Source organism: Papio anubis, chromosome 6 (assembly GCF_008728515.1).
Source record: "Papio anubis isolate 15944 chromosome 6, Panubis1.0, whole genome shotgun sequence".
Taxonomy (NCBI): Eukaryota; Metazoa; Chordata; class Mammalia; order Primates; family Cercopithecidae; genus Papio; species Papio anubis.
Genome location: NC_044981.1, coordinates 135,348,847 through 135,493,025, shown reverse-complemented (window position 1 = coordinate 135,493,025; position 144,179 = coordinate 135,348,847). Strand labels below are relative to the sequence as shown.

At 38.3% G+C, this 144,179-nt stretch overlaps 2 protein-coding genes and 1 pseudogene across 4 annotated transcripts; all 3 read right to left on the bottom strand.

Annotated features, from left to right (window-relative positions):
- Window positions 1–33,059: 33,059 nt before the first annotated feature.
- On the bottom strand, window positions 33,060–33,424 carry LOC103884043 (annotated as a pseudogene).
- Window positions 33,425–53,647: 20,223 nt separating this feature from the next.
- KIAA0408 (KIAA0408 ortholog) lies at window positions 53,648–89,249 on the bottom strand. Of its 3 annotated transcripts, none has more exons than XM_021937903.2 (7): window positions 88,828–89,087; window positions 86,606–86,917; window positions 66,950–67,204; window positions 62,571–62,933; window positions 62,403–62,482; window positions 58,973–60,305; window positions 53,648–56,877 (listed from the first exon to the last, which is right to left on the bottom strand). In XM_021937903.2, the coding sequence occupies exons 3-7, from the start codon at window positions 67,082–67,084 to the stop codon at window positions 56,704–56,706; spliced, it is 2,085 nt and encodes a 694-aa protein (XP_021793595.2). In that variant the 5' UTR covers window positions 67,085–67,204; window positions 86,606–86,917; window positions 88,828–89,087; the 3' UTR covers window positions 53,648–56,703. The 3 variants fall into 3 exon arrangements, with proteins under 3 accessions (XP_021793595.2, XP_031523314.1, XP_021793596.2); XM_021937904.2 differs by having other exon boundaries at window positions 56,587–56,877; window positions 88,837–89,249; XM_031667454.1 differs by lacking the exons at window positions 86,606–86,917; window positions 88,828–89,087 and adding an exon at window positions 72,000–72,232.
- On the bottom strand, window positions 62,688–135,498 carry SOGA3 (SOGA family member 3). The gene is made up of 9 exons (XM_021937905.2): window positions 134,423–135,498; window positions 131,330–132,521; window positions 130,636–130,860; window positions 128,701–128,859; window positions 96,601–96,672; window positions 88,828–90,003; window positions 86,606–86,917; window positions 66,950–67,204; window positions 62,688–62,933 (listed from the first exon to the last, which is right to left on the bottom strand). The coding sequence occupies exons 2-7, from the start codon at window positions 132,428–132,430 to the stop codon at window positions 86,807–86,809; spliced, it is 2,844 nt and encodes a 947-aa protein (XP_021793597.2). The 5' UTR covers window positions 132,431–132,521; window positions 134,423–135,498; the 3' UTR covers window positions 62,688–62,933; window positions 66,950–67,204; window positions 86,606–86,806.
- Between the last annotated feature and the right edge of the window lie 8,681 nt (window positions 135,499–144,179).

Below are 144,179 nucleotides of genomic sequence, written 5' to 3'. Positions count from 1 at the left end.
ATCCTAAGCCAAAAGAACAAAGCTGGAGGCATCACGCTACCTGACTTCAAACTATACTACAAGTCAACAGTAACCAAAACAGCATGGTACTGGTACCAAAACAGAGATATAGGCCAATGGAACAGAACAGAGCCCTCAGAAATAATATGACACATCTACAGCCATCTGATCTTTGACAAACCTGACAAAAACAGGAAATGGGGAAAGGATTCCCTATTTAATAAATGGTGCTTGGAAAATTGGCTAGCCATAAGTAGAAAGCTGAAACTGGATCCTTTCCTTACTCCTTATACAAAAATTAATTCAAGATGGATTAGAGACTTAAATGTTAGACCTAAAACCAGTAAAACCCTAGAAGAAAACCTAGGCAATACCATTCAGGACATAGGCATGGGCAAGGACTTCATGTCTAAAACACCAAAAGCAATGGCAACAAAAGCCACAATTGACAAATGGGATCTAATTAAACTAAAGAGCTTCTGCACAGCAAAAGAAACTACCATCAGAGTGAACAGGCAACCTACAGAATGGGAGAAAATTTTGCAATCTACTCATCTGACAAACAGCTAATATCCAGAACCTATAAAGAACTCAATCAAATTTACAAGAAAAAAACAAACAACCCCATCAAAAAGTGGGCAAAGGATATGAACAGACACTTCTCAAAAGATGACATTCATACAGCCAACAGACACATGAAAAAATGCTCATCATCCCTCACCATCAGAGAAATGCAAGTCAAAACCACAATGAGATACCATCTCACACCAGTTAGAATGGAAATCATTAAAAAATCAGGAAACAATAGGTGCTGGAGAAGATGCAGAGAAATAGGAACACTTTTACACTGTTGGTGGAACTGTAAACTAGTTCAACCATTGTGGAAAACAGTGTGGCGATTCCTCAAGGATCTAGAACTACAAATGCCATTTGACCCAGCCATCCCATCACTGGGGATATACCCAAAGGATTATAAGTCATGCTGCTATAAAGACACATGCACATGTTTGTTTATTGTGGCACTATTCACAATAGCAAACTCTTGGAATCAACCCAAATGTCCATCAGTGACAGACTGGATTAAGAAAATATGGCACATATACACCATGGAATACTATGCAGCCATAAAAAAGGATGAGTTTGTGTCCTTTGTAAGGACATGGATGCAGCTGGAAACCATCATTCTCAGCAAAATATCACAAGAACAGAAAACCAAATACCGCATGTTCTCACTCATAGGTGGGAATTGAACAATGAGATCACTGGACACAGGAAGGGGAGCATCACACACTGGGTCCTATTGTGGGGAGGGGGGAGGGGAGAGGGATAGCATTAGGAGATATACCTAATGTAAATGACGAGTTAATGGGTGCAGCACACCAACATGGCACATGTATACATATGTAACAAACCTGCACATTGTGCACATGTACCCTAAAACTTAAATTATAATTTAAAAAAGTTATTAAAATAGAATATATAAATATTATAGGCTACAAGATAAAGACACTGGGATATAGAAAATATTAAAGAGTTGTTTACAGATGAACAGGATAGAATAAAAATATTTAGACCAGGTGCAGTGGCTCACACCTGTAATCTCAGCACTTTGGGAGGCTGAGATGGGCAGATCATGAGGTCAGGAGATCAAGACTATCCTGACTAGCATGGTGAAAACCCATCTCTACTAAAATATACAAAAAATTAGCTGGGTGTGGTGACAGGCTCCTGTAGTCCCAGCTACTCAGGAGACTGAGGCAAGAGAATGGCATGAACCTGGGAGGCAGAGCTTGCAGTGAGCTGAGATTGCGCCACTGCACTCAAGCGTTGGGGACAGAGAGAGACTCCATCTCAAAAACAAAAAACAATAAACAAAATTTAACTTAAATCTAACAAAAGACCCAGAAAAGAGAACTGAGGGACTAGAGGAGATTGTCATGGAAAATATTCTGGAACTATTTAAAAACAAATCCACAGATCCAAGAAGGAAAATACATTAAAAATGTATCACTAGTTATACAAATAACTCCATACATAGACAAAGAATTGTGAAACTATGTGATGTTAAAATCTAAACACAAACTCTTAAAATTAGTTGAAAAGAAAGGACAGAAACCTATATACGATCACAAAACTTCAAATTAGATTAACATATAAAACACCAAGGTGGTGTATTAGTCTATTCTTGCATTGCTATAGAGGCATACCTGGGACTGGGTAATTTATAAATAAAAGAAATTGAATTGACTCATGTAGGAAGACCCCTGAAACTATTGCTATGGAACAAAAGATGAAATACTCCTGATTATTGTAAATACAAAATTGCATGCAGAATTTAAGACAATGCCAGGTTGGACTGCCAGAATGAGCCAACAGCGTGTGATGTGCTTCCCCCTGCAGAGAGCCTATGAACAGACGTGCAGTCAGCAAGGTTTCACATCACCAAGACTCCTATCCCTGAAAAGCAGATATTCATAGCTCTGGGAATGGAATGCGACCCTTGTGGAGAGCCTATAAATGGACACGTGGGTGGCGCCTGTCCATATGGATAAGATAGGGCTATAAACGCCCTCATCTTGCCATGGCTCTTCTAGGCCTCTTTAGGGTTAAGGCATACTCACTTCTGAGAATTTTTGATCTAACCGGTTGTTTAGCTTCAAGTCCTGTTTCTATGGATTTTTTGTAACCAGCTTTTGCTGCAACTGTTACTGCTGATTAATATCTTGCTAATCATAGGTTATGGAAAGACTGTGTTTCTGTTTTAAAGCTCTGTTAGAACTTGCTGATGCACACACTATATTGTAAATTCTTACCTCTGTATATGGTACTTCTGCATACAGAGATTACATTAAAGAACTACTTCATCCCCATGTGACCATCTCACCTCATAATCAAATGACCCTAAATCCCTCACTAACCTACCCCCACCCTCACTAAACTTAATAATAAATGCTGGTATATCCAGTGCATTGTTGGCACTGTGGGACCAGAAAGTGGTGACCCCACTGGACCCAGCTTTCACTATCTTGTGTGTGTCTATTATTTCTTGACATGCTGATCTGCCTGGGGACAAAGAGAGAGCCCCGTTGCATTGCAGGCTGCTGGTCAGACCCCACAATAGGCTCACACTTCTGTAGGCTGTATGAGCATGGCACCAACATCTACTTGGCTTCTGGTGAGGGTGTCAGGAAGTTTACAATCATGGTGGAAGGCAAAGGAGGATGCTGGCATATTACTTGGTGAGAGAGGGAGCAAGAGGGCAGAGGGAGGTCCAATACTCTTTTAAATAACCAGATCTCTTGTGAACTAACTGAACAAGAACTTACTTCTCACCAAGGAGATGGAGCTAAGCCATTCATGAGGAATCCACCCCCATGATCCAGTTACCAGGCCCTGTCTCTATCATTGGGGATTATGTTTCAACATGAGATTTGGAGGGAACAAACAGCCAAACTCTATCAAGTGTTTTCAAAGTCAATACACAGGAGATCTCAAACTCTCAGATGCCATTTCCAGAATCCCTTTGCCTCACCAGTATATATTTGGTTTTAGAGTCTTCAGAGCTGAATATGGGCCAAGTTTGAACAGGAAAGCAACTGTACATACCTTCTACTTTTTCAGCGCAACAGCAGTACATAAATTGATGGTTTTTTACAGTGACCAATCTCAAGGGAACAGATACCTCATGCTAAAAGCATCCCTAGCTCTGTAATCAGTACATGGAAACCCCTGCATGACCCTTCTGTATTTCTTAGCCAGTAAATTTCACCAGTCAATGATTTCAAGGAGGGTCAGGCTTGCCTTTGTTATCCCCATGGAGAGAAGAATGGTTTACAGACTCGTTCTTTCCACTCCAAACTACAGAGCAGTATCAACAACAATAGAACTATAGCAGACTTCTCAGCAATGAAAGCTAGAAAATGGTGGAATAATATCTTCAAATTATTGAGAGAAAATAACTCTCATACTAGAATCACATGGTCAGAAAAACCTTTTAAGGATGAGAGAAAAAAGTATTTGTGAATAAAAAACAGTTTACTTCCAATAGTGCAGCATAAAGCAGCATTTAAAGACATCCTTTAGAAAAAGTAAAATGATCTCAAACAGTCTGAGATAGGAAAAGATTGCTGAACAAATAAAACAGTAGATTTTATTATGTTATGTATAAGTTATGGAAATCAATGTCACATTTTCAAAAGGCAAAGAAAAGAAAGTAGAAAGTTACCATCTAGTAACTTTTGAAGAGAGGCACTTTAAAGAAAATCTACGTTAGTGTGTCTCTCTTCAAAAAACATTATATGAAAATGTTCAGAGTCACTTGATTCCACGAAAGGAAAGCCTCAATTTCAGGTGTAGGGAATAGGCATTTTAAAGGAGCTTCAACAAGCTTAGTTAGATTGGAACATGGATTGCAGAGTATAGCAGAAATGGGTCCAGAGAGACATGAAGGGACCTTATAAGCAGTGCTGAACAGTGTGGATTTCATGCTTTTACTATCTATGCTATTTATCTATCTATCTATCTATCTATCTATCTATCTATCAATTTTGGAGACAGAATCTCACTCTGCTACCCAGGCTGGAGTGCAGTGGCTCAATCTTGGCTCACTCCAACTTCCGCCTCCCGGGTTCAAGCGATTCTCCTGCCTCAGCCTCCAGAGTAGCTGGGACTACAGGTGCCCACCGCCACGCCTGGGTAATTTTTTGTATTTTAGTAGACACAGGGTTTCACCATGTTGCCCAGGCTGGTCTCAAACTCCTGAGCTCAGGCAAACTGCCTGCCTCGGCCTCCCAAAGTGTTAGGATTAAAGGCGTGAGCCACCACACCTGGCCTTGATTTCATGTTTTTTTTTTTTTTTTTTTTCAATGTGCCATCACTGTTTCTAATGTTCTCTTCTATGATTACGTGTACATTAAATTCTAATCATTTACCTACGACCCTTCCTGTTATAGTCTGGTGCCCTCACTAGGGGTATCTAATTTCCCTTTGTATTATCAAATACTGAGCAGTTTCTGGAACATAGTAGTTACCAAAAGCATACTCATTAAATGAGTAAATTGTTAATGTCATGCCCCTTTACCTCCTCAGGTAGATATATGTACTTTCATGTTTGTGCTCTCATATAGCCTGTACATACTTCTAATGTTACATGTACTTGTTAAGAAGTTTGTCTCTTTTAGACTATGAACCGTTAGAGATTAGGGTTAACCTTTTTTTTCTTCCAATTCCTATTACACAACACTTCATAGATACTAGTTTATCAAATGAACATAAGTATGCATGCACTAGTAAATGAAACCAAACTCCAGAACAGGCTGAGATATGTGATAGGCACTCTCGAAGGGGAGAATCAGTGGTGTGCTGCAGTTTCCTGATGCCAGCTCATGAGAGACAATTAACAACTTTTCAGGAGTTTTGGGAGCTGGTTGACATCACATTGGCAACTGGAAATTGGCCATGATAGAAACAATATATACAAAAATATATTGCTGAAATATACGTTATTATACAACTAGGTTTTTTGTTTTTGTTTTTATTTTTTATTTTTGCTTTTCCTTCCCAGAAAGCCCGTTGTAAAACATTTACAAGCACCCTGTGATCAGAACCCTGTTCTTAGGTCAGATGTTTACACATGTTATCTCTTAGAAGGAAGAAAAAATTTGTGAACAGTCAAGGCTGGATTCAGCTGCTCCACAGCTGTTTTAATATTCACCAAATAACAACCAGATCATTCACCAGACAACAACTTTCCTCTTCTTCCAACCAAGTTCAGGATGTGAGGTTACAGATTTTAATGCCTTGCAAACTGCATTAGCTACACTGGATACCTACAAACAGATGCCCAATTTTCCACTAACTGAGAGGTTCAGATGAGAGCATTCTCCCCTGTTTCTCACACAGTAAAAGTAACCAAAAAGAATTGTTTGTAGTTCTTTGCATGTTATTTAATTTATTATATTTTTGTTAGTCTATACTTCATTTTCTTCATTTTTTATGTTTGAAAGTCAGTATCTGAATAAAGTCATAATCTTATGCTAATAATATGGGTTCAGAATGAATTGTCCTTCAAAACAAAGGAATTAACTGAGCCTCAAGATTTAGTAGAAAAAGAAAATTATAAGGCAATATAAATGGAAGCCGTAAAATAAATAAAAAGTAAAGAGTATTAGTAGTTATACTGTAGCATTACAAAGTGAACTTAGCCGATTTTGCCAAATGTACTATGGTATATATGACAAGGTGTCTACTTCATTGTTTCATTCAACAATATTGGTACACCTACTAAGTTCAAGGCCTGGGTGCATAGGATTCATGGAGCTTACTGTCTAGTGGGGATCTGACAGGGAAGCAGATGCTCTGATGCAATGGTACATAATCACTGGTTCAAACTTGCACCAAAAAACAGAGAAGACTAATCCTGCCATGCAACCTCCAAGGAAGGTACCTTTCTTTAACTTCAAGTCATCTCAATTGTAAGAGCATTCATTAAATTCTTTTGGTTGGGGGCAGTGGAAGGCAATTCTGACTAGTCTAGATAAAACCCAAGAATTTGTTGGAAGACTATGGACACATCTCACAAAGTCAGAAAAAATCAGAATTTAAGAAGGAACAAGGCAGAACCAGAAACCCAAGAGCAAGACACTGAGCATTTTTGTCTGGCTTCTCCTTGTAGCTTAAGGAACTCAGTTCAGCTAACACTGAGGCTGCCTATCCCCTCTTCTGATTGACCAGTTTGGCTCTGGAATTCATCATTGGATCAAATGGCTATGGTGATATCAATAAGGACTTTTCCTACAGACATGGCCCTTAGATATCCTCACTTCCCAGTGTTGGGATTGGCTCCCAGGAAAAGGGTACTTGTGAGTCTGGTGACAAAGATTCCTTGCTTGGCCAAACTTTAGTCAGGCTCCTGAAGCTTCTTCTAGACCCTTCTATGCACTTTCTTGTACAACTCACTTTTAGCAAAGGGCACTAAGTCAGTTTAGCAAGTATCCTCTGATGTTTCCTCTCAGTAATTTTCTATCCATTGACCTCCACCCTGTTCCCTGGTCATAAATTCCCCCTTGCCCATGCTATATTCAGAGTGGACCCTAATTTCTCCCCCCCCACTGCAAAATCACATTGCAGTGGTCCTTGTACCTATTTTGATGGTTCCAAATGAAACCTTCTGCACCATGCTTTAACAAGTAGCATTGATAATTTGTTCTTTAACACTGGTAATCACCTCAGAAAGTGCTGAAAGTACTGAAGCTATTAAAGTGTATATAACAAAAAGGCTGATAATTTAAGAAAAGCAGATAAAAGGGGTGGAAGAGGAAGTCCCAAAGGAAACTTAGCAAGGACAGTTTCAATGGAAAAATAAGAACGGAAGTCAATTTCCATTGGAAGAATATAGGTAATATTAGGAGGCAAGGAGTTCAACAGGAAGGAGAGATAAAGCTTTACACTACAGCAGGTTATCTGGAGAATGTTTCTGACCCTTAGCACAATGCAGAAGAAGGGGATTAGGCATAAGGTGAGTGATCACTAGCTGACCCACTGCACTAGCCAGAGTGACAGCACAATGCAAAGAGCTTTATAACAGATTCTGAGTTCATACTCCAGGGTCTGTTGTGACCTTAGAGAGGGAGCTCTTGCTTCCTGAATTTACTTGAGTTTCCAAACCAGCTGGGCCTGTCTTGCCCTCCAACTTGCAAGAAAAAAAGTGGTAACAGCAGAAGGAGTTAATATAATAGTCTCTCTTTCTACTGCTATCACCACATACTGCCCAAATGGTCACACTGACCTTTTTTTTTTTTGAGATGGATTCTCACTCTGTCGCCCAGGCTGGAGTGCAGTGGTGCAATCTTGGCTCACTGCAAGCTCCACCTCCTGGGTTCACCCCATTCTCCTGCCTCAGCCTCCTGAGTAGCTGGGCCTACAGGCGCCCGCCACCACGCCCGGCTAATGTTTTTGTATTTTTAGTAGAGACGGGGTTTCACCGTATTAGCCAGGATGGTCTCGATCTCCTGACCTCGTGATCCGCCCGCCTCGGCCACCCAAAGTGCTGGGATTACAGGCGTGAGCCATGGCACCCGGCCGATATTTTCTTGTAGAGCCGGTTACATCAATTTGGACAAAAATAATATACCCTTCGTAGTCTGTCTTCTCCAGATCAAAGCTGGATTGAAGGCAAACTTGTATAAAAAACATATTGTAAGAAAAGCTGCAAAAATAACTTTTGAAAGAGATTCTAACTTACTAAGATAATTAAGTAATTTTTTTAAAAAAGCTGGCTTTGCAGAACTCTTGGCCAGAAAACCAGAATAACAACAATCTTTTGAGGAATGCCTCTGAGAATTTTCCCAGTAAAGAGAATCTAGCTCACCTTCATTTTCCTTATTGTACAGCTACACATCAATACTGTGCAAGTGTGAGAACCAATAGCTTCAGTTCTAGTTGTGAACTGGTATAGGGTAGGTTCTTGACAGAATGGTGACCCAATATTCTCTAGGCTCAACTGCTTGCACCTTGCTCTAAACCAGCTTGGGTAAAGCCTAGAAACAGTTACTATCCTACTTCATGTAGAAATAAAAGAGGAAGAAGGAGGATTTAACAAAATCTAAGGCTATTACTAAGAAGAGGGAAGGAGGAGTAGATAGAAAACTAAGATTTACTGATGCTTTGCTATATATGTGATCACTTTAAATTTTCAAAAAGATATTTTTCCATTATAAGTATTTTCCTATTTTAAAGATGATAAATAAATTCATAGAAGTAAAGTCGTTATTCCTATTGCACAGAACTTGTAAGTAGCAAAATTAGGATCAAAGCTAGAGAAGTCTGATTTTGAAAATCATGCTCTTTCCACCATGTGCATTTCTTATAAGATTTCTGTTTTGTTTTGGTTTTAGTTTTTTCCAAAAACTAAAAAACTCACCATGAATGTTCAGAGTTTATCAGTTACCGATTAACCAATATTTTCCCATATGAGGTAAATGAAAATTAATAAAGCAATATTATGACTTGCATTCTGAAGTCATCGGTGGCATGCATTATTAAAAAGGGGAGGAAAGCTTCAACGTATCACTTTTTAAAGGATGTTAAAGAAAGAGTGAAGTTAATAAAATATATATATGGGAGAACCTATTCCTAACTGATGTAATATTTCCGTTATTTAAAAATTTGTGCTAACAAAACTTCCTCTAGAGTTTCATTTAACACATCAGATTTTTAATAGGAGATCCTATTCTCCTCCAGAACTAGTAAAATAAATGAACTCAAAATACCGTTTGTGAAATGAGGACAGAGACAAGCCAGAAATTGTCTTTGAATGAGAACACACAGTTTCTGGACCAAGAACACACAGTTTCTGGCCAAGAAATCTCTGAACACTCTACTGTGACTGAATAAGGAACAGAGGCACGAACTATAGTGTGGGGTAGAGAGTATAACAAATTTTTGCAATGCTGCAGCTATTTCCATGACCAAGAATATAATGTCTCAGAACCCCTCACATACAGAATAGTTGGTAGGACAAGCGTGTGCTACATTGGAGCGACTGCATGCTAACAGATGAGATGGAAACTTCACAGCAATAGAGTAAGGGCAATGCAACTCAATCCACAGACAACCCATTCACTTTCCTGTCTCCCAAAGCTTACAATTTCCCATTAGTGGTTACCCTCTGTCAAGAGTTCTCTCTGTGGATGTGTAACATTCCATCAAATATATAGCTGTCTTGCCTACATATCAAGCCAATAGGTATTTTTCCATTCATTTATCACATAAAGTTTTTGTTTTTCATTCGGATTTAATTGACATCAATTAAATATAGTTCAGCACTTATTCAGAAATGTTAAAATCCTCCCTACAGTTCAGATTACCAGCATGGTATCATGGGCTTGCTATAAATAACGAGTGTATCAGTAACCTTGCTGCCTCTCTCACACAAGGCGGAAGACAAACTCCTACCCCTTCTCTCTAGAGGAGGCTCATGTTTTGGTATTTCCAGTTTATGGTTTATAAAAGACCTAATACACAGTGTTCTTCTATTTTTATAGTTGCAAGAACTGAGACTAGGAGACTCAGGAGCTATTTAGGATGTTTCAGCTCTGCCTGCCACTTTGACTCAAAGACATTTGAAAGGCCCAGTCTTCTGCAGTAAAGCCTGGCACATTCAGATGGCTGCCCACTTAATTAAGCTAGGTGGCTCACTAGGACAATGTGGCTTCTCTCGCACAATCACTTTGACTTATTTTGTCATTGTCAACCCCAGAGACCTTTATTTATTATATAGACTAGTGATTTTAGCTGACAGATCATCTGTCATTTATCTTTATCATTATTAACATTAGAATCACAAAATTTTAAAGCTAGAAGGGAACTTCTGGGTCATCAGAGTTATTCTCCCTTATTTTAGATAGGAGGAAACAGAGGCCAGCCTAGGTGTTGGTAGAGATATGGGTTCTCCCAATAACCAAGTGAAATTTATTTTTCCAAATCAGGCAATATCAACCTCAGAGAGTCTAAACCTGGGTAAATGAGAGTTGCAGAGTTTTATACAGAACAAGTCCAGGCAATTCTCAGGCACATGATTCAGAGTATAGGCAAGGAGTGCTAAAAGATAGAGAAAGGTTGTCTAAGCTACAACAATGTATAAGAACAAAGGATTGTCACAGGCCAAAAGCCAGCTGAGTTGCTGCACAAGGGGCGTGTCCTCTTTGGGAGAAAGATCTTTCCTGTAGGACCTGGCTGGCTGATTTCACCTGGTAAAGCAAGACTCTCAGGTCTTCTTTCTGCCATTGACCTGAGTTCTTCCTAAATGTAAGAACTCTTCTTTGGACCTAGTGTATTTCTATCAAAAAAATGATAATATGTGTATGTATATAGATATTCTATAGATATCAAATGAGTAAAAATTCTTACCTCCTATCTCTTAAAAATTCTTACTTGTCCTCCCATAAAGCTTAGTGTTTTAATTTCATTCTATTGCTATTCATCCATTTGTTTGCGTTCTTCTTCACTCTTTTATTCATTTCACATTTCTTGAATATTTGACTTATATGATGCACATTTCATGGGCTTGATGAGATAGAAAGATGTGTAGAAGATATGCTCCCTGTTCTGAAGGATTTCACAGTTTAGTGTGTCAGATATATATGCAAGTAAATTCCAATACCACAAGAATGACAGAGTCACTGATGGAGCATAGGACAGGGTGCTACTTTCTTGGAGGAACTGAACATCAGAGATGAAACTTGAAGGATGAAAGAAGCTGGTCAGACATAAAGAATAAAGATTCTTCCTTGCAAGTAATGGCACGTATAAAGGCCATGTTTGGATAATAATGAGTAGGTTAATGTGGGCAGAATAAAGAGATGGGCCCAATAACCTTATCATTAGAAGTTGTTTAACTAGTTTGAGTTTCTGAGAGAAGAAACTCTAAGACTTCTAGCTTAGGAAACAGTCTGAATAAATAGTGCAGATAGTAAAAACATCTCAGCAAGTCCAAGGATATAGCATAGAGTCCAATTTGGGACATATGAGAATATAAAAACCATGATGTCATCTGTAGAGGTCAATTATTGTTCTACTTTTTCTGTGAACATTTTTACCATCATTGGTGGCCTTCCTTTGCATTCTTAACAATCAGATGATAAAATAATAGGTTAATACAGTGACAGATACTAACTTGTTAAAAAGATAATGGCCTTATTTAATCCTGAGACTGGAAAGCTGGACAGTACTAAGTTTAACTGCTGTACTTAGTTTGTTAACCCAGCAGCCTTACTTAGAAACATGGTCTAGCTTTCCAGTGTTGTTCATTTTTAAAGTAATTGAAACAATTACAGCACATAACTTTAAAATATTAGTTATTAACATAATTGACATTAGAATAGATACAGACAGATGGGGCCTGAACAAGGTTGAAAGAGACTAATGTGAAAAAATATCAGATCATAAATAGAGGGAAATAAAGCCATTATTTAAAAAATAGTTTACCTCAGTAAATTTGTTTTTTGGCTAATTTGGTCAACTGTCTATAAGTCCATAGATGTATTACATAATCTATTATAAACTATCATGTAGTTTTGAAATAGAATAATACAATATATTTCTTATCCTTTTTTTTCCTAATTTTTTTTTTTTTTGAGACAGGGACTTGCTCTGTTGCCTAGGCTGGAGTGTAGAGGTGCAATCATGGCTCACTGCAGGCTCAGTTTCCTAAACACAGACGATCCTCCCACCTAGCCTCCTGAGTAGTGGGACTACAGGTGCCACCATGCCTGGTCAACTTTTGACATTTTTTAATAATAGAGACAGGGTTTTGCTATGTTGCCTAGGCTAGTCTTAAACTCTTGGATTCAAGTGAACCTCCCGTCTGGACCTCTCAGAGTGCTAGAATTACAGGTGTGGACCACCGTGCCCAGCCTCTTTTTTCTCAATATTGTTGTATTTTTAGTAGGGATGGGGTTTCACCCTGTTGGCCGGGCCGTCTCGAACTCCTGACCTTAGGTGATCCACCCACCTCGGCCTCCCAAAGTGCTAGGATTATAGGCTTGAGCCACTGTGCCTGGGTAAAATGTTATTTTTAAAAATCTGATATTTTCATCCATGATTTCTTTTGGCTTTCTACTTCTCAAAATGAAATACTGTATATTTGATGATCAAAAATATCTTTTTTTTTTTTTTTTTTTTTTTGAGACCAAGTCTTGCTCTGTTGCCCAGGCTGGAGTGCAGTGATGAGATCTTGACTCACTGCAGCCTCTGCCTCCTGGAATCAAGCAAATCTCCTGCCTCAGCCTCCTAAGTAGCTGGGTTTACAGGTGCATGCCACTATGCCTGGCTAATTTTTGTACTTTTAGTAGAGCTGGGGTTTCACCATGTTGGCCAGGCTGGCCTTGAGCTGACTGCAGGTAATCTGCCCACCTTGGCCTCCCCAAGTGCTAGGATTGCAAGCCTGAGCCACTGTGCCCAGCCAAAAATATCTTAGTTAAGTTGCATTAGAGTACAAAGATGGGTACATTTGGAAAAATTCATAGAACCCGATTCTAAGGCAAGCTACTACACAATACAATGATATTGCAGTCTGACTAACATTCTCAGCAGGATTCTCCAAGATCTTTTCTCAGCACGCTATAGCCCCCTTCATTAGCCCCTCTTCTCGATCAATTCCAGACACACTGATCTGCCTTCAGTTCTTACCGCGTATCAAGCTTCACACCAACATAGACCCTGGGTTTTACAACTGCTTTTCATGGAAGACTCTTTTCCCATCACTTTGCTTAACTCCTACTTGTCCTCTACCTTTCAATTAAAGGACGTTTTCTCAGGGAAGTCTTTCCTGATGCCTTAAATTAGGTAAGCTTCTCCGTTAAATACTCTCAACATCCCATATTTTTCCTTCATAGCATTTAATAGACTATAATTAAATAATGATCTGTGTAATTGCCAGTTTAATATGTGTCTTCCTGAAGGATCTGTAGACAATTTTGAGGATAGTCAACATTTGTTAAATAGATAAATGAGAAATATGAAGGTGTTGTACCTATGGAGACCCTTTCTTGCTCTAATGATTGTTTACTATAGGGACTGCTCATGTCCAGGAACAAATGACACTAGATATCCTCATGGTGGGATTTGGCAACAAAAGACTTTCCAGCAAAGAGTACAACCTCTTCAGTCTCCCTTGTTAAGGGCAAGTTAGAGACTGGGAAAGAGATTGCTTTCTTGGTGTACCAGTTGAAAATTCTCCTTTCACCTGTCCCTTCCCATGGGAAGACTAGCATGTCTCCTCCTTTACCATCCTCTTTACCCTCAAGTCGGGTGCTTGCTGAGTTGTAGGAGCCACTGTTTTATCTTGTGCTTCTGGAGTGTGGAGAAATATCTTTAGGATAAGTTGCCTAGTGGATACATGCAAGGGGCAATCAAAAAATCAAAAACTAGAATAAAAATGTTTAAAAAGCGACAGTAATGAATGAGATATTTTGGTGAAAGAAGAGAGAGAACTGAAAGCTGTGGGCCATCTACATTTAAGGGGCCATCAGAGGAAGGTAAAAAGCACCCTAAGTGGGAGCAACCAAAGTTAGGGAAAGAAAATAGACTGCAGGGGATGGGGACCAAGAAAAGAGAATCTTTCAAGATGCAGTCAATGCCTTCAATGGTGCAGAAGAAGTTGAAAATGATTTTATAACTTTCAAAATTACTACAAGCAAGGTGATTATTAATGGCCTTGGGGTTTTTATTTATTCATTTATTTTTAACATTCATTTATTATTTAGATCATATAAGAAATTTTAAATAAACTTAGGAAACAGTCCAGGTGCGGTGGCTCATGCCTGTAATCCCAGCACTTTGGGAGGCTGAGGCAGGCGGATCACCTGAAGTCACCAGTTCGAGACCAGCCTGGCAAACATAGTGAAATCCCATCTCTACTAAGAATACAAAAATTAGCTGGGTATGGTGGCAGACACCTGTAATCCCAGCTACTTAGGAGGCTGAGACAGGAGAATCTCTTGAACCCACGAGGTGAAGTTTGCAGCAAGCCAAGATCAGGCCACTGCACTCCAGCCTGGGCAACCAAGTGAGACTCTTGCCTCATAAATAAAAAAGTAAAAAATAAACTTAGAAAACAGAGGAAAGAAGAAGGAACATACCTCATCACATAAATGCACACACACCCATAGCAATTTGGTATAATTATTTACATATTTTTAATACATGTTTTTATTTTTTGTGTAATGAAAATCAATGACTATATAATGAGGTATAGTTTCTTCAAATTAAAAACAATTTATATAGTTATAAAGTTACATCTGTCAGGTAGAAAATTCAGATTCAAAATACTTTCCTTTTGAATACAGATTCAAAATACTTCATTCAAAATGATGAAACCCTGACCTCCTTCTGGTGATGTCCAGATGGCGTAATTGCTTCATCTTATACTACTTTTGTTAGAGGTGTTGGAACCAAAGCAACTCCATCTCGAATAGAGACTGGGTAAAATAAGAGTGAGACCTACTGCACTGCATTCCCAGGAGGTTAAGGCATTCTTAGTCACAGGGTAAGATAGGAGGTTGTTGGTAGAAGAGCTGAGGCAGGACTAGCATGTCTGTGATAATGTAAAAGAGTCTTGGAACATGTCCTGGGTCCAGGGTCTAAACCCCTTGTGGCCTTGGAACACCAAACTCTGTGCCAAAAGGTGGAAGGCTGCCCTGCCGCACCACAATCTAAGCCCAGGGCATAAAACCTCTCATGACTTGGATGGAATCCAAGACTCAGGTTATAAAACCCCTTGTGGCCTCTGGAATGTGCACAGAATTGTTCATTCCTTGCTTCTTGCTCTCCCAGGCTCGAAAACATGTTCTCCTTATCTCAGGTAGCAGAGCATATTACATATGTATCAAAGAAAATTCTAAACCATCATAGCTGTGCTTGATGTACTGCTATCTTTCTACCCCCATGTCCTCATGTCCTCACCTGTTTACCTTCACATCCGCACATTCTCACCACCTGCTTCTTTGTTTGATCACCAATAAATAATGTGGGCTTCCAGAGCTCCAGGCCTTTGCAGCCTCTATACTAGCGTTGTCCCCTGGACCCACTTTATGTACTCTTAACTTGTCTTGTCTCATTCCTTTGACTCTGCCAGACTTCGTAACCCTCATGGTCTTGTGTTGGGCCTGATTACCCCAACAGCGATCAATGCATACAGGTCACAAAGACCTTGCTGACAAAACAGCATGTGGTAAAGAAGCTGACCACATCCAACCAATACCAAGATGGAGAGGAAGTGACCTCTGGTTATATTCACTGCTCATTATGTGCTAATTACAATGCATTAATGTGCTAAAAGACGCTACTGCCAGCACTATGACAGCTTACAAATGCCAGGGTAATGTCAGGAAGTTACCCTATATGGTCTAAAAAGGGGAGGAACCCTTAGTTCCAGAAATTGCCCATCTTTTTCCCGGAAAAACTCATGAATAATCCACTCTTTTTTTGGCATATAATCAAGAAGTAACCATAGGTATAGGCAGCTGAGGAGCTCATGCCACTGCTCTGCCTATGGAATAGCCATTCTTTTATTCCTTTAGCTTCTTAATAAACTTGTTTTCACTTTACTCTATGAACATGCCCTGAATTCTTTCTTGTGTGAGGTCCAAGAACCCTCTCTTGAGGTCTGGATTGGGACCTCTTTCCAGTAACACTTTCACAGTTTGACTATTATCAAGTAAGATTTTGTCCAAACATGACCTTGTAAATGCTTACAGCATAGCTTTCCAAATTGCTCTGTTGGACTGGACAAAAACAAAACCAAAACCAAAATAAACATTCCCCATATTCAAAAGTTACTACCTTATGCAAATATCTCTTTCAAACATGTTTAATTAGATAAATTATTTTTATATTACATGATAAAGAAAGATGAGTTCAAAGATTAAAAAAAGGTTTGTTCTAATTTTTCATTGTGATCTAACTAGAAGAAAAAGGCCAATGAATATGGGTTGAATAAATAACAAAAAAACATATTTCTGCATGTTTGCCCTACAGAAAGAAGGGTAATGAACAGGCTAACTTTGAGTGTTTTATTTTGTTGTTTTTGATTTCGTTTTCTTTTTTTTTTTTTTTGAGATGGAGTCTTACTCTGTCTCCCAGACTGGAGTGCAGTGGTGTGATCTTGGCTCACTGCAACCTCCACCTCCCTGGTTCAGGCAATTCTCCTGCCTCAGCCTCCCAAGTAGCTGGGATTGCAGTTTCACACCACCATGCCTGGCTAATTTTTTTGTATTTTCAGTAGAGACAGTGTTTCACCATGTTGGCAAACTAGTCTCGAACTCTTGACCTCAGGCAATCTGCCCACGTTGGCTTCCCAAAGTGCTGGGATTACAGGCATGAGCCACTGCACCCAGCCTTTTTTTTCTTTTTTTTGAGATGGAGTTTCGCTCTTGTTGCCCAGGCTGGAGTGCAATGGCATGATCTTGGCTCACTACAACCTCTGCCTCCTGGGTTCAAGTGAGTCTCCTGCCTCAGCGGCCTGAGTAGCTGGGATTACAGGTTCCTGCCACCATGCCCAGCTAATTTTGTATTTTTTAGAAGAGACGGGGTTTCTCCATGTTGGTCAGGCTGGTCTCGAACTCCTGACCTCAGATGATCTGCCTGCCTCTACCTCCCAAAGTGCTGGGATTACAGGTGTGAGCCACCATGCCCAGGCTAACTTTGACTGTTACAGACAGTGTAACACTAATTTAAAAATATAAAATATTTTAAGGAGGAAGATTGCCCAGCCTTTCTCTAAGTTCACATCAGTTTGGGTCCTGATACCAATAATTATGTTTCCGTTACATTTAACCCCAATTGGGATGAGGTTCTAAAGGACTTCCAGATCTGATCCTTTTCCTCTCATTTTTACCTCTACCTGCCTAGAGCTACAAATCAAATTTAATAGCTCAGAAAGGGGAGTGTTGCATCCCACCTGTTAGAAGACCAATTATATTGTTTATTTGTTTCTCCCCACTTGGCCAAACAATATTCTCTTATAAAGTTGATTCTCTTTTCTCCTTCTTTTTTTTTTTTTTCCTGTATCTGTTGTATCTTTGGCTGCTTGGCCTCATGGCTTATTCATAGTTCTTGCCTTTCACACCTCAGCTTTACATATTTTTGGTCATCCTCTGTGAGGGTGTTTATGCATTCTACTATCAGCTTTCTGTCAAGTATCTCATTACCGCTTTCTTAAGGACAATGGAAATCCTGTCACCTGTTTGTCTCTGTGGATGAGAACAACACTGTATCCTGGGTACAACCCTGGTGTTTAAACTCTTTCTCAGGGCATACCTCCCCCATAGAGCGTGTGTGTTATGGGGTAAAACGGAAAAGGAGGGAGACAAAAAAAGCAAGAGGATTTCCTGCCTTCTTTTTTCCTGTTACCATTTTCCTTTAACCCACTCAGTGTTACCCTTGCTCTACTCCAGGCCATGCTGAGAGCATCTGCTGACCCTGACTCTCCCTGCTTCCCAGCCTGTTCCTCGAGGAGGACTCTGTACAGACGCTTCAACACCTTTCTTCAAACTCTCCTTCTAGCGGGAAGGAAATTTACTTTACCTGTCCCTGTGATCAACCCCCAACCCCCATCCTATGCCCAAACATCCTGAGTGTTCTAAATCCTTGGGTTATTTCCTCAGTCTAAATAATTCAGATTAAAAGACAAAGATTCAGAATTTTTAAATCATACTTATCTGAATTTGCTACATGTATTAGTTTGTTCTTACATTGCTAAAAATACCCGAGACTATGTAATTTATAAAGAAAAGAGGTTTGAGATTGAGTCTCCCGGTTCTGCCCAGGCTGGAGTGCAGAGAAGTCATAACAGCTCTCTGCACCTCTGGCTTCTGTGGAGGCCTCAAGCGATAAACTTACAATCATGGCAAAAGAGTGAGCTGGGATAGCAGGCACCCGTCTTACCATGGCTGGAGCTAATTTTTGGAGGAAGAGAGAGAACAGGGTGGTGCTACAAACTTTTAAACAACCATCTCTCTCAAGAACTCTGTCATGAGAACTGCACCAAGAGAATGGTGCTAAACCATTCAGGAAGGATCCACCTCAATGATCCAATCACGTCTCACCCGGCCCCACCTCCAACCTGGGGATTACAATTTGACATGAGATTTGGACAAGGACACAGATTCAAACCATATCACTTCCTCTACTTGAGTTGACCAGATAAGAATTCCTACCAGTGATATGATTAAAGATATAGGCTGCTATCTGATACCGAATATGACGCCATTTTAGGAAGCAATTCCTCTTCCAGTATTCCAAGTTTCCGGAGGAAGATTTTTCTGGGTGTGATTTTCTGAGGTCTCTGAGATTGTGCCCGGTTCAAGGTGCTGCATTCTCTTCCTGTTCACAGGGCCCATTTGAATTCAGAGTCCTCCCCACCTCTCACCCTGCCCAGTCTAAAAATCTGCATCATAGTGAGCCTAAAGAGAAAGGGAGAAACCAGAAGACAGCATGGCCAATGGTGCACTTCAACTGAACCTGGGCCTATGCAGGTTCTTGAGCTACAGCCCTTGCCCCTGACATGTTCTAATGTCCAGTCAAAAAAAGGATGGAAAGAACAATGATTACAATAAATGTCTTATTATGTCTCTTGACTCAGAAATAAAATGAGAAGCGGTAATAGCTAAAATTCGCTTTAGACTGCTGAGTGCGTAGTTTTACCTAAAATGTGAAAGCAAATGAGGGCTATATATACATACTTTAAATAATATGTAGTATTTAATGTAATGTATACACAGAATTATATCAGTATGTAATCAATACAGAAGTGATTAATGAGATATTTTACATTCTCATTTATTGGTAGTGAGTCTTCAAAAATTTGTGTGTATTTTACACATATAGCACATCATTAGTGGTTTTGCTAAAGTAAAGACATAAAAAATAAATGTTATAAAATGTATGATAATTTATTCATTACATTTATCTTCATTGTGTTACTCATCACATCACCTGTCTATTGACAAAACACGCTGATATGTGTAACAGTAATTGAATTCAGTCAAATTTGGTATTTTGCATACTTTCAGTCATATAAAAACCATAGTTTTACACATATTTTGCAATTTTGTTGCCATGATGGTAAGTGACATATGAAATATGGGTCTCCTTTTGTACTATTGCCCTAAGCCCCACAAATGTTAGGGCAGGCCTGATTTCTTTCTTTCCACCCAACGATCGGGTACAATTGGATAAGAGACTCCAGGAGCCCTCATCCTCTTTCCTGACAGCCCTTATCACCCTGCCTTCTTATTCCTGAATATTGTCCGACATAACCTATAATTATTTTCAACCTTTTCCCTTTTAATGAATAAACATGTAAACTAGTGTAGTTCCTTTTTTCAATCTATGGGTTCTATCACTTATATCATCTATTTGATGTATAACAAATTCCACAAGGTAGGCAGCAGCACATAAGGAAAGAGGCTGAGAAAGTTCAAGTGATGTGACTCACATTTAACAATTAGTATCTCAGCCAGGCGCAGTGGCTCACGCCTGTAATCCCAGCACTTTGGGAGGCCAAGGTGGCTGATAAATCACCTGAGGTCGGGAGTTTGAGACCAGCCTGACCCACATGGAGAAACCCCGTCTCTACTAAAAATACAAAATTAGCTGGGTGTGGTGGCGCATGCCTGTAGTCACACCTACTCAGGAGGCTGAGGCAGGAGAATTGCATGAACTCGGGAGGCAGAGATGGCAGTGAGCTGAGATGGCACCATTGCACTCCAGCCTGGGTAACAAGAGCAAAACTCCATCTCAAAACAAACAAACAAACAAACAAAATCCCAAACAATTAGTCTCTCAGGGCTTCTTATTCTAAGTTCTTGCTCTTTCAAATGTATTTTGTTGCCTTGTTTGGGGTGTGATTTAGACCAGAGGAAATGGGAGCCAGGAACCCTTTTAGGTGGAGAAAACAGCATGAGCAAAGAAGTAGAAAATAGCAGTTCAGTTGGGCTGAAGCCCACCGTCTGTGTTAAGGAAAGACAAAAAATGTGGGAAAGAACAGGGCTGTGCTGATGAAGCCTTGGATTTCAAAGTTGAGATTTTGCATTTTATTCTGATGACTGAAGCAATATTTTTAGAGAAGGTAATTGAAATAAAGAAGTTTTATTTTTTATTAATAAAAATGCTGTTAATGTACTTGAGAGGAAACTGGTATTCATCTGAGTAGGAGTAGGAGGAGAGATCAGTAGTTGAACTTGCACTTGCGATGAGAAGTATCTGCCACCCACACCTTCCTATTGTTCTACCTTCCTAATCCTGACCAGCTGGTTCCTTAATGTGTACAACTGGTCATACGGGTGGCAGGGTTACAGAGGACAGGTGGGTCAGTTCCAACTTGTACCATTTTTTTTGCCACATGCCCAAATGAGGATGAGTTAGTCACATTTTTGCACACTAAGGACAAGGCATTTATTTTTTTCACCTGACATATAATATTTTTATAAACTTCTGGTTTAAGAGGTAGATAAAAATTACATGTTTAGATTTTTTAAAAAAATTATCAACACAGCAGAGAAATCACTTTAAAATGTGTGAGATCATGCCATGTCTTTGCTTAAAACCCTGAAATGGCTATTTGAGTCAGGGTGCAAGCATAAGTCCTTAAGACATCCTACAAGGCCCTACACAACTTGGTTCCTTATTACTTTTCTAGTTTCACTTCTATTTCTGTCTCTCTTGCTCACCCTTTGCCACACTGGAGTCTTTGCTGTGCCTCTGACACACTAGGCACATTGTTGTCTTAGGACGTTTTAACTTACTGTTTCCTCTGTCTAAAACAAACTTGTCTAACCCGTGATCCATGGGCTGCATGTGGCCCAGGATGACTTTGTATGCAGCCCAACACAAATTCATAAACTTTTTTAAAACATTATGAGATTTTTTTGATTTTTATTTTTAGCTCATCAGCTATCATTAGTGTTTGTGTATTTTCTGTGGCCCAAGACAGTTCTTCCAATGTGGCCCAGGGAAGCCAAAAGATTAGATGCCCTTGGGTTGCCAGTAGGGCAGGGTTGCTAGCCACTCTGCTACTGGACTTCTAGTTTATCTGTGGGCTCCCAAGACACTAGGACCTTGTGAAATCTTTATCTGCTGGCAGGGATATGGATACCATCTGTGATCAGATATATTATTACTCAATCTGTCTAGTCTGTCATCATTTTCACTCTGATCATATCTTACATGTGTGTATTTAATTTGTGCTGTTACAATATTGTTTTATGCTCACCAACCTCCTGACTTTGGAAAGGGTTCAAAGCATGTATATTTTCTGTCTGTAGCCAGTTTTAATACTTGAAGGCAAAGGACCAGTTTTCTTTTTTATTATATTTTAAGTTCTAGGGTACAAGTGCACAACGTGCAGGTTTGTTACATATGTATACATGTGCCATGTTGGTGTGCTGCACCCATCAACTCATCATTTACATCAGGTATAACTCCCAATGCCATCCCTCCTCCCTCCCCCTTCCCCACAATAAGCCCCAGTATGTGATGTTCCCCTTTCCGTATCCAAGTGATCTCATTGTTCAATTCCCACCTATGAGTGAGAACATGCGGTGTTTGGTTGTCTGTTCTTGCGATAGTTTGCTGAGAATGATGGTTTCCAGCTGCATCCATGTTTCTACAAAGGACACGAACTCATCCTTTTTTATGGCTGCATAGTATTCCATGATGTATATGTGCCACATTTTCTTAATCCATTCTGTCACTCATGTACATTTGGGTTGGTTCCAAGTCTTTGCTATTGTGAATAGTGCCACAATAAACATGTGTGTGAGTGTGCAAAGGACCAGTTTTCTATGATGTTCAAAATGATAGTGTGTACAGAGGCTCAATAAATGTAGGTTGACTTGGTGCAGTGATTACTGTCTTTTAATGTCACAGAAATTATAGTCATAACCCATGGGTATCAATTATATCAAACTATATAAGATCCATACAAGAAAAAATTCTTTTTTATGTCCTTAAAAATATCAAGAAATGTGGAATCAGAAAATGGAAGGAAAGGAATAATTAAAAGAGTCATTTTGTATTATATACTGCTTCAATGTTCATATCCAATTATTTAAGCGTTGAAAACATTTTCAGAATGCAAATTAATCCTGTTCATCCTAATGTGTCTTGCTTTGATATATTTTATGAAAGTAATTGGTATAATATTCATCAAAACCATTTTAGTGATCTCTTCAAATCCAGATTCTCCTTACACTTCAGTGCCAGAGAATTTTAGAAGTGAGACCAAGGTCTGTTGAAGAAAGTACTAGTGATGTAGCCTTTATTATGTTGTCTCAGCAAGATTGAAGATAACGATTTCAGCCCTGATCTAGAAAGATAAAGAGGCAATGTTTTCTAACACAAGATCCCATCTATCAGTAAGTCTGAAAGCCCCACTCTAATAGATTATAAACCAGTTGTTACTGTTATCTCATTCATTTCCTCTCTGCCATGCTTCTTTCCAGTTTCTTGGTTATCTCAAGGCCTTTGGGAAACAAGACTATTCTTCAGAAAATGTTCAAGGTCTTTGAATACAGAGACTATTTACTAGAGATGATAATGACCCAAATTTCTTATATTAAAAACAACAACAACAATTCTTTGAATTTCTAGGCACTGCTACAAAGAAAGAGTTGACGTAAGTGTGTATCTTTTTTTTTTTTATACTCTCTAAGTTCTAGGGTACATGAGCACAACGTGTAGGTTTGATACACAGGTATACATGTGCCATGGTGGCTTGCTGCACCCATCAACTCATCATTCACATTACGTGTTTCTCCTAATGCTATCCCTCCCCCAGTTCCCCCCTCAGTGACAGGCTCCAGTGTGTGATGTTCCTCGCCCTGTGTCCAAGTGATCTCATTTTTCAGGTCCCACCTATGAGTGAGAACATGCGGTGTTTGGTTTTCTGTCCTTGTGAGAGTTTGCTGAGAATGATGGTTTCTAGCTGCATCCATGCCCCTGCAAAGGACATGAACTCATCCTTTTTTATGGCTGCTATAGTATTCCATGGTGTATATATGCCACATTTTCTTAATCTAGTCTGTCACTGATGGACATTTGGGTTGGTTCCAAGTCTTTGCTATTGTGAATAGTGACACAATAAACATACATGTGCATGTGCCTTTATAGTAGCATGATTTATAATCCTTTGGGTATATACCCAGTAATGGGATCGCTGGGTCAAATGGTAATTCTAGTTCTAGGTCTTTGAGGAATTGCCACACTGCCTTCAACAATGGTTGAACTACTTGACACTCCCACCAGCAATGTGAAAGCATTACTATTTCTCTACATCCTCTCCAGCATCTGTTGTTTCCTGACTTTTTAAAGATTGCCGTTCTAACTGGCGTGAGATGGTATCTCATTGTGGTTTTGATTTGCATTTCTCTGATGACCAGTGATGATGAGCATTTTTTCATGTGTCTGTTGGCTGTATAAATGTCTTCTTTAGAGAAGTGTCTGTTTATATCCTTTGTCGACTTTTTGATGGGGTTGTTTGTTTTTTTCTTGTAAATTTGTTTAAGTTCTTTGTAGATTCTGGATATTAGCCCGTTGTCAGGTGGGTAGATTGCAAAACTTTTCTCCCATTCTGTAGGTTGCCTGTTCATTCTGATGGTAGTTTCTTTTGCTTTGCAGAAGCTCTTTAATTAGACCCCATTTGTCAATTTTGACTTTTGTTGCCATTGCTTTTGCTGTTCTACTCATGAAGTCCTTGCCCATACCTATGTCCTGAATGGTATTGCCTAGGTTTTCTTCTAGGGTTTTTATGGTTTTAGGTCTAACATTTAAGTCTTTAATCCATCTTGAATTAATTTTTGTATAAAGTATAAGGAAGGGATCCAGTTTCAGCTTTCTATATATGTCTAGCCAGTTTCCCCAGCACCATATATTAAATAGGGAATCCTTCCCCCATTTATTGTTTCTGTCAGGTTTGTCAAAGATCAGATGGTTGTAGATGTGTGGTGTTATTTCTGAGGCCTCTGTTTTGTTCCATTGGTCTATGTATCTGTTTTGGTACCAGTACCATGCTGTTTTGGTTACTGTAGCCTTGTAGTATAGTTTGAAGTCAGGTAGCGTGATGCCTTCAGCTTTGTTCTTTTGGCTTAGGATTGTCTTGGCAATGCAGGCTCTTTTGTAGTTCCATATGAACTTTAAAGTAGTTTTCTCCAATTCTGTGAGGAAAGTCATTGGTGGCTTGATGGGAATGGCATTGAATCTATAAATTACTTTGGTCAGTATGGCCATTTTCATGATATTGATTCTTCCTATTCATGAGCATGGAATATTCTTCCATTTGTTTGTCTCCTCTTTTACTTCGTTGAGCAGTGGTTTTTAGTTTTCCTTGAAGAGGTTCTTCACATCCCTTGTAAGTTGGATTCCTAGGTATTTTATTCTCTTTGTAGCAATTGTGAATGGGAGTTCACTGATGATTTGGCTCTCTGTTTGTCTGTTAATGGTGTATAGGAATGCTTGTGATTTTTGCACATTGATTTTGTATCCTGAGACTTACTGAAGTTGCTTATCAGTTTAAGGAGATTTTGGGCTGAGACGATGGGGTTTTCTAAATATACAATCATGTCATCTGCAAACAGGGACAATTTGACCTCCTCATTTCCTAATTGAATATCCTTTATTTCCTTCTCTTGCCTGGTTGCCCTGGCCAGAAGTTCCAGCACTATGTTGAGTAGTAGTGGTTAGAGAGGACATCCTTGTCCTGTGCCAGTTTTCAAAGGGAATGCTTCCAGTTTTTGCCCATACAGTATGATATTGTTCGTGAGTTTGTCAAAAATAGTTCTTATTATTTTGAGATATGTTCCATCAATACCTAGTTTATTGTGAGTTTTCAGCATGAAGGGCTGTTGAATTGTGCTGAAGGCCTTTTCTGCATCTACTGAGAAAATCATGTGGGTTTTGTTATTGGTTCTGTTTAGGTGATGGATTACGTTTCTTGATTTGCATATGTTGAACCAGCCTCACATCCCAGAGATGAAGCCAACTTGATCATGATGAATAAGCTTTTTGATGGGCTGCTGGATTCAGTTTGCCAGTATTTTATTGAGGATTTTCACATTGATGTTCATCAGGGATATTGGTCTAAAATTCTCTTTTTGTGTGTGTCTCTACCAGGCTTTGGTATCAGGATGATGTTGGCCTCATAAAATGAGTTAGGGAGGATTCCTTCTTTTTCTATTGATTGGAATAGTTTCAGATGGAATGGTACCAGCTCCTCTTTGTACCTCTAGTAGAATTCGGCAGTTAATTCCGTCTGGTCCTGGACATTTTTTGGTTGGTAGTCTATTAATTATTGCCTCAAATTCAGAGCTGGTTATTGGTCTATTCAGAGATTCAACTTCTTCCTGGTTTAGTCTTAGGAGGGTGTATGTGTCCAAGAATTTATCCATTTCTTCTAGATTTTCTAGTTTATTTGCACAGAAGTGTTTATAGTATTCTCTGATGGTAGTTTGTATTTCTGTGGGATTTGTGGTGATATTCCCTTTATCATTTTTTTTGCATCTATTTGACTCTTATCTCTTTTCTTCTTTATTAGTCTTGCTAGCGGTCTATCCATTTTGTTGATCTTTTCAAAAAACCAGCTCCTGGATTTACTGATTTTTTTTTTTTTTTAAGGGCTTTTTGTGTCTGTTTTTCTTTCAGTTCTGCTCTGATCTTAGTTATTTCTTGCCTTCTGCCAGCTTTTGAATTTGTTTGCTCTTGCTTCTCTAGTTCTTTTAACTATGATGTTAGGGTGTCAATTTCAGATCTTCCTCCTTTCTGTTGTGGGCATTTAGTGCTCTAAATTTCCCTCTACACACTGCTTTAAATGTGTCCCAGAGATTCTGGTACATTGTGTCTTTGTTCTCATTGGTTTCAAAGAACATCTTTATTCCTGCCTTCATTTAGTTATGTACCCAGCAGTCATTCAGGAGCAAGTTGTTTAGTTTCCATGTAGTTGTGCTGTTTTGAGTGAGTTTCTTAATCCTGAGTTCTAATTTGATTGCACTGTGGTCTGAGAAACAGTTTGTTGGGATTTCTGTTCTTTTACATTTGCTGAGGAGTGCTTTACTTCCAATTATGTGGTCAATTTTAGAATAAGCGCGATGCGGTGCTGATAAGATAGTATATGCTGTTGATTTGGGGTGGAGAGTTCTGTAGATGTCTGTTAGGTCTGCTTGTTGCAGAGCTGAGGTCAGGTCCTGGATATCCTTGTTAACCTTCTGTCTTGATCTGTCTAATATTGACAGTGGTGTGTTAAAGTCTCCCATTATTATTATTATTTTTTATTTATGTATTTATTTTTTTGAGATGGGATCTCACTCTGTCACGCAGGCTGGAGTGCAGTGGCTCAATCTTGGTTCACTGCAAGCTCTTCCTACCAGATTCACGCTATTCTCCTGCCTCAGCCTCTCGAGTAGCTGGGACTATAGGCACCCGCCACCACACCTGGCTAATTTTTTGTATTTTTAGTAGAGACGGAGTTTCACTGTGTTAGCCAGGATGGTCTTGATCTCTTGACCTCGTGATCCGCCCGCCTTGGCCTTCCAAAGTGCTGGGATTACAGGTGTGAGCCACTGTGCCTGGCCAAAGTCTCCCACTCTTATTGTTTGGGAGTCTAAGTCTCTTTGTAGGTTTCTAAGGACTTGCTTTATGAATTTGTATGCTCCTGTATTGGGTGCATATATATTTAGGATAGTTAGCTGTTGTTGAATTGATCCCTTTACCATTATGTAATGGCCTTCTTTGTCTCTTTTGATCTTTGTTAGTTTAAAGTCTGTTTTACCAGAGACTAGGATTGCAACACCTGGTTTTTTCTTTCTCTCCCATTTGCTTGGTAAATCTTCCTCCATCCCTTTATTTTGAGCCTATGTGCGTCTTTGCACATGAGATGGGTCTGCTGAATACAGCACACTGATGGGTCTTGCCTCTTTATCCAATTTGCCAGTTTGTGTCTTTTAATTGGGACATTTAATTCATTTATATTTATGGTCAATATTCTTATGTGTGAATTTGCTCCGTTATTATGATGTTAGCTTGTTATTTTGCCCACTAATTGATGCAGTTTCTTCATAGCATTGATGGTATTTACAATTTGGCCTGTTTTTGCAATGGCTGGTACCAGTTGTTTCTTTCCATGATTAGCACTTCCTTCTGGAGCTCTTGTGAGGCAGTCCTGGTGGTGACAAAATCTCTCAGCATTTGTTTGTCTAGAAAGGATTTTATTTCTCCTTCACCTATGAAACTTTGTTTGGCTGGATATGAAATTCTGGATTGAACATTCTTTTCTTTTAGAATGTTGAGGCCTGGCATGGTGGCTCACGCCTGTAATCCCAGCACTTTGGGAGGCCAAGGAGGGTGTATCACAAGGTCAGGAGATCAAGACCATCCCAGCTAACATAGTGAAACCCCGTCTCTACTAAAAATACAAAAAAAAAAAAAAGCTTGGTGTGGTGGCAGTTGCCTGTAGTCCCAGCTACTGGGGAAGCTGAGGCAAGAGAATGATGTGAACCTGGGAGGCAGAGCTTGCAGTGAGCTGAGATCACACCACAGCACTCCAGCCTGGGTGACAGAGGGAGACTCTGTCTCAAAAAATAAAAAATAAAATTAAAAAATGTTGAATATTAGCCCCTTCTCTCTTCTGGTTAGTAGGTTTCTGCTGAGAGATCCGCTATTAGTCTGCTGGGCTTCCCTTTGTGGGTAACTCAACCTTTCTCTCTGGCTGCCCTTAACACTTTATCCTTCATTTCAACCTTGGTGAATCTGGCAATTATGTGTCTTGGGGTTGCTCTTCTTGAGGAGTATCTTTGTGGTATTCTCTGTATTTCCTGAATTTGAATGTTGGCCTGCCTTGCTAGTTTGGGAAGTTTTCCTGGATAATATCCTGAAGAGTGTTTTCCAACTTGGTTCCATTATCCCCATCACTCGCCAGTATAGCAATCAAACGTAGATTTGGTCTTTTCACATAGTCCCATATTTCTTGGAGGCGTTGTTCGCTTTTTACTCTTTTTTCTCTAACCTTCTCTTCTCACTTTATTTTATTACTTTGATATTCAATCACTGATACCCTTTCTTCCACTTGATCAAATCAGCTACTGAAGCTTATGCACATGTCACGAAGTTCTCGTGCCATGATTTTCAGCTCCATCAGGTCATTTAACGTCTTCTCTACACTGTTTAGCCATTTGTCTAATCTTTTATCAAGGTTTTTAGCTTCCTTGCGATGAGTTTGTACACCTTCCTTTAGCTTGGGGAAGTTTGTTATTACTGACCTTCTGAAGCCTACTTCTTTCACCTCATCAAAGTCATTCTCCATCCAGCGTTGTTCTCTTGCTGGCAAGGAGCTGCAATCCTTTGGAGGAGAAGAGGCACTCTTGAGTTTTAGAATTTTCAGCTTTTGTGCTCTGGTTTCTCCCCATCTTTGTGGTATTATCTACCTTTGGTCTTTGATGTTGGTGACCTACAGATGGAGTTTTGGTGTAGATGACCTTTTTATTCATGTTGATGCTTTTCCTTTCTGTTTGTTAGTTTTCCTTCTTTTCTTTTCTTTCTTTTCTTTTCTTTTTTTTTTTTTTTTTTTTTTTTGAGACGGTGTCTCACTCTGTTGCCCAGGCTAGAGTGCCACGGCGCAATCTCAGCTCACTGCAAGCTCCGCCTCCCTGGTTCACGCCATTCTCCTGCCTCCACCTCCCAACTAGCTGGGACTAGAGGTGCCCACCACCACACCTGGCGAATTTTTTGTATTTTTAGTAGAGACAGGGTTTCATCGTGTTAGCCAGGATGGTCTCGATCTCCTGACCACCCACCCGCCTCAGCCTCCCAAAGTGCTGGGATTACAGGCGTGAGCCACCACACCCAGCCTGAGCCACCATGCCTGGCCAGTTTTCCTTCTAATAGTCAGGTCCCTCAGCTGCAGTTCTGTTGGAGTTTGCTGGAGTTCCACTCCAGACACTGTTTGCTTGGGTATCACCAGTGGGGGCTGCAGAACAGCAAATATTGCAGAATAGAAAATATTGCTCCCTGCTCCTTCCTCTAGAACCTTCATCCAGGAGGGGCAGCCGCCTATATGAAGTGTTTGTTGGCCCCTATTGGGAGGTGTTTTCCATTTAGGCTAGCAGGGGTCAGGGACCCACTTGAGGAGGCAATCTGTTCATTCTCAGAGCTCAAATGCTGTGCTGGGAGAACCACTGTTCTCTTCAGAGCTGTCAGACAGGGACATTTAAGTCTGCAGAAGTTGTCTGCTGCCTTTTGTTCAGCTATGTCCTGCCCACAGAGGTGGAGAGAGTCTAGAAGCGGTAGGCCTTGCTGAACAGGCAGTAGCCTATTCAAGCTTCCTGGCCGCTTTGTTTACCTACTCAAGCCTCAGCAATGGCAGACGCCCCTCCTCCAGTCAGGCTGCCATCTGGCAGATTGATCTCCGACTGCTGCTCTAGCAGTGAGCAAGGGTCTGTGGGTGTGGGAGCTGCCAAGTCAGGTGTGTTAGAGAATCACCTTGTCTGCCGGTTGCTAAGACGTTAGGAGAAGCACAATATTTGTGTGGGAGTGTCCCGTTTTTCCAGGTAGTCTGTCATGGCTTCCCTTGGCTAGGAAAGGGAAATCCCTCTACCCCTTGCGCTTCCCGGGTGAGGCGACGCCCTGCCCTGCTTCAGTTCGCCTTCTGTGGGCTGCACCCGCTGTCCAACCAGTCCCAATTAGATGAACCAGTTACCTCAGTTGGAAATGCAGAAAACACCTGTCTTCTGCGTCAATCATGCTGGGAGCAGCAGACTGGAGCTGTTTCAATTCAGTCATCTTGGAACGCCCCTCCTCCATAAGTGTATATCTTTTAGCTACTGAGCATCCACGAGTGAATTTTGACAGCTCAAGATACCTATAACTATCTTGCCAAGATTAGTGGTCTGAACATTTATGGTCTTATAGTAAGGCAATCCTAGGTTCCCAGGCATAAATTATTTAAAAATATAAAGAACACTTCTGACTCATCTACGTATTGAAACCTACTATCATTTTCTTCAAAGACATAATATCATTCCTTTCTTCCAAATTTCATTAGGTACCCACTGGGGTACTGAATAAAGTATACAACTTTATATTTACCATCCCAGCCTCACTGGAAGCCTCCCCTCCAGGCAAGATGGTTCACTCACTGTCTTCCAGATTTCAAGAGAGGCCTCAAGAATTCCCACTGCCATGCCTTTGCCAACAAACGTCTGCACTTGGCATGATCTATGTCCCTAGGTCCAGACAAATACAGCATCTGTTAGGAATGCTTGGTACAGTCATGCCTCAATTCTGATCTTCTAGACATTTAATTTCTTGGAACATTCAGAATAATGAATTTGATACCAAGATCAAATTCCAAAAATTAAATGTCTAGAAGATCAGAAGTGAAGGAGTGAAACCTTGAGCAAGTGCAGTTTTCTTTTTTTTGTTTTTCTTTTGAGAGAGTCTCACTCTTTCACCCAGGTTGGAGCACAATGGCATGACCTTGGCTCACTGCAAGCTCCGCCTCCCAGGTTCAAGTGATTCTTCTGCCTCAGCCTCCTGAGTAGCTGGGATTACAGGCACCCGCCATCATGCCTGACTAATTTTTGTAATTTTGTAGAGACAGTGTTTCACCATGTTGGCCAAGCTGGTCTTGAACTCCTTAGCTCAGGTGATCCACCCACCTTGGCCTTCCAAAGTGCTGGGATTACAGGTGTAAGCCACCACACTTGGCCTGTGCAGTTTTCTTAAATACCAATTTCTTCATCCATTGAATTGTGACAATAATGCCAAATGTGCAGAGCTGATGTGAGTGTTAAACTTTGTAAATTCTAGAAAGTTATGGAAATATTAGGTGTATCATTATAATTCCTGTTCAATACCATGTATTATTTGTATTATTTGCCTTATTTCTCCATCTATTATTCTAAAGTTTTTGAGAGTGCTGTATAGTTATTATAATTTGTTTCCCCAATATGCTTGGACAAGTGTCCTTTCTATTCTATATGAACAAAAATATTTGTCAATTGATGAACTAGATTTGATACAGTGATGAAATGCTTTCAGATTATCTCATATTTGACATTTTATTCATTGGTTAGTAATATGTGAAGACAGGGCTTAACCATTGTTACAAGAGCTTTATATTCTGCATATTAATTTTTAAAAATGTACAGTTCTCTTTTTCATCTCTCTGCTGTAAAACCAAATGCTGAATTGGATCAAATGCCAGCTCTTATGCACTTTCAGCTTTGAAAGTTAGGACACAGCTTTGAGTCTCTCTGACTGCAGACTGACTTGTAATTTAAGCTACCAGAGGCTGGGTGTGTATCAAAACACAGTGGCTTTACTCAGAGGTTTTAAACAGCTACAAAAGTGGAAAAGCTGAGGATGGAATGGAAAAAGAGAAAGGGTACTTTGTTTGAGCGACCTATTTTATTTATTTATTTTTTGTATCCATTGATCACAGGACATCAGTGGCTACTTCAGGGACTTGGGTTAGTAGTCTCCAGGGTTTACTTTATTGGGTATCTAGGACAAACCTGACAGTCTGGAGTAGAGCAAGACAAATATATAATACAGTCAACTAGATTATTTAAAAAGCCACCATTCCGTTATTCTTATGGGGTTGAGCAAATTGTTTCTCTATATGAGTATAACATTTATCACCCATGTTCAAGGCTTTAAAGCAGAGTTGAAGGCAACCTGAGAATGACTCAGTATTCTTTCTTCCCTTATGTTTTATATCTGCTACTGAATTATCAGTGATGGCTCACTGTGCTTCCAGTGAGGGCAGAGGGTGTTGGGCTCCCCCTAAACAGGGAGAAAAAAGGACAACAAGGATATATGTCTTTTTCACGCTGCCTACTGGTTTTGAATGTTTTAGGCTATTTAATTGGAAGAAGAAGGAATTGTTAAAGTTACTTTAAAACTCTGCAACTGCTTGATTAACAAGGAGGATAAAAACTATTGGATAAAACAGAGTTATTTAAATAAGGTTTAGCAATTCAGCAACATCTATCAAAATCTTTATTATTTTCATGTTTAAAAAATACTTTAGGCCAGGCAGGGTGGCTCACGCCTATAATCCCAGCACTTTGGGAGGCTGAGGTGGGCGGATCCCCTGAGGTTGGCAGTTCGAGACAAGCCTGACCAACATGGAGAAACCTCGTCTATACTAAAAATACAAAAATTAGCTGGACATGGTGGTGCACGCCTGTAATCCCAGCTACTCAGAAGGCTGGCAGGAGAATTGCCTGAACCCAGGAGGCAGAGGTTGTGGTGGGTTGAGATCCCATCATTGCACTCCAGCCTGGGAAATAAGAGCAAAACTGTCTCAAAAAAAAAAAAAACCCAATAAAACAAAAAAACAAAACAAAATCAGAAGAACTTTATACAGTAAAAAAGAAAGCAAAAATAGATTTTTATTCAAAGAAGAAAAGATATGCTGCCATTGTCATGGTTCTGTAGATGATTTTAGTCTCTGGCTCCTCAACTGTGCACTGAAGTATAGGTTGATTTCAACCATGGCTTCTCCAGCTTCAGTCATTTATCAAAGCTAAAACCATAGTTTAAAGATACGTGAAAAAATAGAGCAAGTGGAAATTAAGCTTGATTATAGTCTTTCATGTGTTACTTTTGCTGTCCTTGATTGTGTATTTCTGTTGGATCAAACACTCCTATGTTACTGCTTGGCATCATAATGAATCAATATATATTCCAAGTGGCAATAGGTAAGTTGAGAAGGAAGATGAACCAGTGTAACAAAATGAGCATTAATACAGTGACAATAGTATGGCCAATCAATCTTGGAATTACCTACTTGTTTAATTTTGAGCAACATGATCTAACATTAATGTAATCACACTCTAAATCAGACAATGTAATTATGAAGACTGAGAGAAAAATGAGCCTGCAACTGAGGAGAGAGAAGGCAAAGACTATGTCCTCTTCCTCCATCTATCAAAAGCTTTACAATGTTTATTTACTTAGAAATCCTACTCCTGATAATGTTTCAAAAGAAAACAGTAGAAAAGGCTGGGCGCGGTGACTCACACCTGTAATCCCAGCATTTTGGGAGGCTGAGGCAGGTGGATCACGTGGTCAGGAGATTGAGACCATCCTGGCGAACATGGTGAAACCCTGTCTCCTACCAAAAATATTTAAAAAATTAGCCGGGCTTGGTGGCCGGCGCCTGTAGTCCCAGTTGCTTGGGAGGCTGAGGCAGGAGAATTGCTTGAACCTGGGGGGCATAGGATAGAGTGAGCCGAGACTGTGCCATTGCACTCCAGCCTGGGCAACAGAGTGAGACTCCGTCTCAGAAAAAAAAAAGAAAAAAAAGAAAATTTATTTACCAAGGTATCATCTATCATATAACATGAAATATAATACAATCATTACAATACTGCCATTTAAAGTGATATTAAACTAATAAAATGGGGTAATGTTAAGAGAAAAAAGTGGTACATAAAATTATATATATATTGTATGTTAAAAGCTATAAAAAACCAACATAATACATAAAATATAAGACAATATACAAAAATGCTAATACAGTTATATCAGATATAGGTAATATTTAATTTTCTCAACCTTTTTTGTAGGTTTTGTTAGGACAATTAAAATTTTAAAATAAGAAGCATAATTATCCCTGCTGAAAATAAGAGATTTTCCTTCTCTTTTTTTTTTATCAGAGCATTTATTCTAGAAAGCTTGTAATTTTAAACATAATTATCCTCAGTGTCTGTGAGCGATTGGTTCCAGGCTCCCCATGACCCCCAGGATACCAAAATCCAAAGACGCTCAAGTCTCTTCTATAAAATGGCATAGTATATGCATGTAACTTATACAATCCTCCTATAGACTTTAAAGTATCTCTAGATTACTTATAATACCTAATACCATGTCTACATATCACTTCATTGACATGGACTGAATGTAGTACTTGGTGTGTGGCAAACTGAAGTTTTGCTTTTTGAAGCTTTGTGGAATATTTTTTTTTTTCCCCAAATATATTTGATCCATGGTTGATTGAATCCACAGATGCAAACTCCTGGATTCAGAGGGCCCACTGTACTTTCTTGGTTCATTAAAATGTATATAAATCATCTTGAAGACTAGATAGGCCCTTTGTCAGCCCAGGAATGTCTCTCTCAATAATCTAGGAACAATGCCATTGAAATGCACACATCGAGGGAGATAGCATCCTTAATCTCCCAGTTTCTGTGGGAGGACAGGAATCTAACTTCAGTGGAAGCCAGGCTCCAGAACTACCTTCTGTCATAAAAATACGAGAAGTTTGCTTTTCCCCTGGACAAGGTCACCTAGCTAACAGGAATGATCTCCTCAATTTCTAGGTAAAGTTAGGATGAATGATGCTTGCAAATGGGGCTGTCATGTTGTCTTACCTGAGAAACTGTTATTTATCTTGAAAACATGTATGTAATGAGTTGTATCTGCTTGGCAATATAAGGGGGTATGATTACTTTCTGTTTTTTGAATCTCTTAATGGATTACCTGTGATGTACCTCACATTCTGGCTTAATGTTTATTCAATAATTTTCTTTACTACCTTTATGGAGAGAATTTCTGGGTTGGGAGAAGATTATCCTTCTAATTATATTTATAATCAAATAAGTTCACATTGATATAATGAGCTTTATTATGCTTACAATGGTAAATATACTTTAAAATTATTGCCTTTTTTCCTAGTTGATGATTTCTTTACCTTTTCATTAGCAATAACTAACACCACTTTATTGGTTTATTCTATCTAAGCTCTAAGTTCCCTTCCACTTCCAATTATTTTGACTTACAGACTGTCTGTTCCATTTTCTTCTCAGCTTCACAGCATAGTTTTTAAGACCGGGAAATACATCTGCACTATCTTGTACAACTAGGAGCTCTACGAGTGCCCCATGTAAGTAAACTTAAATCCTTCCCTATTTTCTTTCTCCTTCCTTCCTTCCTTCCTTCTTTCCTTCCTTCCTTCCTTTCTCTCTCTCTCTCTCTCTCTCTTTCTTTCTTTCGATGGAGTCTCACTGTTCTCATCCTGACTGGAGTGCAATGGCACGATCTTGGCTCACTGCAACCTCTGCCTCCCGGTTTCCAGCAATTCTCCTGCCTCAGCCTCCCAAGTAGCTGAGATTACAGGTGCATGCCACCATGTCTGGCTAATTTTTGTATTTTTAGTAAAGACAGGGTTTCACCATGTTGGCCAGGCTGGTCTCGAACTCCTGACATCAGGTGATCCACCTGCCTCAGCCTCCCACAGTGCTGGGATTCCAGGTGTCAGCCACCGCACCCGGTTAGTCTTCCTTACTTTCAACACAAGGACTTTATCACTAGTTCTAGTTAGCCCTTCCTTTGATTTCTGCTTTCTGGTTTTAAACTGTTCCTTTTTTTTCTTTTGTTTATCTTTTAATACCCCTTTGAGTGCTTTGAGCTGCATTTTATACTTAATGTGCATAAATTTTTTATATAATTTAATATTCAAACTGGGACACTTTTGAGAGTGAAAAGGTGAGGTTAATAATTACTGGGAAGTTATGCTGTAACCAGGACTGTGCTAGGCAAAACTGGATGTATGTAGGCAAAAGAATCTGAGGTTGGGAGTACCTTTGACTCAAATTAGTGATTTAGTGTAATTAACCAATAACGTGGTTATGAACTGATTGTTAACACAAAGATAGGTAAAGAGATAGATAAATGCAATATTTTGGGTATACTTATTTTAAAACACTTTTGTTGTTTATCTGAAATTAAAATTTAATTGAAGATTCCATATTCATATTTGTTAAATCTAGTAACCTCAGATGCATGGTCATCATAAATATGTTTATTGAAACTGTTTTCCTCAAGGATGGCAATTTCTTATTCATCAGTAGGGTAAATAACTCAGCATTTACAGTATATTATTTAAAATAAGTTAATAGGCCGAACACCATAAAACTAACAAATAGGGTGTATTAGTTTACATGACTAGAAAGAAATATATTTATACCATAAAAAACATAATTTCTTATTTTTTAGGGGAAAATTAAGCTAATCTAATTAGGACTCTAAAGGATAAACATAATTTGAATGGCTAAATAAAATAAATCATATATTGTCTATATCTTAAAAAATTTGTTTTCTCTTTTCATATATCTGTTCTCATAAACATTTTGAGCAGAAAATACAAAAATATATTACCATATAAAAGTGATCTCGTTACTTTTTAGGCATTCTACTGTATAGTAACTTTTTCCGGTACAGTCAAAAGATGCCTATTTGCCAGTAAGTCTTCTAAAATTCTCTAAATTTTCTTTCTCTTTCTCTTGGCTGTAACAGTTCACTAATACAATGAGAGACTAGGTCAGATGGCTGGCGTTGGTGACTTACTTCCTCCCCCTTTTGGTAGTTTAGCAAGACATCCATCTGAGTCAGTTTAACCGAAGAACAAACTAGCAGATACACTGCCTGAGTTCTGCCGCTCCCCCTTTGTCACAAGGCTGTTTTCAATGACCCGTGGCATTGTTACAGAACGCTCTCCTTGTTACACTGCCAAAATGAAGTAACCTACCCCTCTTACTCTATCAATATGTAGAGTGGTAGTAGTAGGTGAGGCACTCCTAGAACTCCTTCCAGGAAGCGTCCGGATCCCCCTGGCGTCCAGATCCCCCTGGCATCCGGATCCCCCTGCTTCAGCATGTCTCTCTGCAAGATAACACAAGCCAATGGGATGGGGTGTGCTTTGCTGTTTTCACTGCCAATATATTTGCTATATTCCCTAGGATACCCACTTTACTTTTATGCCTCTGGTTGCTAATTTTGTGTATGCGTTTGTGTCTGTGCTCCCGTTACATGACATGTACTGTCTGAATTTGGGGAAGATGGCAGTGGCGTAATTTCAGACCAGAGCTGCCTTTTCATTGGAATTTTATGAGACACAAAGGGCTTCTTACCCCATGTCGAGACTGAAATAAAAAAATTCAATCACTTCATTACGATCACTTGTAAGTCATTCTTCTTTTCATTCTGAAAAGTCTCCCTTTGCACTTTATAACATTTCAGAAGTAGAACTGTTTTGTTTGTTTGTTTTTGAGACAGAGTCTTGCTTAGTAGCCCAGGCTGGAATGCAGTGGCGTGATCTCGGCTCACTGCAACCTCTGCCTCCCAGGTCCCGGTTCAAGTAATTCTCCTGCTTCAGCCTCCCGAGTAGCTGGGATTACAGACACATGCCACCATGCCCAGTTAATTTTTTGTGTTTTTTAGTAGTGATGGGGTTTCACCATGTTGGCCAGGCTGGTCTTCAACTCCTGACCCGCGGCCCGCCTCGGCCTCCCAAAGTGCTGGGATTAGAGGCGTGAGTCACCAGGCTTGCCCCAGAAAGTTGAACTGTTAAGGAAAAACATATATATTTATCTAAAATATACATATTTTTTACTTAAGAATATATATATTTTGAGATAGGGTCTCACTTTGTCACCCAGGCTGGAGTGTAGTGGCACAGTCACAGCTCATTGCATCCTTGACCTACCAGGCTCAAGCAATCCTCTCATCTCAGCTTCCTGAGTAGCTGGGACTAAGTTTAATTTTTTTGTTTTTCTAGAGACAGGGTCTCTCAGTGTTGCCCAGGCTGGTCTCAAATTCCTGGGCTCAAGCTATCCTCCCACTTGGGTCTTTCAAAGTGCTGGGATTATGGGTGTGATCCACTAAGCTTGACCAAAGAAAATAATTTGTACTTCCCTCTTAAAATGAATTCAAGGGTTTTTTTTTTGAGATGGAGTCTAGCTCTGTCGCCCAGGCTGGAGTGCAGTGACATCATCTCGGCTCACTGCAACCTCCATCTCCCAGGTTCAAGTGATTCTCCTGCCTCAGCCTCCCAAGTAGCTGAGATTATAGGCACATGCCACCATGCCCAGCTATTTTTTTTTTTTTTTTTTTTTTTTTGAGACAGAGTTTTCCTCTTATTGCCCAGGCTGGAGTGCAATGGCATAATCTCAGCTAACTGCAACCTCTGCCTCCTGGGTTCAAACAATTCTCCTGCCTCAGCCTCCTGGGTAGCTGGGATTACAGGCATGTGCCACCACATCTGGCTAATTTTGTATTTTTAGTAGAGATGGGGTTTCTCCATGTTGGTCAGGCTGGTCTCGAACTCCCGACCTCAGGTGATCTGCCCGCCTCGACCTCCCAAAGTGCTGGGATTACAGGTATGAGCCACTGTGTCTGGCCTAATTTTTTGTATTTTTAGTAGAGACGGGCTTTCTCCATGTTAGCCAGGATGGTCTCGATCTCCTGACCTCGTGATCTGCCTGCCTCAGCCTCCCAAGGTGCTGGGATTACAGGTATAAGCCACCGAGCCTGGACTAAGATTTAAATAATTATGGAATCTTTGTTAAATAAGCATGAACATTTTAGAATGTAAATTTCAGAATTAAAGAAATATTAGGTAGATGAACATATTTACTGGTTTTGTAAATTATTTCAGGATGACCTGGGTTACAGGTGCTTGCTTAAGGCACATATGTGAAATAAAACTTAAGGAATAGCCCTCAATGGTTTATGAATCTCCTATCCTTCCCCTTCCCTCTTTGGAATGGGTTGAGTGCTTTTATGGTGAAAGTCTTATTCCTTGCTCTTTTCCTTGATATGACAAATTAATACCCTGAGTATAATATATATTTTAAAAAACTAAACCTGTTTATTCTCTTCTCTGGCAGTTTGACATTTCTGTGTAGTACCCTCTGCCAAGTTAAGCTATAAATTCTCTTTGTTGATTTTACTGAAAGCTGTAAGTAAATGATACTTCTACATTTGGGGGATAATTTTATTTTGCTTTAAAATATTGAAATAAACAGAAAATCACCCAACAGACATTATCGTCTATCATTTTTCCTATAGTTTAAGTCATTTTAAGATCAAATGTTTAATTTTCAAATATGTTCTGCAGAAAGACTTGGATTTTCCCCACTTGCCTTTACATACTTTGCTGTGTGTGGTCAGGGCTGGGACTTTACAAATTATATTTCCTTGGGTCCTTTGGTACTGGCAGAAGATCAGAAGAATAAAGGAAAAGAGAAGCTTCTGGTTTCTAGCTTATACCAGTCGGAAACGCTGGTAGTTGTTGTTATGGCCTTGGAAGTCAGATGATTTCACACTTTCAAATGGAAGCAGAACTTTTCCATGTGAAATCATTCTTACTCAGTGTTCCAGAATCAGCCAACAGTGCAGTTTCAGGTGTGTGTTCCAGGCCAGAATCATTAGCAGTTTCTAATCTCTAGGTTTTATTTCCACTTCCTTCTTGCTCCCCTGTCTCCCGTCATATTTTGTTCTTCTAGATATTTTAGCACCTTTGTTTCCAGTTTCCTGTTGTTATGCATTTAAATGCTTAGTGTTTCTCTGTTTTTCTAACTGGACCTTGACTGATAAAAGTACTGATAAAAAGCCACTAAGAATCCTACACTACAAATAGAACATATGTCTTTGACACCAGAAGAAAGAGGCACCTGAAAAATGATACTCCTTTTCTAAGAAGGTATAGCATTTCACAAAAGAATGAGGAACTACATTCATGCTTCTGAAATGAAAATGGGAGTGGTGTGTCATATTTTAAGCTCAACACAGCTTCCTGGAATGTAAATTTTACTTGAAAATGTGTACTTAAAGGACAATATTTCTTTCAATCTTAAAATTTTGGGGGCAGATGATTTTACTAATGAATTCTACCAAAGATTTAAAGAAAAGTTGATAATTTTACTAGTTTAAAATCCTTTACAAACTCTTCAAAAAATAGGAGGGGGGAACACTTCATATCCCATTCTGTGAGGTCAATATTACCCTCATAACAAAGCCAGACAAAGACATCACAAAAAATAAAACTAGAGACAGTATATATATATTTGTATATATGTAAAAAATTTCAACAAAACATTATCAAACTGAAGCCATCAACATATACAAAGGATTATACCATAACCAAGTGGAATTTATCACAGGAATGCAACATTGGTTTAATACATGAAATCATTCCATGTAATACACTGTATCAGCAGAATAAAAGACAAAATCAACATGATCATCTCAACAGATGTGAAAAAAGATTTTGGCAAAGTCCAACCCCCTTTTATGTTTAAAATACTCAACTAACTAGAAATATAAGGAAACATTTTCAAACTGATAACGATCCATGAAAAACCTATAGTAAACTTCATAACTAATGGTGAAAGACTGAGTTCTTCCCCCTAATATTAGGAATAAGACAAGGATGTCCACTCTTGCTACTTCTATTCAACTTTGTGCTGGATGTTCTATGTCAATTAGTGCAGAAAATGAAGGAAAGGTACCCAGATTAGATGGAAACTAGTAAAACTCTATTTGCAGATGTCACATTCTTGTATGTAAAAGATCCTAAGGAATCCTGCACAGAAAAATATTAGCACAAATGAGCTAATTCAGCAAGACTGCAGGCCACAAAGTCAATATACAAAATAAATTGTAATATGAAATCAAGAAAAATATTCAATTTATAATAGCATCAGCAAATTAAATACTTTTTTTTCTTTTTTTCTTTCTTCTTTCCTTCTCTCTTTCTCTTTCTTTCGTTCTTTCTCTCTCTCTCTCTTTCTTTCTTTCTTTCTTTCTCTCTCTCTCTCTCTCTCTCCCCCTTCCTTCCTTCCTTCCTTCCTTCCTTCCTTCCTTCCTTCCTTCCTTCTTTCTTTCTTTTTTGAGATGGCACCTCACTCTGTCACCCAAGCTGGAGTGCAGTGGTGCGATCTTGGCTGACTGCAACCTCTCGTGCCTCAGCTTCCTGAGTAGCTGGGATTACTGGCACCCACCACCACGCCTAGCTAATTTTTGTGTTTTCAGTAGAGATGGGGTTTCGCCACGTTGACCAGGCTGGTCTCGAACTCCTGACCTCAAGTGATCTGTCCACCTTGGCCTCCCAATATGCTGGGATTGCAGGCATAAGCCGCCACACACAGCCAGATCAATTACTTTTTATCAATGATTCTGGGGATATTGTGTATCCACATCGAAAATCATGTAGTTAGACCTGTACCTCACACCATATACAAAATTAACTAAAAATGAATCTAGGCCTAAATGTAAGAGCTAAAACAACGAAATGCTTAGAAGAAAGTATAGAAGCTAATCTTTATGACCTTGCTTTAGGAAATGGATTTTTTAAGATATGACATTAAATGTACAAGTGATAAAAGGAAAAAAAAAAAAAACCATCAATTGCACTTCATCATAATTAAAAACTTTTGTGCTTCAAAGGACACAATAAAGAAAATGAAAAGAGAACATACAGAATGAGACACAATATTTGCAAATTATATATCTAATACAGGATTTATATCCAGCATATAAAATTTAAAAAGACAGGCTGGGCATGATGGCTCACGCCTGTAATCCGAGCACTTTGGGAGGCCAAGGCGGGTGGACAGGAGGACAGGTGTTCAAGACAAGCCTGGCCAGCATGGTGAAACCACGTCTCTACTAAAAATACAAAAAATTAGCCAGGCATGGTGGCGCACGCCTATAGTCCCAGCTACTCAGGAAGCTGAGGCAGAATTGCTTGAGCCTGGCAGGTGGAGGTTTCAGTGAGCCAGGATTGTGCCACTACGCTCCAGCCTGGGTGACAGAGCAAGACCCTGTCTCAAAAAAAATAAATAAATAAATAAAAAATAAAAAATACAGACTTAAAGTACTAACATATCAATAATTACTTTAAATGTAAATGATGTAATTACACCAATTAAAAGAGATTGGCAGTGTGGATTTAAAAAATGAGCCAAGTTTATTGTTGTCTACAACAAACTAACTTCAAATAATCCACAATGTAAGTAAGTTGAAAGTAAACAGATGGAAAAAGGTACCTAAACATTAATTTAAAAAGAGCAGAAGTGGATATATTAATATGAGATATACTAGAAGTCAGAGAAAACAAAGTTACCAAGCACAAAGGGAGATTATATAATGATAAAAGGGTCAATACACCAAGGAGACATAGAAACTGACTTCAGAATACATGAAGCAAAAATTGATAGACTCTAATCCAAAATTATAGTTGAGGATGTTAATGCCACTCTCTCAACAGTTGATAGCAGGACTAGATAGAAGAGTATCAAGGATATAGAAGACTGAACTACACAACCAACGAACAGGATCTAACAGAGATATACAGAACACTATACATCAAAAAGCAGAATACACATTCTTTGTGTGTGTGTGTGTGTGTGTGTTTTGAGACAGAGTTTTGCTCCTGTTGCCCAGGCTGGAGTGCAATGGCAAAATCTCGGCTCACTGCAACCTCTGCCTCCTGGGTTCAAACAATTCTCCTGCCTCAGCCTCCCTAGTAGCTGGGATTACAGGCATATGCCACCACGCCGGGCTAATTTTGTGTATTTTTAGTAGAGACGGAGTTTCTCCATGTTGGTCAGGCTGGTCTCGAACTCCCGACCTCAGGTGATCCACCTGCCTCAGCCTCCCAAAGTGCTGGGATTACAGGCATGAGCCACCGCGCCCAGCCACACATTCTTTTCAAGTGCTCATTAAACTTTCGTTGATACGGATTATATCCCAAGAAACTAGAAGAAAAATTAGCAAAATTGGCCCAAAGCAAATTGAAGAAAGGAAATAATAAAGGGCAGAGATCACTGGAATTGAAAACAGAAAGTAGAGAAAATCAATGAAACAAAAAGCTGGTTATTTGAAACGATCAATGAAATGAATAAACTTCTAGCAAGACTGATAAATATTAAAAAATAGAAGGCACAAATTAGGAATATCAAAAACGAAAGAAGCAATATCTTTACACGTTATGCAGCCATTAAAATGATATAAAGGAAGCACTATAAACAGCTCTGCATATACAAATACAGCAATTTAGATGAGATGGACCAAATCCTCTGAAAAGTCAAACTACCAAACATCCAACCTGAGTGACATGATCTAATTAGTCTAACAATTCCAAAAAAATTGAGTCTATAGTCTAAAAATGTTTTAAAAAGACATCTCCAGGTTCAAATTATTTCACTGGAGAATACTACCAAATATTTAAGTAAGAATTAGTATTAATTCCAATTCTACGTAATCTCTTTGAGAAAACAGAAGTGGAGGAAACACTTCCCAACTCTTTTTTTGTTTTTTTTGAGACAGGGTCTCACTCTGTTGCCCAGGCCATAGTGCAGTGGCACGATTTGGGCTCACTACACCCTCTGGCTTCTAAGCTCAAGCAATCCTACCATTTCAACCTCCCAAGTAGCTGGGACTACAGGTGTGCCCCATCATGCCTGGCCAATTTTTGTATTTTTTTGTAGACATGGGGTTTTGCCATGTTTCCCAAGCTGGTCTTGAAATCCTGGACTCAAGAGATCCTCCCACCTTAGCCTCCTAAGGTGCTGGGATTACAGGCATGAGCACTGCTTTCAGCCCCAACTCATTTTATGAGGCCAGTAGTATGCTAATGCCAAAACCACATAGCACAAAGAAGGAAAACAACCAACTGATCAATATCTCTCAATCTCTCAAGAATTTAGACACAATAATCCTCAACTACATACTAGCACACTGAATCTAGTGCTGTGTGTGTGTATATGTGTGATATTATATATAAATGATATTTTTACATATTTATATATAATTAATATATATGTAAAATGACCAAGTAGGGTTTGTTCCAGAAATACAAGGCTGGTTCAATATTAAAAGTTAATAAATATATCTGTAACATAATAACAAAAGATACATTTATATCACTAGAGCCCTATAAAATAAGACTGGGTACTAAAGATTATTCGAAGAAATGATGGCTGAAAACTTCCCAAAGTTAGTGAAAGACATAAACCTACCAGTTCAAAATATTGAGTGAAACTCAAACAAGATAAACTTATTAAAGAAATCTATGCCAAGATATATCATAATGAAACTTCTGAGAGCTAAATAAAAACAAAACAAAATGAAGTAAAATCTTAGAACACACTGTAGAGAAACACTACATTATCTATGGAGGGAAATTATTAAAGTGAATTGTTTTATTTGAACTTATGAAACCAAGGAGAAAGTGGTACAACGTTGTTCTGGTTTCAACCTCAGTAAAAATATCCACAGGAAGGAAGGAGAAGTAAAGACATTCTCAGATGAAAGTAACCTAAGAAAGTTTCTTGCCAGAACTACCCTTAAAAAATGTCTAAAAGGGTCCAGGCGCGGTGGCTCACACCTGTAATCCCAGCAAGATCGAGACCATCCTGACTAACAAGGTGAAACCCCATCTCTACTAAAAATACAAAAAAAAAATTAGCCAGGCGTGGTGGCGAGCGCCTGTAGTCCCAGTTACTTGGGAGACTGAGGCAGGAGAATGGCGTGAACCTGGGAGGTGGAGCTTGCAGTGAGCTGAGATCGCATCACTGCACTCCAGCCTGAGGGACAGAGCAAGACTCTGTCTCAAAAAAAAAAAAAAATATATATATATATATATATGGGTGTTCTCTAAGGAGAAAGGAAACACTAACATAAGGAGGCTGGGATTTCAGGAGGAAGGAATTTAAAAAGGAAATGGGTAAAAATAGGGGTAAAAATTATAGACTATATTTTTGTCTCATGAGTTTTTAAACCGTGTTTGAAGTTGAAATGAGAATTATAACATCATCTGATTTGGTGCTTAAAATATATAGAGAAAATATTGAAGACATTTATATTTAAAAGCTTGGTGAGCAAAATGATCTAAATAAAGGTATGGTTCCTACACTTCACTCAAAGTGATAAGATGTTAATACTAGTAGACTGTAACATGCGATGTCTGAACATGGTAATGAAAGTAACCATTAAAAACTATACAAAGAGATACGTTGAGAAACATTCTCGATAAACCAAAGTCGTGTTCTAAAATATGTGAAGAGAACAAGAAATGTGAAAAAGAAGAATAAGAATGAGAAAAAAACGAAACTCTATCTAAACTTCACAACTTAAAGAAATTAACTCAAAATGGATGATAGATTTAAATGTAAAATATGAAACTATAAAACTTTTAGAATATAATATAGGAGAAAATCTTTGGTACTTATGGCAAGGGGAAAGGTTCTCAGACTTGACACTAGAAACATGATTCATAAGTGAAAAAAATTAATAAATTGGACTTCATTAAATTAAAAACTTTTCCCCCACAAAACACTCTGTGAAGAGGTTGAAAAGACAGTCTACAGATTCGAATAAAATAACGGCAGGTCAAATATCTGACAAAGGCCTTATATCAAGAATCTATAAATAACTCTCAAAAGTCAACATTAAAAAAAATCCCATTTGAAAATGGGCAAAAGATATGTAAAAGCATTTTGTCAAAAATGACACATGAATTGCATGCAAATGGGCACATTTAAAGATGTTCAACATCATTAGCCATTAGGAAATGCAAATTAAAACCACAATGAGATAATATTATATATCTCTCAGAACATCCAAAATACAAAATAATTATATAGTTGGCCCCCCATATGCGACACTTCTCATTTTATATAAGGGACTTGAACATCAGTGGATATGGTATTAGTCAGAGAAGGAGTCCTGGAACCAATCTCCTGTGAATAGGAAAGGCAGACTGTAATAACAAATATCAGTGAGGATGAGGAGAAACTGAATTTCTCATGCATTGCTGTTGGGAATGGAAAATGGTGCAGTCACTCTGAAAAATAGTCTGCCAGATTTTACAAACCTAAACATGTAGTTATAGTACAACTAGGAATTATTTTGGGGGCATTTATCCCAGAGAAATGAAAACATGTTCACACATTTATTTGTTTTTTTTTTTTTTTTTTTTTTTTTTGTTGAGACGGAGTCTCACTCTGTCGCCCAGGCTGGAGTGCAGTGGCCGGATCTCAGCTCACTGCAAGCTCTGCCTCCCGGGTTCACGCCAGTCTCCTGCCTCAGCCTCCCAAGTAGCTGGGACTACAGGCGCGGCCACCACGCCCGGCTAGTTTTTTTTTGTATTTTTTTAGTAGAGATGGGGTTTCACCGTGTTAGCCAGAATGGTCTCGATCTCCTGACCTTGTGATCCGCCCGTCTCGGCCTCCCAAAGTGCTGGGATTACAGGCTTGAGCCACCGTGCCCGGCCTCACACATTTATTTGAATGTTAAGAACAGTTTATATAGTAAAATACTGGAAATTACACAAATGTCTTTAAATGAGTATATGGTTGAAAAATTCTGGTACATCCATACAATAGAATACTACTCAGCAATAAAAAGTAATGAACTATTGATACTATGAAATAATCTGAATGAACTCCAAGGGCATTTTGGTTACTGAAAAAAGTTAATTTCAAAATATTACATACTGTATGGTTCCATTCACATAATACCCTCAAAAAGACAAAACTACGGAGATGGTGACCAGATCAGTGGCTGTCTGGCCAGAGCACAGGAACTAGTGGGGAAGAGGAGACACAAAGAGGTAGTAGAAGGGAGTTCTTTTGTGATGCTCAACAAATCTGTATTTTGACTATAGTGGCGATTACACAAATTTGTACATGGAAAAGGGAGCATAGAAACACACACACATGCACACACACACAATGAATGCAGATTTTTAAACACTAATGTGTTAATGTTTATTTCCCAGTTTTGATTTTTTACTACACTGATAAAAGATGTCATCATCAAAGGAAGCTGAGTGAAGGTTGCATGGGACTTTCCCAGTTTTACAACCTCTCATGAGTTTATTCTCAGTTCACAACAAAAAGTTTAAAAAATGTGTTTGGTATATGCCAACTCAATGAACCTAAGAAAATTTTATTTTCTTTGTTGGTGAATATTGTGTTGTTTTTATTTAAGCCTGGAAAGCATTTTTTTTTTTTTTTTTTTTTTGAGACGGAGTCTTGCTCTGTCCCCTAGGCTGGAGTGCAGTGGCGCCATCACGGCTCACTGCAAGCTCCGCCCCCCGGGTTCACGCCATTCTCCTGCCTCAGCCTCCCGAGTAGCCGGGACTACAGGCGCCCGCCACCAAGCCCGGCTAATTTTTTCTGTATTTTTAGTAGAGACGGGGTTTCACCGTGTTAGCCAGGATGGTCTCGATCTCCTGACCTCCTGATCCACCTGCCTTGGCCTCCCAAAGTGCTGCGATTACAGGCGGAAAGCATAAATTTTTATGTGCAATTGCTGATTAGAAAATTTGGCACTTCTGTGCTTGGAGAATAAAGTGGCATTAACCTTGCACTTCCTAACAGTTGATGTGGGCAAGCTACTAGGGGAAGAACAGCATGTGCTGAGGTTGCTCATGGCACTGGCCACCAAAGTAAAAGAGCTGAAAATTGTGATGTCTTCGTGTAAACTCAGAGACCCATACAGCCAGTGTTTTGATAAATTATTTTCCTACTGCAGGAATCACTGTTTTAGATTACACCCCTCCAGAAGTCATGGATTCCAAAATGGAGCTTAAACGTTTCTAAGTTACTCTCATTGTATACTTTGTTTAGAAGCATGTGATTCCCATTAGTTCTACTTCTTACTAATAGCAGATAAGTATCACCCTTGTCACCCACTAAATATTCTGCTTTGTGTGTATAGTTACCATTTTTTTCCATTTATACATTTAAAAGTGTAATAATGTTAAAATTATATTTCCAATGGGAAACACATATTGTGATTTAATACAGAAAGTTTGGATCATAAATTTGATATTGGGTAAAATAGGAAAGATAATTTAAAAATTTCAGTACAATCAGAAATCTGCAAAGATTGGAGAGATGAGGCTTTCCCAAAGAAATTGATGGTGAAAAATGTCACAGACAATTCTCTTTACTACTGGTAGAAGGTGGATGCCATCTAAAAATAGTAGATATACTGAGAGGCATATTTAAAACAGCTTTAATATTGTGTAACTGCCAAAGGTTTGATCCTTTATATCTTTCAGTGGATAAAATCCTGAGAATAATTATATAAATCTTCATTTTTTTTTGTAGGTAACATAAAAATAAACTATTCAAACAACCAGAAAACATTGTATTAACAAAAGAAAAAAATATTCGCTAGGAATGAAAACCACAATTGAAAAGCCAAAATTACTTGATAATTAACTTAAAATCTATTTACAGTAACAACAATAACAAACCCCAATCAAACAAAAACTTGGTAAATTCCACACTGAAGTTAAGGTCAAACTTGTGTGAAGCTTAACAATAAACTGGTAAAGGCCGGGTGTGGTGGCTCACGCCTGTATCCCAGCACTTTGGGAGGCCAGGAAGAGGCAGATCACGAGGTCAGGAGATTGAGACCATCCTGGCTAACATGATGAAAACCCGTCTCTACTAAAAATACAAAAAAAAAAAAAAAAAAAAAAATTAGCTGGGCGTGGTGGCGAGTGCCTGTAGTCCCAGCTACTCCGGAGGCTGAGGCAGGAGAATGGCGGGAGGCAGAGCTTGCAGTGAGCAGAGACCGTGCCACTGCACTCCAGCCTGGGCAACAGAGCTAGACTCTGTCTCAAAAAAATAAAAAATAAATAAATAAATAAATAAAAAATAAACGGGTAAACTGAAAAAGCCATACTTATTAAATGATACCCAATGAAACAATTCTAACATTGAAGAAGGATAACCTGGAATGACTGGCTGAGAGAAGAATCACCTTGGTATTTATTTTACATTGGAAATAATGGACACAAATAATTTAGGAATGTAGTTATTGATCTTTGTCCACTAATTTTAAAGTGATAATTTATACTGATATAACTGGTAAAAATCATTTTTTAAAGATAAATGAGATTTAAAAAATGAATGTAATAACGCATATAGATGGGTGTATGATGGAAACAAATCTGTGATGCTGACATTGGCAGGAAAGGTGGCATTTCTGTATCCTGCATGAGTCAGCAGCTCTGCAGTCACTCACTAATAATATCTCCTCTCAAAGAGTTTGTCTCTTGGTTTTCTTGTTTTTTTCTTTTTTCTTTCTTTATTTCTTTTTTTTTTTTTTTTTTTTGAGACGGAGTCTTGCTCTGTTGCCCAGGCTGGAGTGCAATGGCATGATCTCGGCTCACTGCAACCTCCACCTCCCAGGTTCAAGTGATTCTCCTGCCTTAGCCTCCCAAGTAGCTGGGATTACAGGCACCCACCACTAACTACGCCTGGCTAATTTTTGTATTTTTGGTAGAGACTGTGTTTCACCATGTTAGTTAGGCTGGTCACGAACGTCTCTTGGTTTTCTTTGTGCTTTACTGAGCTGGAAAGAAATGCTGGATTTCGTTTAACATTAGTAGAAAAAAAATTTAGATGCTTATCTTTTTAGATTAATCCATAAGGAAATGGGAGATGAGGCCAGGCATGGTGGCTCATGCCTGTAATCCCAGCACTTTGGGAGGCTGAGGCGGGTGGATCACTTGAGGTCAGAAGTTCAGGACCAACCTGGCCGACACGGTGAAACCCCGTCTCTACTAAAAATACAAAAAATTAGCCAGATGTGGTGGTGGGAGCCTGTAATCCCAGTTATTCAGGAGGCTGAGGTGGGAGAATCGCTTGAACCTGGGAGGTGGAGGTTGCAGTGAACTGAAATCCGGCCACTGCACTCCAGCCCGGGCAACAGAGCAAGACTCTGTCTCAAAAAAAAAAAAAAAAAAAAAGAAAGAAAGAAAGAAAGAAAGAAAGAAAAAAGAAAGAAAGAAATGGGAGATAAGTTTGAAAACTTGCTCTTTGACATATGTATTTGCTGGTTTAGGCAGAGAAAAATACTGATCAGATTTTCAATTATTGGAATTACTCTTTTTAAAGTGGAGAACTAAAAACTTTCCATAACAATGCCTAAAACATAGGTTAAAATGCCTAATTATTGTTTTGCCTAATGATAAACTGGTTCTCAAAGTTGACTTACTCAGCCAAGACATTTTAAGGGTAACTTCTCTGTGAAAGTGAAATTGTGAAAGTTTTCATTAGTGAATTACATTTCACTTTTAATTCTGTGCAATAAGATTGCAACAGAATTAAAGTGTGAGAGCTGTGAAGAGTTTTTATCAACAATAAAATTTTGAACACATAATTCAACTACACAAAATTAAAGTCTATGTAATTTGTTATTTTTCCTCCTTCAAAAAGGCCCTTCAACTATTGTTTTCCTAAGACAATAGAAGAGACAGCCTTATATTTCACATATTGCAAGTCCTTTAGCCTTTTGTTATTAATTTAATAATAAAATTCATATTATTTTATTATTAATAAATATTAAATAAATATTTAACAAGATTAAAATCTTTAATTCTTATTTAATTCTGTTAAATAACAGAATTTCTACCAGCAGTCATCTGAAATATTACAGTGTGCTATCTCTTTAATAGTATTCTGGTCATCTTGTCTTAGTGATTATATTATAAAAATTTCAAAACAACAAGAAAACAGTTTCAATTTGTGTGCTCATTTTTCAGTGGATTCAGGTTCTGAAAATATGCTGACACCAGAACAGAAATTACTGTACCATATATATTCAGGTCAGCTCAAGTTTTGAAATAAATAAATTTAGTGGAGCAAAAATCCTGCACTCTTAATCCAGCTATGACTAAATGAAGAGTCAGAGAAGAAAAACATTTTTTTTTTTGCTGATAACAAGTAATTAAAATATTTAAAAATTTCATTAATTCACTCTTCTCCTAAGTGGCCTGAGGTGATCTATGAAAATGGTTTGTTATTCACTTGACCCAGAAAACTCTACAAAATCATGCAAACCAAGAGGTTCAAATCTTTGTGTTCATTTTAAGAACACTCATGAGTCTGGCCAGGCCATCAAGGGTATGCTCATATAAAAAGCCACTAAATATATCACTTTATAGAAACAGTGTTCACTATTCTGATGTTACAAGGATGGAGTTGATAGCTGTGTCCAGGACAAACAGTGGGGTTGGACACAGGGTCAGTGGTCCAAAAAGAGTGCTGAATTTTTGCTGCACATGCTTTAAAATGCAGAGTTATGCTAAGTGAACCTACGGTTGTAGCAGAGATTCTCTGGTCATCGAGCATATCCACGTGAACAAAGCACTCAGGGTGCACCGTTGGACTTACAGAGCTCATGGTCTGATTAAATCCATGCATTAATTCCCCTGCCACACTGAGATGATCCTTACATAAAAGAAACAGATTGTTCCTAAACCAGAAGAGGAGGATCCACTGGAGAAAAAGATATCCCAGAAGAAACTGTAGCAACAAAAACTTATGGTGTGAGAATAAAAAAATAAAATACATGCAAACAAAAGTTAAAAAGAAAAAAAGAAATCTTGTTAATTTTTTTTTTTTTTTTTTAAGACAGTTTCAGGCTGGAATGCAGTGGCACGATCTCAGCTCACTGCAACCTCCCTCTCCTGGGTTCAAGTGATTCTCATGCCTCAACCTTCCGAGTAGCTGAGATTACAGGTGTGTGCCACCACACTTGGCTAATTTTTGTATTTTTAGCAGAGATGGGGATTCAGCATTTTGGCCAGGCTGGTCTCTAACTCCTGACCTCAGGTGATCCACCCACCTCTGCCTTCCAAAGTGCTCAGATTACAGAGGTAAGCCACCGTGCCTGGCTGAAATCTTAATTCATTCAACGTAATCTCTGCTGGCATTTTTCTAAGTGCTTGGCATAATCAGTGAAAGAAGCAGATAGAATCCTGGTTTGTTAATAAACATTTTCAAGTTAAAACCCTTCAAAGTTAAAGAATTTTCTCTTAACAATGGGCTGCTTTAGATACTATCAGAGACCTTTGGAGGACTATTTTTCTCTCCAGTTAGAAAAAACTTTCTGGAAACAGTCAAGAAACACTGATTTAGATCCTCTTTAATTTCTCTAAGGACCTAGGTAGTTAATCTGAAAATCAGAAGGCTCTTAGGATGAGTGTGAAAGAAGTCAGTCGATAGAATTGGGTGACCTGACCTCCAGGGATATCTGTCTGGCACAGATCCATCTGGAGGCATCTCCTGTTCCCACAACAGAAGGAAGTAGCTGTGTGGCAGAAAGTTTGTGTTCTCAGAGCCTGGTCTTTCTCACTGGACAATAGTGGGTCAACACTGGATATTCTTGCTATTGGGGTTCCTTTTCCTGTGGTGCATGCAGCCCATCACCCCACCTGTAGCTGGAGCTCAGGATAGGTCGATTCCATTTCACTGCCTTTACTTATACTCACATGGCATTTCTTTCTCCATGAGACTGTATTTATTGTTACCAATGCAGTACAGGTGTTCCCTATGCTAATCTACTTCATATTTATAATGGCAATTTTGAGTAATTTTATAAGATATAAAAATCGTCCTACTCTTTAATTATGTGCCTATTTTTGATTTTAATTGAAGAAAAATATATTTTCTAATTTTTGTTTTTATTGTCAATTATATGAAAGTATAGATGGTTTATTTTTATTATATTATCAGGTAAAGTTTTAGGTTCTGGGGATAGAGTCACAAGAAAATGACAATAAATGGAAAGTGGAGAGAAAAGAGAGAATCAGTCCCCACCTCATCATCTTTGTATCTTTTCCAGTCTCTCACAGGAGGCCTCTGATGGTTTCCTATAATTTTTTTTCCTGAAAATATCCCAGATGAGGGCTCAAGCTGCATGGAGCCTCCATTTATTTCAGCTTAGTGGTGATTACTCTCCTAGTTGCCTACAAGAGGGTCCTCATTTGCCATTGTAGTCTTTTTAGGTTCCAACTTTAGTAAAGATGTGATGTGCTGGTAAAGACCTCTCAATTCCTATTTCCAATGGGCCTGCCTCCATACCTCAGGCTGTATTTCTTTTCCTACATGCTGGTCCCCAGGACCGGGATTCTTGATCTTGGATCTTGCATTTGCCATTTTTTTTTTCCCCCTAAACTCTTTATTTCTACCCTGGCCTCTGCAGAGTCAGGTCTCTGCTGTTTTAGGAAGAGATCTCCTTGAGGACAGACTGTGTGTCTGACCTTTGAGCGCCGTCCACCCTGGAGTCCTTGATGTAGTGCTCTTCCCAGCCCCTGAATCTGTCTGGGAAGTCAGGCAGATTTGGCTTCAATTCTACTATCTAGAGATCTTTTGGAAGAGGTTAGAGTGAACTGTGTACATATTTGAGTTTAGATTTCATAACATGCTCAACTTTACTGGAGTTCACTGCAGAAAAGGAGGGAAAGAAAAATGTTCTCGATGTATACAAATGCCACAGACAGTTGTTTTTACGCCTACTTTATTTGATAGCTTCTAATAGCTGAAGGAGATTTCAATATCAAGTAATTGTTTATCACAAATGTGCCTAAAAATAATTTTAAAGATCTTTGTAGGGAAGCAGAAACTCTTTGAAGTCCAGATGTTTTCTCAAGATAACTAAATCTGGTAAAATCACCTATGTAGAAATAAATAATATTTTATGGCCACATCTGCAAAATGAAATATTATCATCTTCATTGTCAATATAAAAACAAATGAAAGTTATGGGTAATTTTTGATAAAATGAATTACACAAAGCATCATTTATATTTTTATATTTGGCTTTGGGACATAAGGCAATATGGAGAACTTATGTGACACACAAACACAAACACACACTCGCACACACACACAAACACACACAGAAACTCAAGTACTCCTCTCTGCCTCATTCTTATTCCTTTCTGAGATCAGCCCATAATATCAGTAATCCTCTGCTGAACTAAAATAATATTTTTGCTCCAAAAGTCTGCTAGGGAAAACATCTATTAATATATGTTTTTAAATCAAATATTTCCAGAAATGCTTAGAAGCCCCTTTAAATCTAGCAATGATAGCATAATAAAGGGTATATTCTAGGGAAGAAAATGCCCACCTAAAGTAGAAAGTTACCAGTTAAAAATCACAAAACATCAAAAAATATTTTCAAAGATTATTTCCATTTACCCAACAGGTTTTTCTATTTAAAAATTATAAAATATTTAAAAAGAGAAAACAGAACATTCAAATGATCTTAATTCAGTTTTACAATCAACGAGTTGGACTAGATGCTATTTTTTTTTCCTCAGCTCTAACTATAACTTTAGTCAACATAAAAAGATGTTAAAATGTGTCCCACTGGTTCATTCAACTGTTAGTAGAAAAAAGTGGCTTAAAATTGTGAAGCCTGAAAGTATAGCCATTCTAATTTACAGACAACAAAGGCAAGTCCTAGGAAGAAAAGTGATCATTCAAGGGCATCCATCCATTCAGAGATCAATCAATGTCACTGTTTTCAAATCTGCCTGATCATCAATATTTTGCTTTGTTTTGTTTTATTTTATTAATGGCTCTGGAGTCCCCATTCCTACCCCTGGAAATTTTGCTTTAGTAATTATGGGGTGAGATCAGAAATTTCATTTTTTAAAAGAGATCCTCAATATCCTAAGGAAACACAGATCATACCAGACTACTTAGGAAACAGTGGTGGAGAGGAACAGATAGGTTGCACAGTCCTTGGGCAGGCTCTCCACTGTCACACAACAGCATTTTCCTAACACGTCCGTCATTTTATGACCCAGGGTTCCACTTTCCTGGTGTTTTCTCCCCTCTAGCTGGAAAGCATATTATAAGAGTGATATTACTTGGTGTCTAGTTTACTTTTCTTTGATACTCCTGTGGAAAAGGATCTTCCTGAAGGAAATAAGAATTAAAAGCGTAGATTTATAGACCTTAGTTATCATCCAATCCAAATCACTCTAGATCTTTAATTCCATTTAAGTTCCGAAACTGTCCTTGCAGTAAAGTATGAATCTAGACATCACCATGCTACAGTCTTGAGCCTTTCAAGGAAGTCTGCAATTTGAAAATTATTTTCTTTACCTCAGGTCATGGGGTACAACGAAGTGAATTTCTCTAAATGGTTCGAATACATCATAAGGAGATGGCTCTTGGAATACGTTTGGCTAAGAAGTTCTTAGTAAAAGAAAAGCTTAAATAGAATTAATATCTAATAACATAACATAATTGGTTTTACATAGTGATAGTAGAGAGCAAAGTTCCTTCTAAAATCTTCCATTTAGAATTCCAAGCCCCTCAACATTCATATTTCTGTCAGTTTTCAATATAGATTTTATGTGTTCGCTGTATGCAAACTGTAGCCAAAATATACATTTCTATTCCTGATGCTACTGTGGATGTCAAGGTTTAGTTTAAGCCTTTTTTTGTAGCAAATTATGAGAAGTATAATTCAGCTCTCAAGGAAATATTATTCCTGATCTTCCTTGTTAGTAAAAAAGTAAATTATTAGTTTGTTATCTATTAATTTTAAGGAAAAGTTTAGAAAAAAGAAGAAAATAATAAATGACTTACCTCTAAGTATGTATGACTCCATGTTAAAGCAGCTAAACTAAAAGCTTACCACAACTTTAAGAAAAACTAAAATTCAACATAATTCAGTTTCTTTTTGCATTCCATTTAGGAAATGTTTGTCACTGAGGCTGACAAAATAAATTCATTATTTAGTCATGTCATTTATAATGCAGTCTCATGATACTGTCTCTGAGGATCAAATATTCAGTTAAAGCCATACTAGACTACCAAATAATATATAAAACTTTATGAACATTTTATGCTTGCTTTACAAGGCTGATCTATTAAACTTGTGACATTTTTATTTAAAAAGAATAAACAAGGATATCAATGGTATTATTTTATCCTTATATGGTTTTATGTGTGCCATAATCTACCAAGGTTAGATGTGTGCATAATTCTTCTTTTTCAATGTAGCTGGGGGCCAAGGAAGTGGTTAATTAATATTTGTACTGCAAATGCCTTAAGTGGATACCTATTAAAAGGTATACAAAATATAAACAGTACTGTATATTTTCAAAACTTTTAAATAAACACAAAGAATATATAGGTATACATGTTATAACTTCAAAGTCAACACTAGCACATAAGTTTTTCCTATCTAAATACATACTAGGATACTTCCTATTTCAACACATGCACCTACAAACACATGGCCATGCACATAACCTTACTTTCTGCCACTTGCAAGAAAGAATATACAATATTGTACATTGTTTCAACTTATATCATATTGGAAAATTAATGAGGATGGTATTAAAAAATTCTGACCTAAGAAATCAAAATACAGGAAGATAATTATTCCTTCGATTAAAAACACTGAAGACTGATGGAAAGTTAAGATTTAAATTGCTTGTCGGAAGAGAACAGGTCTGCCTGTAAACGCTCAGAATGCTCTGTTTGACAAGTGGACTAGAACTTCTGCAATATAGCAGTCCAGGCCAAAGACTTAAGCCATTGATGCTTCGGATCGCAGAGAAATGGTATAGTTGTGGGTAGATCTTCGCAACGCAGGGGGTGCAGATGGAGATCTGGATGCCCATCTGGAGGGGAGACGACGATTTGCTGGTCTAGCAGGTCGGGAAAATCCTTTTCCATGTGAGGTGTTCACTGACATGGATTCCTAGGACGCAAGTGAAAACATTCCTCACTCTCTGGCTACCAACAATAGGCTTCATATATGATGAGCTCAACTATAAAATTAGTCTGTTAGTAAATTTACAAGAAAGAAAAAGTATTGAAAACTAAAGAAGGTACTTGTCTAATATTTGTGGTTTTGAATGTTTTAAAGCAATTCACTTTTAATACAGAATATGCCATTTGATAATCTTGTCCCTTTCCTCACACTGACAAATTTTAATACAGTTAATCTCTTTGTAGAACTAATGATGAGCTCAGGATTTAAAATTTCAAGTTAAGTAACTTGAATATCATGGAAATACAGATGTTTCTTAGTGGGCGATGAGGAGGTTACAGTGTTACTTAAAAATAAAAAGATAATTTATAGAAGAAACCATTCATGTCAAGTTATTGACACTTTTAGAGGTGGTAAGCAAAAGGCACACAAACCAAATGATTAATCTGATGCTTTTTTCCACTGGCACTATCAAAACCTTAAAATTATCATTAAAATGCTTTTAAATACATCTTCATTCTAATTACTAATACAAAATTCCTATCTCTTGGGCATGTTCTGATGGGAGAGAACCTTTTCCTTCACTTTTCTTCTTTTTCTTTTATTTCCTTCCTTCTTTCCTTTTATTTTAATGGAAAAAAAAGCCTTCCTTGGTCCTTAAAATTAAAACGAAAGTACAAAGCTTCCATGACACACTTTATACACTTGGTTCTTATTGACCCTTCTTAGACCTCACAAAGCCTGTGCTCTTTCATATGAGCTAGGCAGTGAGGATGGCCTCCTATTTTTACTATTTTAGCCATGGTCTGACAGTAACCTGCAGTTTCTTTTTCTTTTTGGAGACCTATTTTTTAGATTTGTTCCTACAGGGGGAAGAACAAAAAACGAAAACAAAAGCTGCTCCTAAGGATCTCGAGTAGAGGACCTCCCTGCCAAACTCCCAACGAATGCAAAAAGGGAAATCATTTAGTATTATTTCTTGTTAGTTAATGAGAATTTTGTTTGGTTATCGTACAGATATATGTATTTCCCATCTTTAGCTACAGGACCTTGCAGGCATTGATGGGCTCAACTAAAAAGCAGAGAAATACAAAAGCAGAATATTTTTTGCACCTTATAAAGACAGGCAAGATTTCTCATAAGATGGAAGAAAACTGATATTTTTGCAGAATTTGAAATCCACATAGTAATGTTTTTACACCAGAAGGAAGCAACTTGCACAATAGTTTAAAACCATGCTGCATACCCACTGCATTCTATGAAACTAGGAGTGTTGAAGTATTGGTTAATAATAACAATATGTCACCTCGTAACTTTTTGTTAGGTTCTTAAACATTATATGAGTAAAAGAGAGTGTTGTATAACTCTTCTTTGTAAATACCAATTTCTTCGACTTCTTTTTCTCCTATAACTGATGAATATTAAACTCTCATAAATAGACAGGAACAAAAAAGATAACAGTCTACTTAAAATGTCCATTTGAGTGGGGTTTTTTTGGTCAATTTCTATGCTAAGAATACATAGAAATAAGAATAACCTTATTTATATATACTATCTTTTAGTTCCACAGATAAGAGGACTCTATTAGGCACTGTTAAATGATGTGTATTTCTCATATTCATATTAATGTGACTAATCCTATGAGAAAGAACACGAGTCAAATGCTGAGAATGACTGAACCAATCATAGTTAATAACTGAAAAGTGAAAATGATTTTTAAAATATTTTCCACACACTTAAAAAGAACCTTTAAAAGAATGAAATTCTACAAATCAAGAAATGTCCATTCTGAATATTTTTTCAAGAACAAACATTTGATCTTCTTCAGTTTCCTAAATCCACTTACTGTATTTATGTTATCACATTTCAGAATTTTTCAAAAGTTACAATGTACTATTCTCAGTCTTAAAAACTACACCTTCAAGGTTCATGTTGAGTTATATTTATTTACAAACAGGGTCAAGAGGCTAAGAAGTGTCCAAAACTTGTGCCCCCATTCTGTTTATATGAATGGCACATATGAACAGAATTCAGAGCCATTACTAATATGGATGCTACCAAATTATGTTATTTGCTTTCTCACCTCTGTTATCTTTTTCCGATCTATTCCTTGCTTCACTTCCTGTCCCCCCCACACAGCTGTCTTTTGCTGAAACTCTTGTTCCATTTGGAGCATTTCTAAATGCTGACTTAATGTGGCACCACCACTGACATCAGAATTACATTTGGTCCAGTTATCCCGGAAGCACGTAGAATTTTGCAGTGCAGACTCTGTTGCTGTCTCGTAGGTTTTCAGCAGCTTTTCCACAACACCATAATTTGACCTGGGATCAGCTGACCTTGGACGGCCAGACAAATTACTCGGTCTCCAGTCATGCTCGTGGAGCATATTCCGATAACTGCGAGGACTTAGGTGTCCCTGCATTTGTCTTACTAGGCCTGTTGTGGATTTCTTGGTGGGATTATCAGGCACATTTTCCATGGGCACAGGCATGTGGGCATTGGTTTTCCAAATACCAGACACATCATTACTTTGTGATATGCTACCTGTGTGAGCAGATGAAGTATCACAGGGCTTGAGATCCTCTGATAATTTTGAGCAGCTTTGATTTTGCTGTATTGCCTGACAATTTCTATCTGTTCTAAATACAGTTCTGTTAAATTCATCAGTCTTTGCTGCCAGCTTCTTGTTCCTTGTAGTCCTTTCAAAGCCACAGCTGAAGTTTCTAAGTGGGCTACTGCTGTCTGCCACTGAGGAGTTACAGTCATTACTTACATGAAGATCAGGATGAGATTTAGCAGGGTGATCTGGGATCACCATTTCATATTTTGGATTACTGGGGGTAGAGCAGGTTTTCTGAAACCATGAAGTAGAGGGACTCCTTTTTGCACCTATCCCAATGTCATATGACCACATGCTAAGTCCAACATCCTCATTACTTGGAGGCTTGCTATCTATTTTGACTTCTGGTACCAAAGAGGAAAAGATGATACCATCTTTCAAAGTTTTCCCTTCATTTGGATACAAAATAGACATCTCATGTTGTCTCAAAGGGAAGTGAGGGTTGTAATTCCTTTCACTTTGACCCTCATGGGGCACCCAGCTGTTGTGGTCTAACCTTTCCTTCCATCTTTCATAGGCTTGTTCAGAATCTGAGCTGGGAATATTTCGAGAGGTGCTTCTTGGAGGAGGAACTGGTGGAGTTTCATTTCTTTTCAAATCGATTGTATCAATTCCACATTTTTTCGCAGAATTGCTCTGGAGCATAATGGTACAGCTCAGATTCTTCCTATTTTTCTGTTTTTCTTTTTCTAAACTACTTGGAAGAATGCATGGGTCATTGTTGATCATGGGGTCCCCATGAGGTATATCAGTTACATTTGGCATTTCCTGGAGAAAAGAATCTGACTTCATCCTAAACAACAATAAAACATGGTGTATTAGTTATAACTTTATTTACAATAAGCTCTCTACAGCAACCATGGCTAAAGCAATGAGTTTCTGCTATAATAAAAGGATTCACAACTCCCTCATACATCATTTTTATATAAATCTCCCAGTTAAAAACTTCAAGTCCTTTTATGGTAGAATGAAGTCTACCTTTCAGTGTTATATTCAATGCCCTACATACTCTGACTCAAACTCTTTCCAAACTCCTCTCTCATTTTCACTATTACCTGAGACTTCACCTACCCTGAGATTGAACTATGTAGTCTCCTGGGTTTCTGCTACTGGCATTTCCCTTTCTGTAGCTTTTATCTTGCCATTCCCTTACCTCCTCTCTGCCTGCTGAATTCTTATTCATTATGTAATGTGAGCTCAAGTTCTTCTCCTTGAATGTGAAATAACATTTTAAGTAGTCAGATAGAAATCTGAATAAAAGTGCAATGAGGCATGAGTAATTCCAAATGGAAAGTGTCATTTGGGCTTGAAAAAAAAGTAAAAATTTTTTGGATGACTTGAGTAAAAAGCATATAGGATTAAAGTAAAATGCAAAAGGAGTAAATACTATGGCTATTCGAAGGAAAATGAGTACTTTGATATGGATGAATTATAAAGCAGAGTGGGGAGGATAATGAAAAATGAGAGAAACATTAGGTCATGCCAAATTGTAATGTCTCTGAATTACAAATATCTTGAACCTTGTTCTAAAGTCCATGGGGTGACAATAAGAACTTTATATTAGGTGTGATTTGTAAAAGAAAATTGTTAAGTCTTTTCTGGGTTATATTAAATAAGCTAAATATCACAATTCAAACTTAATCACACTGATAAATATAAATCATATTTATACCTCTTCAAATTATAAAAGATTATGGTATAGCTTACAATAAAATGTGGATAAATACCTATTAACAGAGAATAGAAACAAAACTAAATGGGCAAATAGAGGACAAAGTTATGTTTAAAACAAGACTGGCTAAAAAAATCTACTGCAAGTCAGCACAAAAATTCTTTCTGAGCTTCCTAACAACTAATGAAAAATAAGGGAATGCATTTGTGTAGCTTTCTAAATGAAGCATACTGCCCCATGAGGACAGATAAATGTTGATCCTAGAATAATCCATCTTTACTTAACTTGTAGAGAATTCCAATGTCTTTGTTAATTTGGCTAAAACTTACTGTTGTAAGTATATATTGTTTCCAAATGGAAACAGCATTTTTTTGTGGCATGTGTACATGTGTACATATTTATACTATGTTGTTCTGAAAAGTATGTAGGCCTCCATTATATAAATACTAATTGAAGTAAAATAAAGTACTCTTAAGCATTAAATATTTTAGTAGAACATGATTATATAAGCAAAATGCCACACTGTTAAATCTGACATCGTTCAATGATACGTTTAATTGAATTAGTCCAGTTGCACACTCTCATTGCTCAAATGCTCAGAATGAGAAAGAACTACTTTAGAGGTTACTTACTGATTTTTTTATAGAGGGTCTTCCTTAATTAAACACCAAAAACAGTAAAGTATTACTAATAGATTACAAAGGGAATTGGAAGATTTGCTTTAAGAATTAGTGAACAGAGAAATAGACAATTACAGTTTCTGGCCTGGTGTGGTGGCTCACGCCTATAATCCCAGCACTTTGGGAGGCTGAGGCAGGGGATTATTTGAGGTCAGGAGTTCGAGACCATGCTGGCCAACATGGTGAAATCACGTCTCTATTAAAAATACAAAAAAACTAGCTAGGCATGGTGGTTTTTGCCTGTAGTCCCAGCTACGTGGGAGGCTGAGGTAGGGGAATCGCTTGAAACTGGGAGGCAGAGGCTGCAGTGAGCTGAGATCACACCACTGCTCTCCAGCCTGGGAGACAGAGCAAGATTCCATCTCAAAAACAAGCAAAAAAAAAAAAAAGAAATTAAAGTTTCTATCTCCCACCCTAGATAATACATTTTAATAACTCATTAATTCTTACATGTAAGGAGGAGGCAGTTTGGATTCATTAACTAAAAACAATATTCTTTTTATTTACCCATCTAAAATAATAATATGTACCAGCCTACCTTCTATGGTTAGACCGCTTTCGAATTTCCTCTTGAAAGCTGCATAATTCTTCACTAACCTTCGCAAGTTCTTCAAGAGCCTTTACACATATAAGCAACAGCCCGTTAGCACTTTGAAATGTAAATATTTCTTTAGAAACAGTTCTAGGCCAATCACATCTTACTTACTGTATTGAGGGCGCCAGAACAGCTCTTACTCTCTTCCTCAGAAGTCCTCAGGACAGGCCAGGCCTCACATTCCTTTTGGTTGTCTGTAGCCAGAGGATCCAAAAACCCTACTTCTGATTTTTTTGTTGCTTTTTGTTCCTTACACATTTGATTTCCTCCACTGACTAAGCTCTGCTCTGTTTTATTTTCTTTTCTCAGACCATCTTCGTGATTTGTCCTTATAAATTCACATTGTCCTAAATCGGGGTAATTTGGGGAAGATTCTATCATTTTGTCTGGAATGGTCTTCTCATGGTAAAGATCAATGATCTTAGCACGTTCATTCATATTGATTTCCCTCCGAAGTTTTACTTCCTGGCAAAGCTGTAAGAAAAAGAAAACAAAATTAAAACTTCTTTTCCCTTAATTCACTTTGTTAATATTCTTGATACTAAGCAAACCACTTTGAGTTCTCTTTGCCATATTAAAATATACTTCCTAGGTATTAATGCTTCGGCCTCTAAATAGTGCCTCTAAAATATGGATTAGCTGGAACAAGTTTGATGAAACATAAAGGCTACTTTTATTAGGGCAACACATGGATGCTAATTCTTTCTGACTAGCAATCAATCATTCAAAAAATGAAATAAATCTGTATTTGTATATAAATACAGAAACACTGTCACAAAATTAGAATGACCTGAATCAATTACTGGCCATACTATATAATTGCTTTCAGAGAAAAGCAAGAATTTAACATTCAAGCCATAGTTTCCAAACGTCTGGTCCCACTTGTACACTAACATTTAATTGTCTAAATGCTTGACAATCTCATATAGTAAGTCAACTTACTCTGTTCCTTAAATAGTCACTTGTCAGTCAAAAGATGTTTCCTTTGGTTGGTCAATTACATTGGTGAGGGTTAGACATTACTGAGATTTTTAAAAAATGTCAAGGTGATACACATTTTTAAAAAGTTTCTCATCCAGATTAAAACAAATATGACAAAACCTTACGTGATATAATAGAACTGCAAGGCTTTGATCATCTTTTAGTCTGTATTAAAGTAGAACCCAGATGACTTCTTTATGAGATCTTAGTTAAACCTGCACACACTCATTCAGTTCACTTCTGAACAGAGGAAAGAAATGGCTTTCTCTTTAGGCTTGAGTCATGTAAAAGCTTGTCAAACTTCAAAAGACTGTCAGATGACTATCAAAGCAAATGACTCTATATTTAACAGCCACAATCAATATCTACACTACATGTATTATTCAAGTAATATAACAGATTTATTGCTGCTTCATAAATACCAGTAACTCAGTTGAGAGAAGCACTAGAGTTGATGCCTGAAATATATACGGTGCATTTATTTTTCTTATGCTTATAAATTTATTAGTATTTATTGTATGAAATCAGGATAGCATCAAACTGCAGCCATGAATCGATTGTTTGGTCCCTGCCAAATTATTTGTACTGAACTTCTGTGGGCATTACGGTTTGAGCTGACCTTGAGGGTTATAAGAAGCCACCCTAAAAAGTACTTTTTTTTTTTTTTTTTTGAGACGGAGTCTCACTCTGTCGCCCAGGCTGGAGTGCAGTGGCCGGATCTCAGCTCACTGCAAGCTCCGCCTCCTGGGTTGACGCCATTCTCCTGCCTCAGCCTCCCCAGTAGCTGGGACTACAGGCACCCGCCACCTCGCCCGGCTAGTTTTTTGCATTTTTTAGTAGAGACGGGGTTTCACCGGGTTAGCCAGGATGGTCTCGATCTCCTGACCTCGTGATCTGCCCATCTCGGCCTCCCAAAGTGCTGGGATTACAGGCTTGAGCCACCGCGCCCGGGCTAAAAAGTGACATGTTAAATTTAAGGATGTTGTTGGTGAAACTGTCCTGTTTTTGAGAAGTCATGAGTGAAAACAAAATTGCTTTAGTTGCAAAACCAGGGAAAAATGTGCTATTCCTGGGAAATAAGTTTGCCTTATCATTTGAATTTGAAAGTATATGTACCTGATAATTTTTGTTAGTTACTAGAAAGACTCACTGGTACATTTCATATACGATCCTTCCTCCTGTCTTCAGCTCATCTTTCTATTTTTGTTTTTGCATATTTTATATTATACCTAATTTTATGCCATCTTAAATTTTCTTGCGGACTTATGTGAGGTATGAATAACCAAATAACAATGTTACTGATGGAAAACTATTTTGTACAAAAGTAATCTAAGTTACTTGGTACTCAGCCCTTGTCAATGGTTACCTGATTATTCTACCAATGGATACAGGCAGGAGACTACAGTGTGGGAAAAAAAAAAAAAAAAAAAAAAATCCCAGATGTCTATAAGTTCTATCCAGAATTTCTATCTGGATTATTTCAAATTTCACATGATCCAAGTATGAACACCTTGGTTTTGCCATAGCAAATGCAATGACTGTGGATAGTGGCTGAACAGTGAACTATGAGCATTTTAATAGCCAATACTATATCCTCTCATTAGATATTAAAATCACTGAAGATATATGTGCATACCTGGGAATCTACAAATCTGTAGTACATGACTTAATAATTTACATCTGATTTAACATATAGAACTTTGTGATAAATGTTAAACAAATACAGTCTTTTATGCTTGTGGCATGAGATTATTTTTCCTAGTGTTGATTTCTTAATTTTAGTTTAAAAATTTATCTTGATTCTCTGTGACATGTGAAGAAACTTTCCTCTTGTTTTCCTTGATCTTTCTACCCCAGCTTTGAAGCCTGTAAGAAGGTACCTTTTATACATGTTTGGCATATATATTAGTAAGGGTAGCACAGTGCTGGTATTCAAGTCTTTATTGAAAAGCATCATCTGTAGGCATTAGGGGTAAGCACATTATCTAAACAAATTCCCAGCTATGGAGCTGTATAGCACAGGCAGCAAAATATAAACAGCAGTACAGCTACTCTCCAAGATAAAAAATAAATGACAGCTTTTCTGTCTCCCTGATACAGAAAGAGATGTTATCTCTATGAGGTATAATTTGATGTTTAAAACATATTTCGTGCCTGCTAATTGATAAGGCTAATATTTACCTTAGATGAACTCTATAGAATTGTCAGAATCATTATTGGACAGTAATAAATTTAATCAGACAGCAGTTTCTTTTAACTACATGGCTTTAAAAATTGGTAGACTAATCCTGCATCCCTTAGTTATTTTGCTTGGATGCTAGAATTGTCTGAGACTGTTACCAACTGAACTTCCCAAACATTTGGGAGGCAATGACCTAGGACTACGGGTCAGTTTCTGACTGAACTTGAGTTTTGAATTCTGATTTGACCAGGGAATCTCTTTGTTGATCCAATCTGAGTATGGGTAGAGGGGTTAAAGGAGCAAGTAGACACATTTTCCAAACTATAGAGGGACAAGAAGTATATATTCTCCTATAATCCCTAATCATATACTACATGCCTGCCTTCTCAGCTCTATTTTAGAGGAAGGGCTTAATAGTTACTTTTCTTCAGCTTTCTTCCTACTGTGCCAATTCATATTTTATTCACAGTCAATTACACGGCTGTTAATAAGAAACATGACAGAACTATAAACACATAAAGCACTTACTTTGCCTGCAAAAAAGGTCAAGAAGTCTTAAAGTAACAACTTTGGTAATGTGCATAAAACCATATAAAGTCAATACTATGTATGCTACCAAAAGAAAGCAAGATAAGCATAAATTGTTTCCTGTTGGTGCAAAAGCTTGAATATACATCAATGCAAATGCTTGAAGGAAATATTTAAGGGTCAAAGGACTGAGGGAGGGTTAACGGAAACAAAATGACTGTGTCAGAGTCATGTTATTTTTCATAACCCCTTTTCCAATAAATATGCCACTAAATGTGCACACCTTAATAGAATACATCTCATGTCTACTGCCATTTTCTGTTTGATATATGATACTCCTTTTGATTATACTGAGCTATCTAACATGTAATTTCCTTTAATAGACATTACTCATAAATCTTCTTAGGAAAGATCTATGTTCTAATGCCCAATTATAATTTTACTAATCTATGTCCCACCAAGTATATCTTTCTTGCATTTTAGTCCTGGCCCTGGTATTTGAAAACTCATACAAAATACATACCTCACTTTTGATAAAAAAGCTCTCTCATCAGAAAATAATAAGTTGAAACATTTTAGAGTGACATTTCAAATGCTTAATTTTCATGCAGTGATATAAAATAATCCTTACAATGCCACTGGATAAGATTATGCTATTTTTGTTCTAGTAAATATCACTGAGAAATGCACCTCTTAGGTGGAATAAGGAAAACAAAAGAGTTTCCAATACAAAACAGTCAACAGAATTTTCATCCTGCACTTAAACATTACAGTACATCCACAACAAATTAAAGTGTACCTCTTCTATTTTCTTCTGCATAATCTTCCATTGACTTTCCCATTCCTTTCTTTCATTGTCAAATTGGTCCAGTAATTCCATCTTTTCCTTATGCCAGTTAGTCTCTGTGTTCTCCCACTGCTTATGTAGGTCCATGGCAACAGTGTAAGTGTCGGTGAAGAAGTGTTTCTGCTCTTCTCTGCCTCCTCTTAACCGTTTCTTGGAAGCTTGAAGTTGTTTTATTTGAAGCAGTCTCACTTGCCTTTAAAATAAAGCCTAATATAAACATAACAAGAGAGAGTTCCAAATCCATGTGCTTTCTGGAAATACATTTATCATTTTGTCGAGCCATTCACATAAACAAACTATAGGAAAATTGGACTCAAAAGAAAAGAGATGACAACAGTCTACTTAAGAAGAAACTAACACAGTCAATAAAGTAAAAAGTATTGTCCAAAGTTTTTTTCCCTTTCTGAGACCAGACAGCAAAATTATAGTGGACAAGATGATTAAATGCACATGTGAGATATAATCATCCCTTTAACCACTTACTCTAAAAGTAGATTTTTTCATGAATATCTAAGAGTGGAAGTATATAATTCAAATGTATGGTCACTTCTACAGACTGTGACAGATTCTGCTGCAATAAAATTATTCTTTCTGTTCTGATGCAACCATACTCTTATGACTTAAATTCCTGAAACAGAGCTGGGTTGCAGTCTTAATTCTATGTTCAGAGATCAAGCCTGTGCCCAATGTCATTACTGTGTTACTTATTAAGACCCCAAAGTTGGTAGTCAACTTGGGACTGATGTATCATCCAGAAACTAATCTAAATTATAAAAAGTATATTCATTATGTCACTTCATCAAGGAAAATCTAGAAGCACCAAAACTATCCTGTGAAATATATGTTAAAATTTATCCATGCTCTCTTTTCCTTTGAATAGACTATATACTATAAACTGCTTAGGATATCGAATACAGAGAATTGAAGGAAACATTTTGCTCAGTTTTCAGGGAATCCTCTATTACATTAAGTAGTGACTGAAATAATTAATTTTCTAGCCTTCAGGGATGTGTATTTAAGGTTTGAAGTCACAATTTAAAATACCAGCTATGTAACTCTGGTATAAGTCTAAAATTTCTGAGATTTAGTTTTTTGCATTAAAATGGGGATAGTCATAGAACTGTTAAAAAGATTAAATGGCATACTGAATGCAGAGTAGTTTGAGAAATTTAAGAAAGTTTTCTATTTTTTGCTTTACAAAATTTCATTTTGACTTCAATTAAAAATACTTTTGTATTAAATAAGTCATGTGCCTTTTTAGGAGGTAGAAAAACATGTTTAAAACGTTTGAATCTCTGTTTAAGATAATTGTGCCTATAAGATGTCTAACTCTTCAGTCACTAGGCCATTATCAAAATGCTATAACTTACTGGTGGCAGCTAATGCTAATTATGGACAAAGATCCCAACAATCAATAGCTTTGTGGGTGCCGGCATTACCAAATTAAGCCCACATACCCAAGCAGCAAGCGCCAATTTTGTATTCACAGAAGATAACTGCATATTTCATATCCTAAAAGTAAGATAAATATCGAAGACTAATTTTATTTTTGTCAGACTGTTGTGAACATACATATCTGAGTGGTAAACAGTTTTGAACATAGATTTTTTGAGTCACAATCAATGAATTAGAATAGAATAAGAATAAAAAATGTTAGCTATACATGCAGGGTTCTGCCTTCAAAACACCCTAATAATTTAAGGATCTATATTGTTACTCTACTCTCAAACTATTTACTAAAGATACTTTGATAATTTTTTCCTATGTCTTTGGCAATAGTACTATTATGATTAATTCAGTCAAGAAAAAATACATAATTTTAGATCTAGCTATTAAAGGTGCTATCATGTCTCACTTGTCTTGAAACTAGCAGACTGCTTTAAAACCATATGTAATTAACTGTGTGGTGAAACTACCTTGCTGACTAGAAAGTATTTGCCACTGTAATTTCTTAGGAAGAATGGTGTGCACTGAGATAATAAGACATAACTGCAGATTTAACCAAAGAAGCTAAAAAAGGATGCAGACTAATTTCCAGCTACCTGGAAAAGAGGAGCTATGATAAATCCATGTTTTATCCCAACTGTCTTTAAACACTGGAAATGTTCCGAAATCACCATAAAGTCTTTTCTACAATTATGTAGCAAATGGCTCCAATTTTTCCTTCTATTCCTAACTCTTCTCGAATCGTTTCCACACTACTGTTGAAAGATGCCAGGCCTTTCTCTTTTTAACCTATCAGAAGATCATTCAGGAATACCCTAAATCAGTCTTGCTCTTGATAACAAGACTATATGTAAACCCAGGTAACAGTCCTGAAGCAGAATGAATCCTGCACCTATCTGCAAAGAGGCAAACTGATCGCTTAATATGGAGAAGGGCCAATGTATAGAGCTTTTCCTTTCCAGGCCCAGAGCACTTGCTAGTGCCAAAATATGTAATAGTTATGGATCAGAAACAAGTCTTTACAAGAACATTTCTATAGAGCAATATCTGTGCCAATTTTTTGTGGAAGGATTTGGCCTCCTTAGCATCTCAGTCTTGTCATAAATATAATGTTAGATGTTAACGTAGCCAAACATATTGCTTCCACCTCTAAATATAAAGGGGGAGGGGCATAAAATTATCTTGGAGATTAAGTGAGCAAAAGGGAAAAATGCTTAAAAGATGTGCCTAAACCCTGCTCTGGATCATAGCAAATGCCTGATAAATACTTGCTTCTTGTTTTCTTCCTTCTGTCCCTTGTTCCCTCCCTTCCTCTTCTTGTCTTTCCTCCCTCCTTCCCTTTCTCCTCTCTTTTCTTCATCTATCCCTCTCCCTGTTGTTCTCTGGAAAAAAAAAAACCTGATTATTTTGATCTTTATTTAAAAACGAGATAGAAGCAAGTATAATTGTGTGAACTCTCATATTCTCCATGATCTTCTTTTGCCTTTTTTCAAGTATTTTAAAGATACATGTCAAGTATTTAAAGAAAAAGTTTTATTGTTAGTAAAAATGTGAACAAATCTTATGTAAAACTGCTTTTGTTATAAATCTGACTTAAATATTACAAAAAAAAATCGAACTGAAGGGGCAACTTTGTAGAGACAGAATGTTTCGTAATGAGAAGTTATGGGGTAAAGTGGTTCAGCAGATTCAAAAACTCAATTTAAGTGCTCTCTACTGGGGCAAAAATAAAAGTTCTTTTTGTTCCTAGTTGTCATTCATTTTCTCCCACAGATACTGGCATCTATGTGGGAGAGAAGGAAGGATTTCTGCTGTCTGTGTCCCCTACCCCATATCTCTTTGGCTCTCCAGTTTATGTTGTTCCTTCTAGAATTCCATTTCAGAATAAAAATTTATTAGAGCAAATGTAAGAGGACAGAGTGAGCTGCAGTACTTAGTCACACACCCCAACTCTAAACCAGCATTGCATAATCCCTTTTAACTTACTTCCCCTTTCCAGGGCTGAAAGCCAGAATTATAAAGAGTTGTGAGTGGGTTGCATAAGTATGGTGATGGGAGGCAAATAGTTTTGCTAGTCTTCCGGCCCTACCAGTAAGCAAAGTTTAAGAGTAACATACAAGTCTCACAAGAAATTTTCATCCCCCAGATTAGCCTCCATCTGGTCATGGCAGCAATTCTTTCTCCGAGGGGTGCTCCATTCTTAGGAGACCTTGGTCACTACCCTTTCAACCTCCACCTTGCCCATTGAAAACTGGATTGCAGCCAAACAAACCAAACAGCGTTCCTTAGGGGCAGCTGCTCCATTTCTACTTCTCTCTTTTTAGATTATTGTTTAGAGTACTTGTTTCTTGCTCTCCTTATTTCCTTTTGCTAAACATATCACTTTTCATATAATTAAAGATTTTTCATTTATAAGAGGTTACATATTCCAATAGAAATGCCACACACAGTAGGTACTGCTAATCTCACAATTCCCCTAGAAGACTCATTTGGCCTGAAGATGCTTTGCTTCTGATCAACTTTGATGGACTAGGAATTCCCATGCTTATAACCTATCAGAGTAATGTACCATTTACCTCCTAAATTCTCTATCCCTTTCTCCAGGCTATTTAATCACTTGAATTATTTCAATGAATTATTAAATCTCATTCCTCTCTATTGTTCACTTGCAATTGAATCTTTCTGAAGACCACCGTGATTTGACTTTGTTACAGGGTAAAAGGGAAATTTTTTTCATTGCTGTTTATTGCCGTTTTAGCACATTCCTCATGCTCCAACAAGGTCAAAGAGACACTACCACAATTCCGAATGAATCAACTTTACAGTCTCATTTAATAATCTTCTTTCTTGTTTTCTTTACAGTTATTTACTCAAATTAGAAAACATCCAAGCTGTATGCACACTGATTTTACTTAACTTATAAAATGCAACCTTTAAAGCAAACATTTGGTTTGAGTAAACAATGTCTAAAACTAACCATCGTGAACAAAAGACATAGTGGTAAGTTTCCCTCCTAACTGTAGATTATTCAATTATGAATGGCATAGACTTCAGCTCAAATTACAGAAACACTAACTCTACAGAGAGTCCACCACCACCTTAGATAAAACTAAAATATGTTTTTCACCACAATTTTCAAATATCAACAATCTCAAGGATTGTGAACTTTAATTTGCAAATGTTAAAAGTCTTTATGTGAATAAAAAAATCACATTTGAATAAATATACTTAGTGAAAATCAATGATGGGCAAAGTGCTTTTCAAACAACTGAGAAGCAGTGTTGGAAAAACAGTCTCAAAGAGCGGATGGTACTGTCAGTCCAGAGTTGGGAAATCTACCCTGAGCAGCTGAACAGCCTTTTTCCTAGGAGTCAGTACAATCTGTTAGGCACCCCGCCCACTGTTTTTAAGCCCAGACACAGACAACAGCAGAGACAGATGTTGAAATTACACTCCACTTAAACAGTATCCATAGTTCAAAACATCTCACCAGCAGCCCCTCTGTAGCCTGCCCTAATTAGTCACTTGCTTGTAAACTTGCCGGAAAGAAACATACCTTTCACACTGGGGAGAAATCCTACGGATGCTCGACCACTGGTCAATCTAGCAATGGAAGGAAGTGGATGGCTAGCTGTCTTAAAGAGAAAAGTCTCAACTCGGTGAATCTCAATTCTTTACAAGAAAAGGGGATGCAAAATAAGTCCAACCATTCCACAGAGCAGTACTGACAAGTCCCTTTGAAACCTTCACCACTTTTACAAGTCAAAAAGCTGCTCAGCGTAGTGTCACAGCAGCAGCTGAGACTACAGTGACGTCAGTTACTTGGAGGCGGCCTTCAAGCCACCTCTTCCAACCAGAGCTCTGTAACTTTAGAGCAGCTCCTGCTCTGGGTAAACAACTCCAGGTCCAGGACATTTTTAGCTTTTATAATGGAGCCCAGTATTTTCAAACTTGCCAAAAGAGCTGGTTGTTAACATCATACGATGACAATGGCCAATTTTAGATTTATTTTATTAGGAAAGTAAACTCATTTTTTTTATAGGCAAGAATTATCTCGCTCCTTCCATACTTCTTTCTCCTTCTCAGCTGGTGGTAGGATGTACTCTGCTGCGCCTTTAGAAGTTTGCATCTGGATGTGGCAGAACAACATGTGTAGCATAATTATAAATACTACATACTCTCAAAAGATCTGTGAAAGTTACCAAACTTCTATCTTCAAATAAAATAGAAATGGGACATAAAGTCCAACCTCTTAGCTCTCTGTGATTCTGACAGTGTGTTGCTTTTATCTACAATAGTAGCGATGTCTTTACATTAGAGAAAATCAGAGCCCATGGGAAAGGATGAGATTTCTTACTGTGGGAGGACAAAACACACACACATACACACACACACACACACACACACACACCCCAAATATGAGATACTTATGGGCTTATTTTCCACTGAAGTGTGCCGCAGCCATAGGAAAAGAAAGCAGCCTAAGCGTATGGAAAAGTTCTCTAAATCATGATCAAATCAGCCTGTTCTGAAATGCTAGGAGATCTTGCCTCCCCAGCGACATTTCCAGGTTTATTGTGGCTTTGTACACACACCCACCTGATGGCATTTGGTTTAATTTAGCCAAAAAAGTCTCTAGAGCAATTTTGTGCCTAACTTAGCAAATATACAAGTTTAAACAATAAGGTCTTATCTTCAGGTCTGAAGAGCATCCCTGGTGTGGTCTTTAAAGTAATACATATTTACTGATACTATTTTCACCTGCTTCCAGATAAACATTTCATGAGGAGCTAAAGTTTAATAATAGTAACCTGCTCATAGTAGGACTTTAATACATGTAGGACCATCAAATGAAACCCTACTCTGTGTCTGGAAAGCCTGACATCATAATCTCAATAGCAAAAACAACAACAACAACAGTGATAGTTACAGTAATAATAGTAATTACTCACTGAGGGGCAACTCTCTACAAGGTTCTGTGCTAAGTACTTTGAACAGACCTTTATCTGAGTTCACCCTCATAGCAATTCTGTCTGTAGATACTGATAATCTGATCTTACTGATAAAACCCAAGGCTCATAGTGGTAAAGCAACCTGCAAAAATTCATAGAAACACACCCATGTGGAGGAAAACGGTTTGAAACGGTTTTTTTTTTTTAATTGCAAACCATGGAATTTTGTCATAGAGATCTAGGTTTCAGTTCTACTGCCACCACTTATCTGTGTGATCTTGTAGACCCTGATTCTTCCTTAAAGAGATAATTATATTTACTTTAAGAGGCCATAAGAATATGAGGGAATATATATAGCGCCAAGCACACAATAAAGGGTAGTTCATGTCTACCTCCATACTTATGAGGCTAGGAAGAAGATTCTTTGAGAGAGGGAGAGGGAGGAGGGAGTTGCACAAAAACATCAATACAGAATTATCTTAACATTTGTTTCCGGTCGGGCGTGGTTGCTCACGCCTGTAATCCTAGCACTTCTGGAGGCAGAGGCAGGTGGATCACTCAAGGTCAGAAGTTCGAGACAAGCCTGGCCAACATGGTGAAACCCTGTGTCTACTAAAAATAAAAAAATTAGCCAGGCATGGTGGCGCAGGCCTGTAATCCTAGCTACTAGTGAGGCTAAGGCAGAATTGCTCAAACCCGGGAGGCGGAGGTTGTAGTGAGCGGAGATGGCCTCACTGCACTCCAGCCTGGTTGACAGAGCAAGACTCTGTCTCAGAAAAACAAAACAAAAAACATTGTTTCCTTTACCTTTTCTTCTACTCCAAACGTCTTAACTTCTATGTATCACACTTGTAAATCAAATTAAGACTATTTTCTAAATCCTATTGAAAATTCAGATAGTATGTGTCTAAGTTACAAGAGATGTTACGTTGGACTATACTTCCTAAGTGTCACTCAGTAGTACCCATTTCAATCTCTTTTTTCATGGATGTCCCGGTGTGATTGTCCCAGGGCAATCACAAATAATTGCCTTATGTTTTAGAAAGAATTACATCATTCATACCTGATGACATACTAATCTTATAATTTCAATGTATAACAGATTCAAGTGCTTCATCTGCTTCTTGTCACGGTAAAGCTCATCTTAAATTGTACACAGAATCAAATACTAGTGAAAGTCTTTGATAAAAAGTTTACTCCAAGTTTACCACTTTTTCTAGTATTTACCAACCTTTTCTGTTGAATTTTATATATATATGTAAAATTTATATTATATGTTATTTATGTATAATATATAATTTCCATGCCATATTTCACACCCCAAAGACAGAAAGTAAGTCAATTAGCTGATACAGTGCAAAGTCAAGAAATGTTCAGCACAGCTTTTGAGATTTTCCCTTGAAAACTTTTTGTTTTTTAAGAAAACTTTAGAAAAGTTTCCACAATTATGTGCATAAAATGAACAGATTTAAAAGGCTGATGCTGGCATACTCAACCCTAACAGTTATATTCAGACGTCTTAAACTGCCTGAGGTTTTCAAGCAGGTGTCAGAATGACTGAAAACCTTATGGGAAAAAAAAATGTAATTTGTTTTGTAAAGCGGTTTATCTCTAAACCATTTGAACATTTAAATCCTCAAATATGAAATTCACAAATGATTGTCCTATGTTTTAGAAAGAATTACATTATTCATACCTGATGACATACTAATCTTATTTCAACGTAAAACAGATATGTAAAGAAATGTACATAATAACACTTAATGGAAAATAAATGTAGAAACACCGCCTGCTGTCAAGAAACAAAAAAGAAAATTCTAAAAAGGATTGGAAAAGATCTACATTAATAATAATATTAAGGCACAAGCAAAAACATTTTGAAAAGCGTAAAAGAGAAATAATGCGTGCATAAGTGTCACTAGCAGGTGTTTCCAGACTTACAGAATTTTACAGTCAGAAAGAACTTCTGAAATCATCTAGCTAACCTTCTCATTTTACAGTTGAGGGAAGAGGCCCTGAGGGTAACTCATCTGCTCAAGGTCACAAAGCCACTTACTGGCCATTCCAAGAATAGAATCCCGGTCTCCTCATTCCTGGTGGAGTGCCTTGAAGTTCAAAATTCCAAGAAGTGCAAGGGAAGAAAATTGAAATAAGAATGCTGGATATGAGAGGAGACTGAGAAGTTGACTTCTGGCTTTGGCAAATTTTAAGTTCAGTTTTCTTCTATGTCCAAATGAGAGAGATGATACTCTGTCTTCCAAGTATGACCTAAGAATCATATAGCTGAGTATTTATTTATTTATTTTTGTCGTTAAAATAAATAGACAGTCTCGCTCTGTCGTCCAGGCTGGAGTGCAGTGATGTGATCTTGGCTCACTGCAACCTCCGCCTCCCAGGTTCTGCCTCAGCCTCCTGAGTAGCTGGAACTACAGGAGCACGCCACCATGCCCAGCTAATTTTTGTATTTTTAGCAGAGACAGGGTGTCACCATATTGGCCAATCTGGTCTTGAACTCCTGACCTCATGATCCGCCCGCCTCAGTGTCCCAAAGTGCTGGGATTACAGGCGTGAGCCACTGTGCCCAGCCAGCTGAGTATTTATTACCGTCTAAAGAGGCTTATGTCCTTAGCTAATTGTAAACACTGGGTCAAAATAAAAAGGCAAATGGATTTTATCTTAGCAGTTAAAAAGATCTGAAGATAAACACAGCAACATGGCCTTAAGCATGCCAGTACATGTTTAATCTATAGTTTCATTTGCAGAATGATCCTGAAGTATTACAAAGCAGTTACTCATTTGTTCTCTTTATGCTATCACAACCTGGTTGTTATGAGACTGGAGAGCTTCTGATTTCTTGCTTACATCATTTTTCCATTGCTTATTCTTTTACCCTTTAAACATATTTAACAATAAAAGGGGTACTGCGTTTCTATTTTCATCGGAAAGAAGATAGAAAAGATTTAAAAAACTAAACTTGTTATTTTTTGTTTGTTTTAGTTTTGTTCTTGAGATGGTCTTGTTCTGTTACCCAGGCTGGAGTGCAGTGGTGTGATCATGGCTCACTACAACCTCAACTTCCGGGACTCAAGCAATCTTCCAGCTTCAGACTCCTGAATAGGGGACCACAGGCACTTGCCACCATGCCCAGCTAATTTTTTGATTTTTTTTTTTTTTTTTTTTTGAGATAAGGTCTTGTTATGTTGCCCAGGCTGGTCTTGAACTTCTGAGCTCAAATGATCCTCCCTCCTTGGCCTCCCAAAGTGCTGAGATTATAGGCCCAAAACACTATGCCCAGCCTAAACTCATTCTTGTGCATGTTAAAGTTCAAAGGCTACTATAAGGAATGTATTTTAAGAAATTCTTTCTTCTTGAGTAATGTCTTCCTCTTGCAATTGTGAAATTACTTCAAGATCATGAGATCTCAGTTGGTTAGCAGAACTCTTGAATCTCAAATTATCTTCAATTCCTAAGGTCTTGGGTACTTCAATTAACATTCCATGTAACAAATATTTGTGAATACCAATTCTATGCCTGGTTAGACCAAGAGGGCTCAAAGAAGAGTAAGAAGTCCTTGTCTTCAACAGGTCTGGTCAGCTCTGAAGATTCCCTGAAATGTGACATGTAGCATGACTGTTTACATTCTGAGTAGCCCACTACACTGGTATAAATTCACAAATTTGGAGAGTCCCTCCTAGGAGTACCCACAGCATTCCACCAAGGAGATCACGGTTTAGTGTTACTCTCACTCAGCCCTAGCTGCACACTATAATCACACAGAGAATGAAAAAGAAAAATAGCCATGCTGGAACTCTCCCCAGACTTCTGACTCAGACCATCCAGTGGTGAGGTCCTGGCTTCAGACTTTTGATAAAGTTCCACAGCTGATTCTGTCAAATTTGGTCCTGTGTTATTTGAATTCTAGAATGGCAATTTCAACTGTGTGTTAATAAATATCATTTTGATCCTCCTAAAGTACTGTTTTGGGATATAAAATTATGAGGATAACACACAGAATATTTACTATCCACAGAAGTTACATGTTTGGATTATTACTTGCCAGCTAATGTACTATTTTTCCAGTGGGGGATGTTTATCCTTAAAATCATGGGACACTGGCTCTCTCTTCTATTCTGAAGGCTGATGACACGTCAACAGGTTTTTTAGCCAAGCACATCCATCATGGGGCTTATACACAGGCATTTCCAGATGACAGAAATATTCAAAAGACACACATTTGAATGATCTGTTCTTTTCAAGTCGTGGTCCAAATTCTGAACCAAACAGTAACATATTTGAGAAATGTGGGCTATTTTAAAACTAGAAACAGAGCTTGCTCACATTTTTCAAATTTGCTTTTAGCATCTCATTGTATTATTTACAGATTCTTGACTTGGAGGATACTGATAATGATGAGAATAAAATCAAAATAATAAAAAGGACTGCTCGAGGGCTACCTTTTCTTTAGTGACCAGAAGAGTTCCGGGATTGCTTGTCCACCACAAGAGGGCCACCATGAGCCACTTCTCTCTGCTGCGCTGTTTCAGCAGTAAAGCATGGCTCAGGCTTGGTGAGTGTAATTCGAAGGACACAGGAACTAATCCATATTCCCCCAGGGCGTAACTAATCCACCTATATCTTCTACGAGAAATGTTAGATTTATCACTACTGGGTGACAGCATTCTATTTCCAATAATTGCCTAGTAAAATACCACTGATAGAGGAAATAATTATTGGCTAGTCACACTTCGGCACAGAAAAGGAGAAGAGGTAGCACATACTAAGGACTAGAAGGAACAAATCAATATGGGTAGGGCTTTGATTAGAGGTCGGGAAAGCCATCTGTTTCATTCACAGGGCATGGAGTAGGGAAACAGGTGGAAGATCTGAATGGGGAACAGCATGAGTGGGTGTTAGATTTTGAGCACTTGGAGTTCAGGTCAAAAGAAATGTGGCATCATGACATGAGAGGGATACGGTAAAGGATTTGGAGGTAACATTACAGAAAGGGAGGCCTAAATTCACACTTCAGTGTAGCCCCCAGGCCCACTCTAATCAGAAGACTTCTGCAGAACCAGCCAGACCCATTTTCCATGGCCAAGGTCCCTCAGTAAGTCCATATTAGCCTATAAGCACAATACCTTGATGGGTAATTTGCCCATGAACATCTCAAAACTTCATAAAGGAAAAGGGTTTAGGAAAAGAGAGTCGCAAAATGGTGATATCGTGCAGGGCAAAAGCTATTCAAATGCAGGAAGGAGGCAGTAGGTATTTAGTACCTCCCCAAAAGCAGCTGTGTCTGATCCTTCCACTGTATTCTGTTGTTGTTGATGCTATCAATATGTATTGCAAAATAAGATTTCTGTAACCTCACTCTTTTTGTTTGTTTGTTTTTGTTTTTTAGAGTCGGAGTTTCGCTCTTGTCGCCCAGGCTGGAGTACAATGTCATGTTCTCAGCTCACTGCAACCTCCACCTCCCGGGTTCAAGTGATTCTCCTGCCTCAGTCACCCAAATAGCTGGGATTACAGGCGTCCGCCACCATGTCCAGTAATTTCTGTATTTCTAGTAGAGACAGGGTTTTGCCATGTTGGCCAGGCTGGTCTCGAACTCCCGACCTCAGGTGATCCACCCAACTCGGCCTCTCGAAGTGCCGGGATTACAGACATGAGCCACTGTGCCTGGCCAACCTCACCCTTTTTAATCCAACTCTTTTTAATCCCCGCTACTATTTTGAATCCAGTCACTTTCTTTTTTTTTTTTTTTTTTTTTTTTTGAGTCGGAGTCTTGCTGTGTCTCCCAGGCTAGAGTGCAGTGGCCCGATCTCGGCTCACTGCAAGTTCCGCCTCCCGGGTTCACGCCATTCTCCCGCCTCACTCTCCGAGTAGCTGGGACTACAGGCGCCCGCCACCAGGCCCGGCTAGTTTTTTGTATTTTTAGTAGAGACGGGGTTTCACCATGTTAGCCAGGATGGTCTCGATCTCCTGACCTCGTGATCCACCCACCTCGGCCTCCCGAAGTGCTGAGATTATAGGCTTGAGCCACCATGCCCGGCCTGAATCCAGTCACTTTCTACAAATATCAGGTATCTTCAAACTAATAGCTGCATCTGAATCAAGTACATTCCCTCTGAAGTAAGGAGGCTGAACAGAGGCTTCAGTTTCCCCTCTTGGACAGTTTTTCCACATCAAGATGAAGTCCAAGGCCAGGCAGTCCTCATTTTCCTTGACTACCTCAACTAGCTTCAATGTGGCTTTTTCCACCAGATGTAATCTAAGCTTGTTCACAAATGCTAAGGCCCTCTATGCAGTGGCCCGACAGCCTCAGCAGGTACACATTTCCTTTCAGGCAAAGGCTCAGAAGATACACATTTCCTTTCCTGCTTGGATTCCCAGGAGTCACCTAATGCCCGGCAAAAAATTAATTTCCGTACCTTGTCATGTTGAAACCCAGTTATAAATGACTGATCTAGGCCAATATACAGGATGTTCTATTTAAGAAGTCTCACTCTATTTTGTCTGTTCAGGAGTCAGAGACACAAAAGGAGTAACAAAGAATGTGAAAAAACTGTTTATAAGAAAGAATGTACCCTACAACTTAAAGTATAATAATAATAAATAAATTTAAAAAATAAATAAATAAATAAAAATAAAAAATAAAAAAAAAAAGAAAGAAGGAAGGGAGTTATAAACTACGAACTAAACTGAATGTTCTGACTTTAAGAAATAAGAGTATGTAAGTCATTTCTTTAGAAAAGCTCTTAAATTACCTTCCCTTACTAAATCACTTGAGGCAAGTTAAGTAAACTGATGAGTTGCTCTCTGCCCCTCATACTCTCTTAATATTTGAATACACAGGTTAAGGCAGGTACTTTTGAATAAACTTAAAGAGCTGGCTTTAAAGGTACATCATGTTGGCAACCTCAGAAAGAAGTGATGCCATTTCCCAGCCTTCAATAATCACTTATGCATCATGCTTGTTAACACAAGCAGCTCAACTAAAAGCATTCAGAAGAGACTACAGAAAATAAACACATAAAGCACACTGTCTCAGAGTCAGTAATTTCCACAGTTCCATATCTGGAGTATGCATGATATTATAACTCTTCAAACAGTCAAGATATTGCACCACTCATGAATACCTCAGGATGGTTTGCCATTTTCTTTTTTTTATTTTTTTTTTGAGACGGAGTCTTGCACTGTTGCCCAGGCTGGAGTGCAGTGGCACGATCTCAGCTCACTGCAAGCTCCGCCTCCCAGGTTCATGCCATTCTCCTGTCTCAGTCTCCCAAGTAGCTGAGACTACAGGAGCCGCTACACCTGCCTAACTTTTCATATTTTTAGTAGAGATGGGGTTTCACTGTGTTAGCCAGGATAGTCTCGATCTCCTGACCTCATGATCTGCTCTCCTTGGCCTCCCAAAGTGCTGGGATTACAAGCGTGAGCCACCGTGCCCGGCCTGCAATTTTCTTAAGTGAGTTGGTGTTCTAAACTTTTCTGAAAAGTTCTAGTTTTTAAATTAGTGTAATGCTCTACACTGTTAACTGTTTATTTAATGCTTATTTTCCTAAAAAACAAAAGTTGCTTAAAATCATTTTTAAAATATATCTAAAACTTTACTGATAATCTAAATAAAAATCATCAAAACAAAGGCAAGTTTTTATTATCTGAGTTTAATATATGCTAAATAGGAATTTGGATTCAAAAACATTGAAAAACACCAAATATGCAAGTCAATAAAATTTTATGAACATTTTTGTAAAGGCTGAATAACTGCTAACAACCACTGATTATGTATTATCTTAAACTAAATGTTTGCAATTTTATCTTCAGATGTTGGGTTTTGTTAGTACCTTATTTTGAAAAATAGTTGCAGAAAATATGTACAACTCTGAACTAAAAAAGTTTTATAATGGTAACAGTGAAATTGAATAATCAGGAAATGTCAATAGACTTAAGTTTATTAATCATAAATATGTGGGATATAAAAAGATCAGATGGGGCTCTTTAGGACAACATGGCCTGGCTTAACAGTGAGCAGTGCAAGGTAGAGGTTTCTGAGGTTTCTCTTTACATCTAAAAAGTGTTATATTTGCTGCTCTTATTTTTTGATCAAGTGGTTTGTAACAGTACTCTACTCAAAAGGTTCCCCAGAAATATTTAAAATACTACCCATAACTTCACTAGGACAGACACAGGCTAGAACTGCCAGTGAGTACAGAAAATACACCTTTAAGCAGGGAAGACATGGATGAAAATGTATTTAAGTTACATGGAAAGGACCTTTAGAGATTCTGTGATTTGGCCGGGCGCGGTGGCTCATGCCTGTAATCCCAGCACTTTGGGAGGCCGAGGCAGGCGAATCACAAGGTCAGGAGATCGAGACCACGGTGAAACCCTGTCTCTACTAAAAATACAAAAAATGAGCCGGGCGAGGTGGCGGGCGCCTGTAGTCCCAGCTACTCGGGAGGCTGGGGCAGGAGAATGGCGTGAACCCGGGAGGCGGAGCTTGCAGTGAGCCAGGATCGCGCCACTGCACTCCAGCTTGGGCGACAGAGCAAGACTCCGTCTCAAAAAAAAAAAAAAAAAAAGAGATTCTGTGATTTGCACACACTTTCAAAATGGCAAACATGAAAAACAGCCACTACCACTTTCCCTTCTCTCAACTGATCAACACAAAAGTACAGTTTAGAAGCATTTAAGATATTCCCACATTTATTACTGTAACTACAAAGGTGTTCTGCCATCTCCAGGCCATGAAACATTCTATTTGGTATGAGTTTTTATCTGAAATTCTACAAGTAGACTGCTGAGAATGTCAGGACCTACCCATGAAATGTGTTTCATCAAAATGTGAATGACATTACTTTACCTATCGAAAACCAGATAAAAATTAAAACCGCAGAACGTTTTCTATCTTTCATTAGACCTAATTGGTTTACAACTAGGGTTTAAGCAGTTATGTCTTCATGCATACTATGTTTTAACTGTACCATGTCCCAGTAGTTCAATAAATGGTCGACTTTTCTTACTTTCTGGTACATTCTCCACTACCTTCTCTTCAATCTCTACATTCACTTATGGTGTCTGACACAAAGTATGACTCTGCTAGATGAACTGGACTGTAGTTCTATCAGAATGCAGTTACAAACACTGCATGAATATTTGGAATTAAGGCTGAGCTACCAAATTGACAGTCCAAACGTCGTTGGCAGCTAATTAAATAAGCATATCCCATTCTACCACACAAACTAAAGTTGAAGATTGGAGAATGCAGGCCAAAACACATTCCAGGCTCAGGACTGAATTTTCCTTTGTTTTATGAGTTTAGTTACTTATGCTTAAAAATAGCCAACTGAATTCCTTTTTTTCTTAGATCTAGGCCAAATTAACAAGAAGACACTTCTTCCTATGGCCAACAATGTGCATACAAGATAATTTTCTAGAATAAGGCTTGCTCTGTTGAGTTTAGTTTGGTGTGATGTTTAAATAGCACCGCTTCAAAGGTCCAAACAAAAGACAACGCCTTGTCTTAATAATTGAGGGTCTTTTCTCTCTTGGTGAATGAAGAAGCCTCGTTGTTCCTCTTTCAGAAACAACTTAATACAACAAAAATAATGCAAGCAACAGGATCAAAGGGGATGATGCTGGGGATTCTCTTTCTGAGGTTTTGGGCACCATCTTTGTTAACTTATAGTCCCAAGTTTATGTTCTATGCTTTAAGAGATAGGTGCATTCTGGATACTGGGTGCCCGCTGAACAGCTTTAAGTTATAGGGAAAAGACGGCAAGGAAAAAGGTCACTTCGTGCCTGCTGGCAATTTTCTGACCCCACCTTCCACCAACTGGTCCCCAACATGTCCCCTAAGATAGAGGCAGGTCTGAATGCCCTGACCCTGGATGCATTTCTCATTATACACCGCAGTGTGATGGATCTGTGTGTGTACACACAGGCACAACTGGGAGGCTGGTCTATGCAGTGAGTGGGGCAGAGTGGAAAAGAGCCTCCCTGGAATTCAACTGTTCAGTAAAGTTGATTCACTAACTTCAGAGGAGCTGTTGGAATGATCCTATAGCCCCCAGAATCTGTGAGCAGTAAAGTCAGTCCTGCTTCAGCCGACTTTCCTCTCCCCGATATTTCACAGGAGTTTCACATATGGAGGATCTGGATGAGGTTCAAGAGTCTCATGAAATTCTATAAAATCACTGCCTGTATTAGTCTACTTTCACACTGCTATAAAGAGCTTCCCTGAGACTGGGTAATTAATAAAGGAAAGAGGTTTGACTCACAGTTCTGTATAGTTAGGGAGGCCTCAGGAAACTTGCAATCATGGTGGAAGGGGAAGCAGGCACTTTCTCCACAAGGCGGCAGTGGACAGGAGTGAAGGAAGAACTTCTAAACATTTATAAAACCATCAAATCTTGTGAGGACTCACTTGCTATCATGAGAACAGCATGGGGGAAACCACCCCCATGGTCCAATCACTTGCCTCCCTCTACATGTGGGGATTACAGGTCCCTCCCTCAACCCATGGGGATTACAATTCAAGATGAGATTTGAGTGGGACACAGAGTCAAACCTTATCACTGTTTTAGGAATTCACAGGTAAGATTAATACCACTGTTGCCAGAAGGGCAACATAAGGAACATGACCACAGTTCCTAAAATGAGATCTACAGTTGAGGCTGGTGTTTTGGTTAGCCCAGACAGCTCTCCTTCCCTATTCAGGTCACAAGTTATCACTGAGCTGTTTGCACCACCCTTGCATATATTTATGGTGTCAGTCCACCTAAGAATGCCTAGGGATTTTGTTGTAATAACGTGTTAGATCACTGTGGGATCATCTTGAGCCTGAACTCAGTGTGCACACGTGCCTATGTCTCTCAGTGGCTGTGTGACGCTGTGCCCACACACTATTCACCTTGGTTCTCTTTTCTGTTGGGTACTATTCCTATTTACCTTTGATTCTGTGTTTTTGAGAACTTGTATTAATGCAAGCCAAGTTTTCTGGCACCACCACCAGTGCAGAAATATAACTGCTTTATCACTGGAGGTGATATCCCTTCTGGCAAAGGCTGTACAACTAAGTGGAAATGCTCTGGAGAGAATTCAGACATCCACTGAGCAGCTGAAATTTTAAAGTCTACTCAAACCTAGACAACTAATGATCCTATATCTTAGTATCACATAGTTTACTGTAAGCTTTGTTGGGGCTATATCGAACGTGCATTTTAGACAATTCAAATATCTAAAAGTAGTGGTTCTGGGGCATTTAAAAAAATACAGATGCCTAGGTCCGTACATTTTATTTCAATTAGTATGGAGTAGGTCCCCAATTAAAAACTTCCCAGAAATTCTGATGTGCAGCTAGCATTGACAACTACGATCTAGTTATTTCATTTTTGATTCATCACATGATAAAACTAAAATCTAAAGCCAGTTTCTTAAAGTCACACAGGGTAGTGAATATGTATGATGCTTCTGAAGTGAGTGAGTGCATACCATATCACATTTATCTGCAAAGATAATATCAGCAATTTGGACAAGACAATTCTTTGTGATGTGGGATTTCAGGGACCTTGAAGTTCTGATCCCTTCTGTCTAAATGCCAGCAAGCTTCCCAGTCATTGTAATAACCTGCAACACTCCACACACTTCCAAATGCTCTGTAGGTGGCTGAGAGCCTTTTAACAGGTGTAACTGGCTCCAAAGACAATAAATATTTCAGCTAAATTTCAGCCCTCAAACATTTACTTTCAGTTCCTGAAATGGTGGCCTGGAAACTTACCACGGATCTAACAGACAAACTTTAGGTTTTAAAGTGTTTGTTATCCCTGAGATGAAAAATTTTAAAAAGTAAACACCTGAGTTATATATAATTGATTAAACATGGCATTTATCTCATTTCATTCATTTTTGTAATGAAGTTTTACCTAGCTCTCTGAATCTCTAAAATGAAAAGCCAGAAGTGCATACTGACAGATTCCAACCGTTGGTTAACAACTCCTCACTCCAAGTCTCTCCTCCCCCTATCAAAAAACAAACAGAACCAAAAACCAAAACCAAACAAACCCTGTAGACAGTAAGAGCAGTTATTCTAAACTAAAGTTTTAGACTATTGTGAAGGTTTTTTGTTGGTTTGTTTAATTAATATTCAAATGGCTGTGTGGGAGGATGTGACGATAAATAAATCAGAGTCCCTTGAAAGTTAAATTCCTGGAGATTCCAAGGCCCATTACCAATAGCAACTTTTAGAACAAAGTTTTCCACATATTCTTTTTGCAGACGTGCAAGATACTTCACTTTCCACAGATTTTCATATCCATCAACCAGCCTGTGAGTATTTACAAATATGTGACTTCAACAAGTGCGGAGATTGCTGACTCTTGGGTGGCACTGGATAAACTATCAATGAGATGGACAGAATAGGTCTTTTAGGTAGATGGAGTCTATCCAGGCCACTTTCGGTATGAGGAGAAAGGGGGATGCTCAGGTTTACTGAAGTTAGTTTATATCTCGAGAGCACCTCCCACCAGAACTACGCTACCAGTCTTGGATTGTGGTCGAATGATTTCGAGAAAATGACCATATTTAATGAAATTCTAGAGAATGACTGTATTTTTTCCCCATTCAAAACAATTCATATATCATATTTATAGAGCATTTCCTGCTCTGGAGGCATTCTATTATGGAGGATAGGACTCCAAGTAATAAGTTCAATTAGCAATACATGAATTCAAGTATAACAAGTAAAAGCAGGAATGGCAGGTTTGGTGGGAATCTGGTCAAACAGAGTAGGATGGGGATAATTGTTTCCTAAATGAACTAAGACCTAATCCAATCTCATGTTTCCAAGCATATCTCTGTAGACAAAATACATTGGCATTACAACACATTGCTTAGTTTCCATGAGGGTCACATTTATTTCCCATATTTTTTTTCAGATATTTATTGGATGTCAAAATTATCTTGCTAGTTTGATGTAACCTGGCAAAGGTACTTTACAAATGTATGTAATTTTTGGAAACGTGACCAAATTGTGAATGTTTGTCCAGCTTTTGAATAATAATAGTGAGCTACTGAGAAATAATTATGAGACATGTAGTCCATTTTTATATTCAATATGCCAATTATTTATCAAGAGGAGACAAACAGGATGAAAAAGCAGCAAAATTAAAACAATTCATACAGAAAAATGTCACACTTACTTTCTTACCTGAAATATTTTAGTGCTTGGGCTTCTTATTGAATTTGGTCGTGGTAAGATGAGTTGTGTCTTTTTAAAGAAATAAGCAGTCTTCAGTGTTTTTATAGCATTGGTTACTACAGAAATTATACTTCTTTTACTTCTTGTCTTGAAGGGTGAACAAAATAAACAAACTGAAAATACTACAATGAATGGTAGATGGTGAAAAATTTACAGTACAAAAAACAGTGTAAAAAGGAAGACAAGTTTAAATATTGTTGTGTAAGAAAGTGATGAAAATAATACAAGAATGAGAATAAGTAAAATGATAGGCTGGAACATCTGGGAAGGTAAATGCAAAGACAAAGAGAAGAGTTAATTAATAATAATCTTTAAAACTTAAATTCACATCAACTAATTTAAGCATTCATTCAACTTAAGATACAAAAGAACCCCCACCCTCCCTTAAGCCTATATCTATAAAATCTGAAAGCCTAATTTTATACACAGCACTTTCTCTCACTCTAATTTCTATTATTTTCCCTGAGGGTATAACTGAATACATATCAAAATTCAACAAGTTTTATCATAAAACAGTATTTTTCATAGCAAAGCGGAGCAACATGCAAGATAAATAAGCGATAGGGTTGCAATTTTTCTAGCTGTACCAACAGGCAGTTAATCTAAAATCATGCTTCTGTACATAAACTGGCTTTTAAATGTCTTGCGTGTCTTAAAAGCCATGCATGCTGTTGTACTTCCATGGGTTCTCCAATGGATACAGGACACCAGGCTTGCCAGAGGAAACAGCATTGCCTGTTTTGTTTCATAAATTATCTTTCATGTGGTTAACTCTGATAAAATGCATTGGTCTTTAAATGGCCACCATACCTGGCCAAAGCAGCTCAGTCCAATTCATCCGGTGTGCCTCTACAAATCAGGATGGAGGAAAAATGCTGGTTTTCCCTGTTCTGGAATGGTTATTACTATTTCTCTGAATTAGTGTTGCCTTCAAGCTACCGTATAGACTCCTTCCCCAGTACTGAGATTCTCCACTATACAACTGAGAGTGATTTTTCTCTGGAAATAATGATCATGTTATTTAAACTTATGGTAAAAAAAAAAAAAGTGGCTTTCATTTGTTCCTTTCAGGGGGCTGCAGACACAAAATCATGTCCCTTTACCACTGGTTTCTACATTTACCAACAGTTATCCATCAGTTCTATTTAATTAATTTTTTTTTTCTTTTTTTATTGACACAGAGTCTCCCTCTGTCACCAAGGCTAGAGTGCAGTGGTGCAATCTTGGCTCACTGCAACCTTCCTCTCCCGGGTTCAAGCGATTCTCCTGCTTCAGCCTCCCGAGTAGCTGGGATTACAGGAGTGCGCCACCACACCAGGCTAATTTTTGTATTTTTAGTATACACGGGGTTTCACCATGTTGGCCAGGCTGGTCTCCAACTCCTGACCTCCCGCCCTCCTCAGCCTCTGGGATTACAGGCATGAGCCACAGTGACCGGCCATCAATTCTGTTTTAGCTTTTTTCTTTCTTTTGAGACAAGGTTTCACTCTTGCCCAGGCTGGAGTGCACTAGTGCAATCACCACTAACTGCAGTCTCCACCTGCCTGGGCTCAGGAGATCCTCCCACTTCAGCCTCCGGAGTAGCTTGGATTACAGGTGCATGCCACCACCACCGGCTAATTTTTTGTGTTTTGGAGAGACGAATCTCGCCTTGCTGACCAGACTGGACTCAAACTCCTGAGCTCAAGCGATCCGCCCTCCTCGGTCTACCAGTCTAGTCATTTTTTTAAAATCCTAAACTCAATATGGATCTTGACTCGAAAACCACAAATCAGCAGCTAAATATTCCTATTCAGGACCATCTTGCAGTTCATCTGCTAGCAGAGTAACAGAAAAAATATTGACCTTCTAAAATAATACGGTGCCTCAAAATCTCAAAATCCTTTACTCTTTCCACAAAAATTGAGGGTGATGAATGGTGTTAACTTTTCCTTTTAAACAAAACACAGGAAGAAATGGTGACTACATGATGGAGTCACAAAAACCTCATCCCTGCAGGACAGTGTGGAAGAACGGGTGGGCCGGCCGGGGGTTTCAGGCCCCACTGCGGCCCTGAGCGGGTGCTTCCCTCAAGCGGGGCGCGGCAGTCCGGGCGCCGAGACGCCCCCCTGGGACGCGGCTCCGCGGGCCAGCCTGGCCACCGCCGTGGCTCGCAATAGGCAGAACTGTACCTGACTCACGGAAATGGGCTCCTCGGCGCCACGGTCGTCCGCAGACTTGGGCACCTCGAGGCGGTCGATGAAGGTCTGCAGCTCCTTGCGGAAGGCCTTCATCTGTGCGTTGATACGGTAGAGCAGCTCGTGCTCGCGGATGCGGCTGCCGTCGTCCTCCTCGTCCATGAGTCCGAACAGGTCCCCGTTGGCCACGTAGATGCGCGCCTCGGTGATGATGGTGCTCGTGTCGGCGATGAGCCGGTCGATGGTCTTGCCCAGGCGCTCGGCCTCCGACCGGATGTCCTTCATCTGCTGCCGATCGGAGAAGCTCTTGGGCCAAGGCCCGGGCGCCGGGTAGAAGGAGCGCGTGGGCGTGAGGCAGCGGATGTTGCGCACCTCCTCCGAGTCGCTCTCGCCGCCGATGGGCCCTTCGCGCTTGCGGTGCGGCGGCCGCGAGTCGTCGTCGCTCTCCTTCTTGCCTGCGTCGCTCTCGGCGTCGCTGTCGCGGGGACTGCCCCGGATGCCCAGGTGCGAGGCCAGGTCGTAGCGCTGCATGTTGGACATAAGCACGCGATTCTCGTACTGCAGCTGCATGACCTTGCCGCTGAGCTCGTTGATCTGCAGGCGCGCTGCCTTCAGCTCCTCCTGCAGGGCCTCGGTCTTGGCGTTGTCGTGGTGCCGCGCGCTGTCGTGACCGCCGGACTTGTACTTGTACTTGTTGAGCTCCGCAGTGATGCGCTTGTTCTGCTCCTCCAGGTCGGCCACGTTCCTCCGCAGCAGCTCCGTCTCGTCTTCCACCAGCTGCAGGTGCTGCCGCAGCTCTGACAGGGATTCGCTCTGCTCCCTCATGAGCGGGTTGGCCGAGCCGTTGAAATCATCACCCCTAAGGTCGTCCAGTTCCGCCTTCAGGCCTCTGTTCTCCACCTCCAGTTCGACGATTTTCCTGCCCAGGATGTTGGCTTCTTCCTCCACCAGCCTTAGCCGTAGCTTGAGCTCGGCCTCCCTGGTGCTGGGAGGGCCTCCAGCTTCTCCTTTGGGCAAAGGACTGTCCAGATCCCCATAAAAGGATCTGTACTTCTGAAGCTCGTGTTCAAATCTGTCCTTTTCTTTATCAATCTTGGCCATTTTCTTTCTCATCAAAGCGGCTTCTTCCTTAACGAACTGCAGCTGGCACTTCAGATCTTCATTGTCCTCCTCATTTGGGGGAAAAGAGGGACAAGGATAGGACATCATTTTTATGTAAATCAAGGAAACAACCAAAAGAGGACACCTGGAAAAATAATTTCTTTTTCTTGCAATACAGATTTAATGACAGACAAACAGAAGCAGACACTGACTGTTTTCTTCAGATCACTTAAATTCTTTGGCAAATTAAAGATTAGAACAATGTTACATTCTGGAAGCAAAAAGGAAAAGGAATATGAAAAGAGACAAACTGTGGTCATCACTATTCAGAGATTATTATATGTTGTAACTGCATACAACTGTTTGGTGATCATTTCAGCAGTGTTTCTTTTGTTTTGTTTCATTATTGCAGTAATAAATATAAAATCTGTTCAAGGAGCATGTGGTTCCTTTGCATTCGCTGCCACTTTTTTGCCACTTACACTGAGCCAAGTGCTGAAAAGTGTTTTACAAATATGAACCTAATTTAATATTCAGAGTAAATTTAGGAGTAGGTATTAAAGTTCCTGGTTTAAAGATGTTCAGTAACTCTTTGAAGGTTACACAGCTAATGAATAGCAAAGGACAAAGGTGAAATTTGAATCCAGTTCTGTCTGAAACTAATGCTCAGGCTCTTGATTTCTGTGTCACTTAGAAAATAATCTGTCTCCTGTTTTTATTCAAAGGAGAATTGTTTTAGAGGCCCGTAAGTCAGGACAGTTTGACACTGGAATGGTCCATCCAAGAAGAAATTGTTAGTTTTTCCATCTAGATCACATTTTAAATAGGATGTACTCCCATCAGTCTGAAATGGATAAAGCTGGTGCAGCCTGGCGAAAGGATAGTGGAACTATAGAAGTTCTTCTCACACATTCTTATGACAGCCTCAGAGCCCAGTCATTAACTAAACTGAAAAGTACAAAAGGACTAGTGGAAATCTTTCTCTGAGGGATATTACCGAAGCATGTTATTATATCTATGGACATTTCTCCCAAGGACAATTTCTCAAAATTATCTTTTAAGTATGTATTTTGAGCCAATCATGTAACTTCTGTGAACTTTGGTTTCTTCATTTAAAAAAATGAAAATAAATAAAAAGGAGCAACCACTGGTGAGAAGGTGAGGAGAATAATGAGCTTCTGCCAGAGACACTCAGTAAATACCACACAGAGCCTTTGAGATGGAAGAGATGGAGAACAGCGGACAGATCTCCTGTCTTCCTATCTACTAATGGGAATATGAAGGGTTTGAGAGCTGCTGAGTGTGCAGAACCTGAACATTACATTCCATATAGTATTGAATCCTTATATCAGCCCTTCAAGATAGGTGATGCAATCTCCCCTTTGCCGATGGGAGACATTTATTAACATTGCAGTGCACAAGTTAATAAGTGACAGAGCACAGTCTATATTCTGGCTGAGTCCCAAACTCATATTCCTTCCACTGCACATGCTGCCTCTAGAAAAGAAGCATAAAAGAAAAAAAAATAGAGCAATGTGGTAAAAGCAAAGAAATAAGATGTGTTGTCTTGTACACTTTCCTCTAGAAGAGGTTTAGAAGAAAGAAGAGAAGGACTACCAGAAGAGATGAGAGAGCCTTAGTAGCATCCAGAGAGGAGGAGAAGAGGGTATGTCATGGAAAGCTTTGATAGAAGAACTCATTTCACAAGGGAAGAGAGAAGCTGCCTACAATATATTATACTATGTGCTGGGACCCTCCCACTAATTCAGTGAGGATGAGACCAAGGATATGTTACAATGTTTTGGATCACATCAGCAGAGGAATCAAAGATGACCCTGAATTTTTAAGTTGAGGGGTCTCATTGGATTGTATGGCCAATAGCAAGGATAGAGAATGAACAAAGAGGAGCATTCCATTTAAATCACTTTTAAAATAGGATGTACTCTCATCAGTCTGAAATGGATAATGTTGGTTCTGCCTGCTGAAAGGATAGTGGAATGAAACTTACAGAAGTTCTTCTCATACATTCTCATGACATTCTCAGGACAACCTCAAAGCCCAGTCATTAACCAAATTGAAAAATACAAAGGAGAAATGGAAATGGTTTTGTGTGAAGAATATGGGTTTAAGGTTTTAAGAATGCTGTCTGTGAGGTGTTCTGGTGGAGGGACACGGGGTGGAAACATCCATCAACAGTCATGTAGAATCTCAGGCTCATGATTAGATTACTAAGATTACATCTTGGCACTTAGAGCTCAGGTCTAGAAGTGAGGACGTGTGGATGAGATACGTAGAGGTGATGGTTGAACCTATCATAATGGTCACAGACACAACCAATGAGGAGAAGAAAAGAAAGGGAGACAGATGGCTGGAGGCGGTGGCTCATGTCTCTAATCCCAGCACTTTGGGAGGCTGAGGTGGGTGGATCACGAGGTCAGGAGCTCGAAACCAGCCTGGCCAATATGGTGAAACCCTGTCTTTCTTAAAAATACAAAAATTAGCCGGGCGCGGTGGCTCACGCCTGTAATCCCTGCACTTTGGGAGGCCGAGGCGGGCGGATCACGAGGTCAGGAGATCGAGACCATCCTGGCTAACACGGTGAAACCCCGTCTCTACTAAAACACAAAAAATTAGCCGGGCGCGGTGGCGGGCGCCTGTAGTCCCAGCTACTTGGGAGGCTGAGGCAGGAGAATGGCGTGGACCCGGGAGGCGGAGCTTGCAGTGAGCCGAGATCGCGCCACTGCACTCCAGCCTGGGCGACAGAGTGAAGACTCCGCCTCAAAAAAAAAAAAAAAAAAAAAAAAAACAAAAATTAGCTGGGATAGTGGCATGCACCTGTAGTCCCAGCTGCTCGGGAGACTGAGGCAGGAGAATTGCTTAAACCCGGGAGGTGGAGGTTGCAGTAAGCTGAGACTGCACCACTGCACTCCAGCCTGGGTGATGGAATGATAGAGCAAGACTCCATCTAAAAAAAAAAAAAAAAAAAAAAGGAAGGGAGACAGACAGGTCAAAGGTTTGGGAGGGGAAATCTAAGGTCATGCAGGCCAATAATTAGAACAATGTTTGATCAGAAACATGACCAACAATGTCAAATATGCTTTTATATAGGCTAGGTTTTATTTGAAATGCAAGAGTAGATGAGACTGGGAAGCCAGCTAGGGTTGCATGTGTGGTGGAAGTCCTTGATTGCAAGGCAAGGCCTTTATTTGCTAGTATAGTTGGCATATACTGCAAATTGAGTCTAACCAAAACAGCAGTGGTTGTGATACAAGGCACAAACTGAAGCAGAATAACACTTCACTGGGTTATATTAAGCAAATAAAAAAGAGAATATCTGATGAGTATGTATGTAAGCTCTCCTGCCCAAAGGAATGAAAACAACAATTATTTTAACACTTGGACAAAGACTGCATGTAATAGAGGCATTATGAGGGAAGGAACTGCATCAAGGGCTAATGGGCATGGTAATTATTTTATTTATTTAAAAATAAATCTTTTCAAGATACAAAATGCACAGTTTCTGCAATGCCAAGAGTTTACAACCCTGTATGCCAATATGCTTGCATCCTCATCTTGTAACCCAACTATTGTAGGCTGCATTGGAAACTTGGCATAGAAATATCATACATAATTATTGAAAAAGACAGGAGATTGCATGCAAAGTGCCTGGTCTACAGTAATTGAGCAGTAAATACTTGCTCCTATTACCCACAGTGAACAGTAGGCAAGAAAAATTAAAATGCTCTGAGGTGTGAAGCAAGTTATTTGTTATTTTTGTGTATTTTAAGACTCACTCAATTTAAGATGCAAATTACATGTGAAGAGGGGAACATAAAGATATGATGAAGGCCAGTAATAAATGAGCTAAGCCTGGCTTTGACTTTAAGAGCCACTGCTAGAAACTAAATTGCATTCTAATTGATTACATATATTAACTCGTTTACTCCGTGCAACAACTCTCTATTATGATTCCCATTTTATACATGAGGAAATAGAGGCACAAAAAGAATAAGTAACGGGCCCAAGTTCATACAGTCGGTATATGCCAGAGATTTCAACCTAGGCAACCTGGCCCTAGAGATATAGTTCTTAATTGCCGTGCAATATAAATTCTCTGTAACTAAAGTCACTGTGCTGCTGGAGGATCATGTGAGGAAGAGATCAAAGATGCGGAAGCAAATTAACAAAATGAAATACAAAGCTAAATGAATAATAGAGGTTTGGACCATATGAAATTGCCATTTCTGTAGATCAATAGCATGTTGGCAATTTTGTGTGGTTTAACATAGAAAAAGGAGACACAGGAATATTTAAAAGCATGTATTGAACATGTGCAGAATGCCAATCACTAGACACAGATGATTCAAAGCTGAATAAGATGAGTCCTGTCTACAAAAATGCCCTGGCTAAGTAGGAGAGATGAATGCATAAACAAGAATTACAATAGAATGGTATATTTTCAGTAATTCAAATATGTGGATCAATGGCTTGCAACCTTGACTGAACATTGGAATCGCGTTATAATTTTGTAAAAATGGACCATTTTATAATTGAGATATCCCATCGGAGATAGCCTGATCCATCTCCTAGGGTGGGTTTTTGAAAAGTGACAGGTCATAAGCTCTGAAAATAGATGTGTTGGAAATGATAGCAGAAACTTCAAATGCTGCAGTATATATAAATAAGAAGTTTTTGCCCATGAAAACTGGGCGAACTGGGCAAACTGGTGGATTGCATGGCATCCTGACTTTTGTAAGGTCCCAGGCCTCACTGAGAAACTGATTAAAGTTGTGGATGTTTTTGCAGAAAGTTGCCCACATGCATAGTGAGTGGAGGTCCATAAAGCCAAGACTAAACGGTTAAGAATTCCTGCATCAGAGACTATGGTTGAAAAGAATAAATAAACTTTTAACACAGAAAGTGTAAGAATAGGAAAAATGTAGATACAGTGTCTACTCCATAAACAAGGTAGGAAAGAAGATTCATGGCAACACGTGAAATGATTCACAACAAAATATTTAGAGTGAGTTGAATAAAGTGACAGCAAAGACAGAGTGGAAAAGCTGTAGTGACAGAGATATTTGGACTTACTAAGGGAACAGAGAGAAAGGTACAGAAAAATGATATCATGGTCTTGGCTGTGAGACTCTCTGGGATTCTAAAAGTGCTGAGGTCTATACACATTCTGGTGCAAGTACCAGAGAAAACAGAGCAGGAATAGAGCAGGTACAGAGAGGAAAAAGGAAAATAATATACAGTTAATATGTTATGCTTTAAAAAAGGTCTGAGATCAACTTTTTCAAATTTTGAATATTTAAAATCACTTTAGTTAAATTATCTATCGAATGTGAAAAAAACCTTGTAATCATAAAAGTATACTACAGTACCATAGAATCCAATGGACATAGTTTAAAGGTTAATATCTAGCCAAGTGCTTTTGGAGAGTCATAATGTCAAAGACATGTGACCCAGAACAACTACATCTTGAATAGGAGTTGGGTAAAATGAGGCTGAAACCTACTGGGTTGCATTCCCAGATGGTTAAGGATTCCAAGTCACAGGATGAGATATGAGGTCACCACAAGATACAGGTCATAAAGACCTTGCTGATAAAACGTGTTCCAGTAAAAAAGCCAGCTAAAACTCACCAAAACCAAGATGGCCACAAGAGTGACCTCTGGTCATCTTCACTGCTACAATCCCACCAGTGCCATGACAGTTTACAAATGCCATGACAACATCAGGAAGTTACCCTAGATGGTCTAAAAAGGGGAGGCATGAATAATCCACCCTTGTTTAGCATATCATCAAGAAATAACCATAAAATGGGTAACCAGCAGCAACCCTCGGGGCTGCTCTGTTTATGGAGTAGCCATTCTTTTCTTCCTTTATTTCCCTAATAAACTTGTTTTCACTTTACTCTATGGGCTCGCCCTGAATTCTTTCTTGCGTGAGATCTAAGAACTGGGGTCTGGATCGGGATCCCTTTCTCTTGGGGTCTGGATCGGGATCCCTTTCCTTAACAATAGTGTCACTTTTATCCCAAATGTTTCCCCTTCCATTTTAAAATCTTCATTACAACCATTGGCACCTCTTTTTACCTTGGAAGCAGAGCTAGTCTTTACTGTGGCTGTGTTTCTAAGGTTTTTAACAAGCCCATGTTGAGTACATCTTTCAACTTTCATTTTTATTCCTTTGTCTCCTTTATTTTGCTTCTCCAATCACTGGTATGGAGAATTACTTCATTCCAGGGGTCTCTAAATATATAACGAGCCTTTCTCTCCCTTCTGACTTCCCTCTGTAACATTCCTTTCTTTACTTTCTCCTGACACTATAGGAACAGCCTTTCTATTGACCTTATTAATTATAAAAGGACAAGATTAGCATCATGAGTATAGTTCTCAAATACAGCAGCGTATAAAGTACGAATGACATTTTTCTGTGTACTTACAATGTAAAGCAATTATAATAGGGATATTACGGCTGGCTTTATTAGTAAATATCCTGATTTATACTGCCTGTATCCACAACTACATAATTGATAAGCAAATTTGACTTTGTTTTCCATAAGTTTATCTGGACATTATATCTATTTATAAATGTAGCTTATTATTATATACACTTAGAGGTACTTGATGTACTAGTTGAAATTTTATTTCCACATACCTCTGTGGGAGTCTGTTGAGCCTTTTTTTCAGATTTTGGCAAATCTTTGCTTCCTCTTCTTTTTAAGGATAACTGAAACAAAGCACGAATATATTTAAGTGGATAAACTATAATCTTAATTCAATTTTATGTTTTTAAGTATTCTAGTCTCAAATGACAAAACCAAGACAAATAAAAAGAATTAGTTCAGTAATCATAAAAGGAGGAAAAGAATTCTAAACCAGATAGATTTAGATATATTTTTACTTTGGACTAGGATACACATTACAGTAGAATGTAGCTGGCAATTATTTAATTTGAGAAATACAAGAAACCTACTGTGAAAATGCAGAAAAACAACAGACAAAATTTAGATTGTTTACTCAATATGATATATAGTTCAAATGTAAACAAATGCTTGTTAGCATTCCACATCACTGAAGGAAAAAAAGTAAGTTATTATTTACAGTGTTGGGAGTTAGGTTGCTATAAGCTTATGAACGCACACTTTCAGTGAATTTATGAAGAATTGGAAGAACTTCATTCTCCCTTCACCACACATCACCCCCCTGCCCCTCCCCGACATGTGCAAAATGATAGGGCATGGTAAGGGTTGTAGTGAAATGGAGAAAGCATGCCCCATCTCAAGAAGCAGGTGGACCAGCCACAGCTTCAGCTCATTGTGTGATACAGGAATGTGGGCTTTTACAAGAGAAGCTGGAAATCTGGATTCTTATGTAAAATCTCCCACATTTTACTGGCTGATCCTAATTAAAATTCAAACTAACACTTTGGAAGTCAAAGAATACACAGCTCGTGCCAAACTGTTTCAAGGACAAGCATTATATGATCTCTGGTGCTCAGTTCCATTTCTCACACCAGTATAATGAAGGGTCTCTGTATGTAAATAATAATTATCCATAGATATGAATGTCTACCATATACTAGACATTGAGGGGGAGACTCAAAGTTCAATTAGATACTGCATCTACCATCAGGAGGCTGAAACTTAGCAGGGGAGGAGACAGAGAAGCAAACAATTACAGTGCAAGTCGATAAATGCTACGCTTTAGGTTCTGTGAAGCAGGGGTTTTGTTTTAGTGTCGCATCACCACCATAAAAATAGTGCTTGCCACATGGCACTTGGTGAAAAAAATACTCGCCGAACTAATAATATATGAATACCAAATACAAGGTTCTGAGGTCAAAGGGGTATAGACTGACAGTAAAAATAGGAAAGGCTTTTCCAAAGAGGAGGCTTCATAAATTTGCAAAGAAATGAAAGTTAAATTCTTCACATGTTAATTTCTAACCCATATCCACTGTTAAGTAAAGGCATATGTTCAAGCACAGAAGGCAGGGGAATACTTTTATGCAATTGCTTTCATTCAGTATGAAACCGAAACTACAGAGACAAATGAATAGCCCACGTGGTTATTCATTTCTAGTTCTTTACAGGAAGAAGTTCTTTCTGTTGCTTGTATAATCTTCTTAGAAAGGAAAGCTTGGGGACTGACTCACCATAACCAAAAAGTAATTTAGGAAATAATCAACAAAACAGTCCCAAGAATACCAAGAATAAAGTGAGCTAAATGGAGAAATCTGGAACATTCTAGGTAGGGGCTACCTACAAGAAGCATTAAATTTGTTTCACTAAATACTTACTGAATGCTTGTATTTGAATTCACTCCATTGTATGTTTATTTACTGACTACTAACACACTTCATAAGACACCTGTGACACAATAATAATAAAAGCAATCTTTGTTCTTTTGGGGGTTCTCAGCTTACTTGGCACGATCTGTTCAGTTTGGAATTCAACACAGTGTTATGAAAGCAATGATAAAACAAAAACAATATTAACTGTCATTGAGCCCTAATTCATGTCAACCCCTTCACATACGTTATCTCAACTAATTTTTAAACACTCCTTTTAGCCTCACTTTGCAGATGCTGAAACTAAAGTTTACAGGGGCAAACAAAAGTAGATGAATAAATTATCGAAAGCATCAGTTATCTCTGTGCTCCTCAGAACAGCATCATCAGTGTCACCCAGAAAGCTGTTGTAAAAGCACATTCTTGAGATTCATCCCAGACCCACTGATTCAGAGACTCTGAGGATGGGGCCCAGTGATCTATGATTTAATAAGCTAAAGTTTGCGAATGTCTAAAATCTATGACTTAATAAGCTAAAGTTTGCAAATGTCTAAAATTACTAGTAACAATAGCTTCAGATCTTGACCCAAGTCTTTCTGATATCTAACTGTTAGCTATTAGATCACTAAGGAGAAAGAATTTATCTAATCTGGGGCTGGAGATGGTGTGGGAAGCTAGGGATAATTTCCAAAATGAGCAACATCTTATCTAGAATCTGGTGCATGAGTAGCCAGCCAATGGAAGATAAAGAGGAGGAAAAGGGAAAAACAAGGCATTCCACACAGAAAACCCATTTCTGGGACAGAAATTTCGTATGGATGTTACAGAGTGAGAGGAGAGGAGTGACATGATATTTGCTGATGGCATAAGTCAGATCTTGAAGGACATTGAATAAAGATTGAATTTGATCTCATTCAGGTCAAATTATTGTCCTAGGGTCAACTTGGAGCAGTAAATGCTCCTAATTGAGCAAGAAATGTCATAATTAGACGTCATAGAAGACATACAAAGAAGGGTGGCAGTACAAATGGCTGTGAGATAAAGAGATGACATGTAGGGATTTCGAGAAAAGTATGTTCTAGGTCTGGAAATGTTTTTTGGTCTTTGTGTTTCATTCATTTCACAGGTATTTAGTTTCTGGTCTATATGTGGTACTGTATATATGCCAAACACATATGACTAAGAAATATTGTACTCTTTCCCCAAAGAGCTAACTGTTTATTATCATAAAAGGATGATAAACAGTGGGCAGAACTAACTCAGGGCAATAAATGAAGAACAAGGGACTGAGAGAGCAAAGGAAGAAGCTATAATTCCAGACCTGGGGAATCAGAGAAAATCATCCAAGAGAACTGACTTTTGAAGGATATGCAAAATTTCAACAGAAATAAAACTGAACAAACTGTTTTAGGAGTAAAGATATAGAGAAATGAGTGTGCCTTTCAGATGCACTAACTCCTGAAAAGGGAAGTGATGGAGGTAGGGCCACTGTAGAGATGGGGTAGAAGAAGATGCAGAAAAGATTGAGGTCAGCTTGTGCAGCTGAGAAATTTAGACTTTATCCTGTGGGCAATGTTAAAATGAGACCTCTAAATTAATATAAGAGAAATGCTGAAATTAGGGCATTCTTTCCTAAGAGGCATTTTCTATTTCACTTTTATTTAGATATCACTGAAGTGGGGTGTTAAGCTCAAATAAAGCTCTGAAGTAAAGCCTTCCCTTTGAATAAAGATACATTAGCTTTCTGGTGCCTTTAGGGCTGCTAGTACCTGTAAGTATCACATTTGCATTTTCAATAAATATGTCATCATATTTTCATATTCCAGTAAGTTTTTATTAGCTTTCTGAATCCTATGAAACAAAGATGAGACATTTCTATGTATAAAGAAAGTTAGAGAAATAATGTGAGTCCAAGTAGTCCCTTTCCTGTGAGGATGAAACTGTGTAACCTCCCCCCTTATCGTCCTCCCCCACCATCATCCACTAAATCTTGTAACCTCTGCTAGGGGAGCAGTTTGGGAGGCCACAATGGAATCTCAGATTTTCATCTTTGCTGGCAAAGCAGGCACTTCTCTAGATGGTTCTCTAGATAAATATGTTGAAAACATTTCTTGTTCACTTCATAATTCTTTACATTCCCAGCCTCAGCTTGTCCAAAAGAGGCTGCTGTTCTTTCTGACCATGAGAAGGCCAGGAATTAGAGAGTTTTGCCAGTAATTATTTTTGCACAGCAATGATATAAAATGGGTGGTTTGTTTTCTAAAACTGTTTTGAGATTACCTTCCTTTTCTCAATTGATATTTACTCCACTTAAGATGTAGCATCTTTATGTTTTTAGCAATTAAACAGAGAAGAATGTGCCTAACATGCTACCAAAAGACGTATTATGCATATAGAAGTCTCCTATGCTGTTGATAAAATTTAAGAGAGATTCATTTGTGTGGTAATTAAATCAAGAAGGAAACTATAGACACATTAATATTTAGATTTTTTGGGGCCCTAAATATGTGTCATGCACTTTTCTAAGCACTTTATATGTATCTACTCATTCAGACTGACAACAGCCTTATTGACACCATTGTCTGAAGCACACAATGGATTTGTCACTCAGCTAGCTAGTGTTAGAACCAGAATGCAAATTAGCCAGTTTCAGAGTTCCCAGTCTGAACAACTACATTATACTGTTACTTCAAAGGAAAAAAGGTGCAATTTAGATAGCAGGCTTATATTATTTCTGAGCATATCTTTTATGGTAACAGAACATGACTGCAAGGTTTGGGGTACTAGGTTACATATATGACATATGTGCAGGAGTTTTAATATTTTCATCATAGGGATCAGCAGAAGTGACATACACCACTTATTGGTTCTTAAATCAATCAGTAAATACTGTGACTAACACTGGGAGGGAGGCCCAGGGATTGCCTGCTGGAAGCAAACTGAAAAAGGCAGGAGCTCTGTCTCCAACTTGTCTTGGAAGGGGACAGGAGGGGCTCTTGTTCCTAGAAGTCTTCCTCTTTTCCTTCTATTACATCCTTGACACTTACCCAGACAACCTGGCAGAGGCAGAACAGGTGAAGTGCCCAGAGAGGTTGCTTAGGTCGCATTCACTCTCTTCTCTAAAAGGGTGAGGCAGGATCCCAAGCTTCATACTAAGGCATGATCGTAGGGTCCAGAGGGGAATGTGGGTGAGGAAGAGGCACATGCCAGGGTGATCAAGCTGTGTCATTCTGTGCAAAATCTTTCAGTGGCTTCCCCTCTCACTCAGAGTCAGAGCCACGCTTTACTAAGGTATACCAGACCCTGACTACACACTAGATTTATTCTGGTAACGTTTTATAAAGACTTGACCAGATTTCAACCCAGACCAATTAAAACAGATTTTGGGATTGGGCCCAGACATTTTTTCAAAGCTCCCAGAGTGACTAGAATGTGTAGCTGGCTCTGTCAACCACCAGCCCACTCTATGTGGTCACCCCACCTGCCAACTCCACATCCCAAACAAGCCCTTCAACCTCATCTCCCACCACATTCCTCACTGCTTTCTTTGCTCTAGTGTCACAGGCATCCTTGCAGTTCCTCAAACATGCCAAGCATGCCCCTGTTTGGGGCCTTTGGACTATGGCTTCCTCTGCCTGCAACATTCTTCCCTCATACACTCTCATGACCCACTTCCATAGTCTCTTTGGGTTCCCTAATCAGAGAGACCTTCCCAGGCCATTTCATATCAAAAAGCAAATCCTTCCCCCATTCTCTTCCTCTGCACATTCCTTGTCTTCCTAATTCTGCTTTTCTTTTTCCCCATAGCTCCTCTAATCTCACCAACTGACTTGTATATTTGTTTGTTTCATGTCTGTTTTCTCATTCTGCAATGTGAGCTCCACAAGAGCAGGCTCCTAGAATTGGTCTCTGTTAGAGCTCCTGCTCTTGGAAATATACCTGACACAAAGTAGGTGCTCAGTCTATGTCAGTTCAATGAGGAAACAGCTACTGGAGCTTTATTTCTTACCTAGATTTGTTTTGGAAACAAATTTGTTTTGGAAGCATTACTAAAAGCTGATAAATGATAAAAATGGGTAAACAAATAAAAGCCCATTTGAAAAGATCAACTTTAAAAGTAGACCTTTAAAAAGCTGGAATATAAAATGGAAAGAAGCTGGAAAAATAAAAATGTCTTAGGCTTTTCAACAAAAAGACTAAAGAGTAAAAATTGTATGAGCTGAAAAGTATTTAAAACAGGACATACCACATATAGCTGGCCCTCTGTATCTACAGGGTTCACATCTGTGGATTCAACCAACCATAGATTGAATTTTTTTTAAGTACAATAATAAAAAGTAATGCAAACTTAAAAATGATATAGTAAAACCACTATTCACATAACATTTACATTGTGTTAGGTATCATAAGTAATCTAGAGTTGATATAAAGCACAGGCATACCTTGATTTATTGAGCTTCACTGTATTGTACTTCACAGATACCACAATTTTTACAAATTTAAGGTTTGTGGAAACTGCATTGAGCAGGTCTATTGGTGCAATTTTTCTAAAAGCATGTGCTCATTTTGTGTCTCTGTTGCATTTTGGTAGTTCTCCCAATGTCTCAGACTTTCTCAGTATTATTATATCCATTATAATAATCTGTGATGAATGATCTTTGATGTTACTCTTGGAATTGTTTTGGGGCACGATGAACTGCGCTGATAAAAATTGGCTAACTTAAATGTGTGTGTTCTATCTGCTCCACCAACTGGCTGTTCTCCCATCTCTCTCCCTCTCAGGCCTCTCTATTCCCTGAGACACAACAGTATTGAAATAAGGCCAATTAATAACCCTATAATGGCCCCTAAGTTTTCAAGTGAAAGTAAGAGTCATACATCTCTCACTTTAAATCAAAAGCTAGAAATAATTAAGCTTGGTGAGGTAGGCATGTCCAAAGCTAAGATAAACCAAAAGCTAGGCCTCTTGGGACAAACACCTAGGCCCCTTAGCCAAGTTGTGAATGCAAAGAAAAAGTTCTATAAATAAATAAAAAGTGCCACTCTAGTGAACATACAAATAATAAGAAAGCAAAACAGTCTTATTGCTGATTTGCAAAAAGTTTTAGTGGTCTGGATAAAAGATCAAACAACCCACAACATACCCCAGGGCAAGGCCCTAACTCTTCAGTTCTATGAAAGTGAAGGAAGAGAGGTGGGGAAGCTGCAGAAGAAATGTTAGAAGCTAGTGGACGTTGGTACACGAGGTTTAAGAAAAGAAGCCACCTCCATAGCACAAAAGTGCAAGGTTCAGCAGCAAGTGCTGATATAGAAGCTGCAGCATGCTATTCAGAAGATCTAGGTAAGATGATTGGTGAAGGTGGCTACACTAAATAATAGATTTTCAATGCAGATAAAACAGGCTTCTATTGGAAGAAGATGCCATCTAGAACTTTCATAGCTAAAAAGGAGAAGTAAATGCCTAACTTCAAAGCTTCAAAGACAGGCTCTCTTGTTGGGGGCCAATGTGGCTGATAACTTTAAGTTGAAACCAATGCTCATTTACCATTCTGAAAATCCTAGGGTCATTAAGAATTATGTTAAACTTATTCTGCCTCTGTTCTATAAATGAAAGAACAAAGGCTTTATGATAGCATATCAATTTATAGCACAGTTTGCCAAATATTTTAAGCCCACTTTTGAGACCTACTGCTTAAAAGAAAGGATCCCTTTCAAAAGATTACTGCTCATTGATAATGCACTTGGTCAAACAGGAGCTCTGATGGAGATGTGCAAGGAGACTAATGTTGTTTTCATGCCTGCTAACACAAAATCCATTCTGCAGCACATAGATCAGGGAGTAACTTTAACCTTCAAGTCTTATTATTTTAAAAATGTATTTTGTAAGGCTACAGCTGCCAGGTAGTGATTCTTATGATAAATCTGGGCAAAGTAATTGAAAGTCTTCTGGAAAGAAATGGCATTCTAGATGCCATTAAGAATATTCATGATTGGGCCAAGCGCAGTAGCTCACGCCTGTAATCCAAGCACTTTGGGAGACTGAGGCGGGCAGATCATGAGGTCAAGAGATCGAGACAATCCTGGCCTACCTGGTGAAACCCTGTCTCTACTAAAAATACAAAAATTAGCCTAGTGTGGTGGTGCGTGCCTGTAGTCCCAGCTACTCAGGAGGCTGAGGCAGGAGAATTGCTAGAACCCGGGAGGTGGAGGTTGCAGTGAGCTGAGATCATGCCACTACACTCCAGCCTGGGTGACAGAGCGAGACTCCATCTCAAACAAACAAACAAAAACACACACAAAAAATAATAGTCATGATTGATTGGAAAGGCAAAAACATTAACAGGAGTTTGGAATAAGTTGATTCTAACCCTCAGGGGTGACTTGAGGGGTTCAAGACATCAATTGAGGAAATAAATGCAAACGTGGTGACAATAGCAAGAGAACTACAAGTATAGCCTGATTGTGACTGACTTGCTGCAAGCTTGTGATAAAACTTTAATGGATGAGGAGCTGTTTCTTATGGATGAGCAAGTGATTTCTTGAAATGAACTGTATTCCTTGTGAAGATGCTATGAACTTTGTTGAAATGACAACAAAAGATTTAGAATATTCTATAAACTTCCTTCATAAAACAGTGGCAAGGTTTGCAAGAATTTACTCCAAGTTTGAAAGAGATTCTACTGTGGGTAAAATGCTGTCAAACAGCATTGCAGGCAATCTTTCATAAAAGGAGAGTCAACTGATGTGGCAAATAACACTGTTGCCTTATTTTAGGGAATTGTCATAGCCACCCCAACCTTTGGCAACCACCACCCTGATCAGTCAGCAGCCATCAACATCTAGGGAAGACCTGCCACCCAACAAGATGATGACTTGCTGAAGGCTCAGATGATCCTTAGGATGTTTTAGCAATAAAGAATTTTAAAATTAAGGTACATACTTTTTTTTTTTTTTTTTTTTTTTTTAGATATCATGCTATTGCACACTTAACAGACTATAGTATAGTATAAACATAACTTTTATATGTACCGGGAAACCAAACAATAGTGTGACTTGCTTTATTGCTGTGGTCTAGAACAGAGCCTGCAATATCTCTGAGGTATGCCTGTAAATGGGAATATGTGAATAAACCAGTCTGGGCAATACAATGAGACTTTATCTCTACAAAAATTTTTTAAAAGTTAGCCAGTCATGGTGGCATGCAGCTAGTCCTAGCTACTTAGGAAGCTGAGCCAGGAGGATAGCTTGAGCCCAGAAGTTTGAGGCTGTGGTAAACTATAAACCCACCACATACTCCAACCTAGGTGACACTAGACTCCAGCAAGACCCTGTCTAAAAAAAAAAAAAAAAAAACAAAACAAAACAAAACAAAAACAGTGGAGTCTACTTCTGTACCTCTTCTGAGCTGGCCTTGTGACTTGCTTTGACCTGTAAAATGTGGTGGCAGAAATGGCATGCTGGTTCTGAGTCTATCCTTGAGAGATTATACAATTCTGCTCACTCTCTCTTGGAAATCTGCTACCTTGTGTTTTAAGTCTGGGCTGGCCTGCTCCATGAAAAGTCATGTGGCCCAGTTGCTACTATTGCCCTAGTGAACAGCCAGTTAATCCTCAATGCAGAGCCTTCTAGCTGTTAGCTGACCATAAATACATGCATGGACCTACCTGAGATCAGAATGGACCACAGAATTATGAGCCACATAAATGTTGTTTTAAGCCACAAAGTTTTGGGATGGTTTGCTACGCAGCAAAAAACCACTGACACATCTACCAAACATTTTTCACCACTGGGATTAAAAAATACATTAAGCTAATGAATTTACTTCATATTTATAAAAAATATTCCTTATTCAAATTCCATAAAAGCAAAAAAACGTGAATGTAAAAGGCTAAGAGGAAGAGTTGAGGTTATCAAACATAAGAAAAATAAAGCTTAATGTATTTTCCTTGTTTTTATTTCTCCCCTGCCTTTGCCACTATTTTGATTCCAGAAAAAAATTTTAATGAAACTGATCTTAAAGAAATTATTTTTAGGCAGGGTGCGGTGGCTCACGCCTGTAATCCCAGCACTTTGGGAGGCCGAGGCAGGTAGATCACAAGGTCAGGAGATCGAGACCATCCTGGCTAATACAGTGAAACTCTGTCTCTACTAAAAAATACAAAAAATTAGCTGGGTGCAGTGGCGGGCGCCTGTAGTCCCAGCTACTGGGGAGGCTGAGGCAGCAGAATGGCGTGAACCCGGGAGGTGGAGCTTGCAGTGAGCCGAGATCGTGCCACTGCAATCCAGCCTGGGCGACAGAGCGAGACTCTGTCTCAAAAAAAAAAAAAAAAAAAAAAAAAGAAATTATTTTTAAAGTTCATTTTTCCAGTTCTAAATTGTAGATGCTTCCCTTAATAATAGCAGGTGTTCAATTAGCACCAAAGGTATATATGAGTTAAAAGCTAATAAATTTCATCCTAACATTTAAGCTTATTATTGGGTGTGAATCAGCACATTTTTGAAGTGTTTCTTCTATTTGAACTTAGCTTTTATTCTTCATTTTTAGGAAGAAGTGATATATACATCTTCACAATGCCTTTATCTATGCTTCTGATTTATATTTGTCCATCCCACCCTTAGTTTTAGCAAATTTTATCATTCTGTTTCTATAGTTTTTCTAGGCAAGAGAAGAAAAATAACTTTATATTTTCCAAAATTCCCTACTTATGTAAATTTATAGAGTTGAAGCACAAAGACAAATACAAAGGGAACTATACCCAGGAAATTCTCAATTTTAATTTAAGAATTAGATTTTCCAAACTTACAGTGATAGTTTAAAAAGCCAGACTTTAGAAAAGAATAGAAGCTGGTAGTGGTGGCTCACACCTGTAGTCCCAGCACTTTGGGAGGCCGAGGTGGGTGGATCACGAGGTCAAGAGATTGAGACCATCTTGGCTAATACAGTGAAACTCTATCTCTACTAAAAATACAAAATATTAGCCAGGCGTGGTGGCGGGTGCCTGTAGTCCCAGCTGCTCAGGAGGCTGAGGTAGGAGAATGGCTCGAACCTGGGAGGCGGAGCTGATACTCAGTCTCAAAAAAAAAAAAAAAAAAAAAAAAAAAGAATAGACAAAGGAAGAAGAGAAACATTATTAATTCATTAATTCTAATAAATAATGTTGGAAGATATGGGAAGGAAAGTTGACTGGCAGTTTAAATCTGGAAATTGTTTCCAGACGTAATAATAAATTTTAAAAGTCCTGGATTTTTCACTCTGACTCCCTTCTAAAGATGATCACAGAGGCACATGTCAGAGGTGAGGAGGTGTATCTGGCATACAGATGTTCATGTCATGAAGGCAGAGATCTGAATTTGCCAATAAATCAACCAACCCTCTTCTGCTAGACAGCGAAACCCTTTCTCCATTCCGTAAGTCCAGATACCATTCCTATCTTCTGAGTTATGAGGCTGCCAAACTTATTTTATCCTATCTCCAGAGAATGCCGAAATAAAAGCAAATTTTAAAAGCTGAGAAAACTATTTTTCTGCTCTAAAAACTAATACAATGCCAAACTAAAATAGCTGTGATCAAGGTATTATTATTATTTTTTCAAATTAAAGAATGCAATAAATTTTCCTTTTCTTAGTTCCTCTATTCTTTTCCCATGTGATAAAGTAGATACGTACAGCAGAGGTCAGATTGATGACAGAGTTATGTGAATTCTTTATTGTTAAGGAATATTAGTGAATCAATCTGTAAAGCATACCCTTGAATCAGGCTACAAATAAAAGAGAAAACTTTTAAGTCTTTCTTGGTGTGGGAATCAGAATTGTCTTCACAGGGTCAAATAGGTTTGAATGGCCCTTCAACTGTACGGTGTCTTTTTAAGCCATTCTTTGGTGCCAGTAATTACTTTAGAACATCTCTGCCCTTTTCCTAGCGTATTATTTGGTAATAATGCTTAATGTATTTAAACTGGAACCCATGTTTTGTAACTATTAGTGGCATTAAACATTAAAATGGCAAAACCACAATTACTTTTGCACCAACCTAAGAGTACAGTGAAATTTAGGCACATCAGAAACTTAGAAAGTAAAATGCTGAACTTAACTCCAGAAAATCTAAGACAGCTTAAAAACCATGGGATATCAGAAAGAAGGAAAAAAAAAAAAAAATAGGAAGAGGCTTCTCTTGTTAATGGGATGTGGTTACAATAGAACTGGAGGAGATAGCATTGATCAGAAACTGTAATAGTTGAGGCCTACAAGATCTTTGTGAAAACATCCCCTTTAAAAGTCAGGTTAGAACTCAATATTGGCTGTCTTCCATTATGTAGTTCATATCATATGATGAAAACATTTCCTGGATCCTTAGGAAGAATTGGCCTCTGTATTTACTAAGCTTCTCTGGGATTTGTCAAGGGACTCAAGGCTACCACTGAAATAGTCTATGATACAAGTAATCCTTTCATCATTGTAGAACCTTCTTTTGGAGCAGGGTATGGGTTATTAGAGGGTCTGTCAAACTGCCAATAATAAACTGATCACAAAGCAACACCACCTTGCTTTAAAAAATCAAAGCCAACATGCTAAGTGCTTCTTTAATATATCATGTATTACACTTGGATGGCACCATGCAAAAGCCTCAGGGAACTCCACCCAAGCAAATGGATTTAAGACTGGGATATTTCTCAGCTTACAGTTTAAAAAATCTGAGAACCTGGTGGTTCACGCCTATAATCCCAGCACTTTGGGAGGCCGAAGTTGGTGGATCATGAGGTCAGGAGATCAAGACCATCCTGGCTAACACAGTGAAACCCTGTCTCTACTAAAAATACAAAAAAGTAGCCGGGCGTGGTGGCGGGCGCCTGTAGTCCCAGTTACTCAGGAGACCGAGGCAGGAGAATGGCATGAACTCGGGAGGTGGAGCTTGCAGTGAGCTGAGATCGAGCCCCTGCACTCCAGCCTGGGCAATAGAGCAAGACTCCGTCTCAAAAATAAAAAATTATTTTATATCTTAGATCCACAGTAAAGATATGTTTATTAAACTATGGATGATAACAACAAATGCAGATATGTATTCTAATTCACTCTTGTTAATGGATTGGGTTCTAACCATTATTGCATTGAGTAATTAAAAGACATTTAGAAAATTATGTCTGGGTAGTGACCACAGTTCCTTAAGGCCTTTGTTTATAATTGAGGCAAAGAAAAAAACTGTGGCCAACATGTATAAGGTAAAAGGATGAGCTGTCCAGTCTATTCTACACTGCATCTCAATCAGCTTCGAACTCATTAATGCAGTGAAATTAGCAACATTGTTCTATCAGGTTTAGAATCTTGTAAGAAATATGCTTGAATGTGCCATTACAAGATGGCAGGACACTAAGGGGTGGGCATTATGTGAGTGTTTAAAAATTGTTCTTTACACAATTACATAATTAAGATATTTCATAACACAAATTTAAAGGTCAGAGTATTCATTAATTTCCAAAATGCACTAAAAGGATGTAGAAGCAAGTTTCTGAGGGTAATTCCTGGACTAGGTTAAATGTGATAGCCCACAATTATGCTTTAAAATTTTTGGAATTAGTTACCAAATTTAAAAATGTAAACCATTTACATTTGAAAAATCCAAATTTCCAGTTTCACTTGAAACATTTGAAGAACGGGTAAAGTTGGGTTGAGATTATGGCATGGCAACACTGGGTTAAAATTGAATATTAAGACATACACTCTCGGCGGGGCACGGTGGCTCATGCCTGTAATCCTAGCACTTTGGGAGGCTGAGGTGGGTAGACTGCCTGAGCTCAGGAGCTTGAGACCAGCCTGGACAACATGGTGAAATTCCGTCTCTACTAAAATACAAAAAAAATAGCTGGACAATGAGATCACTTGGACACAGGAAGGGGAACATCACATACCGGGGCCTATTGTGGGGAGGGGACAGGGAGGAGGGATAGCATTAGGAGAGATACCTAATGTAAATGATGAGTTAATGGGTACAGCACACCAACGTGGCACATGTATACATATGTAACAAACCTGCACGTTGTGCACATGTACCCTAGAACTTAAAGTATAATTAAAAAAAAAATAGCCGGGTGTGGTGGTGGACACTTGTAATCCCAGCTACTCGGGAGGCTGAGGTACGAGAACTGCTTGAACCTGGGAGGTGGAGGTTGCAGTGAGCCAGGATCATGCCACTGCACTCCAGCCTAGGTGACAGAGTGAGATTCTGTCTCAAAAAAAAAAAAAAAAAAAAAAAAAGACACACACAACATACGCTCTCCAGTTGGCCCCATCACTTCCAATATCGTCAGCTTCACTCATTCATATACACTGCTTGGCCCCTAGTAACACTGGAATGTTCAAACTCTGCCCTGGACTGCTAAGGTCATGTACGTGGAAAGAGTCCAAGAAACAAAACCTTCCGTACAGTGCCTTACAAGAATCTTTACTACACTACCTACACCCTACGTGTGTTTTCCCGGTAACCAGGAGCTTGCTTCTCTATGAGGCAGGTGATGCATTCCCTTTACAGATGTCTCTAATGAATAACAAAGTCTTTATTTTGATCACAAATCTACTTAAAGTTAAAAACCACTTAAAGTGATTTTAAAAATCTAATTTATCTTCTATACGTGGTACATCTCTACAAACATTGGAAGAGAGCAATCACATCTCAAATATTTTCTTCTTCAGGCCATAAACACTCCCCAGTTCTTTCAAACATTCCTCATATAATATGAATTAGTACCTAGTTTATGGTCAACTAAACTTCCTAAGCCTTTTTTTGTGTAAATACCTATGAATATATTTCACTCCTCTTGTATTTGTGTAAATTAAAAAAAAATCAAATTTCAAGACATTGCATTAATTCATATTAAATTTCATTTTGTAAATTCAGGTTTATCACTCTAGCATGTTGACAACATTTTGATTTTTTGTTCTATCCTTGCTTCTATGTTCCTTGGTTCCTAGTAAGAAGAATCCTGCCTAGATATTTTTTAATTAGCGTTCAGTAGGTATTTACTAGGGACATAATTGAACTAAGCTGAAAAATAAAATCACAAAAAGAAAGACTGAGTTAACTTTTTGTTACAAATGTATGAAAACATCATCAATAAAGCATGACAATCACAACTTCTGTAATCTCTGTCCATGTACCATTAAGTAAAAATCATGAATAAAGTAAGATTATAGAATATTTTCTCTGCAATCTTAAATAGATTAAAAAAATTTTCTCTTCATGATTTGAATCTATGCTAATTAACTATTCTTGGGGATAGTTGATCTTCTTTGGCCTTTTCCTATTTTTATGATAAGGAAAGTAGAGACAGAAGTAATTAGCTTTATTTTAAAAATTGAGAGTACATTTAAAAGGGCAAAGAACAAAGTCCATCTTTTAAAAGCAAGTAAAACACCCATGGAGTGTGTTTGCTTATGTGTACATTCATAGAGCAAATGTGCATGAGTGTATGTGCCTGTCTATGTGCGTGTGTCTGCATGTGAAAATCGTATATGTATGCTGAAGCATATATGTGTCTGTGAATGTGTATATATGTATGTGTTTTAGTTTCTGAAAAGAATTTCAGCGCACTTTAAAAACTGCTTAGCAAATTCTAAAACAAAAGGGTAATCAGAATCTCTGGCACCTCTATCCATATACCAAACAGGTAATTTTGAAACGTATCACAAATATTAGAAGACATGCCCACTGAAATAAGTTATAATTTGATTTTACTTCATGTTAACAGGCATCTTGATATTCTCTGGAATTGTACTGGTATGTGTTCAAATCAGTCGGCTCATTTCTAAGTTACTTTAGAATAAATGGACAATCACTAAGTTTCTGAAAATTTAACTTGAACAAAAGTAAGTACCATATTCTAGGCTATGGAAATTCCTTAGTCTCTTGATATAATGCTAACGAATACACATACATGCACATACATCTTTTTTAGACATGAGAGCAACTTAAGAACTACACATATAGTAGTGCCTTAATAAATAAAAAATAAGTACCTGGGGGAAATAAATGCATGTACACAAGAGCATGAGATATCAGTGCCATAGGAATAAAATATTCCACATATTAATGAAGTTAAGGAAAGTAATCAAAGATGAATCAGACTTATTTCCTAAAGTATTATTTTTTAAAGAAAATTTACCCCATTCATATTGTTACTCAAATTGACAGAATTCTGAGTTAATATAGTATGAAGCTATCATTTACTTCTGATTAAAATATATCTGAAGGCAAAGACAAAAATGTAAACACAGTAATATCAAAAACTAAGGTGGCAATCAAGCATTAACCAGAATCTGAGAAAATTTTCTTTTAACAATAACATCAGCGGAATTCAAATGAGAAATATAAGCCATCTAATATATAGCCTTTAATGTCTGAAACAGAAGGATTGGACATGCAGACCAATAAAAACTAGACATCCTGTTTCTTCAAAGGTTAAATGTAAATTTGCTATATAACCCAGCAATTCCAATCTTAGGTACATACCCAAGAGAAATAAAAACGTATATCCACAAAGGACGTGCACAGTACTATTCCTAGCAGCATTGTTCATAATAACCAAAAGTTGGAAACAACCCAAAATTCCATCTACTGGTGAATGAATAGATAAAATATGATATCTGTCCAGTGGAATATTATTGGGCAATTTACAAAAGGAATGAACTACTGATACATGATATGACACAGATGAACTTGAAAAACAGTGTATTAAGTAAAAGAAGCCAAACCTAAGAGACCACATACAGTGTAATTCTAGACATTATATGAAATGTCTAGAAAAGGTAAATTCATAGATAAAAGAAGTAGATTAGTAATTGGCTGGAGGTAGTCAAAGGGAAGGAAGAAATAGGAATTAACAGTAAATGAGCATGAAGAATCTTACTACTATGGTAATGAAAACGTACTAAAACTGGTTTCTGGTCATTGTTGTACAACTTGGAAGTTTACTACAAAATCACTGAATTGTACCATTGGAATGGATTAATTATATTATATGTAAAATATGATTCAACAAAGTTATTTAAAAAATCAGGCAGCTAAAACTTCTGCATCCCAATCCTATTTTCCCCAATACATAAATAAGTATTGCACAGACAATACTGTAGCTCTCTGGTGGTTAAATATTCAAACAAGTAGGAATTAGGCAAGGAAAAAAAGGTAGGTGACTAGCTGTGCAATGAATCATGAGATATATTCTTTCCTTATCCAAACATTCAGGGGAAGAAACATAGGTAGAAAAGGCTTGGGAGCACCCATGTTGAGGTTTATTGTTTTTCATATATTAAAGGTAGGTAAAGAACAACTACAAACTGCTTCAAATATTTCTAAGATATGTCTCCCTCAGAGTCAGTGTACCTGAGTGCTGCAGTAGCAGCCTTTCCTACTTCAAACAGGCCAGAACTAGCTGAATGTTTACAATCATCAGTAATTGAGCTGGAATTGTGCACATCAAGCTGTTCTATACCTTTGGCTCTGAGAAGGGACAACTAATAGCAAGTGGATAGTGAGAGGGACTAAGAAAAAAAGCCACATAGTGAGTATATAAAGCCAACATTGAATCTATAAAGAATGTTTGACATTCAATGATGATATTTTCTAAGAGAAAGAAAAAGAGAAAAAATCAATTCAAAAAGGAAAGGATAGTCTTTCTGACAAACGGTACTGGGGCAATTCGAGATCCACATGCAAAGGATGAATTTAGACCCCCAACTCACTCTATACATGAAAATGACTCAATTTGGATTGTAGATCTGAATGTAAGAGCTAAATCCACAAAAGTCTTAGGAAAAAAACATTGAAGTGAATTTTCCTGTAGGTTAGAAAAAGACATCTTAGATGTGACACCAAAAGCGTAAGTGATAAAACAAAAAAAATATAAATTGGACTTCATCAAAATCGAAAACTTCTGCACTTCAAAAGACACTATTAAGAAAGTAAAAAGACAAGCCTAAGAAGACGACATTTTCAAATCATGTATCTGATGAAAGACTTATATCCAAAATACAGATAGAGCTTAAATTGGAACTCAAAAATAAGTAGACAACCCAATTAAATATGGGCTAAACACTGTCAATACACATTGCACAAAATAAGAGATATGAGTGCACAATAAGCAGATGAAAAGATACTCAATATCATTAGGGAAACAAATTAAAACCACAATGATGTATCATTTGATACCAAGTAGACTAACAATAATAATAATAAAAAAGATATACAATCAGTATTGACAAGGGTGTGGATAAATTGGAACCCTCATCCATTGCTGGTGGGAATGTAAAATGGTGCAACCCCTTTGGAAAACAGTTGGCAGTTTCTTTAAAAAGTCAAACACAAATTCACCATATGACCCCCAAATTCTAATCTTAGCTATCTACCCAATAGAAATGAAAACATACATCCACACAAAAACTTGCATGTGTATGTTTATAACAGCATTATTTATAAAATTAGAAAGTATCCAATGTCCAAAAGCTGCTGAATGAATAAACAACATGTGGTATATATATACAATTGAATATTACTTGGAAATAAAAAGAAATGAATTACTGATACACGCTACAGGGATGAACCTCAAAAACACTGGTCTAGGTGAAAGAAGCCAGATACAAAATATGACATATTTTATGATTGTAATTATATGAGATATTCGGAAAACAAAAGCTATAGATTCCAAAAATAGATTAGTAGCTGATTGGGGTTAGAGCTAAGAACAGAAGGTGACTGCAAATGGACATGAAAGATCTTTACGAAGTGATGGAAATGTCCTAAATTTGGGTTATGGTGATGGTTGCATAACTCTGCATATGTACTAAAAAACCATTAAATTGTACAATTAAGTGAATTTATGGTATGTAAATCAAACCTCAAAGCTGTGAAAGTAAAATGCATCAGGATGACTTAAAAAGTCAGCTAAAAAAAGAAAAAGAGCCCCCAAACATTTCTGAAAACTATTTGCTATGAGAAACAGAAGATAGTTTTATAAAATATTGTATTCTTAAAAGGATAACAAAGATGGCCTCTATGAACTAACAAGAAAGTTGTAAGAGGAGATTAAGCTCTAAAGACTAGGAAGGTGTCAGGAATAAGAAAACTCAAAAAGGTCACTAAAATTCAATGCAAGAATGAAATTTTGCACTGATGTCTTTAAGGAGCACAACTGACATAGCAGAAAATTGATTCAATAATATTGAAAACAAACTTGAAAATTTTCCAAGGCCACAGAGGAAAAGGACTAAAAAATGAAAGGATGAGAAGGTAGTAAGGAATACAAAGTGAAGAAAATGCTAAGAAGAAAAAAAGAGTACATGATTATCAAATCTATAATACAAGAAAGCTTTTCTGAAATAATGAATAAACAAGTGTTAATTTTCTGTATGTTCTGGACATGTTATAAACAAAGACCATCACTTAGATATGCCCAGGTGGTATTTCTGAACTAGGTATTCTTCTTTAGCCACTCAGATTCATACTCGTTCCTTCTCTGCCCTGCTCTGTGCTCCAGGAGGCTGACTTCTGCAAACTTTACCCAGGCTTTCTCCCCACCAGTTGATGACTCCTTGGGTTTGGCCAATACAAGGCACTGGCAGGCACGCTGAGGGATGGAAGGTGGGAGAAGAGATGGTTCAGAGTATTTCTCCTCACTTCCTTTCTTTTATAACACCACATTTTTAGGCAGTAGCTAAGTCCCCTTCAGGTGATAGATCCCACTGGGAGGACCCTACTCCACGGTTAGTTTTCACTGGCCTCTACAATACTATTTCCTTAGCTATGTCTTCATTTCTCAGGGTGGTGATGGTTTCCAAGAGCAGCAAGTTTTTTCTGAATGCCTTGCCAGCCCTGGTTTGTTCCCATAATCCTGCCCACACCGCTGTAATAATCTATTTTCATTTGAACCATCTTGGGTGAATCCTGTTTCCCACTGGGGAACTCAGATTAATATAAATGATGAAGAAAAATATCCATAAATACGTAGAGAGAAAATAATCTGACCTACAAAGGAATACAAGTCAGACTGATCTCATACTTATCCATTGCAAAATGAATGCCAGGGCTAATATATAATAAGACAGATTTTTTTGACTCAATAATTTTATTCTGCCATTCCTGTGTGAAATCAATCAAAGGCTATTTTCAAAAGTACAAAGGTTCAGAAAATATTTATAAGCTTTTTTCCTGAAAAATAATGTCAAGTATTATCTAATCAATGAAAGATTATTTAAAACTATGATCTCAGAATTGTAGAAGTTGTGGTTTAAAATCATTGATAGCATTGAATTGTTTGAATACCTATAATTAAAAAAAAATTTTTTTAACTTTTGTTTTAAGTTCAGTTGTACATATGCAAGTTTGTTACATAGGTAAACTTGTGTCATGGGGGTTTGTTGTAAAGATTATTTTATCACCCAGGTATTAAGCCTAGTGTCCATTATTTCTCCTGATCCTCTCCCTTCTCCCACCTTTTACCTTCCCACAGGCTTTAAAATGGAAAGTATATACTATAACAATGAAACATTTAGTATTAATAATTTTGTCTATAATCTCACATTAAATTAACAATGAACAGGCTGTAGTGTAAGGAGTTAAACTAACTGAAAGATTTCTTTTTTTTTTTTTTTTTTTTTTAAGACGAAGTCTCACTCTGTTCCCAGGCCGGAGTGCAGTGATGCAATCTTGGCTCACTGCAACCTCCACCTCCTGGGCTCAAGCAATTCTCCTAGGCTCAAGCAATTCTCCTGCCTCAGCCTCCCAAGTAGCTGGGATTATAGGCACACGCCATCACGCCTGGCTAATTTTTCTGTATTTTTAGTAGAGACAGGGTTTCACCGTGTTAGCCAGAATGGTCTCGATCTCCTGATCTCGTGATCTGCCCGCCTTGGCTTCCCAAAGTGTTGGGATTACAAGCATGAGCCACTTCTCCCAGTCAATAATTTTCTAAGTTTCATTTTTGATTTTAACAGTTGGGAAAATTGAGAATTGTATATGTATTACAGAATAAAATTAACACTAGTAGAATTAAAAATAGGATAACTACTTTCAGAATGACTCTAGAACACAATTATTCTAATTTAAACTTAGTCATACCACTAAATGAATAAACCCAATAGCTATATTTTACCCTTGATGGATAATACTTTCCATATAACAGATACTCCTAAATACACACAAATGGATCACTTGATAAAGTTCTATGAAATTTTTTCTTTTCTTCATATGCAAAGAGGCAGTGGATACAACCACATACTAACGTATTAGTTGCTCATTATATACCTGAATAAGTAAGCAATTGGTCTAGTTATTTCTACTATTATTCAAGGTTCTTGGGTAATGTAATGGTAAGAAACTCTTCCTTTGTGAAGGAAAGAGAAAATTAACAGTTAATTGTATTAATCACTTACCCCCATGATTAATTGGCGACATAAACTTAAATAACTGAGCTAGCCAGCAGATCAATGTAGAATACTCCGAAGTTTTAATTTTAAGTGCTTCTAAGTTGAATCATGCTGAATATAAATGCTCCAATTAAGTGAAATATGTAAGTATAAAATAGCAAATGTCAGGAAAGGCTAAATGACAACTTCAAATGTCATCTTCAAATGTCATTTACCATCTGGATAAAGATCAATTTAACTGACCCTGAAATGTAAAAATGGAATTAGGACAGAAGCATCAAATAAATAATTGTATTTCCATTCAAATTCAGTCAAGTCTAAGGTTTTAAACATATAACTGAAATTTTAATTTGGAAAATACTTTCCAATATACAGCAAAATTGCACATTATATTTACTCAAAAGTAATACCACCAGTATTTGAAAACAAAAGAACTGAATAAATTATAATTTAAGAAACTAAAGATGAGCTCCTATGACAGCAATCTTATCTTTCTAAAGCTCTTCTCTTGCCCAAACTTTTATTGATAATTTTTATACGTATCACTGTGTGTGTATTTGAATTAAATAGAAATATAGTTCTTAAAATCAGAGAACATTAAATTTAGCTGTGGAGTCAATAAAAACTACAATGCAATCTAAATTATCTTGTGCTTGACCACTTTTGATCAAAGAACAGTTCTTCTTTCTCTGCTACTCTGTTTCTTTTCAGGAAGCATATTTATCTAGCAGTACGTTAGGAGACAGCCATTTAATAGGACAAATCAACATAGTCAGCCCTGTTGCCCTGTTGATGAATGCCGTGGCAGGTAATGCAGCGGCAGGTAATGTAGCCAGATTATCTCCCTGTCCATCAAAACACTTGCAAATGGATCATGAAGCAGTAAGGACTAAATACAGGCCTAGTGGAAGAGGCAATGGATCAGATGGAAGAAGTTAGCATGGCTTTATAATGAAGTGAGATTTAAAGGAGAATTTCAGAGACTAATAGACATTCATGAAAAAATGGAAAGCAAAAGCATTTCAAAGTTCTGTAGAAAAAAATGGGGTCCTAGATAGCTCCAAAATTTTATTCTTCAAAATTAGACTTCAAAATTCTTTCTAGGAATTTTCTTAATCAGCCAACCTACAGCTACGTGATAATAATAACAATAACATCTGATATGGTACTGTTCAATTTATAAAGCACCTTCACATATGTTATCTCATGTTACCCTTGTGAATAGACTGGATAGGAAAAATATTTATTTTCCTTTAAAAGGTGATTAAATTGAGAGTCAGCTATTACGTGGCTTCTCTGAAGTAACATAGCTATTACATTTGTAAAAAGTGAGATAGAATTGACAGACCTGAAAACATTTTTCTAGCCCTTTGTTTCTAGTTTTTTTCTCCAAAGATTCCCTTTCTGTGAGATAAAATAGATTTTCCCTACAGCCACCTTGGAAGTCTTCTCTCAGTGTTTACTCAAAACATTCTCTGATAGACCCTAGAGTATTATAGAGGATTATAGATTCTAGGAGTATTGAGGTTCCCTAAAGAGGGTAGGTTATTTGTGGGTCAGGAAGAACACGAAAGTTATTTGTGGGTCAGGAAGAACATGAAAGTGGCAGGGGCAGCCTGAGTCTTTGCAGTGAGGCCACGCAGCACTGACTACTGGAGACCACGCATTGGAGGCAGACAGACTTAGGTGTGGGCCTGGCCTCTACTAACTGGTGACATTAACCTCTCTGAGCCTTGGAGTCTTCGTCTCTAAAATGAGGCTATTAGCAACATAATTATACATAAACTATCTAGTTCAGCCACTGGCATGTAATTAGCACTCAACACTGGTGGCTACTGAACCATTGCAGCCCTGGGGTAATTTTCCATATCTCTCCAGCCAAATTGGCTGCTGAATCAATTGTCTCAGACATTGAAGATATAAAGCAAAATCCAATGGATAGTCTTTGGGAGTGACAGGATCTGCAGTCTTCTCTCATTCCTTAAACCCGCATTTTACATTTTTTCACCAAAGCACAAAGAAGTTAAACTGCAGAGCTGATGCCCAAGATGTCAGAGTCGTCTTCTTGTTCTTGGGTTCCCGTCCTCATTCCCTTTCTCAAGAATCCAATGGTACCTTGTTTCAGGGAAGACCTGTTGTTTCTGGGGGATAAATGGAATCTGAGAGATGCAAAGTGAGTGCTAGAAGTTTCTAGAAGGTAGTAAGGTCTTGGGAGACCTCTATTTCTGGAAGTGGGGTGAGGCTGGAGTTACCCATCCACTTCCTTTTCATTATGTTTGGATTGCACTAAGCACCATAGAAACAGCTCTGGTTCACAGCCACTTTTTTTTTTTCTTTCTGCAAAATCAGGCATGAACACCTTGCTTAATTACCATTTACTCTTTTCAAAATTACTTATTGTTTATCAACTTTGTGCCCTGTTCTCTTTTGGTTGTTATAGACACAATTAATAACATGGACTCAGTCTTTAATCTCAAGGAGTTTACAGTCAAATGCAGGAAAAAAGTTATACGCAAATCAAGTAAGAAATAATTATTGTAATATTACAGAAGAAGGTGGTCTCATTGCCTATATGCTGGGAACTGAACTAGATGCTGAGGGTGACACAGTGACCAATGCAAGAGGGGCTCTTGTCCTCTTAGAACTCACAGTCTGGTTGGTCTTGTGAGGACTTCATGAGAAGTATTTGGTACAGTAATGTATATGTGTAGCTATAGTCGAAGTACTTTAGCTGTCTTTCCTATTAGAAAATAATTAACTTGTGGGCAAGGACTACCCACCTGGTGACATTATCTGTTATTCCTTATACACATTATATATATGCTTCATAAATAGTTGCTAAGTGAAAGTCAGATCCAAGTTTCTATGTTTTTATTTTTTTCTAAAAGGCTGAGACAGAAATAAGATGTTATTTCTGCCACTAGTGGGAGCAATGTCATTCACAGGCAGCCAAGGGTGGCCACGGTAGAGGGGAGTGGTGGAGAATAGTGTCATTTATTACTGCCCCAAAGCCTGAATGCACCACATGGACTATTTAGTTACAACTGTGCCCTGAGAATCTCTTAAGGAAGGGATTGAGGTTGTTTAATTGATGTCTTTTCTGCATGAGGTTGATGTCTGTCACACATACAAAGGCCAAGTAATCTCAAAAAAATGTTTTATTATGCTCTTGAAAACATAAAGACTTGCATCTTCAAAAAACATCAGAGAAGTCATAGGGAATAAAAATAAATTTCAAAAATAACAAAATACAAACATTTGGATGTTTAGCTGAGGATCAGCGCTGGTTAACGGCCACATTCTGTAGTGAGAGCCTGGCAGCCTTCCACGGGCAGGAAGCATAGGCAGATTTCATCCTAAGAATCGTATGGTTAAAAGCCCCACCTCAAGACTTTCTGCAGAAATTAGAATGTTTAGTGGCCATCATTCAACACATTGGTTTATTTACTGGAATAGATGATGAATTCTTTGGTTACTACATAGTCTTTATAGCTTCCTAGAGTGTAGAGCCAAGGCCACATCAAAAGGCATGGCTGGATTATTAGAGAGGTTCAACTTGTACTCATTCCCACATATCAGGTCTTCAGTTGTAATTTCTACAGCACTAGCACAGGCCCTGAATGCTGAGTAGCAGCAGAGAGATAACTGTGTGTCTTACTTCCTGTGTTAAAAAATGGAATCAACCTAAATGCCTATCAATTATAGACTGGATAAAGAAAATGTGGTACATATGTACCATGGAATACTATGCAGCCATAAAAAGAAACAGATCACATCCTTTGCAGGGACATGAATGGAGCTGGAGGCCATTATCCTTAGCAAACTAACGCAGGAACAGAAAACCAAATACTGCATGTTCTCACTTACAAGTAGCACTAAATGATGAAAATGCCTGGACACATGGAGGAGAACAACACTCATTGAAGCTTTTCAGAGGATGAAGGGTGAGAGGAGGGAGAGGATCAGGAAAAATAACTAATGGGCACTAGGCTTAATACCTGCATGATGAAATAATCTGTACAACAAACCCCCATGGCACAAGTTTACCTATGTAACAAACTTGCACTTGTACCCCTAAACTTAAAAGTTAAAAAAAAGACACATGTTCCTCAAATGTCCACTTTTTTCAATTAAAAAATGTGTTATCTGGAAAAAAAACTTTCAGTAGGGACCTTCAGTGGGTGCAAACTTGGAGTTTAATGCAACATTTTGCCATCTATATCTTTATATCCTCTGTGTTATCTACATGGCCACACTACACCAGGCATTCAAAAAATAGCTGTTGACTGACTATATGAAAAAATAATTACAGTACTTAAATAATAGTAATGAAACTGAATTTTATACCTGACTATGAAACGTTCAGGGAGAACAGATATGGATAACTGACAAAGTAGAAAATGGTACATTTATAGGAAGCTTCGAGAGCACTCAGTTTAATTTCTGCATTTACATATTAAAAGCTGAGGCCTATACATTTTAAGTTGTTTCTTCAAGGTCATAGGGAATGACAAATGAGGTCTCAAAGCTAGCTTCTAGACTCCATGATATGTGTACTTTCTAACAATCACACTCAAATTCATGGCTAATGAAAAACTGACTATTCTCTTTTCTGTAAAATTTTAACTCATAATTTGTTGATTCTATAGAAAAGACCTGTCAAGTATTTAGAAGGTTCATTTATCCATGATGGTTGCACGTAAAGTCTGTGTATAACTACAACATTTTGTTGTACTATATTGATTTTCTTCATGATTGCCCCAGAGGCCTCACATAAAACTCAGTGTTGCTTCTATATCTGGTCACAGCTAGGAAATGACTTCTTTCAATATTTGGTCCCCAGGCTTGAGTGATACTAAACTCAGAGCTGTTTCATAACAATGTACATCCCATGGATTAAGTTTTTCTTCATCTTCCCAGCGTTTTAACCTAATTTGAAAACCCTTATTTCAATCGTTTTATGGCTTTATTGTGAACCATTTCAAATTCCCCCCACCCCCCCGCCTTTATTTTACTTTATTTTATTTTATTTTATTTTTTGAGATGGAGTCTCCCTCTGTCCCCCAGGCTGGAGTGCAGTGGCACAATCTCAGCTCACTGCAAGCTCCGCCTCCCGGGTTCATACCATTCTCCTACCTCAGCCTCCTGAGTAGCTGGGACTACAGGCACCCGCCACCATGCCTGGCTAAGTTTTTGTATTTTTAGTAGAGATGGGGTTTCACTGTGTTAGCCAGGATGGTCTCGATCTCCTGACTTTGTAATCCGCCCGCCTCAGCCTCCCAAAGTGCTGGGATTACAGGCGCGAGCCACCATGCCCGGCCTCAAATCCCCTTTTAAGGTAGGTTGGATACAGAAGTCAGAGAAATAAACAACACTTCAGTAACTATATAAGTAATATACTTCCATGGAGATACTTAACATGGATAAATTGCTAATCTCACAGAGGTGAGTCACTCAAAGTTCAGTCTTGAGCCCTTGGACCAAGTCAAACTGGCCTCTAAGAGTTCAGGGTTGGAGACTTAACTCTTATTAATATGCTTCATCAGCAAAAGCAACAAAAATTTAAATATACATGTATTAAACAATTTTTTTAGAAAGCCCATTACATTGCAAACATCCAAATCAATAGATATTTTAGATGCAAACTGGAAATGTACTTAATAGGAGATGCTTAATCAGGTAAAAGCCTGTATTTGTTCAGCACCTTACAGTTTCAATAACATGAAGTGCAAAATTTCAGCCAATAAAGGAACTGGAATCTGATCAACAATGTGGGGGTGTGTCATGCTGTCCTGTATTTTTATGTAAATAAGAAATTTGAAGTTTATAATAAAAGTTCATTATATTGCACAAAAATAATCCACCAATTTCTGATCTGTGTACTACTTTGTTTCTGATGGGGGCTTGGCATCTGGGTAAAAGAGTCATTTACATGCAACTGAATATTAAAGATCACTTCAGAGTACATGGAACTGTATATCGAATTTCATTAAAAAATCCAATAAAATGTATAATGCCTACATAAATACATCTTTAAAATGCATTCATAACACATGGCAACTTCCTGGAAGACAAGCTTTTCTATGCTTACCTGACACACTCTTTCTTGTTTTTAATTTAGTCTCTTATTCCTGCCCATGTTATTCAACAAACTATTGGCTCTGAGAAGATATGACTAAAATAATAATGTTTAATTGATGCATCTAAATATATGTATGGCCATTTCATTTTAAAATATCAATGACTAATGTTTTATTTTAAAATGTTAAGTAAACTACCAGAACCAGGGGAAAATATTTGCAAGAAATGCCCCATTAAACTGTCTCTTGAAATGTTTCTTCACTGATTTATCATGCAACATTTCTTTTTCACATTTTATTATTCAGGAAAACATGCCCTATGAGAACCAAGTGTAGTTACGATCAGTTCTTTATTTTATATAAGAAAATAAATAGGTAATTATAAACATGTAGTACAGAATTTGCCTATTAAAGTTTTCCATTTGTAAAGATAATCTGGGTATACAGATATACTCTCAAGGGACTCTAAAAAACAAAAAAACAGAGACGCTGTTAAATTTATAGTACTAATTACTTTTGTGTTCTAGAATGAAAGGTCATTGTAATAGATAAGATCTATTATACCAAGTGCACAAAAAATAAAAGTCCAAGATAGATGGTGCTATTTCAGTAGGCCAGTTAAGAACCTTCTGGAGCACAGACTGAAAAAAGTTAAGAAAATTATTTTCTTTTAAGAATCTTGTGTATGGGTGAGGTATGAGACAATATAAGGAGTACAGATTCTGAGAAGAAAAAAGATCTGATAAACGGTTCTCATCATCATCATCTTACTCTTTCTTTTCTTTGCTCCTCTGTTGGTGAATTCTTTGCTCAAATATCTGTTATCAACACTTCACCAAGCAGCAGACCTTAAAAGTGACACAACATGACCCTTCTTCTGTTGATGATTACAAGGAGCTTCAAAGCTTTGAAAATAAAGTTCACTGCTACAGCAGCAGAACCTCATGACAGACAGTGATCCTCAATTTAATTGGAGCAAAAACTCACCTCTCACAGAGAATGCATTGTCTAAAGCCTTCTTCATAACCTCACTTTATCCTATTTGTGCATGAACCCATTCTGGCATTCAAAGAGCTACTTGTTGTTTACATGACATAACTTTAACAAAAACCTCTGTCTCTTTGATCATTTCCAATGTTGAAAGATAGATTGCCATTTTCTACAGGTTACAGAAAGGTAAAGGCATTCTTCTACAGTAAGAAAGCATACTGCTGGTAGCAATCAATATTTTATAATTGGGATGAAAATGCTATTAAGATTCAAAGGCAGCATTTGAAGAGGTCCCTCCTGTTTGTAGTTGGTCAAATATCAGCTATTTCAATACAAGCAATGAGACGCAACAGATGCCGCTAATTACCTCCATTCTGCCTCTACTCAATTCTTCTTACTCCCAGGTGCCTACTCCATCCTCTGAGGGGCAGAAGATAGGCAGATAGATGTGAGGAGGTGCACAGGACCTTGTGCAGCCACCAATCCTGAGAGCAATTGGTCAATACCTTTGAAGCTAGTTAAATTTTTAGTAAACAGTTCTAAACTCTAGCAGATGGTCTATTGGTCCCAGTGGTGCTGTTCAACATCTATATGACTCCATATAAAGATCTAAATTCTTGGAATTGGAGGATTGCTTCTCTCAAGTATATTCTACTTAATATTTTATGATTTTACTCTATAACTAGTGTCTTTTCTCTTAATGGAGAGCTTGGCCTGGTTCTACTTTTCTCCTTTAAAAAAATGACATGAAGGGATAACAATTCATCTCTGACCAAATTAACCAAGTTGGTTAACACTCACCAAGGGCTTGAATATGTTTTCATTTTACAACCAATGAAGCAGATGGTTAACTGAAGTTGTTGCAAGTCATCCAAGGAGAAACTTACAACCCTTATCTACAGAGTAAGCCAGTTATAATTGCAGCTCAGTTTTAATATTTATCTTCTTAGAGCATTATAAAATTATCATTGCAAAAATCTTTTCTAAACGGAACATTTCTGATTTCTAAACATGTTGTTAAACTACTCTTTCTATTTCTGACATTTTTCTGAACACTATGAACGTCAACCTCAAATGGGTAATTATAGAGCACTCCTACAAGAATATTATTTGGTTTTCCTTTATTATGTTTAGTATCTTCCAGATCTTTATATTCCATTCTTTCTCCCTTCCTCTGTTTTTTTTTTAAATTTCTGTTCCCCACCACCTTCCATCTTCTCAAATCATGAATGCCATTTTCTTAATAAAAGATTACTTTAAAGGCTGATGTTCTGCATATATACTCCTAAATTATTTTTACTTTTATTGTTGTATTCCCTAATCAGGCATTGGCATTTGGTTTTTTATAACTCTAAGGAGAATTAAATTTCCTCTTTGGTACAAACATCTATACCCACATTGCTTGGTACTGGAATAGCATTTTCCCAACCCAGAATTGGAGCCCTGAAGGAAATAGTCACCGGGAAGAGTGTGAGCAAAAGAATCAAGGAAATGCATCCTTACAATCTCCTGAGGACATTCCCAAGTTCTACCCTTTCCTCCTGGTGGCCAGATTATTTTGGCTTTTATTTTAAGATGGGAGAGGTCCCATCGTTCTGGCTAACGGATAGACAGTCTATGCATATTTTCCCCTTTAATAGATGTAAAATGAAAATCAGAAAGCTCTTATGCCATTCTTAAGTACAATTTTCCAGGTATCCACTTAAAACATTCACATGACACCAAATTACAAGGCATTTCTTTTTTATCTCTGGTAATCAAGCAAAGTTTGTTTGTTCTTGAATGTTTTAAATTGTATAAACAAGGAATATGAGAGAGTACAGTAATGTATGAACAGGGAATGGCGCCTATGAGACTGATGATGAACTTTCTCTTTGCTTGCTCACAGGAAGCTATCAGATTGTTGCTCCTGTGGGTTGAATTCTGTTCTCTCCTTCTACCCTCCCTATCAAATTCATATATGGAAGTCCTAACCCCCAGTTGCTCAGGATGAAATCTCATTTGGAGACAGGGTATTTAGAGGTAATCAAATTAAAATGAGGGTTGGGTGTGACGGCTCATGCCTGTAATCCCAGCTCTTAGGGAGGCAGAGGTGGGAGAATAGCTTGAGCCTAGGCAGGTCAAATGAGGTTCTTAGGGAGGACCCTAATCTAATATCACTGATATTCTTACAAAAAGGGGGAGTCTGGAAACAGAGAGCTACAGGGAGAAAGGCATGTTGCCATGAAGATGGTCATCTACAAGCCATAGAGGGAGGCCAGGAACATATTCTGTCTTTACAGCCCTCAGAAAGAACCAACCCTACTAACGTCTTGATTCCGGACAGAACTGTGAGACAATTCATTATTTCTGTTGCCTAAGCCACCCAGTTTTTGGTATTTTGTTACAGCTACCCTAGAGAACTAATACAGTTACCTACTTTACTTTTTTTTCTATAAATGAAAGTCAATTTTTGACATACCTTCAACTGTACATTATTGTTGAAGAAATATATACTTATATCTGTATTAATTTCATATTTGATCTCTTAACTTCAGGGAAAAATCTTTGCCATCCCTTAAATGGCAATGTTCTGAATTTCATGAGAAAAAGTCTTATATACCAGAAAAAAGATGTTGAGAATCATCAAAAACAACCTTTCAGTGTAGAACTGGATAAAAGTAGACAAGTAGAAATTACAGGTCTTTTAAAGTCATCCAGTTACTGGTGAAAATAGATCACACAGTTCCCAGTCTCCATATTTTTCTACTATAGCACAGAGCAACTCCTAGCTAGTAGCCAAGGATTTCATATCATTAATTTTTTTTTTTTTTTTACTATTTTGTTATGTTAAAAAATGTTTAAAGTCAGGATAATATAAGACAGATGACAAAAAAATAGTTTACTCCACTGAAACTGTATTCTGCAAAGTCCTAACACATATTCTTAATCAGACTGTTGATATTTTCACTGCTACATGGTAGATATATTTTTGTACCATTTTGAGATAAGCACAGCAATGACAGGTGGGTCAATACCTCAGTCTGTGGAAAGATTAGAATTTTCTTTAGAATTCTGCTGATTCAAGCAGAGGAAATGTTTCAGAAGACAACTTGTGCATTTGCTAATTCTCAATGGTAGTTTTCACAAGTTGCATTGTACATGTTCAGGTAGCTATCAAAGAAAAGTATAATTTAGTTCTAATTAAATTGCTATTTATCTTAAAGCTAATCATTTCTTGATAGATGTTTCTGTCTCTTTTCTTCTCCATTTCTTTATCCTGATTCTATTCTTTTAGAAGACTCATGGTAAATACATTTGGAATCTTCAAATAGCTGACATGAAGGAGAACTTTGACTCTTCTACCCTAAAGGGTATAACTAAGATGAACTGGCTAAAGTTACAATTAAATATATCTCATGTAAAAAAAGAAAAAAGGAAAATCTTTAAACAGAGCTATGATATGATACAATTGGCTGCTGTGAAGTGTCTTCAGGGATAGTCACTGGTGATATTCTAAGCATTAGAACATTGTGGGAAGGGGTGGCTTTGCTATAGACAGACTTCAAGCAATGACTGAATTAGATCAAATGGACCTTAGAGTCTTTTCCATCCTAAAAATTCATGGTTCTATGAACTCAATAGTAATCTCATGGGGCTAATTATTCCCCTCAACTATCACAAGGCTCATTCCTTGACACTCTTGACACCCTTTGCATTTAGTATGCTCTGGAATTTATTTAATTAACATACATTTAGAAGACACAGAGATGAAACACAGAGATCAGTCAAAGCTCGTACATGTCGAGTTAGATACAGTGTTTAGGTCAGAATCTTTTGTCGCTACTCATTTATTGGTATGAAATGGTGTATTTTTTACTATTTGGGAAAGAGTAAAAAATTGTCCTGCAATCATAAAATAAATTTTTTAACAGTCATATTAGTCCTTGGGATTCTTTTCTAATGGGCTAAAAATACATAGTACACCATGAAATAATCAAATACTAACCTCTTTCATTTTTTCCAGTTCATTCTGTAAAGCTTGCTTTGCAATTTCAACTTCTATGAGCTGTTGCCTCAGTTTCTCATTTTCATCTTCTGTTGTTGTTCTCTTTTCTTCCACATTTTCTAATTCATGATGAAGTCTCACAGATACATCCTTTGCAACCTGAATTAAGGTGTTTGTAACAATAAAATATAATTAATGACTATATAATAAGGGCTAAAATTTTATTCCTATTGAATGCATTAAAACCCAATATTTATATAGTGCTTACCATGTGCCAGGCATTATTCTACAAACTATACATATAAGCCATTCGCATATATCAATCATTTAACCCTATAAAAATCCCGTGAGATAGGCACTATTACTCCTGTTTTGTAGATGAGGAAACTGAGTCTCAGAGAGGTCAAGGTCACACAGCTAACGAGTAGACACTGCGGGGCTAAGAGGCCTAGCAATCTGGCTCTAAATTTTGTTCCCTTAACTTCTGCACTACCCTGTGGTAACAAATGTTGCCCTGGATTTTATCACATGTAGAGAAATTTCACAAATCTCCTTTACTTCAACAAAACTATGAGGTAGATGTTTCTATTATAATCTATGTTAAAGAATGAAAAATTGAAGTTTTTACAAGTAGTGGGTTGGGCTTGAATTTCAATCTTATAACTAGAATTCCAGTTGCTTAATGTTAGGAAACATTTTAGTCCTTGCGATTATTACTTTTTGAATGACTGTGCATTTTTGCCTCATGTTTTGAGATTATCCTGGAAATTCTAGCGTTTGGAAGAAAAGTGGAGCAGCCTGGTATAGAGGCTTAGGACACAGGTTGTGATTTTGGACTGAGTGGAGAGTGAGCCTGGCACCTATTAGCTGTTTTTCAGGCCTGGGCACTTAACCTCTGTAAAAGGTGTAGCTTCTGCAGCTGGAAAATGGTGACTGAATAATCCCTACATTGTAGGATTTTTTTCCCTTGAGAATTACATGAAATAATAACGTATGTAACAGTGTTTGCCACAGTGCTTAGTACATACTAAACGCTCAACAAATGTTAAGAAAAAAGTAATACGTCTTTCATAAAATGTTTACACATAGCTTTCTTTAAAGAAAAATTACATGTGATCTTTAAATCTTGATGAAGTTAATGCAATGAACAGTATACTTATTTGGTGCAAGGAGATTAAGTTTGCATTGTCAATGAATCTGCCTACAGTCAGACTGAACTGGAGACCACACCTGTCTAGAAAATGCACTTGAAGGTTGAGATTTTTCCGCTGGAAGAAATTCTGAAGGAGCGACTTCACTTTAAAAAATGAAATTCTTTCATTTACCTCATGCCAAACAGGCTGCAAGTTGGTTAGTTGGGGGGGGTTTTTTTGTTTGTTTTTGTTGTTGTTTTTATTTTCTCAGGGAGTCACCTAAGTGGCAAGTGCAGAAAAGTAGTAGTCCTGGAAGAAGGAGGTGGAGTGGACACTTGCTGAAATAAATCTTAACTCCAGAATCTCCCTAGTGCAGTACCTATTTTGGGTTTCAACTCCCCCAGAGGAGTCCTTTTAGTGGTTCCTGACTGCCCGATTCCACCGGCATTCTCTCAGTAGACAGACTAGGGCAGATCAAAGGCTAGAGCCTGCGCTGTGCCACGCCCTTGCTTCTGCCCAGAAGGGAGCCTTCTTCTCATCACCTCTTGAAGAGCCACCTTGCTCCCAGGAGAGCACACTTAGCTCGTTTGCTGCCAGGCCCTCCACACACTCTGCACTCTTTAGAGCCACCTGCCAGTTCTCTCCCTTCTGAGACCCTAGTATTTTGTGGTTAGCGCTACGAAACTGTGTCCCTAAGGCTCCTTGCCAGTCGCCAGTGAAGACTTCTCAGCCTAAAGAGCCCTTGGCCAAAGTCCCCACCCGCCGCCCCTGCCGCGCGCCACTGAGCCCCCGCGCCGCAGACCTTGAGGTCCTGCTCCAGGCTGCGCAACAGCTCCCCGTCGATTTCCCCGGTCTGGGCGTAGCGGAGCCTTTTGCGCTCGGCTTTGCGGAGGCGGTACTGCAGGATCCGGCAGTTTTTGTTGGCTCTCTCCAACTCGTGGCGCATTTCCTGCAGTTGACAGGCATCCTCCTCGAAGAAAGTGTCCCTCATCTCATCCATCTCGGTTCTCAGCTCATCGATCTCGTTCTAAGGTGGTGACAGGCCGCGTGTCAAAATCAAACTCGCTTCCAGCCCTTTCGACACACACCATGCACACCCCATTCCAATTTCAAATTCTCAGCTTTAATTGCCCTCTCCCCACGAGACAGGAGTGACAAGGAGCTGAGTGTAGAAGAGGAAACTGGGAAAAAAGGCCCACTTTAGGCCCTCTCTCATTCTCTTACTCTACCTCTCTCCAGGAAAAAGTGTGACAAACCATTATAATTAAAGAAAAGGAGGCCCAGATTAGAATTTAAATGAAAACCTCGCGTTACTGAGAGCAGATTCAGTTTCAAATTTGGACAAGGCCTAGGAAACCCCCTCCCTCCTTTCTTGTTCTCCTCCCTCTTCAAGGCTCCCTAACAGGTTAGCAGCCTCTCACCCCCGCCAGGACACGCCCTAATCCTCCCAGGCCCACTCTTCCCATCCCCCAGCCGGATACCCCCACCCTCCTCACCTTCAGAGTCTCGTTTTCCTCTCGCAGCTTCTCCATCTCCTCCTGCATTTCTTCCTGCTCTTGGAGCTGCTGCGGGTGCGGCTGCGACGAAGGGGGCGCTGCCGCTTGCATGCCCCCGCCGCTCGCACTGCCCTCTGCGCTCTGCTGGGGGCCCTCCGCCGCCGCCGCCATTGGGGAGGCGGAGGGGACTGCCAGGGTCTCACAAATGGAAGGGGCACCAGAGACCGGGGAGCTGCGGCTACTGCTGCCGCCGCCGTTCTTAGCGTGCATCTGAGCCGCGGCCGCCGCCGCTGCTGCCCGCTCCTTCTTGAGATGGAACTGGATGAGCTCAGACTGCAGACATCCTTCCTTCCAGTAGCTCCCTCCACTACCGCTGCCGCCCCCCGCAACGCCGCTTCCGGAGTTTCTGCTGCCGGGTCCTGGGGTTTTGCCCGCAGAAGAGGAGGATGGCGAAGGGGAGGCCCCCTCCCCGCCGCTGCCGCCCTTCTGCTGAGCGCGTACGCCTTTCCCTCGCCAGCCCCTGGGCGGCGGCGGCTGGGGAGCGCCCCCCTCCCTTTCCCCGGAGCCGCCGCCGGCTCCTCCTCCTTCCCCGCCCCCTCCTCCCCCTTCTCCTAATGGAAGGGGTTCCCCGAGTTTCGAGGGCACGGACTCTAGCTCCCGAGGCGGCTCCTCGGGCGGTCCGGGCCTCTTGCCGCCCAAAGCGGCCAGGGTCGCGGCTGGGGCTGCTTCAGCACCAGCAGCGGCCTGGACAGCTCCCGGAGCGGCCCCTTTGGGCGCCAGGGGCGTCGCCTTGTCGGCCCCGCCTCCGCCTCCTCGGGCGCCGGCGGGCGGTCCCGTGCGGCTCCCGGTCTTGTTACCCTGCTGTTGCTGCTGCTGCAGCTGCTGCTGCCGAACAGAATTGAGTTTAGTGCCAGCCCCCACTGGGGACCTGGTGGCCGCGATTGTCTGTCGCAGCGAATTGTCCCTCGGTCTAGCGGGTGACTGAGCTCGCTGCTGCTTTCTGCTGCTGCCCTCCGGGTGCAGACGAGCCTCAGTGGCTGCAGCGGCGGGAGGAGCTGCTGCTGTGGGAGGGGCAGCGCCCCCAGTCGGTGGCTGACTCATGGCTAGGAAGAACCTACCAGATGCGATTTGGAATAGCCCATTACTAGATCATCCTCTTCCCTCTTCACCGCCGCCAACCTTCCTTCCTAAGCTGGGGCAGAAACAAAAGGAGAGAAGAACACAACATGTCTGCGTTGTTGCACAGCAAAGGGTGATATTGCTGTACAAGAGAAGCCCTCAGAAAATGATGAGATTTGGATGGCGCTTAGTAGAAGCTTTGACTTTAGGAATAGGACGCAGGGCTGTCTTTAGGAATAGGATGCAGGCATGTCAATTCTCATTTTGCCCAGGGTGGCGCTGTCTCCATCTCACTCCACCTTAGCAAAATGACGGATCTGAAAGCAGCTGAACCTTACATTCTCATGGTAGCAGGCTTTGGAAAGGGTGAGATACAGAGTCAGACAGGAATTGGTGGGAAGGGAGATATAAAAGAAAAGAGATAAAGTCGAAAAGAGGCTTCAGAAAGAAAAGATGTCCATATATTAGAGTTGTCAAATCTCTGCTTTTACAACGTTGGCTTTCCTCACCATCAAATCCATATGTAAAGCCTAGTTTAGTGGAGAAAGTTTTCATTTAATTAGTATTCCCAAGTTCAATTAGAGGAAAAGAGTTATGATGTAGGGCTCCTAGAGAAAATTTTCTACGGATAAATGACACTTTCCTAAGCCGGTTCCAACGTTGTTTTTGGGGAAATGCACCCAATTTCCTTTGTAACAGAACTAAAAGAAAATATAAATAATGAATGCCTTTAAATCAATTCAGTTTCAAGAAAACAACAGCATTAAGAATTGTCTATATGGGTTAGTTATTAGCAACCCCAAAGCTTATCTTTTCCCTTTGGGGAAATAATTTTTAAAATACGTTTGGAAGAGTTGATGGTCAGTTCTGCAGTTTCCTAAGTTTCTGGTGATGAATTTTCCTATGCTCATCCAATTTTGTAGTCCTTATGAATCACTTTAGTTTTAAGTGTAATTGCTAGATAGAAAATATTTTCATTCTTAGCCATCTTCTTACATTGCATATCATAGGCAAAGTTGTACTTTTTAAAGTGCCCATTCCCTCCTATGTAGCCATATTCTGAGACAGAACCCAGAAGGCTGGTGCATCTTCCCTCATAGTGGTAAGATCAATTTCCAGTATATATATTTCCAAGATAAATCCATCACTAGCTTCTTTAATCTGAAAAACAGCAAGCTACTGCCTCATAGGTTCTTCTCCCTAGGGATCCAGGCAGCTAGTCAATTAGTTGCCTTTTCCTTAAAATTATTTCTGTCTAAAGCAGTGAAAGGGCATGACTAGGCATAAATTTCTGCTTTAAAAATATTTGTCCTATACAGAGAGGAGGTTACCCTACTGCCAGTTATTTTACTTGCATAATTCTTGTTAACATCTATTTTTAGCATCACAACTTAGCATGCAGTAATTCCTCATTTTATAAAGAAATATTACCAGAGGATTCCTAATCCACCTTCCTTTCTGTTTCTGGCATCTCCTTCCAACTCACTTTGAAATATAAAGGTGAACAAAGAAGACATCAGGGGAGAAATTTGCCCATCAACTTATTTTCTACATCTTCTCTCCCAGCCACAATAATACTAGAACGTCTGGCCTAGTTTATCATCTTGGGTGACACTAACATGGGCTATCTAACTAATTTATATTGCCAATGCAAACTTATTTTTGTTTTTAATCAGGCAGAATAATTCCAGAACCGAGAAGCCAATGTTTAAACTCAGCCCCCAGACAGCATTAACCCAGGTGAAAGCTTGTGTTCCAGTAACTGGGCTCCACAATCAAAGGTATCCGGCTGCTGTCACGTGGTTCGCACAAAGTGACAAGATGCTGCATCTCTTCAAGGCTTTCCCAGTGAAAATTGCCACCCAACCAACCCCGGCACGACTTAGACCAACACTTTTAATCTCAAGTTTTATCCGCCCGCTGACCCACCCCATCATTCATCCCCAACCCTTTAGAAATCCAGAACTTGCTCACTTCTCAGCAGAGGCGAGGTTTCCAAGTAGTTGAGCAAATCAACAGCACTTTCCTTCTGATATTCCGGGGATCTCAGGGTTTATTATTGTGCTTTTCTTCGCTGAGGGAAGTTCAACTTCATATTATTGTATGCGACTTTCCGGGTGAGCATGACTTTGGGCTCGCTCGCCGCAGTTCCACACCCACTTGATTTCTCCAAACAATGGCGGTAACGTCAAGATTCAGCTGCTCCCAGAGCTGGTGACTTCTCGGAGGTCCGCGGCTGGGCTGGAGCTGCAGCTCTCAGCAGGCTAACACGCGAGGTACCAAGCTGGGCCAGACGCTCCCCAGGAAGTGCAGAGATATTCATGAGCTGACCTCACCGAACTGGGCAGGGGAGAGGGCGGGATTGCAAGGGACGATAGGGTAGAAGTAACCAAAGAGAGGTTACTTTCAAGAGGAAAGAGAAGGCGGCGGGGAGGGGGACGGGGTCCAGGGGTGGGGAGTGGCGGGATAAAGAGACAAAAAGGCCAGAGCCACGCCCGAGATGGAAAATTGGCAGCAGCGCTCAAAGTCCTTGCTCTATTCTCTTATCCCGTACTTGGCAGAGGATTCCAAAACCGCTCGAACACGGATGCACTCGTTTTCTGCAAAGCTTTGTCCTGGATTCCGTCAATCTCCATCAATTATTTACTTGAGCTCCTTTTCCAAGGAGGCGGACTTGAACAGCTTTCCGGGCGTGACTGACGTCTCCTGATGCAGCTGCGAGACGCTGGCGGGCGGCTGATGGGAGTTCTCTTTGTTCACTCACTTTAATTCTCAGTCGAGCTCTCCACGCGGTGCTCCCTCCCCACCCCCAGCCCGGGCGGAGTCAGCAGATGTCGTTTCCACGAATAGATAATGGTTGCCATGATGGGACCCACCGTCCCACAGACAAAGGGTTCTTGCGAAGCCACGACTAATTTAGTGCAAACCGAAATAAATATCGGCCCACAGAGATCCTTTACAGACGGATTTGCCCTCTGTACATTTTCCTGTTTCCTATTCAGTGCCGGTTTCTACCGTGAAAATAAGGAGTAATTGCTGGGATCCATAATCTTTATAGTAGTGCATGCGAACAATAACAGAAAGCAGGAAGAATATATTATATCAGCGTGAAAGGGAATTCAGCGTGAAAGAGGAGTTCAGAACATACGTGTCTTTACAATTTACACTAACCCATACTGTTTCACAGTAATAATATTTTTAAAAGTTAAGTGGAAATTTCTCTTTTTCTTTTCAGTTTCTTTTTTGAGTTGGGGGGGCGGGGGGCACGGGAGCCTCCCTTCTACCTCTAAGAATTTCTTTGTGAGCTTGAGTATGAGAATAAAAGTAAGCTCTGCTTTTGAAAGAGCATTTTACAATTTAATTTGTCTTACATTTATATGGTGATTTTGTAAGTAAAATGAAGAAGATATCTTGAAATAATAATAATTTTTGTGCTAACATGAATTTTAGCTTAAGAGATTTAATTTTCCAAGTGTTGATCTTGCATTAAAAGTGAAATAAAAACAATTTAGAAGTAGTTTGCATAAAAGCAATTATTACAGCAAAATAAAAACATGCTCAAGCTCTGGTGATTGTTATTTTTAGAGACATATAAAACAAGTATGATATCACGACAAAATCATTGATGTTCCAAAATAGGTATTAAAAGCCAATTTTGAGCCTGCCACTGTCCAAGGTGCTGGGATGCAAAGCTGAATCAAGAAATTCCCTGCGCTGGGGACACTCACGCATACTGGTGAAAACTGAGATAATGTCCTTATTTTCTTTCAAATACCTTTGGGAAAAGGAAAAGTGACATCTGTGACATTTATAATAAAAAGCTCACACCTCGACTAGCATACCAAAAATAAAGGAAAAAAAAAAAGCAAGTGAAAATGTAATCACAAGTTGGTTTGAATTTATATTAGGAAATTTCTTATTATGTACCCAAACTTGAGCTGTAATACCCTTAAGAAATATCAAGATGCACATGTCTCATCCAATCAAAATGGATAAAGTAGATACAAATATTTTTCAGTTCAATCTTTACCAATAAAATACTGATATTATAAACATAGTCTAAAGACACAAAATATACATAGTCCTGCTTCTCTAAGAATTTTTACTCTGCTCAGGCATCTATGTTTTGATTTTTTTTTCCTAAAGCAGTATCATTTATTTCAGTGCAAATAGTAACTTTAAAAAGTAAAAGAAAAACTAAAAATGGATTATTATGTATCCTTAAATCAATGTGTCTAAATATTTCATTTTATAATTTAGTATTATGCAATTTTAAGGCTTGAAACTAATAATACAGAATAAGTATAAGCAATATTTAACATGCTTGTTTACCCATAAGTATGCCATAAGAAAAATAACTTTTGAATTGGAGATTTTTCTGATTTATTCCTTTATTTGCTGCTTAAAATTATATTGCTGCAATTAAGCAAAACCTAAAGATGATTATTCAAAGGCTTTTCCAAGATTTACAAAGATTTCAGCAGTATTTTTACTGTGTTTCAGAAGCAGACCGGCCAATCAGCCTTCTAATGTTCGCTTATGATAAGGAGTTATCCCCTTCATAGCACAGCAAAATGTGGATCTTCAATCAAGGGAAGAAGGCTAAAGTCTCAACTTGGAAACCCTTAAGAAATATGTAGTTTAAAATCTCCAACCTTCCATTCTCGTGACTTTACATCACACTATCTTAATTTACATAGCTTTATATTTTGCAAAGCCCTTTCATTTTGTGTGCTCAAAACAAAGTGTGTGAAGTAGATACTATCTTCTCCACTAAACATGGAATAACTGAGTTTCAGAGATGTTGTGACTTCCTCTAGTTAAATTTCATAATCACAACTTAAACTTGGTTCCTCTTCTCCATCAATTGTGCTTATTATATTGGTCTCAAGTGCCTCACCTCTTTTTCATAGCATGTCGTAAAACTCTGCATCTCAAAGCCAGATTTTGCACCTGTATCCTAGTTCAATCTTTTCACCAATGCATAGAATATCTACATTTGGAGATAACATTATCACCTCACTCATATAATTTTTTTTCTTTTTTCCATCTCTTTTCTATTTCTATTTATCTTTTAGTAAAGTAAAACAATATATTCTATATCTATTTTTCTTTCAGTGAAACTATCATTTGATATACTTTACCACTAAACATGGGCTTATTCATTGCTTTATCTTTTCCCTTCACTTCTATAATCATATTTTCTTTCAAAATATCTTATATTCATCATTTCTTCCTTATCTCCTTTGCAATCAACTATCAAAATGCAGACCCTCATAATTCTAGTTTAGACTTACAAATGCTTCCTATGTTAATGATAGGTTTTTTTCTGTCAGATCTGCACTGCTTAATGCTGCCTGTTTACACCTTTATTAAACAACACTTTCCTCATGTCATTCTGTTTTCAGTCATGTCTACATTGTTACATCATATCCAAACTCTTTTTCCTAGACTGCAAGGAACTGTACTGTCCACATTCTATAAGGTGTACTCTCTAATACCTCACTCCCTGTCCTAGTCAGACTTACTGTCTCTTTTTCCCACTAACATCCAGGCTTATTCTGCTTCTGCACCTTTCCTCTTTCTAGTCCCCATACTTGGTATTTCCCTCTTCCTCTCTAGCCACAAATCTGCTCCTATTTTCAGGTTTAGCTTAAGTTTCAAATCTTTCTGTCTCATGAACTTAGGCAAGTTATTTAAACTTTCTGAGCCCCAGTTTTTTTCACTTACTACTTCATTTGTTTATTCATACATGTATGATATATCGTTGACTTTTTGTCATTAATAATACCTAGTTTATGTGATTATTATTATGAAGTGGTGACGTTAATTTTTATCACAGTGCATGGAACATAGTAATCACAACTAATGGTAAGTGATGATTACTACGTGCCTGGCATTGTAGGCTATCAGCATGAAATAACTATTATTGTAGTTATTAATTGTTATCATTAATTTAACCAAATTTTACCATTCTGAATTTCTACAAAACTATGTCACACTATTTAAAAATACTTGGTTAGTCTTGGCTGATGTTATAATTTTTCATCCAGAAAGTAAATATTTTAAGATAATATTTCTGTTTTTCTCATTATCTCCAGCAGAGAATTGGACACATAGAAGCTAGTCAATACAAATTTATTAGTAGAGTCATAACTGAGAAAAGCTGATATGTTTTGGTTCATCTTATTTTTAGGGAGTAACTTAGCTTGGAGATGTGCCATTGTCCTGACCTTTATTGATCTATGTATGCAGTCACACACTGTATTTGTTTTCTGGATGACACTTTAGATAATCATCAATGAATCATAGAGTCCTCGAGCTATAAACATCATGAATCATCTTTTTATCACTAGGCAGGGTGCCCAAACCATATTATATGTTGGGATTAGCCTAATTTCAACTGTCTCAATAAAGGCTATTCTACAATCTCTCTGAGTACATGTACACACATTACAACTTAACTTTATGAGCAATAACTTATGGTTTAATTCATGTATTGGATTAAGGATGTTTTGTGAATGACAGAAATTCCTATTTTATCATGGCTGCCTTAGTTACTCATGCCTTTACTGTTGTATAAATTTGCAGTTAGGCTTTGAATAGGCTTCTATTCAAGACTGTTGAGTAGTATTGAATAACTTCTGTTGCATGACATCTGTAAGTACTCTTGGTAATTCAACCCAAAGTCTAGCCACTCATTATAGCCAACATATTGTTGGATTCCTGATTTCAATCTAAACTCATTCTCACTCTAGTCTTAATCTTAGTGAAAACTTTTAAAAACTATGGTACTTATTATATAAATGCAATATACATATTTAGAATCACCATTAAACTTCCCCCAATATCTCTACTTTAATAACTCAGAATCATTAAATTGTCTATATCTGCGTTTTAATAATCGTTTATCTTACCTATTGTGGATCCTCTTGCTAGTTTCAGAATTCATCACTAATTATTATGCCTTAAAATGAGCACAGTAGATGAAGTTTCATTATGCCAGACCAACAAGGAGGGCATCCTAAGGTACAAACTTTACATTTCTAGTTCCTCTCTTCCCACATGCTGTCTGAAAAAAAGTCAAATAGTCCTCTGCATAGACATAATCTAAGGAAGATCTTAGTAACTGTAAATGGATCTGACAGATATTTGTTATTATTATATACTGTAAATATCTGTTAAGCAAACTTCAAATGTAAGGTCTTGATATTCAGTTGATCGAGTTGTGAAAATGTAAGCAAACTGCCACTTATATGTTATACTTTAATATCTTGCTTTTCTTGTTATTGTTCTTAAATATCAGTAGGATTTAAATTCAACTTGTAGTCACTAAAGTTATGGATATCATAACATGCTACACAAAATAAGAGTACTTTTTTCTGACAGGATGCTAGATTGCTTTGACTTGATTCATTCTTCACCCAGTGATATTTATTATACATAAGTAATTTTTAGGGTCCTTCAAGGAAATACATAGCACATTCAATGTAAAATAATTTGAAAAAGGTTTATTTTACAAAGGGACTACTTCCAAGATGTGGATCAGATGTTGGATAAACCACAACGGAGAGTTCAGTAAACTGAAGTTAAGTACTAGGATGGTGCTATCACCACACTTATACAGAAGAAAAAGACACTATTGACAATGGGATTAAAAAGATGAGAGAACAGAGTGGTCACTGTACCCAGAAAAAGATGTGTAGAGCATGCTGCTTTGAGAAGGGTGATTTCCTATTGGATGACATAGCTAGTCCAAGATTATCTTGCTGTGAGGGATTGAGTGTTACAATTGTCATTACTGCAATTCTCATCCCTGTCTCTGGTGTCCTGCTGGTACTGTCCATTGCTTGGTCCCTTGAAGTCCAGAAGGCTATAGAACCATCTGATGTGGCCCATAAAGGCCACCTCCTGGTTTGAGATTAGATCTTAAGCTGTGAAATGTAAAATATTCAGCGCAATAAACAACAATATGATCGATAATGCAAAGTCTTTAAATTTACAATGTCCCTCACAAACTCATTTTTATATATGGTGGTGATCTAAAAATTTCAGTAAAAGCAGGCATATTGAGTTATTTCTTATAATTCTGGTAATGAATTTTCTCTGTGGATATTTTCATTGGAACTGCACATTAATCAATTGGAGAATTACAATTTTGTGGTATTAAATTTATCTATATATCCACATGGTACGTCTTTTTATTTAATTAGGTTGTCTTTCTAAATATCAATATTTTTTCTCAAAGATCTGGCAATCCTTTGCTAGATTTGTTCCTAGGTGTTTGATATTTTTATGCTGTTGTCAAAGGTGTCTTTTAAAGCACGTTTGTTATTTATTTCTTGTTAGCATATAGAATCACAATGGACTTCTTTGCAATGATCTTATGTCCACTAACCTTGCTTTATTCTTTGATCATCTCTGGTAATTTTCATGAAGATTAATTTTTTTTAATTTTTTTTTTTTATTATTATACTTTAAGTTCTAGGGTACATGTGCATAACATGCAGGTTTGTTACATATGTATACTTGTGCACAAGTATACATATGCTGCACCCATCAACTCGTCAGCACCCATCAACTCGTCATTTACATCAGGTATAACTCCCAATGCAATCCCTCCCCCCTCCCCCCTCCCCATGATAGGCCTCATTCTTAGCAAACTATCACAAGAACAGAAAACCAAACACCGCATGTTCTCACTCATAGGTGGGAACTGAAGATTAATTTTTAAGTAGATAATTATATCATGTGAAAATAATGACATCCATTTCCTCCTTTCCAAATTTTTTGTCTTGAATATATGTTTCTTGTTTTATGGTACTAGCTAGGATCTTTGGTACTATATGTATAGAAATAGTAGCAAATGTCTGTATTAAATGTATTCCCATGCTGCTAATAAAGACACACCTGAGACTGGGTAATTTATAAAGGAAAGAGAGTTTCAATGGACTCACAGTTCCACATGGGCTGAGGAGGCCTCACAATCATGGTGGAAGGTGAAGGAGGAGCAAAAGCATGACCTACATGGCAGCAGGCAAGAGAAGTGCTGAGCAAAAGGGGGAAAAGCCCCTTATAAAACCATCAGATCTCATGAGAACTCACTCACTATCATAAGGATAGCATGAGGCTAACCGCCTCCATGATTTAATTACTTCCCACCGGGTCTCTCCCATGACACGTGGGAATTATGGGAACTACAATTCAAGATGAAATTTGGGTGGGGATACAGCCAAACCATATCACTGGTTATTACTAAATTAAGAATACATGAGAACTTTCTTATCATAAAACGGTATATCCACTAAAAGTATCCAGAGTAAGCAGCATACTTTATGATTGATTAGAAACATGCTGTTTAAAATTAGAACCAAACATGGACACATACTCTCACTACTTTTATTCAATATTGTGCTGAAGGTTCTACAGGGAAACAATGAAAATAAAAGTTTAAGGATGGAAATGGAAACAAAATTGGTTTTTTATTTTAGATGCTATATTGGTATGATTAACTATCAAAAATCTTAAGGATCTGCAGATAAATTATGAACACTAGAATAAGGAAATATTACTATATAATAAAAAATCAACTTATAAGTCATGCCAATACACCAATAAGAAACAAAAATATGGTTTTAAAAGGTATATTATCATAACTACAAAACAGTTAATGTATCTATAAAAATCTCTAACAAGAAATGTATCTTTTTGAAGAAAGCAATAAACTCTTATTCAGAAAAGTTAAACAAGGCCTAAGTCAACTAAGACATTGATGTTAATAGATGTTATTAAGAGAACTTGTTATCCAAAAGGTGTCCATTTTTTCCTAGTTGATTGATAGGTTCAAATAATACCAATCAAATCTCACAGATTTATTTTTTGAACTTTAGCATATGAGTATTAGTTTTGTACATAAGTCTCGAAGGCCAATGATAGCCATAACACAAAATGAGTTAACAGGCTGTACCAGACATTTATATTTAAACTATAACACTTAGTATACATATATGTCTCAGGGATAAAAAACCTAAAGAAACAGAGATGGTAAAGTAACATGGCACCTTAAAATCACCAGAGAAATGATGGATTATTCAATAAATAGTGCTAAGACAAATGGTTAAGTCTACGAAAAGAAAAGAAAAGAAATCAAGTCACTATGTTACATCATAAAATACTATTTGACAATGGATTTGTGGCTTAACATGAAAGACAAAACTTTAAAACAGTTAAAAGGAAGATCAGGAGAAAAATATTTTTTGGTCTCAAATAAAGAAGGAAGTTTTAAAAAATAAAATTCAAAAATTGTATAAGACAAATGGGGACATTAAACTATCAGACTTTACTAAATATAATTTATATTCATCAAAAGATAATTTTTTAAAAGTGCAAATATGGAACGATAGCTTTAAATTTGTAACAACAAAGGATTAATATCCAGAAAATTTCAGTGTTCCTACTAATCAATAAAAAATTAACAGCGTAACAAAAAATTATCAAAAGACATAAATAAGCAATGGATGTCTCACAAAGATAGAAAATATTTTCAATCTCATTAGTAAAAAAGGAAATGTTAATAAAATACTTGAACTAACATATTCCCATCATATTTTCAAGATATTAAAAAGTCTGATAAAACTAAATGTTGAAATGAATATGGAGCAACATTAAGCCTTTGTATGGCTGGTAGGATTACATATTTGTGCAATCACTCTGGGAAATATTGTAATGTTATACAAAAATATTAAAGGCAATAGGTTTTTACAATCTGGGATCTTCAATCATAGGGATAGAATTTCTTCCATGTTTTCCAGTGTGTGTGTGTGTTCATGAAGACATTTGTAATATCAAAACCCAGGAATTACATGAGTAATAAAATTGTTACATATTTATTCAATGGATTGCTATACAACAGTCAAAATGAATGAACTGTAGCTACAAACAATGTAAATAGTTCTCAATATTGCTAAGTAAAAGAAGTCATTCACAAAATACATGAACAAAACATTTACTCACATAATTTTAAAACACACAAAATTAGGCTGGGCCCTGTAGCTCAAGCCTGTAATCCCAGCACTTTGGGAGGCTGAAGCAGGCAGATCACGAGGTCAGGAGATCGAGACCATCCTGGCTAACACAGTGAAACCCCGTCTCTACTAAAAATATAAAAAATTAGCCCAGCATGGTGGCGGGCACCTGTAGTCCCAGCTACTTGGGAGGCTGAGGCAGGAGAATGGTGTGAACGGCAAGGCAGAGCTTGCAGTCAGCTGAGACTGCGTCACTGTACTCCAGCCTGGGCAACAGAGCGAGACTCTTTCTCAAAAAAAAAAAAAAAAAAAAAGCAAAATTAAGCAATATTATTTAGGGATACATGCATACAAGTGAATCTAGAATGAAAAGCAAGGAAATAATAACAAAATTCAGAATAGTAGTTAACTCTGAGTGCAAGAAAAAAGTAGTTCCAAGGTAGAACTGGCTTTCATGACACCTGATAAAGCTGAATTTCAGCGTTTAAAGCACATCTTCAATTTGTCATTTTCCCCCTGTATGTCTGCTTTCCTCTGTGTTGGCTTCAATCTCAGACAGGCTCTTTGTCTGTGGGGAAACACCTGCATTTCCAGGCTTATCAACCTCAGAAAAATAAGAACATCTGTTTTTTTTTTCAGTTAGCTTTAGTGAAATTCCAGACACCACTCTCCTTGTTCCACGTTGGGTCTTAAGTTCACCCTCCAGT

Coding starts and splice junctions, on each gene's coding strand:
- SOGA3 (XM_021937905.2), bottom strand. CDS start 132,430: ATGAGTCAGCCACCGACTGGGGGCGCTGCCCCTCCCACAGCAGCAGCT. Junction 128,860..130,635: donor GCCTGGAGCAGGACCTCAAG/GTCTGCGGCGCG, acceptor ACCTTAATTCAG/GTTGCAAAGGATGTATCTGT. Junction 96,673..128,700: donor AACTGGAAAAAATGAAAGAG/GTTAGTATTTGA, acceptor GCTTTGTTTCAG/TTATCCTTAAAAAGAAGAGG.
- KIAA0408 (XM_021937904.2), bottom strand. CDS start 67,084: ATGGACCTACATAAGCAGTGGGAGAACACAGAGACTAACTGGCATAAG. Junction 62,483..62,570: donor GTTCTGGCGCCCTCAATACA/GTAAGTAAGATG, acceptor ATATGTGTAAAG/GCTCTTGAAGAACTTGCGAA. Junction 56,878..58,972: donor ATCGGAAAAAGATAACAGAG/GTGAGAAAGCAA, acceptor CTTGCGTCCTAG/GAATCCATGTCAGTGAACAC.